Here is a 144,179-nt window from a genome sequence, read left to right on the forward strand (position 1 = left end):
AAAAATTCGCTGTCATGACTTTCTTCAGAGATCTATAACCGAGCTTGAAAAAATACTTGTTGAGAACAAATTAATTTTTAACGGCTTGTCAAATCTGTCTCCAATAAAAGTTCTTTCTCAAGTTAGAAATTTCAAAGCTACCTTTTTCTCACGTAATGGGTAGAAAAAGTCAAGAAATTCAAAACCAATACAGAAAAGTCAGTATTAGAGATGTCACTTTTACTTATTTTGATGTAAAAATGCAAATTACTTTTAAGCGTAAATTACTTTACATAACTCATATAAAAATATATAATTTACTTACATATAAAAGTATTTTTACATATGAAAGTTATATAAAATATTTTACATATAAAATATTTTACATATAAAATATTTTACATATAAAATATTTTACATTTAAAATATTTTACATATAAAATATTTTACATTTAAAATAATTCACATATAAAATATTTTACATATAAAATATTTTACATATAATAATATATTTTACATATAAAAGTATTTTTACATATATAAAAGTAGAAATTAATTACATTTAAAAGTAATTAGCTTTTTTTTTTTACATAAATTATATAACATGTAAAACTTAATTACTTAAAGTTAAGTTTTTTAAATGAGTAAATGTTACTTGAAAAGTAATTTACTTTAACAAGTAAAAATTATTTGCATTTTTACTTTTACTTGTAAATGTAACATACATTTCATGGTAAGTCGTGTTCAGTAATTTACTTTGAAAAGTAATTTTGGTTATAATTATGTAAAAAATTTACATCGAAGTTTACTTTTTCCATGCTTTATATAAGGTTACTTTCTATATACAGTATTGTGAAAAAGTTAAGAACCACAAAAAAAACAAATCATAATTTATTTTTATTTTTATATTTTTATTTAATTGAATATATTTTTCTGGTAAAAAAATAATAATAATAAATTTTAGAAAATAGACAAACAAAATAAAAAATAATAATAGTGATAAAAACTTTTAAACAAATATAAAAAATGTATTTAAAGTTTTATAGGTAATTTTTATTTTAAAAAAATTGTGAAAAAGTTAAGAACCACAGAATAAAAAACGATAATTTTTACCACCTAATACCGCGTAATTCTACCATGAATTTTTAAGCACTCATTTATACGATATGGCATTGAGTCTATTAAATTCTCTAAAATATGTTCGGGAACATTTCCAAATATTGCTGGTAAAATATTGCGCAACTCCTCAAGGCTCCTTGGTGCTTTCTTGGCAATCTCTTTATCAAGCCAACTCCAAAGATTTTCAATGCAATTTAGATCTATGCTATTTGGTGGCCAAGTTAGACGCTCAATATTTTTACTTTCGAACCATTCAGAGACAATTTTAGCCCTGTGACATGGTGCATTGTCTTGCTGAAAAATGAACGGAACGCTTTGCTCAAGTGCATCAATTGACGGTAACAAGTTGTTATTTAAAATATCGACATTATAAGTAGAGTTGAGTCGACCATCAAATAATTTAAACATACCGAGACCATAATGTGTAATGCAGCACCATATTCCAACCAACCCGCTACCTTGTTTTGTTCTTTGAACGATACAATCGTGATTATATTTTTCTGAAGGCTGCCTGCGAATCATAATTCGGTATTTTCGGTTATCAACCTCGATATTCATCTCATCACTGAACATTACTGTCCTCCATTTTTGTTTAGACCATTCTTTGACGCTTTGGCAAAATTCTTTTTGCTTTTTTATATGTCGTTTGGTAAGTCGCGGTTTTAGAACAGCTTTTTTCCATAACATATTGTTAACTAATAGTTTCCTACGCACAAGTGATGCCGAGGCTTGATGTCCATTTGAAAGCTTCCATTCCCTTCTTAATTCATGCGACGGCATGGTTCGATTTTTCTTTGCCAACCTGATTAAAAGGCGATCATCATTGGGTGTCGTCAAACGCGGTCTTCCAGAACGATGGCGATCAACGTAAGATTTCGTCTCTTTGAATCTTTTGATGATTGTTAGCACCGAACTATGTGATCGCTTTACTATTCTTCCAATTTCGCGAGCGGATTTACCTTCCTGGTGAAAATGCACCACTTTTACACGATCTTCATAGGTAATAGCTTTTCTGCTCATTTTTTCAAAAGGAAAGAATTTTTTTTTGTTTGAAATTAAATACTTTTTTTAAAAGTATTTAAAAAAATTAATTTTTTTCAAATGTTTTTATTGGTTCTTTGGTAATAACTCAGGTCATTAAAAGAATATTTTAAAAAAAAGGGAAAAATAAATTTAAAAAGACGTTTCCGCCGCATTTAGCACAAAAAATTCTTTGTGGTTCTTAACTTTTTCACAAAAAAAATATTAAAAAAAATTAACACATAATATTTATTCCTTATTGTTTATAGGTTCTATTAACTAACTTTCAAAAAAATAATTTTTTTCTTTTTTCTCATGCTATATTTAATATGTTTGAAAAAAAAAAGACTATTTTATTATCTATAGAATAAAAATTAATTAAATTTATTTGAAAAAAATTTTTTTTTTTATTTAGCGGTTCTTAACTTTCACAATACTGTATATATATTTGTGTGCCACAAAAATTGAAATCAATTTTTGAAAGCTTTTTTCTCATTCAATTTTGCTCAAATTTTGCGCACTTAATCATTTTCGATGACAATACAAGGAAATGGAAAAATTTGACCAAAAAAAGTTAATTAAGTTAACAAAAATTTAATTTGTATTTCCCCATAAGAACACTGAATTAATAAAAAAAAAATTTAAAAACGTAACAGTAATTTTTCCTTCTACAAAAGATAACAAAAAAAGAATTTCTAGGCCCAATAGAATTCTGCTTGCATAAAGCATGGATTTGAAAAAAGAATTTTTTTTTGATTTACTAGTTATATGTAAAAAAAGTTATTTATGAAGTAAACTTACGTAAATATTATATTTAAAAAACATAACACTTACTTTAGAAAAGAAAGTACAACTACATCATAACAACAAATTACTTTTACGTGTGAAAGTAACTAGTTATTTTAGGTGCTCCCAGAAGTCCTTACGGTCTTATCACAGAGCACCGCGGGAGAGCATTTAACAAGAAGTTCACGCCTCCTTCCGTACCAATGTCGCTTGTTGGGCTAGAGCTGGCGTCGAACCTCGGACCTCTGGGTTCTAAGCCAGAACTGTAACCACTGCGCCACGGCTGCTCAAATTAATTAGCAAAAACAGCTTACATTAAAGTAATTTGAAAAAAAATTTATTTACAGTTACAAATAAAAGTAAATTTTTCTTCGAAATTTTATACTTTACTTTGTAAGTAAGTAAAATGTAAGTTATATTGTTTACTTTCTCAAAGAATAGTCATTTCATGTTGATTATCATAAATTTTGAGATTGGTAGCGTATTCTAATCCATCGTCTGTTTGAGAGCACTTCTGGGTAATACTTCAGGTAATACTCGGATGTATATGGGAAATAATAAATATTTGTGTTGGGGATCTTTTTTTCACGTATGAGGGTAGTTCTATTAAAATTAGGGGCAAATATAGTTGACATGCGGGTTTACTAGTAGTGTAGAAACGGGCTTCCTGCCGCATGAGTGGTAGTAGGGGCTGCTAAATAATCATTGATTTTTTATTTTTTGTTTTTTGTTGAGCAGAAATAGATTAATGGCCATAATGTAACTTTGACAGGATTAGAGGACTAAGGGGGTGTTAAGGTGACAATTTATTAAGAAACGATAAACATAAGTAGTGAAAAAATAAATTACAAAAAAAAAAAAAATTTCAAAGCTATGGGTTATTTATGCATGTGTAAACCTTGAAAAAGTCACTTGTCGTTAAAACGCGCTTTTTTCTTCAGTTTTTGTCTTTGTATTTGTCTTTTCAATCAAGTATTTTGTCATGTTAATATCCGCAAAGACTTCGAATGCTAAAACAGTTTTCAAAAAAAATCATAAGTCATTTAAACTATCTGATAAAATTTATTTGATGGAAGGAGTGCTTATCAGATATAATCCTTTATTGCGTTTTGTCATATATAATATAGTTGAAAAAAGATAGCAAGAAAAGCTGTTCAACCTTCTACTATAGGTTGCGGGCACCCTAATAACCTCCTTTTTGTTGCGTTGGTGTCCAATCTGCACAAGGTTGATTAGAAAAATAAAATCTTTCTCAATTAAAATACTGCTTTAGAATAAACTTGTCATTCTTTTTCAAACGTTAGTTTGACTTTACAAGTTGTTTGTCGGCTATCAGTTGTCCCGGAATGTTGCAATTGATTTTTCACTACCTTCCAGACTAGCTTAAGCACTGAATCTTAAAATTGTTTTCAGAGCCAACTGGAGAACTCCACCTTTTGAATCTCCTTTTTTTTTCGACTTTATCATTGAGACTTGACTCTGATTTTATTTTTCTTGACAGCATTTGTGTAGTCCCGATGAGCATGCATGTTTGTTTCCTGTGCATGGGGGGTCGTACCCATTGTTTTTTCTCTAATATTTTGTTTTTTCTTTAAAGTTGGGGTTTATAACTTTTTAAAAAGAAAGATTATTTTCAAAAATTAATACAAAAACAAATAAATAAAGAAAAAGTTTTTTGATTGATTTGTTTTAGCTTTAACTTTTTTGTCGTTAGGAAATAGGTTAGTGGCCCTGATAAAAGTTTACCGTATAGAAGCCAGCCGTAATTGTAGCTATGCTGCTGCTTTTCGCTCCTCTTATTCAGCTTGGTCATTATTAGGGTCGTCCCGAAGAGGTCTCTCATGGGGGTTTGGGGGTTGTATGTGTTTTTTTTTGCCAACTTGAGACACAAACACATAAAAAAAGGTCCTCAATATGTGATATTTGCCAACTATACTTCAAAACTTGCCGACTGAAATGTACAAATGTACAAATGTGCTAACTCAAATGCATATATAATAGCTTGGGAGGAGAGGATACCCCTTACATCCCCCGTTCGGAATAGCCCTCATCGGCTCTGGTCGGCCCTAGTCGTAACAGCCTCTCAAAGGGAATTTTTTTTTTTTTTGTTTATTTATTAATAGCTATTAATGTCTGGAATGAACTAATTTTAGTCTATTTCAGACAACAATTATTTCAGTTAGTCATTTCCAGAAATAACTTTCATTTTGGTTAGATTAGTTTTTAACAACAACCACGCTGATTAAAAGAGGGCCAAAGTAAAAAACATAGAATAAAATTGTAAAATGCAGAGCCATTTCCAAAGCAAGAACAATAAACCAGATAGTCTTTAAAAAAAAAACTTTTAAATAACTGATTTAATTAACATTAAAATTAATAAAAAAAAATTTAAAAAATTAAAAGTTAAAAAAGTAAAAATAATTAACTTAAAAACAATTTATAACTTTTCATAAACACAGCAGCTGCTTATTTTAATTTATTTAATATAGCGAGTTTAATATAGTTTAATTTATTTAGCGAGTTTACTAGAGTTTAATTAATTTAGCGAATTTACTAGAGTTTAATTAATTTAGCGAATTTAGTAGAGTAGTTCATTAAGGAGCACTTTTAAATTTAAAATTACATGGTCGATTGTGAAGAAAAGTGTCTTGATGTTATTTCATCATATAGATGAAATAATATCAAGTTCTTTTTTTTTCAGTAAAATTTTGTTACTTTTTTTACTTTAAATTTTTAAAAAATTAAAAGTAAAAATTTAACAAAAGTGCAAATCGCAATATTTAAACAACCAGATTCCAATCACATATTTAAAATCAGGCCCGTAGCAAGCTTTTTGTTTTTGATTGAGAATTTAACTCTATGTAACAACATGGAGCAAACTCCAAACATTTATATTTTTGTAAAGCTTTTCAAAAGTATTGCGATAATCGGAGTCTGTTAACAATAAACCCCTAAAATGTCTCCCTTTCACCCCTAAAAATCTCCCTTTCATGCCATTAGCGTTAAACCGACGAGTTTAGAATATTTATATATACATTTTTTTAAATATTTAAACTAAATTTAAGTTCATTAACAAATCTCTAATGTCATGCAATAAACTCTTAGTGTTCAAAAATTATGACCATATAAATTTTGAGCAACCTTCCAAATTAATTTAGAAAATTTAAAGTATTCTTTAAATAAATTATAATTTCGACTGACAATCAAATTCTGTTCCTCAATCAAAAGTTTGGAGCAAAAGTTAATTTAACTTTTTTTTTCGTAAATATAGGTAATATGACGCTGACTTTATCGTTTAACGTAAAAATTCGTCAAAGAATAACGAAGAAAATTAAGTTTTTATAAGCGACTTTATCTGCAAGATCATTTGTATTTTTAAAAAAATATTTACAAATTAATTTTTTTTTCTAATTTAATTTGGTCATTAATTTTTTTTTTTTAAATTTTATTACATAAAGACATTCTTTAAAGCAGTAGCTAACTTTTAATATATATAATTTTTCTAAATTTGCCGTTGCAAATAATTACTTTTTCGTTTGTAAAATCAAGGACTTAAAATAAGATGGACGTTCAACACATTGTTTAAAAAAAAAGATATGCGCGTTACGGAATTGTTTGGAGAACAATAGGAAAACAAAAAAGAGAATTGCAAAATGTGGGAATATTTTTATTAGATTCGACGTTAAAAAAAGTAGGTCTCGACTATCCAATAAAATATCTTAAGATTTCGTAAAATATATTTTTTGAACAGTTAAACATAAAATGAATATGACAGATGAGTTTAATATTAATCAAGAAGATTATTCTTTTTTGCTTAAAAATGTTGATTCTGAAATTGAAATAGTTGTGGAAGATTTTATCGAGCTAGACCTTGACGAGTTAGCCGACTTCTTCTCAGATGATTTAGAATTAGAGCTCATACCATTAGCAATACCTACAGAAAAATCGATTTCAGAAGAAGAACCAAATAAGCTCAAAAAAATAGAATAATAACTAAATCTACTCGTCCGAAATGTCACAACAAATATATTAGAGAATCTAATTTTAAAATGCATGAAAAGAAATGTTACATTGGTACCAAAGGTGGGTTATACTCGAGTATTTATTGTTTAGTACTCAATGAATGTCTGGTAGTGTCTAAACTGGTAAACTTATATTATGAGTACTCATAATGTGAGTTTACCAGTTTAGACATTACAAGACATTAATCATGTTATATATTCCACAATGTGTTAGTCACATGTTATAAAACTTAATTTCTAAACTGGTGCTTCTGTTTTTAGGATCACTCCAAAGTTATGAAAATATATTGCAACAGTTTCTAGTTTTGATTTTATAAACTATTCAAAATTATAATATGTTGCAATGTACTACTCAGTAGTACAGTACTCAGTAGTCTACTGGATCTCCAATAGAAGATTATATAATCTTATGCAAATTGTAAAAAAGTAACAAAAAATGTAATAAAATAATTATTTTATTACATTTTTTGTTACTTTTTTACAAATTGTAAGAAAATTAGTAAAGTTAGAAATGGCAGGTTAAAGGTTTAGTTTTATTGAAACAATTGATTTTAAAATACTAGTTATAATATATCCCAGTACTTTTGATTGGTCAAAACATGCTTACAATATCTCTTAATTTTAAGCAATCTTTCCCAGTCTGTAAAATAATAATTTGGGCCTTAAACTTCTAAAGCAAACACTAAAAAGACTTAAAAAAATTTTCCTAGAAATTAAAAATTAATTTTTGAAAGATAGTATACATATATAAATTATGATATCAAGAATTGATTTATATTATATAATATAAATCAATTCTTGATGTTATAATTTTATTACCATTATTGAATGTTTTTTTTTAATGTCATTATATAATTATTTATGAAGTTTAACTAAGGCCATTAGTTTAAATTCATAAATAGTTTTATTATAAAACCAACAAATGAATTTATTCAAGTTTTGATAATTAAATATACTATACATTTACTTAGATAATGTGAATAATGGTGGAGCTGCTAAAATCAAATCAAATGATAAAGAAAAAGGTAAATTATTGATATTTATTGAAGATTATATATATATATATATATATATATATATATATATATATATATATATATATATATATATATATATATATGTATACATATATATATATAGTGTGCTCAAAATGAAGCGACTTAAATTCCGTAACCTTTTTAGAAAACACAAACCATCTTGACATTTTTTATATTTTTTCTAATATAACAATGACTAGATGGGATAGTATTTTAAAATTATTGTGAAATCATACTCTCAATTATTTCTTCCCACTTCAAGCACTATATATATGTATATATATATATAGATATATATATATATATATATATATATATATATATATGTATATATATATATATATATATATATATATATATATATATATATACATATATATATATATATATATATAAATTTATATATATATATATATATATATATATATATATATATATATATATATATATATATATAAATTTATATATACCCAGTAAACACACGACGTCTTTAAGACGTCGTGTGTTTACAGGGTATATAATAAATAATTTTTTATATAGAGTAATTAATTTTGAACTCATTTACAAATATATAAAATGCTAAAGTTACTTTACTGCTTACGTTGAAGAATGAAATAAAAAATTTGAAATTACTATTATGTTTTTGTTATGTACACATCCTATACTTTCGGATAATATATAATTTTTTTTTAGTAACTTTGTATACATGAAGTTATAGCAAATTTTATTAAGCTAATAAATATGTAAATAAGTTTTTATAATAAAAGTACATTTATTTTTTTGTTTATTTACATTTTGTTGAAATGATTTTATAATTATTTTATTATAATCTAATGCTTTTTTCTTTTAGAATGGTTACCACCTACTTTATCTACTGACTGCAATATAGATTTTTTGCAATGTACATTTTAAAATATACATTGTACATACATTGTATAAAAATTGAAGTTAATAGAAAAACTTATTTTTATGAAACTTGCTTAGCAAAGGGTTTTTTCATTGAAATCTTAAAATTGAATAACTCCCTTGGAAAAGTTAAGTTAACTTTGCTCAATTAAGAATTCATTTCATTTATTAAACATATGCATATTATATTATCTAGTATATTTAAGTATGTTTACATAATATGCACAATTATTTTTGCAAAATTCACATAAAACATTTTGATTATATTCGGAACACCCAAGATAGATTCAATCTATTTTAAATTCATGTAACTTTAATTTCTTGTTTACATTAAATAATAAACGCAACTAGAAACGTGATGATCAGAGATATCAAAATCATGTTTATATGGGCGTAAATTATCCACTAAATACAGTTTTGATTTTAAATTAAAAATACTAAAAAAAGCAATATGTAGTGCATATAAACTTTAAATTCTCCGAAAGATATTTCATTCGGTAGTTGTTAGACATTTATCTTATTTTGAATATCCGACTCAATAAAAAGATAAGAAGGAACATATTGGAAATTGTTAAAAATCGAATCTTGATGTAAATATAAGAACACTTTTTTTTTAAATAAAAGTTCAAGACTACTTCTTTACTTGCGTTTGAGAAGTAGAGAAGTAGAGAAGTAGAGAAGTAGAGATCCTTTATAGTTCTAGCTAAACTTCCCAAGAATTGCAAGTTATATATGACTCAAATGATTGAATTAAATTTATGAAATTATTTTTTGTTGCCTCATGAACTCCAAATACATTGACAATTTTCATTAGATTTCAAAATAATGAAAGGTTTGACCAAATTTTTTTTTTCTGTACGTTTTTCGTTAAAAACGAAAGCTGTTTTTGTTCTTTTGACAATAACAATAAGTTCTATCGACAACTAATACCACATAAGATTCCTTACCATTAAATATTTCTTTGGCCAACTTGCTGTTATTAGCTAACCATTCACCTCTTGTTAAGCTCCTAAATTATTAGGAATGAAATCTTTGACAAAAGTGTCTCTAAATCAATGTAAAAATTGGGATACTTAAAGATGAGAGTCAATTCTAAAATAATCAGCAATCTTGTATTGATCGCGCCCATTTTTTTGCCAAAATAGAAAGATGGCTAAAACTTGATATAGATCTACTACTCATGTTTCTGATAAAAATTAAAGTTCCGCTTAGTTCTTCAAATTGTTGTCCATTGAATCTACTGGATTCAATGGACAACAATTTTTGGCAAATGGATTCAGGTAGTATTAAGATTTTAGAAAACTTTGAAAATAAATTTCTATGCTGAGAGTAATATTGAAACATCTCTAATAAAGATTTTACTTCTAATGCATTTCAGGTAGTTTTGAGATTTTAGAAAACTTTGAAAATAAACTTTCTATTTATATTTAGTTTTTTTATATTTATATTTATTTTCTCATTTTTTTAACAACAACAAGCTAATTTAAAGCTTCATTGTTTAATAACCCAACTTTGCTCAAATGTTCTCCACAGCATCTTGATCCAGTTGGTATTAGAATTTTCTTTTTTTTGTGTATAAGCTTCAACAGTATCTTGGCCTGAAAAAAATTTAAAACTTTTGAAGAGTGACATAAAAAACTATAGTAATAAAAGGCAGTTGTTCGAGCTATATTTACCGAAATTGATGTTTGACTTTATCAAATTTTTCGAAATAACATCCACATCTATATTCTCGTAAAGTTATTTCACTCATTTGTTGAAATAACTTTTATTTAAATTTTCAATAAATTTAACTAGTTTTATCCTGAAAAAACAATAAAACCGAGTTTATTCTAAACTGATCATCTTATCATTTCAATAGTTTTTCATTTTAAACAAGTAACACTCATGCCCGTTGGAAGTACACTTTAATAGCCTAAAGCGGTTGCTTTAATCGATTGAGTTAAGCGTCTTAATTTATTGTTCTTAAACATGATTCCGTCTTTAATGAAGTGTTTCTAGTTAGACTTAAAAAGTACAGTAAGTAGTTCCAGTAAATACCTTAAATACCTTATACCTTATAATAAATACCTTACTCCAGTATACTCCAGTTCTTTGTATACAACTAAAAGAAATTTGTAAGCTTATTTTGTAAATCCACTAATATAGAATACAACATCTTTTAATATTTTATTAATGATTATAAGTTTTGAAAAAGTAATTTCGGTTGTTTCATTGAAATTATGGAGTAAAGAAAACTTTTCTTTATTGAATTAATAGAGAATTTATTTGCTTTAAACCACATTAAAACATTTTTAGATTCATTTTTCAATTGTAAGAAGATTTGATTTTTTTTTTTCTAGTTTGCATTAAAAAAGTCAGAAAACATTATTGTTGATATGTTTGATGCTTACGAGAGATCGCGTATTAAAAAAACCAGACACCCAAGAATCTTTTGCGCACTTCACAAGACATGAAGTATGAATTTATAAGTTTATTATCTCAATATTGTACGGATTGTGTACGATTACTTAAGTAATGCCCAATCCACATGTTTAATTTGCCTTGTTGTCATTTATCCTAAGCTTTTTTACCAGTATTTTGCGGTTCACTCTACCAAACGTCTTGCAAAGTTTAATGATTCGACACTTTTAGCAAAAGATTCGTTGTAAAAATTGTAAAAATGAATTGAAGTATATTACTACAGATGTAGCCAGAATACTTTTTTACTTGTAAAAAGTTGATACGTCGCATAAAATTTGTACCTTTTTAATATATTATTAAGTTAATAATATAAAGGGTATTTTTTTAAGAGGTATATAACTTTAAGTTGGCAACATTTTTTCATCAGCAGGTCATTGTGTCAGCTGTTAAGGGGGTTATGTTCATTTTGGTTTGGTGTTTAACATGAATGGACTGCAACCTGAACAATACTTCCAAATTGTGCAACTTTATTTTGAAAATCATTGTTCTGCTCGGAATATATATCGCGCACTACGTCCATCTTACTTTCAAAGTGGTCCTAAATCAGCGGCTTTTCGAACTTTAGTTTTGACTGAATCCATTAGGTTGAAAAAGTAGTCTGGATCAAACTCTTTCAACTTTAATCGAATTCTATTCTTAAGGTGGTCAAGATTTTTCGCAGTAAATCCATTTCCATAAACTTTTGCTTTTAAATGTGCCCAAAAATTTTCAATTGGCTTTAACTGCGGTACATTTGGGGGGTTATCTTTAGCGTCGACAAAGTTAATACCTAAAGTGTTGTAAGTTTCTAATGTGTGTTTTACATAATGACATCTCGCTCCGTCAGGCTAAAATAAAATTTTCATGTTTTGATGCTTGGAATTTATAAATGGAAGAAGTCTTTTTGTAATACATTCTTTAGAATAAGTTTTTGCATCCAGTGCACAGTTTTTTACAGCAAAATAAGGCGATGAATGACCAAAACGACTGATTGCAATCCAAACGAGAACTTTCTCTTCAAACTTTTTTTTGAAGTTGAATTTAATGTTAGGATCAGTTTGAGAACTATCCTTTGTATAGTAGCCAGAGTTTTGTGAACAATTTGCACCATTTACACAGAAATAAGATTCATCGTCCATGATGATTTCAAACTCATTTGATGGCTTGAAAAAAGTTTTTGAAAGTTTTAATAAGTTTTTCTTTTGTTTAATTTCTTGCTTTTCTGTTGTTTTTGGTGCATTTTTTCTTTTGGTATACTTTAGTCCATGCATACTTAATAATCTATTTACGTATGAAACGCTTATCTTATATTTTAGTGCCAATTTTCTTTGCGAAATCCCGATTCTCTCTTCTGCTCTTGCAATCATGGACTCTCTCTTTTCTGGTGTAATTTTAAAAGGTTTTCTGCCGCAACCGATTTTTCTATTCATTGGCAAATTATTTTCAGACCTTTTTTTAATTAATTATGTCATAAATTGTAGATTTAGCGATTCCCATTTTCTTAAAATGATCCACTGTAAATTTCTTTCCACTGTTTATGTTTTGTTTATAAAAATTTCCAATCACATTTCTAACATCGTTCTCTTTTAGATGCTCCATGTTTATTTGAATTAATTATTTAAACTCAATTTTGCCACAAAATGAAACTGTTGTTGTTGACCGATTAATTTAAAAATTTCGAATCGAAAATTCGAAATTTCGAACAATTTGTGTACATTTGAAATCAGTCCGGATTTTTTGTGAACAGACGTTAACTTCGTAAAAGATGTAAATCAAGCTTACATTCATGGAAAATACTTAGTATCAAAAAACAAAGTACTAACGGAAATAAAAAGACAAATTACTGAATTTAATATTAAGAAATTTAGAAACTATCTACTCAAAGTAAACTGGAAATAACTAGTTAATTGCAAAGATACAAATAAGGCCTAAATATTTTTTACAACGAGTTCTTAAATGCGTGCGACAAAGAGTTTTTGATGAAGGAAATTCAAACCAAGCTTTTAAGTCTACAAAGCCCATGGATTACAAAATGACTTATTACATCTTCTTAGAAGAAACAAAAACTCTATGAAAATACTTAAAAAAACTTATCAAAACGAAAAATTATATAAAATTTACAATAACCTGATTGAAAACTTGAAAAAAAAAAGCTAAAAAAAAATATTTTTGAATTTTATTACAAAATAGTATCGGAAATAACAAAAACTCTTGGGATATAACAAAGGAAGTCGTAGGAAAAGAAAAAAAAACTCGTGGTTATACTTTACCGAAATATTTATATACTGAGGAAGAATAACTAATGAGAAAAAAAGATATTGCTAACAGTTTCAATAACTTTTTATAAACGCGGGTAAAAACCTAGCAAACAAATCATCACCAGGAAAAAAAAATTGTTAAATCAAATCTAAAAGAAGATGGTGATATCTTAAAGTTATTTAACTATAGACCTATTTCAATACTTCCATGTTTTTCTAAAATTCTAGAGCGAATAATGTATAATAGGCTTTACAACTATCTCACAACTCACTAAGTTCTAAATAACAATCAGTACGGATTTAGAAAAGGGCACTCGACAGAACATGCTGTAATTAAATTAGTTAAAGAAATATTAAATGGGTTTGAAAACAACCTATATATTGTTGGAGTGTTTATTGACCTCTCAAAAGCCTTTTATACAGTGGACCATGATATTCTTCTTTACAAACTTAAAATTTATGGAGTCAAAAAAAATCATTTTAAATGGTTTTGTTCCTATCTTAAAAATCGCAAACAATGTGTATACTATGAGAAAATCTACAGTAAATTAGAAAACATTACCTGCGGAGTTCCACCGAGATCTATTTTAGGGCTTTTATTGTTCATTATTTAAATCAACGATATTTAATTATCATTTAATATACTAAACTTCAATCTTTTTGCTGACGACACCTAAGTTTTTTGATTCCACTATGAATCCTGAACTTGATAGCCTTAATGAATGGTTTAAAGCCAACAAACTCTCTCTGAACTCCACGAAAAACAAATATTCTTTTCTAAATCTTCTAAATCTGACACGTTGCCCTTAAAACTCCCCGATATTTTATTAGAAAAAAAAACAAGTTGTAACGGACATTCTGTGTTAAATTCTAAGGCGTTTTAATCGATGAGCAAATAAGTTAGAAAGAGCATATTTATCTAATAGAAAATAAAATTTCAAAAAGTATTGGAATTAGGTATAAAACTAGATATATGTTGGATAAAAGCTTTCAAATCTATTTACTTTTCATTTCTTCTAACATCCGTCAAGACGTGTAAGACAACAATATGTATAAGACAAGCCGCCTTATATTAAATGCTAATAAATACACCAGTGCCAATCCACTGCTTAGAAAGCTTGGAGTGCTGAATGTTTACCAGTTAAATATTTATAATATTCTTTTATTCGTGTTTAGATTAAAATATCATATGTTGCCTAATATTCTTGAAGACCTTTTCTTTATTATAGATCATAAATATTAAACAAAGCATTCGTTGCTTAATTATCAGGTACTAAAAACTTTGTTAAAACAATCCGAGTTCTCAATAACTTACCGAGGGCCACATTTGTGGAACTTATTCCTCCCAAATAATAATAAAACTTCAACTTCAATTCAAACTTTTAAAAGTATCTTAAAAAACAGTTACTTGGTTATGACGTATCTCAAATACTGTTTTATTTTTAATTTTTATTTTATTCTCTTTTATTTTTTAACTTTTCCTTTTGTTAAAAAGTGACATCGCCGTTTGCATCATTACTTTTCTTTGAATTTTATTTTTTTTATTTTAAGTTGTATTGTATTTGAAAAAAAAATGTAACACTTTTTATTTAAAAGTATTTAATATTATTTTACTGAAATGGTAATACTTTTTTTATATGATAGGTATTTTTTTTTGTTTAATATGCAAATGATACGGGGCTGGATGATAAGACTTTTGTCTTCTGCTTGCTCCTGTCACATCTTAACTCAAAAAATATTGTAAATAATCTTAATATAATTGCTAGAGTTAACGTTTAACGTTTAACGTCGTTTTGCTCTCGTTTTTGAAGTAGTTTTAATTAGTTACTAGGCTTTTCTGAATTTGAAAGAGCGCGTTCTCAAATAAGTTTTGCTCATATTTTTATTAAAATAAAATTTTTCACATGTGTAACCCTTTTTAATTCACTCTCATTTTTTTTTTTTTAATATTTTTAGCATCGTCTTCTGTTACCTCTGAAAATGATGAGGTTATGCTTTATATTCTGCTTAAATAAAATTGCAAATATTTATAATTTTATTATATTCTTCAATTTGTAATTTTAGAGTCGTTAACATTTGAGAGTTTTTTCGATTTTAGATTCGTTAACATTTGAGCAATACAGAAATTATCGCTCCCAACACCGAGGGCCTCTCTCGGAGAGGTTTTTCAATTAGTGGTATAGTAAATGGGAGTATGGATGAGCCCTCCTTTAAATGGAGGGCTCATCCATACCGGGGTGTTTGGAGACACCGAAGAAAAAAAGTAAGCAAAAGGTTGTAACGGGTGGCCCAAGATAAATGGCATAGGTAGTATTTTTATTATAATTTTGTTATTTTTTTAGCTAGAACAGTGAATTTTTTTTTAAAAGATTTATTTTTAAATTCTCTATAAATCTGTCTTGATGGCTTTGTTTTATGGTTTTTAATTTTATTTGAAATCTAAAGATTTGCAAAAGCTTGTTCTAAATACCAAAATGGTGATGGTCCATCAAAAATATTTGCTGATATTAAGGGTGTCATTGGGTTTCGTATAACAAATCGGTGGTGTCAAATAATAAGAGAGACAGGCCCTATCGAGTTGAAATATCCATCAGGTGGTCCAAGATCAGTTCGAACAAATCCAAACATTTAAAAAATCAGAAGTCGTCCGAAACGTTAAAAGAGGATTTCATCTCAAAAATTAGCTAATGAACTCAATATCTTCAGAACCAGTGTTCAAAGAATACTTCAAAAGGATCTCAATTTGCAGGCATACAAACACAGAGTTGAACCACTGCTTACAAATGGTCAAAAATTCAAGAGAATTAAATTTGCAAATTGGATAAAAAACCATTTTCGAAAAGACCAAACACTAAAAATTCTGTTTTCAAATGAAAAAAATTTTTGATTTAAATGGTATGTACAATGCCCAAAATTATCGCATATGGTCCACTAATCGTAATGAAGCTGATAAAGACGGTGGTAATAAACAGAAACAAAAATTCCCTCAAAAGGTAATGGTTTGGTTGAGAGCTTGTTCAAAAGGTGTTACACCACTGGTTATTTTGGAAAAAGATACAGTAAATCATGATTGGTATATAACAAAAAGTGTTGCCAGTGGCCTTGAAATATGAAAGCGAGATGTTTGGTGATGATTGGACATTTCAACAAGATGGAGCAGCCTCGCATACGCATCATTTAACTCAACAATGGTGTCATAATAATTTTCCTGCTTTTATTGACAAAAACCACTGGCCTCCAAATTCACCCGATCTCGATATTTTAGATTATTCAATATGAGATGAACTCGTTCACCAAATGAAATGGAATAAAATTAAATCAAAATAAAAATTAATTCAAGAACTTGAACGAGCAGTAAAAAACATTAGAGTAAATGTAGCTTTAGAAAGTTGTGCTAGTTGGACCAATCGCTTATATCGTATGTCAAAAAATAATAGAGACTATTTACATTAAATAAATCATATCATTTTGTAGAGAATTTCATAATAAATCTTTTAAAAAATTCACTGTTCTAGCTAAAAAGTTATAATAAAAGTACTACCTATGCCATTTATCTTGGGCCACCCGTTAAATGTCTTCTATTAGTGAAGATATTTATAACTTTTGTGTTGCTGCTTTTTCTTTGGTGATTTTTTAATTTTATTTTTTTTAATTTTGTAATTTATTTTTTTTAATTTGTAAATTTTTTTAAATAATATATTATGTTGTATATTTGATTTGTTTTGGTCTTTGTTAATTAAAATTTTATTTGTTTTTCACTAATTAAACTTAAATATAGTTAAATTGATTCATTACCCAATTATCATAATATAATGATGCTACATTCTATTGTTAAAAATAATTAATTGGTAGTTTAATTTATTGAACTCACTGCTTTTAAAATTTACTATAAGCCAAGACAATATATTTAGCACTGTAAATGCAATTTATTTATATCTCAATTTGATTTTTTATCTTTAATGTTTCTAGTTTGGCCCCTTGAAGCATTTGTTATTTTGCTTTTTAATTAAAATATTTTAAATCTATTGTGGTGTTTTTTAAATTAAACTAAAGTTTACTAATAGCCAACATGAAATAACGTCATTAAACATAACCAACAGACTACATCATGACAGCGACTGGAGTATGACAACAGGTTACCGAAAAGCAAGCAAATTTTTTTCCTTTTTTTTTTTTTTTTTTTCATTTTTGTCTACTTATCAGTTACAATTTTTATTTTAGGTTTGTCATATGACGTATTAATCCAACATATAAGATCAAAGTTTTCACATTTTTTTAAATTCGTTATACACATGTTTGATTGTAAATTAAACTTTTTGTGTTTGAAACGTATTTGTACTTAATTGTTTAGTTGTTTGTAATAAACTTAGTTATTTTTAATAAATTTATTTAGTTGTGTGCATTTAACGGATTTAAGAAAATTTTCTTTTTTAAAGAAACATAAATCAAGGGGATACCAAAAGATTAATAACTCCAGTATAATATAAATTAACTTTATATTAATCTTAATAATTAATTAAATTTCATGTTATAAAAAATATAACAAGAGTTTAGCTTTAGTTTTTCGTCAATTTAAAGCATGATGAAATGTTATTATTTTGTGTCAGTAACTAAAAGGAAAATGGTTCTGATTTACACTGATATGACCTATGTCAGTTGTAAATTACTCAAATAATGTAAAATAATTGGTAAATTATTTTACTTTCTCATAATCTTATGTTAATTTTATAGATGGCTTTATATTTTGAAATTAAAGGCGTTTTTCTAAGTGGTTATTAGTTAAGGTTTCGCAACTTTGAATTGTGGAAAACAGCCACTATAAATTAATTATGTAACAGGCCGACCATAACCCGTATTATGGGTTGCTTTCTGCTAGTTTGTTATGAAGATGACGAAATATATATACATGTATATATATATATATATATATATATATATATATATATATATATATATATATATATATATATATATATATATATATATATATATATATAAATCACACGACGTCACAAGTCTATACATTAATGTACCTTTTTGAGAAACCAATAATGTGTCATTTCAACTTGAGGCAGTATTGATAATCTTGAAATTAATAAAACTGATTTAAAGAAACTTTCCAACTTATTTTTCTTTCAGCAACATCGCAACCACATTAACAATTTAAAAAGCAGACTTTTGACCTAATAGATTTTGTTGCTATAGGCTCCCCACTAGCTCCTGTTCTTGTATTTTATCTATGGATTATTTTGAAGAGAAATTTATTTTAAAAACGTTATGTTGATGACATTTTTTCCGCATTCTCATCAGTAAATATGCATGCCAGTTTCTTTACTATATCAACATAAGACATAATTCCATTTTTTTTACCTTGAAAAAGGAAAAGGAATCTAAAATCTCTTTCATGGACATTAATATTCACAAAGTAAATAGTTCCTTATGTACTTCCATTTTTCATAAGGAAACGTATTTAAACCTTCATACCTTCTTTTGTAGTTTTGTCTCTTTTTCACCCAATGTAAATTTAATTAAATACTTAATTGATAAAACCTTTAAAATTAATAATGCTACTTTTTTTACTATGACATTGATAATCTTTTTAACATTCTTAAATGTAACATATATCCAACTTGGCTTATGAATAAAATTTATAAATCTTATTTAAACAAAAAAACTTTTTTTGTTCAGATAAGAAATCGTCAGCCGAGAACCAAGAGACCTCATTTTGTATTTTTTTTGTTTATTATCAATAAATATTCAACAATCAATGAAGTATTGTCTAATAAATCTAGTCTCAAGAATGATACAACTTTTAAAAATATTAAAAAAATTAATCGGACATTCTCGCAGAAAGCCTTTGCAAATTAAACTTCAAAACTTAATTTACTCGGAAACATAAAAAAATGGGCATACGCCCTCTCGGGGCGTATGTTGGCCCTCGGCTAACAAAATGTCTCAATATGTTTATCTTATACATAATAAGACATCAATACATGTTTTATATTAATTTATTGTCATCTTTAGTTAGGTTTAAAAAAACTTATTTAAATTTATATACAAATATTTTACTCTAATAAAATACAAAGTACTTACGACATAATAATAGGATAATAATTATAATAAATAACAATTAAATATACAATACTAGTTAATAATAGTTATCAAAACAACTATTTTGCAGATGCTGGTTATATATATTGTTAGCATATTTGTATAAATGTGAGTTTTTGTCTCTTCTGTAGTATTAAATCATTGGTATTTTAAGGCAGCAAATATTTTGGCCTATATAACAGCAATTACATCCTGCGCGTACATATTTATAAACAACGAATGATTTAAACTCTACAGGAAAAGAACCCTTTGGCGAAAACGTATAAGAGATTTTAAAAGTGGTAAAAATCAAATTAAAGGGTATAAGTTTGCAATGTTTTAAAATGATAGAGTTAAAACTCTTTCTAGTTTAAACAGATATATTACCAACATATATCTGTTTAAACTAAAAATTTTAAAGGAGTTTTTCATGACTTCTTGGTTTTTGGATTCAGATTAATTAGTACAAAAAGTTTCAGATAAACGATTTTAATGTATGAGTGTATTACTTAAAATCAGCCATCAAAAATTACCATTTTTAATAATAAAAGCTCAAAATTATACAAAAAATAATCTTGCATAACAAAAAATTAAATCAGATTTTAGGTTAAAATTTTGAAGAAATGCAAAATGGTTTTCTTAACTAAAATATCTGATTAAAAACATTGTATGGAGTGCCGAGAGACACTTGGATAAAATAGTTACTTTAGTAAAGGTGGGGAAAACTCAGCAAAAAAAATTTACACTATTTATTGTCTAAATATATTTTTGCTTTGTTTCCACGAAAAAATAATTTTAAGATTTATTAATTACTCAACCAATATTTATCAAAATAAAACTGATAGATGTTTGTAGAATTAATAATAATTTACTTTTGAGTCAATGTTTAAACTTGAAAAAAATCATATCTGTTTTTTCTTATACGAAATGTATCTTAAGATCTTCCACGCATATTGCATGGTTGAAAAATTATTTTGAAACGTATATTGCATTGTTGAAGCTTTATGTTGAAACACATGTTGAATTGGTTGAAAGAGTAGCAGGAAAAACAATTAACATGTATGCAATTCTGTAAACTTTTTGGTCTAAAAGTTATCAGCATATGTCCGGTTATTTTTTATTTAAAGTTAGAGGAGGTTTTCATAGGTTTCATAGGTTTCATAGGTTTCAGAGGATGGTCTTTTCATGCTTTATTAAGTGTATTAAAGTTTGCGAACTTTGATAACACTTAATGCGAAAAAGAACTGTTAGTATTGGATCATCAATTAAAGTGACAATAATGAATTTCAATAATAAGTTGAATAGTTGGTGGTGTTTTATTACAGTTGTGGAAGAAATCAACTTACCGTCGGTGATTTAGAAACCCTGCAAACATGCTATTAAGGGATTTTCAGTGGACCTATATAGGCATTTTGAGCGGTCAACTGTTGTTTTGCACATCTGTTACTTAGTTATTGGTATTAGTGTCAGACGCCAAAAGTGGCTAGCTAATCACTAGCCACTTATAACATGTCGGAAAGATATAGGTAGACTAATTATAGCGGCTGGCACTAATGGTCCACTAAGTAACCGATGAGCAAAACTCCATTATACCGCTTAAAAATGCCTGCATACATGTAGGTCTATTGCAAATCCACTAAAACAATGTTTGTTGGGAAACCACTAAAAAATAATTAATAAAATAATTTATGTAAGTCATGTTTTATACTTGAAAAGATACTTTCTGACTTTCTTTGGTTTAAAAATAAATACTCCAAAATAACCGGAGTAAATGAAAGATAAACTTGAAACTGAAACAATATGACAAACCTTTAAGAATCAATAAAAGTTTTCTTCAAAGACTTTTTAGCATAATTTATTTACAGCGTTAAGGTTGTTTTTTTTTTCTTAACTTTACAGCGACACTATATTTTAAATATATTAATAGCATTGAAATCTGTCACTTAGTTAAACAGGTATATAGGAACTAAAAAGCACAAAATAAATAATTCTTTAAGCGCAATTTCATTATTTTTGTGTTTTGGAGCTTTCCAATATGACGAACTTGGCTTTATTTTGAATATTGTTAGAGACGCGCAATCCATTAATGAGATGAGTGTTTGATAACTGCACAATCATCATTTAACGCAACGCGTGATTGTTTAGTGTGTTGTTAGCATGAATAGCATACCTTGCATTTTCAGGTAATTATCTATAATAGTTATGAGTGGTCGGATTGACTTAGCAATAAATGTATCATTACTACGATTATATTGCCTTTTTACGTTAAAAATAGAACTATACACGTAAATGAACTTAAAATTCGCATAACAATGGTACAAACCTATGTTTAGTAAAAGTCACTAGAAAATTTTCTCGTTTTGCTGCACATATTTGTTGAACTTTTTAAGTGTTATAAATAATAATTAAAATGAAATTTTATTTTGAGTTTGCTAAATTCTTAACTAGTTAAAAATCTGCAGAATGCAATTTCTCCAGAAAAAATCCAATGTATGAAAATTAATTAACCAGCTGGTTAGAGAGATTTAGTTAATTTTTAGATTTCATTTGGATCTATCAGAGTGTGCCATTCTGAATGAGGTTGATGGGGAGAATCCTGCACAAGTTGCCAATGAGTTACAGCAGATTTTTGTGGAGAAAGCAAACTAAATATCACGTGACCAATAACACAGTTTTTACCCAGAAAACTTGAATCATTAACTGAAACAACCAGAGTAAAAACTGAAAGTGGATTTGAAATATCTGTACTGATATCAAATTCTATCGATTCATTAAATATAGGATTGGACGAATTGTATTTTTTAGAGGTATTTTTCATGTCAATTGATTCTTCTCGAAATAATGAAACGGTGACATAAGGATCTAAAATTCAATATTTCAAATAAGTATATTGTATTTTGAAAAAAAAAGTAATAATTTTTTTTTTTAATATTATATATGTATAATCTTTTAAAATCATATTCTTGTTATACAATATTTTCATATTTGTTGCATTTAATTATTACGGCAGCGTATAAACTTTTTGTTTTAAATATATTTTAATATATTAATAACATCGAAATATATTTAAAACAAAAAGTTTATACGCTGCCGTATTAATTAAATGCAGCAATTATATATATATATATATATATATATATATATATATATATATATATATATATATATATATATATATATATATATATATATATATATATATTCTATGTTTAATTTACTTGAAAACTTTGGCAAACTTTTTGCTTGAACTATAATCACATCGAGCTTGGATATTGTTGCTTGGTGACATAAAGAGATGTTTATAGATCCCAAAGATGCCTAGAAATCAGATAAACAATCATAAAAAAATAATTATAAAAACAATAATTATAAATAATGTTTTATTAACATGTTATTATATTATGAAAAAATAAAACAATAGAAAAAATAATCAAACAGTTTAATAAAAGTTCAATGAGTTGAATTAGGTTAAGCAAAAAAGAAAAAGGAAAAAATTAGTAGAAAAATAAAAATTACTAAAAAATTAAAATTAACAAAAAAACAAAAGATATAAAATCAAAGAACAAAGGGCGTCTTACCTTGGTCGTAAAATGCCAAAAAAGATCACAACTGATATTGGATTCTTCACTTGCATAGCTAAGATCAGTAATGGGTATTTGTGCTTCTCCAATAATTTTTTTATGAAATTTCTTCATCTTGTTATGTTTTATCAATTTTATTTGTAAATTACATCTATTTAATTTTGTTATATCGTGGAAACAAAATTGTTCGTTAAAGTTGAACTCATTGCTACCTTTTATGCACTTTGAAGTTTGTACTTGCATTTTTTTTGGCATTATACTCAGAAGAACAAAAAAATTTAGACAACTGTTTGGCTTTTTATTATTAAAATAAACAACTCTAGAAATCCATACTTCTAAAGTGTTACTACTACTCAAAAATTTTGCTTTTATTGTTATAGTTCCAATTTTTTTCCTTTTTAACAAATGAATTTGGTTGTTCTTGCGATTGGAAGCAATTTTTCTCTTAATACCATGAAGATGTTTTTTGTTACACTCAATTACGCCAGTGCTAGAATAGCTAGAACATGATTGGTCACTATCGCTAACTAAACTATCTGCTGAATTGTATTCATTATTCAGTGAATCAATTTCCCAAGACGAACTATCATCTTCACTAAAAAGTTCTGAACGTGAACGGAGATCGGAGTTGCATACTAAAATAACCAAAGATTAAAAAAAAAACGTCAATGTTGATTAAGAAAACGTCAATGTTGATTAAGAAAACGTCAATGTTGATTAAGAAAGTAAACAGAACATTCAAATACTAGTAAAAAAAAAAAAAAAGTTTTTTTTACACTGTTGTCCGAGGACTCGTAAAAAAGTTAGACAAAAAAAAAGGTGTTACAAAATAAGAGTTTATAAAACCTTTTTAATTTTATGAAGAGTTTAAGTTAATATATTAATTTAATAAAACTTTGATTTCAAATGTTTTGTGATTAAAAAAATAAATAAAACAAATTCAAAACAAAAACAGAAATGTTTTGTCAAAATGATTCAGAATCTTAACTTTTGAAGTACTTTTTTTAAAGACGTTGTTAAAAACGACTTTCTGAAAAAATCAATTTTACAAATTTTTGTTAGTGACTTCTCGAAAATTGTTATTTACATGATGTTTCTATTCATAATAGTAGCGCAATTCTAAAATTCTTTTAAAAATTATTCATTGGCTTTTTGATATTGGATTTCAAAGTTCATCGGTTATTGATGTGGACAGACGTGTTGTCGCAGTATAAAAATTATTTTGCAGTTTTTTAAAAAAAGACCGTCATTAATTCACAAAAGAAAAGTAAAACAACTTATAATTTAAAACAAAAAAAATCCAAATTTATCAGAATAAATAACAAACTAAGAAAGATGGAGGATTGATTGCGTGGAATAATCTAAGTATCGATGAAGTTAAACAAAACGATTGTGAAAGATAACGGTGCAATAAAGATAAACAAACCTTTTGAAACTTATTTAGGTCTTAACACAGCGTTAATTTTTGACCAAAAATCTCCCAACGCGAGTTGTTCTTGTGACAATTAAAATTAAGTATCTTTTGACTGCAATATTCTTACATTTGATTTAGTTAACGCTATAATTTTCAGATTAAAAACCAAGGTCTATGGCTTTATTGGTTAAAAAGTTCCATTTCTTGTTCATAGAAGATTATAAGTATTTTTACACATTCTTTGTATTTTTTAATACAAAGAATGTGTAAAAATGTGGTACCATAGTGGTTTATCAACTATGTGCCACATAGTTGATAAACCACTATGGTACCACATAGTTTTACATCTGAAATTGGTACTTGTAATAATATCTTTCTTTTAAGATTTTGAGAGTTAATATATATTCTGTGGTATTTTATTTCTTTTAGTAAAATTTTACATTTTTGTTTTTTTAAAAAATTTTTAAATCTAAAATAATGAATTATCTTTAGAATCTCTAACTAAATATGGACCCTCAATCAAGAAAAAAAAAATATGGACCCTCAAACAAGAAAAAATAAGATGGACCCTCAAACAAGAAAAAAAAAACCCTGAAAAAGCTAATAGTTATTTACGCATTTTCCTTTTTTTTTTTTTTATTTTTTTTGCCGTTAAATAATACATATAGTTTCGAAGCACATAAATAAAAATAAATATTGGCAGGGCAAGAAGAAGACTAATTTAGCCTTATCACCGAGCCCTATTCTCACGTATTTACAAAAACCGTAATATTTAAATATCTATAGTTAACAAACTATTTATAAATAAAAATAAAAAAGTAAAATAGATAACAATTCCTTATCATTTAATGAAAAACTTAAAGAATAAAACTTTAAGGAAAGAGTAAAATCATTTTTGCAGAATAAGAAAAAATAAATAAGATATTATCATTTATTTAAAAATTAAAAATATAAAGTAAGATTTAAAAATAAAAAGTATATAAATTAATTTACACCATAGAAATAACAAAAATAAATTAGTCAACTTCATAGAAATAACTTAAATAAATTAGCAAAAGTCATAGAGGTAATACCATAATTAAGATAATTAAAAAAAAAAAATGTTGATACACTCAGTGACATAATTTTGTATTAATTATTTTATGTATTTGAGTTTTAATTAAAAAAACATTTAGAAAAAACATTTAAAATCGTATATATTAAAATCCATAAGTAAGAATGCCTGTTTTGATTCATTTTTAAACTGCTCTGTATTATTTATGTGTTTTTACAATTTTGGGAAACATTTTACACAAGTAGGGTCCACGATAAAGAACTGAATATGAAGTTAGTTTTGAATTATATTTTGGGACAACAAAGTTGTTACTTGAAAATTTTGTTGGATATTTATGAACTATTTTGTCAAAATAGGATTGAAATATTTTAGGAGATAATCCTAAATTTGTTTTATACATGAACATTAAAATTTGGTGTAAGTTGATTTTATATATATTTAATGCTCCAAGTATACGCAGAAGAGGCTCACAAGGTAGTGTTCTATTAGCTCCAAAAATTATTCTGCACGCGTGTTTTTGTTTACAATACAATTTTTTTAATTTTGTATGGTTTGTACTTGCCCATGCAATATTGCAGTAAGTTAAATAACAATTAATAAAAGAGAAATATAAACTTTTCAAAGAACTACTGCTTAAAAATGGTTTAGCCCTATATATCATTGCTAAATTTTTTGATATTTTATTTTCAATACTTTTTATATGTGAACTCCAACGTAAATGTTCATCTAAGATTACGCCTAGAAAGTTTACTGAGTTTTCTCTTTTAATGTTAGTGTTATTGATTATTAGATTAGGCAACTTGATGGGAATATTTTTTGATTTATTAACTTTGTGGAACAAAATAAATTTGGTTTTATCCAAATTTAGAGAAAGTTTATTACTTTTGAACCACTCATTAACTTTCAATAATTGTTCGTTTGTTGTTTCAAATAGTGTATTAATATCACTGTAAGAGTAAAAAATATTGGAGTCATCTGCAAAAAGAATACAATTTAATGGGTCTGTTGCTAAATTTAAATCATTAATATACACTAGGAACAACAGTGGTCCTAAAATAGAGCCCTGGGGAACCCCACAAGTTACGGCAGTCGGAAATGTTTGTTTTTGTTCATAAACAATAAATTGTTTTCTATCGGCCAAATAACTTTTGAACCAAAGTAAATTGTTATTTTTTACACCATAGTGTTCAAGTTTTTTTATTAGTATATTATGATAAACGGTATCGAAAGCTTTTGACAGATCAATGAAAACTCCTAAGGTAAATTGCGCAACAACAACAAAAAAGAGCGAGAAAAAAATATAATATCTTACGGTAGTAAAAGCTCTACTAAGTTATCAGATGCAGATAAGCAAGTTGACGATACGGAAACATATTTACTACTATTGCACCTAACTTTTTTTTTAATATGTTTATTTAATATGTATATTTTTTTGTTTAATTATAAACTCCATAAATATGGCCCACGATACTTAACTGAGTATATATATACTCAATTTTAAACTATATCTTGGGGCAGCAAAGTTGTTGACTAAGAATCTTGTGCTATATTTATGGCAGATTTCACTAAAATAGTATTTAAACATTCTTAGCTTAGTTCTATACGTAAAAACTAAAATTTCATGTTAATTTTATAATTATTTAAATGATGTAAAACCAAAGTTTTACATCATCTAAATAATTATAAAATAAATTTACATGAACTATCAGATGTTTCTGAAAGAAATCCATTACTTACATCAGCGAAAAAATGAAAAATTCAGATGATTACAAAAATGTCTTTATAAGCCCAAATCTGATTGAGCGATTTTTAAACTATCAGTTATGAATGAAGCGTAATGAGTTAAATAGTAATAAAAATCTGAAAACATCGCCCTTTAGATTTATAAAGCAGCAGAGTTGTTTGTTACTACACTAATGCAACACCCTTTGATAATAAAATGAACGATTTAATAGCAATAGCTAGAACGTTTGATTATCATTTTATTGCTTTCTCCGAAACATTTCGAAATGATTCAGTTCCTAACATCGATGGGTATAATTTATATCGCAAAGATCGCTGTGACAGACGTCAAGGTGACGGTGCCTATCTACATTACTAACTTATTTAACTCTCACTAAGTTAATCAGTTCTATACAAACCCTCTTAAACAAGTTTGGGTTTCAGTAAAAGTTAATAATAAACGCATATGAAGTGGTCGAATAATGGTATTAAATCTTTTAAATTAAACAATTCTAACGAGTATTAATTTGAAACATTTACCAACACAGTCTCTTTACAAACACATCACATTCCCTACTTTCCAAACAACCTATGGTTCCCCAAAAAATATGTTGGACTTATTAATTACCTACAACAATAATTTTATTTTAAATTTGACTCCTTATGCTATACTAGGTAATAACACTAAGGGTCACTTTAGTATTACTTGGAGAATTTTAGTTTCAGAACCGCTACCCAAAAACGAATCACAATGTTTTAATTACAACAAAGGTGATTATAATTTATTATCAAACTTTATTGCATCAATCGATTGGGATATTTTATTTCTATTATTAAATGTTCAATGTATTAATTTCTTATTATCGTACTGCTTGCCAAATTTTTATCCCAAAATTATTAAAACAAAAAAATTTATGATCCTTGCATTACTACAGATATCAAAAGCTTAATCCGAGAAAATAAATTGGCTTGGCATACCAACTGCTCAATTAAATGGAAGAATAAAGATCTTAAAACAAATTACAATCTTAATCAAATTACGACTTAATCGTTCCGTTAAAGCTGAAATATTTAAAGCAAAAATATTACATGAAAAAGAAATAATATCAAAATCGCAAAACAACCCGAAACTCGTTTACAAATACATAAACAATAGGGTGACAATTTTTTTGCACTTTTTAACTTTTTCAAAAAATGTGAATATACTGTGTAAATAACTGCTCTTCATCCATATACTAGCTTATATTGAAAATTTTAGCTTTCTAGGATCATTGGAGCAGGTATATATTTTTTTTCAATAATTTGAACATTCATCATTTTTTACATACATTTGTTAGTATATATTTTCCAATATATACTAACAAATGTATGTAAAAAAGCTTATGTTATTTTGTATAATTACTGTTTTATATTATTAGTATCATCAACTTCAATCGGCGATAATTATGCGTTGGTAGTGTAGTGGTAGAGCGCTCGCTTCATAAGCAAGAGTTTCTTTCTGGTAATTTTGTGCTCAATTTGTTTCTCCGCGCAGCTGCTTTGTTCTTCAAGGTTCGTGTTTCGGAGATATAGAGATGAGAGAGGGTTATAACCACAATTAAGTAGCCTCCTCGTCTGTAGTGACCTTATCGGCCTTGGGGAGGGTAATTAACTTCAAAAAAAAATGAACAAAAAAGTTTGACAAATAACGCTTGTTTGCGTTTACAACAATATAATAAATAATATCTATTTCCAATTAACATTTAATCTTTCTGATAAACAATCTTTAAAACCTGTTTCCGATTCTCTCGAACAATTAGCAAAATGTTTTGATCTTCAGAGTGTAAAGAGTTCACAAATTTTTATATAAGTTTAATGTTTCTTTCAGAACAATCATTTGTGACACTGAGGTGTTAAATAGAAAGGATAAATTTCTTGTAAGAGGGTATTGAGTCTAAGCCTTCTTTATTCTGGCATGCTTCCAACCAAATATTTGTTTCCTTTACTAAGTTCAAAACGACAAAAGAAACCAGCTTTCACATATATCAAATTTGCAATTGATATATGTGAAAGCTTTATTGAATTTTAAGGTCAGAATCAGCGAGAGTCGTAACAACTGCTTTAGGCAAAAGATACAAGGAGTGAAATTTTAAACAATCTAAAAGTGAAGTTTCTACATCAATATCCCATTTATCTTTTATGATATTTGCTACTTTGATAATCTGTTGGTCTTGATTTAAGAACGGACAATGTCAATTTCGAAGGCATGTCGTATATTGCATATCCATGAATCTAGCTTCATTACAGGCAGTTAGTTGGTGAATTCTAAAGTTTTTTAGCTTGTCAGAATATTAAGATAGAAAGCTAAGTATTCCACAAGATATCCGTAATCATCTGAAGGGAAAATCTCAATTTTAAGAACAAATTCAAAACATGTCTTTGCCTATGAGTACATCTGTTAAATTCCAGAACGAATTATGAAAGTGTTCTCATCAATCTTTTTAAAACTATAAGAGGCACTACAATTATTTATTAATGGGACAAAATTTTCCCCTTGCTTCTTTTTCCTTGGTGTTATCTCCAGCTGTTGATTTGTAAATATGTTTAACATTTATTTCAAGTATGTGGTGCGGACATATTAGCCATTATAACGGTTTCTGAAATACTCTGGTCAATATTATAAATCCATCCTTTTTCCTACCAATGATGGCTGTAATAGCATCAATACACACAGCAAATACTTGGTCTGAAACTTCAAAGTATTTTAATAAATTTTGAACTACTAAAACCTGATCTGATTATTTACTTGAGTCACTTGGATCAATTCCTAAGAGAAGATTTTCCTTTTCTTGAAATTTAGGACTAGTAACAGACACATCAAATCTTTGATATCTGTTTGTTGGATTTCCTTTAAGAAATGTTTAACTAGCTTGCCATCAAAGTGAATTACAAGTTTTTTTCCTTTCATTTCCTCAATATAATTTTGTCTAGTTTCATTTTCGTGATTTTGGAAAACCTCATAACGTTATATAACCTCCGTACTATATAACCTATCATAACTTCATAACATCTGACTGTTTCTCTGTTTGTCTTAATTTTTTCATATTTACTTCTATGTAGTTCATAATGTTGACTATAAACATTGTTTGATCTTGGTAGCTTCAACCAGTCCTTACACTGAGAGGAGTTGTAGCTGAAATTAAGCTATCTCGAGTAATTTCTTTATCAGCAAGGATTGAATCAGATCAAAGCATGAGTGGTACGTCATTAATTTTTTTTAGCGTTGTTTGATGCTTTTTGTTGATATTCATCCTCATCAGAGTTATAATTAATATTACCTACCATCAATGCCAGATTTGAAAGATCTACAATATTATTAACAAAAAATAAAAATGAAAAAGTACATGCACAGTTTATTCTATAAATTTTTCATGATAAAAATTACCTAATTTAGTTATCGATTTTATCTCATTTGAGTAATTTTCATCAGCATTTTTGACTGAGGGTTTTAAACTTTCTATATCTAAGTAATCATAGTTCTAGTTATTATTCGACATATAGAAAAAAATCTCGACTGAGATGTATAAGCTCCTTAGGGTTTTCCAATGTCAAAACGAGTTTCAATGATAGATTGGAATTCTTCAAATAGTTTTTGTTTGGTGTTTTTTTTCCAAACTAGCAATTTTTTGTGAAGCTTCACAAATTTTGATAATATTTTTTCCTCTCAAATAATACAATTTTTAAAACCACAGGATGTTCACTATTTTTCTAAGAAAACACAAATATCTATTTTCCTGATAACAAGTTGTTTTCCTTTGCATTTCATATTAAAATTTAATTCCATAGGACAAGAAAGCTTTTGAATCATTAATACTTTTGAAACGTTTTGATCAATTGCTGATAAAATATTGACAACGTCTAAAAAGTAACCCATTAGTTGGAAGTTGATTCATAGGTAAAAAAGAAATAGAAGATTTAAGAAGGTAAAGGGGCCTCCTAAAACTGACATTTAGATGTCTAACATGTTTCATCTTCTTTTCAATACTTGAATGCATCTTTGTGTCTATATGTTGGCAGTTACATAAATAATATTCAATGTTTTTTATTTCTATTTTATTCATTAAATTTATTGATGTCATTACTAAATAATAAACAAAATATTAACTAAAATAAATCTTACCTGAAACTATGTTTACTCCGCCTCAGAGTTGTTAGTGGGTTAAGAAAATTGAACCCAACCCAACCCAACCCACTGCCACATGAACCCAACCCAACCCATGGGTTGACCCACGGAGTGCATGCAAACATGTATAATTATACCGTTAAATTGGCGACATTTTAATACATTCTAGCCTATACAACCATATTAGATACAAATAATATGTTGTTACTCAGTTACTGTCACTATATGTGTTAGTAAGCAAACTAACAAAGAACAGCTTTAACATAAATGAGCACTATATTAGTGAAACATGTCATTTCGCATTCCCCAGCGTACTAATTCGATAGCTTCTACGTTAGCCGGTGATAGTTGCGACCTTGTGTCTGTAATGGAGTTCCCAACAGAAGAAAAGTCTCTTTCTGACTGCGCAGAGCTTGCTGATATGCAGTATAGTCTGCGAGATGTTGCTGCTAGAATGGGATAATCGGCTGCGTTGTCCTTCCAGAAGGTTAAGGGATTCTTGCACGCAGCAGTAACACGAAGACTCTTGTAGCTGGACAGTTCATGCTGGCAAGTCTCCTGTAGCACTGTTGCTTCATTATGTAATTGCGCGTCTTGCGTCTGTGGCCGATCTCGCGTTGACTGCATTGTTCGCAGCTCATCAAACGGGTCCGTTCTTCTCTTCTTTGCTGGCGCTTCCAATTGGAGTTGGACACCTTGTTCCATCAATTCTTCTCCTGCTGCTTTCCTGGCAATTTGTGTAGCAACGGGCTGCATTTCAGCCAGAAGGCACTGATCGACGTCATTGAGCAAGTCACGCTTAAATCTTTTGTCAGCCGCCGTCACATTAGGTATAAATGCAAAATTTCTGAAAGAGGGATCTAGGAAAAACGATAGCCAATGCATTGCTTTAATAGATGTCCAAAACTTTAAATCTAAGTATTTAATGAGTTTTTGCCGAAATGTTGCTGCTGCTGTTGTCAATCCTGGTGCAGGTTGAAGCCGCTTAATCAGTAGGTAGTAAGACGGAACTACTAGTTGCATAGTTGGTTCAGTAACCTTTTCCATACCTTCAAATATATCTTTTATGCCGTCAGTCACATCACGAATTTCGCGGTTAACTTTTCTGCTGACATTGGCGATTGTCGATAGCTTGTCCTTGTTTGTCAGAATAACGACGAGTGCGTCATAGCTGTCTTCCACAGAGTCGGCTCGGCGAAACATGGATATCCACGGTCTAGTGTCACCTCCATGCTTTAGTGACTTTGGTAGTTGTTCCTACAATAATTATTATTAACAATATATAAGTTACAACGTAACAACAACAACAACAACAGTCACAACAACAACATAGCATTAGCGGCACCAACAATAACAAACTAATAAAAATATAATAATGTAATTTTTGCAATAAAAAATGTAACAACATATTATTATTGTTCATGTATAACACAGACACACACTGCCATTGCAGAACGAGGTAAAATACTTTTAAGCAACATGAGTTGTAAACATTTACCTGTATGCCAGTAGCTTGCTTGACGTAACGACAGAGGTCAGAAACGGCAGATTCATAGGTAGCAGCCTCGGGTTCTTCGGCCATTGTGTCTTTCCATGCACTGGTGAGGACCGTGTGTAAACGGTGGTACATGCAGTCAAGTCGAACATTGTTCTTTAATGCTGCTACGACGTTCGATCCGTGGTCAGATGTCACTGGCGTATCCTTTTCTGGCAAAGCATATTCAGCGAAGATGGTATTCACCGCAGTTGATATGTTGACACCCGTGTGAGCTTCAGTCCCAAAGTGGCGAATGGCCGACGCTGCATGTTGTACGCAAAATTGTCGGTCAATCCACGAAGCATGAACATCAAGGTACGCTTTTTTCCTGTAGTCGTCAGTGTACAAATCGAGACACAGTGAAATTGTTCCATCTTCGATAGGCTCCTTAATAGCGTCTATTATTCTCTTCTTTATTTCTGCAGCTTGTAGCCGTGTAGCTTGCGTTACAGTTTCACGTTTAACTAGAGCGTCAGTGATGTCAAATTTTCCATACTTGGCGCCAAAGTCAACACATGTTTGAAGCAGTCTCTTAAAACCATCGTGTTCGACAGATCGAAAAGAATGATAACCATCAGCACAGAATTCTACTTCTTTTCTTTTCATAAGGTCACAGTCATCTTTTGTCAATTGACACTTTAACGCGAAACATTGACGAATCTGCAGTTGTTTGCTGTCCTTCGTGCCGCATAATTTTGCATGATTTATGAGATTTTTTGTGCCAAAGCAGCTTAGACCATCAGCAGACTTATACGCATACACTTTTTTGCATACGGTACACGCACAGAAATATTTCAATTCAACACTCGATGGCTCTCCATTTTCGGCAACGTCACGCTTTTCAAATATTAAAGTAAACCTATCCCAAATCGCAGGTTTTGCAGCCTCGTACGGTTTAAATAAATAATTATTGGGATAACGTTTCAATTTATTTTCTAATTCATCGGCATTCGCCATCGTGCTTAGTTTGAATTATTATGATGCTTTTAATTTAATTTTATGCTGTTTATATAGCCGTACTCAGCGATGAATTTGCTATATGACGTCATTCACGCAGAAAAAAACGCTCTAACCGCTAACTGTGAAAAACTGCTCTTGCGTCATCGAAAGTAATTATGCTTTCGATGACGCAAGAGCAGTTTTTTATTACACTAATTATTATACATTATTTTTTTTTACATTAAAACAGCGGCCTGGATATCGATGTGTTGACGTCAATTCGACGGTTGGCTTTAATAAAACTGCGTCATTCGATAGCAAATCCGTTAAATCTTAAGAGTCATTTTTTGTAAGAATCAGGCAGTCAATGGAAGTGACCTCCTCCAAATTGCTTGAATTTTTTATATATTGATCAGAATATAGAAAAAACCTGTTGGGGAAAAAAAAAATTTTCAAAAATATTTCGTTCACTCGGAATCTGGGCTTAAATTTTTGAGATTTTCAGAAATTTAGTTTTTGCCACCTTTGAACCCATTTTTTTGGCAAGGCAAAAAGTTGCACATAGCTTTTGTAGTTAATATCAGACGTAACCCAAAAGCTCTCTCCAAAAAATATAAAAAAGTTGCGTGACACTGTGCGGTTGGCTAATTATCATAGTTCAAAAGTACAAAGTCAATCAGTTTTGTCAATTTTTAATCGGAGTTAATTCTAGCGGCGAAGTGTTGCACACAATTTTTCTTTTAGGATTTGAAATTATCAAAGGTATTGAGTCTAAAAATGCAAAGAAAGTTATGTGATACCTAAGGCCTATTAATATATTAAGGCTTGAAATTGGAAAAAAATGTTTTAGTATACTTACAAAATGAACCATTACGGCAGAGGCGCTTAGTTTTGTAAAAATGTAAACATATCCAACTGTCAATACAAAAAGGTCCTAACATAATAATAAAAAAAATTCGTGTGATCTTTAGATATTAAGTTAAAAATAAAGGTACAAATTGTTAAAAATGATTAAGTACGAAGAGATATTTTTTTGGACACACAGATGAGGTTTTCGCTCACAATAAAATTTCTATCATCCAAAATTAGCATTTAGCATTACACAAAACATTGCACGTAATGTTAAGAAAAAATTTAAGCGTTTCTGACTATGATATAGAAATCATAACAATTGAAATAAATAATAATAAAAAACAATACATGATCAGAAGTGAATTATTTAAATTTACGTCATAACCAAATAACTTGTGGTGATCGAATGGAAGAAGAATCGCTGATATCACGATTGTGGAGAAACAAGTTAGTGGGCGGTTGTTTACTTTACCATAAAAATGTCTTAACTTTATTTTAACGATCTTTAAAATTTGCATAAATAGAGTAGATATTTTATCATTGCTATTGAGAAATAGGTACTGCATAAATAGAACTTGTTTTTAGTTGAGTATGAAACAAAACAAATATTTTTATGAAAACTGTTGTTGCTTTTCAAAAGGAAATTGTGGATCATTCAAAAAACATAAAATTATAAACAAAATGTTCTACATTCATCAGCTGGGAGATGTTGATGTTAAGAAACACCTCATCAACTTAAAGGTATTTATGTATTTTAAATTTACGCAGACTGTAATATAATTTTTATAATTACATACTTTATAACTTCTCTGCAATAAGATTTTGAGACAAAGTTCTTTAAACAAAAAAAAATAGCTCTTTTAATTAATTCCTCACTCTTTTAATAAATAATCACTAAATTAATCACACTCTTGCAATATTGTATTTTAATAATAACAACAATGTATTTCAAACTTGTAAACTTTTTTCGTGAAGAGTCAGATTATAAACAATGCTTTAAATGACACACTTAATAATTGTTTAAAAAATTGTTTTTAGGTCATGCGATTAAACGATAATAATATTTGGGAAGAAAATGGACTTATTGCAAATAGACTTAAAAGAAATCTTGAAAAGGATGAACAAATATGTGCTTTTCACCGGTACACGTTTGGTATTGCATGGAGTCCTCCAAAAACATGCTTTCATCCTCACCATCTAAATATAAAAGGAAAAAAATCTCCCGCTTTAAGGGCGTCACCAATACATGTCGTCATATCAATGTCAAAGCGATACAATGAAGTATTTTCAGTTGGTGCAATGCTGTGTTTTACCCATTTAAAGCAAGAAACTGCTTTATCTAGAGTCAACGAAAACACCAATTTATGTACAGAAACACAAACACAACAAGAACAAACACATATGACACCTGCTACTCCAGATGAAGAATTTGATCCCGGTGAAATTAATGTTTCACAGGAGATTTTGGACGAATCTCTAAGAAGCCGTGAGAGTGTAACTGAGGTTCTTAATGCAAGTCCAATAAAATTTAGATTAAAAAGAAAGTTCGAATATCTGGAAGATACTACTAAAGATAAGTTAAAACGCAAGTATGTTCGCCTAGAAAACTTATTAAAGAAAAAATTTGCGGAAGCTGTTGCTCCTGGACAAGAGGAAATACTTATAGATTTTCTTAACAGTAAAAATGTTGATGAAATAAATAGCCCTCTCCCAATTGAAATTATTCGTGCTCAGAAAGTATATAAGCAAAGTGATTCCATGGGAAAGTTAGTTATCCTCTCATTATTAGACCATACCAAGTATACCAAAAAGTTTATAATGAACACATTTGAGTGTACCAAACATCGTATAGAAACAGCAAGAAAATGGCATGCATCTCATAAAGGGTTGGCATTTCCAGAGAAGAAAGTATTCGTCCGATCTAGTCTTAATCAAACAAAGTGTGAACATTTCTTAGACTTTATATTTACAAGCGGTATTTTGCATGATGTTGCTTATGGAATAACCAAATTAAAATACGACAGCGGTGAAGAACAAAAGATAGTGCATGCAATACTGACGACAAAATATAGCCACGCTATCATGTTCTATCGAAAAAGTTGTAGTGAAAACAATTATATACCATTATCTGATTCAAGTTTGTGGAAAGTATTGCATGCAATAAAACCTTCAAGTCGAAAAAGCTTAGCTGGATTAGATGATGTTACTGCTTCAGGCATGAATGGTTTTCAAACATTACAAAAATTGGCACAAAGATTTAGTTCTAAATCTCTCGAAGCTGCCCTTGAAAAAGGAAAAAGGTATTTGAAAACAAGTTATCAAACCAATTGTAGTGTCAATGACTCAAACATTTATTCTCATAGCTCAAAACATGCCTTATCAGATCCATCTGAAAAAAATCTTCAATCCAACACAGAGATATCAGAAGTGGTATGTGCCGATTGCTATGATTTGTGCAAAGCTATCGAGATGATCAAAGAACTAACAATTCAAAATTCTGACGATGCTGATTCTATTTATGATTTGGAAATTGCTGTAAAGGATGTATTCAACTACATAAAACACCTGATGAGAGATTCTCAACAGAAAAAGGCAAAAATCGAAGCTTTTAAGCAATTAAACGATGAAACTGCTTTCTGGATTAAAGATTTTTGTCAAAAAATTCTTCCGGTTCGATACAGAGAGGGCCAAAGAGAGTATTTTGGCAAGGAAGGAATGAGTTTACATGTGGATATATTCTTCATAAAAATAGCAGGAAAGTTATTCAAACGTGTTTACTTTACTTCAATGTATAGGTGTGATCAGGGAATAGGTGATGTTGTTTCGTTAGCCACTGCAGTTTTAGACCAATTCAGAATTGATCAACCGCATATCAAGAAAATGTTTACCAAATCTGATAATGCATGCTGCTATCAGTGAAATCTTTCAGCTGAAGCAATCTACAATGTATGCAAAGAGAGAGATATAAAGTTGCTGAGATGTGATTATAATGAACCCTGTTGTGGAAAAGATCAATGTGACAGGGAGAGTGCAGTTGTAAAGACAATTTTAAGGAGTTACGTTGACTCTGGTAATAATCTTTTGACTGCTGAAGATATACACAAGGCTATGCATTATAGTTTTGGCGCTAAAGATGCAAAAGTAGCAGTTGCTCAAATTAGCAATGATAAAACTGTAGTTACTGGACCAAAGATTAATCAACTATCACTCATTTGAGTTTGGTGAGAAAAGTATGAAGATGTGGCGTTATTTCAATATCGGTGAGGGAATTGAACAAGAGTATGGAAATCTTAAAATTCAACCCTCGATTAAGTTGTTGTTGCCATATAGCAAAACAGATAATTCAATTAAGCGTAACAAGTCACTTAAGGAAAAACAGAAAAGAAGTGACAGGCAATTATATTCATTAAGATTTTGCACTGAAATGAATTGTACTTTATCATTTGAAAGCGATGCTGAGTTAGAAGAACACATGCTATCCGGTCTTCATACAGTTCCGAAATCATTAACATCATTGGATAAAGTTCGCAACTCGTTTGTTCATAAGATGAAAATTACTTCACAACTAAATATGCCAATTTCTTCATCCTCTAACAGTGCTTCCGTAAAAGACAAACCACATTGCATGAACATTTTTCTATTGCAAGGTTGGGCATTACCAGTTCGAAGTTCTTTTAGATTTTCAAATCAGCAGAAAGAACTGTTGTATAAATACTTTATTCGTGGAGAAGAATCAGGTAATAAAATGAGCCCTGAGCAGGTTCACATGCAGCTGAGGAGAGAACTTCCGCCTGATCAATATGTAACTAGCCAACAGATAAGATCTTTATTTTCAAGGTAGGCATTGTTGCTATCAAAACTTTTGCAAATTAGATTATGTTTCTGACTGTTAAATAGTTCTTTTACAAATATGAAATTAAAATTTAGGTGAAAGTTATAATTTTGTATGTTTGTTTACATATGTTTAAAAATATGTACAATTGATATTGTTATAGATTTAGTAACCTGAAAAGAAAAGGTAAGCTGGTAGAACCAACAACAGAAAATAATGAAAATAGTCAGGTTAACGATAACAAAGAAGTTTATGGCGAAAATGATGACTTTAATCTGGCAGGAGACAATGAAGATGATAATAAATATGAGGAAGACATCGCCAATCTTGCAAAAGAAATTTGTCTTATATGGAAAGTGAATGATTGGGTTGCTGTTGCATATGAAAAACAATGGAATATTGGATATATTGTGGAGGTAATATTATTCAAAGTATATATTAGTTTCAAGTTTTTATTTTGTTTTACAAAACAGTGCTCTAAAATAAAAGGAATATAAATAAAATGTAAAAATAATTTCAGAATGACATTATATAAGACTTTACAAGTTTTATTGAATGTAAGCAAAATTAAACAAATCATAATGTCTTTATTATATTATTTTAAATGTTGCGCTAATACTTTTAGGTATCTATAACTGGGATCAGAGTAAATTGTATGATTAACGGGCAAGAGAAGAATACTTTTCGCTGGCCAGTTACTACCGAGGAGATAAATAACCAAACTGATAAAATTATCTGTTTAGTAAATGCTCCTTTTCTAATCAGTGGTTGTGGCGATTATTCATTATCCGAAGAAGACTATAATACAGTCATATCATTATTCTTAGAGAAACTTACTGCAGCAGAGTAGAAATTATGTGTGATGTGGTGGATAATGTGTGTAAATGACTCTATTAATAAATGAAAAACTAATTTTTAAATGGAAAAACATTTAAATGTTTGATTTATGTTTTATTTAATTAGCAATATAGTTATCTTGATGTTAGATTTTTGTTCAGTTTTTAATTCATGTTATATCATGCGTGTGACATTTCACACGAATTTTTTTTATTATTATGTTAGGACCTTTTTGTATTGACAGTTGGATATGTTTACATTTTTACAAAACTAAGCGCCTCTGCCGTAATGGTTCATTTTGTTAGTATACTAAAACATTTTTTTCCAATTTCAAGCCTTAATATATTAATAGGCCTTAGGTATCACATAACTTTCTTTGCATTTTTAGACTCAATACCTTTGTAATTTCAAATCCTAAAAGAAAAATTGTGTGCAACACTTCGCCGCTAGAATTAACTCCGATTAAAAGTTTACAAAACTGATTGATTTTGTACTTTTGAACTATGATAATTAGCCAACCGCACAGTGTCACGCAACTTTTTTATATTTTTTGGAGAGAGCTTTTGAGTTACGTCTGATATTAACTACAAAAGCTATGTGCAACTTTTTGCCTTGCCAAAAAAATGAGTTCAAAGGTGGCAAAAACTAAATTTCTAAAAATTTTAAAAAAAATCTCAAAAATTTAAGCCCAGATTCCGAGTGAACGAAACATTTTTGAAAATTTTTTTTTTCCCCAACAGGTTTTCTTTATATTCTGATCAATATATAAAAAATTCAAGCAATTTGGAGGAGGTCACTTCCACAGTTTTAGGAATTTGCCTGATTCTTAGAAAAAACGGCTCTTAAGCGCAAATAATGAAATAAACATAACGGTGAAACGGCGAAAATACAATGAAAATGCAGCTAAGGCGTGGGTTATCAGTGGGTTATACTTCCTCAACCCAACCCAACCCAACCTAACCCAACCCAACCCATGGGTTAACCCAACTCACTAACAACTCTGCTCCGCCTTTATTCTATATACGCATTTTTTTATTAGTTGTTTCGTTAACAGTTTAAAAATATTCAAAACTGCTGTAAAACGTTTTACAATGCAGTGTTATTCAAATCATTGAATGAAAAATTTAGCATTAAATTACATTATACTTTTTAAAATGATACATTTTGTTAAAGTAAAATAATATTGACGATGAACTAAAAAAATTTGAAACAATGGTTAATTATGAAATAATCCGATTTCTACATCTAACACTAATAAAACAAAACTAATAGTTTTAATATCTCTGAGGTGTGTAGAAAAGAATTAGATGCAGTGTTAATTTTGTTTTTGCAAAAAAATTATCACACTAATAAACAACCAAGTAAAAATTAAAGATAAAATTCGTTCACTCAAAATAGCTTCAGGGAATTTACTGAAACTTTTCCTGATAAACTTGAACTTCTGAAATCTCAATTCAAATCTATGTTTACTCTTAAAAGTTCCAAAAATTTTCCCTCCCCCTTGTCAAAATCTTCCTTCCCCCTTGTCAAGAACTTGTCAAACTTTCAGAGACCCTCTATAAAATTACGTCAACAATTAATTTACTCCCACCCCTCCCCTTTGCTTATGTAAAATAAAAAAAATATGAAAAAGAAATAAAACATTTTCAAATAGTAGTAATAGTAATCGTTTACAACTTCAAGAAAAAGTGTTTAAAAGTAAAATATTTAGAAAAAAAACTTAAATCAAATTTTAACTTATAAACATTTTTTGAATATATATAACCATTTAAAATTATAAATACTTGCTCTAAATAGAAGTGAATAGAAGTAAAAGTGATTACTACATGCAACACTATTGGTTTAAGCTTCTTCCAGTGCATGATAGAAGGTAAAAAAAGTTAAATCCACTCAACTTACACTGGTCAACAATGAATTTGCACCAGCTTTAATTTTAGGCTTACTTGATGTAGTTTTTCACGTTGATTCCAAATCTGTGTTTCTCCAGCACGTCTGAACCTTGAGATAATGTGTATGTGTTTTTTGCACTAATATATAGTTTCAGTGTGAAATATACTAATGTTTCTTTATTTTCAGGGTAATTATTTCAATAAAATTAACTTATATAATGCCTAGAAATTGCAAAAATTCACCAGACGCCTTTTGCTGTATTTGTGGGCAATTTACATTGTCAGGGCAGCGAAAGAAAATCACTCCTGAAATCTCGAAAATTTACAAGCTGTATTTCGGTTGTCCTTTGGGAGATCAAGATAAAACTTGGGCACCACATGTGGCTTGTTATAGTTGTTGCTACTTATTACGAGATTGGATCAACAAACAAAGGTCTTCTTTTCGATTTGCTATACCGATGATTTGGAGAAAACCAAAAGATCACTACAATGACTGCTATTTTTGCGCTGTTAATAGTTTTTTGTCGAAATAAAATCACCAAATTGTGTACCCAAATTTGGGTTCGGCCATGAGGCCTGTTCCTCGTGACAGCACCCTGCTCATTCTAATACCACCAGCTGATGGATTATACTCTGTTGAAGACGAATGTGATGTTGATGTTGAACGTCAAGATGCGGCTGATGTTGACTTTGATCCAGATATTGACGGCGAAGAGCCTAAAGTTTTCACACAGGTGAACTGAATGATTTGGTTAGAGACTTAACTCTTTCCAAGGAAAAAGCTGAACTTTTGGCGTCAAGACTGAAAGAAAAGAATTTGTTAGCAGTTGGTGTCAAAGTATCCCACTTTTGAAAGCGCAACAACAATTTATCTAGGTTTTTTACAATTGATGGACCCTTGTGCTACTGCAATAATGTCAATGGTCTTTTCGAAAATTTATCCCAAGTGCATTCGCCTCGTGATTGACGCCTCTTCATTGATTGATCCAAGAGGAGTTTGAAGGCCGTGTTGTTGCATCTTGGCAATCAGAAGCAATGTATTCCAATCGCTCATTCCGTATATATATATATATATATATATATATATATATATATATATATATATATATATATTGTTTTTGCATGAATATAGTTAGCATTTGGGTAACTTGGGATAATGGTAGTAACCAACGCACCCGTCATCAGACCTACTTCTAGATAACGTCAAATATTTATCATAATATTTTTATCATAATTTATGTACAGTGCAGAGTCACAAAACGTGAATGTGCCAATCCTCCTTACTTTAACTTTAGACCTAATCCAATTTCACATTGAAAGCAAACTAATTCTAATAGAGTCTAATATAACAAAATTATGCATCTAATAATTTGTATAAAAAAGGAGTTAGCAAACTTTCAAGACGGAAGAACCAAAGTTTATAACGTATAAAAATTTTCCAGTTACTAACATCTCGTTTTCAATATTATAATCGTATTTGTGCACGGAGCTGGAGAGCTGCATTATAACATTGAAATTTTAACATCAAATACTAGGGTAGACAACCTGCTTCCGAGCAGCAGATTACCAATTCTGGTATAAATATATAAATAATATAATTTAGATTATGTACTAACATAAATCTTTATTTGATTTTACATCAGGCCAACAAACACAAACCTTGAAAACATATTAGTACTACGAGTAAACATCTCGTGTGTGCTCTGTTTTAGTTCTGTATGTGTAAGGTATTTTTAAAGCACAACGCGGTTTAAGTAAAGTAGAATATAGATAGTGTCATTAAAGTACTAAAAGTTTGGTAAGTATGTAACACAAGACTACAAACGCTGCCTAATTTTCTTTTCTTTAAGTTTAGTTTAGTTTATTTTAGTGGTCAATTATTTAAAATATTTACGACAATCCGTAACAAATTTGTTGACTTTTGAAAACCATAAATGCTATGTTTAAATTACCAACAAAAATGTGCCGCATCAGGTATCTCTATACTAACAGTCTTAAGATACTTGCGCACATCTGTGACACAAGTACCATACTTTAAGAACATAATAGAATACTGGAAACATATGTGGAGTGAGTTTATTTCTCCTTATCGTTAAAAATTCTCTTTTAACTAATTTAAATGTTCATCTAGTCGATTTTTGAAAATGTTGACGGAAGTCGCGTCAATTACATTTTGCGGCAGGGTTTTCCGCTGCAACACAACACGGTTCGTGAAGAATTTTTCTCTTGGCATGCAATTGAGTACTCTTTGCTGAGCAATATGCTTGGACAACGAAGGACAATTGAATAATACGTGAAAGTTTATTTCATCAAATTCACAAATTAAATCACCTCTTATTTTTCTTTCTTCAAGTGTTGTAAGACCTAACATGACTCTTCACTGCTCGGCGGTGCGATGCTTAATCTCAGAAATAGTTTTTTGTAGCATTGTTTTCAACTTTTTCTAGCGCTTCTATATCTGCCCGTTGGTAAGGTGACTACGATTGGATAGCGTACTGATCCTGGAGTATAATAGTCTCGTTTTGATACCTTTTTTCTCGGCCAGTATAACTAGTAACTAAGTAAATATGCATGACTAGTAACGAACAAAATAAATTTATTTAAAAAAGTAATGTTGTTGACGTCAACTTTTCTTTACCTCCCCTCCTACCCCTTGTCAAAAATTTCTAGACCTCTTCCCTCTATTTTTTTGACGTAATTTATGAACAGCCCCTTGGATTTCTCTATTGCAGACATTATTAATGAACTTACCTAAACTTATCTAAACCCTTACAAATCTTTCGGATCTGACGGCTGGCACTCTTTAATACTCAAGATCTGTGCCAAAAACTTCGCAATTCCGCTTACAAAAATATTCAATGAATCTTTTAATTCCGTAAAATACCAACTCTCTGGAAATTACCAAATATTAATTCGGTCTATAAAAAAAAGGAAATGAATTACATCCTGAAAACTATCGACCTATTTCACTAATTCGGTTGCGTTCAAAAAGTATATCTTTGAAAAATTAGGTTTAAATGAAAGGCTAAGAAGCTCTACTAAAAAGCGTGATTTAGGAGTCATTTTTACATCTAACCTCTAGTAGAGCACATATTTTCAATCAGTTGTCTCCAAATCTCTACAAATTTTTGGTATGCTACAAAAGACATTCACTATCATTGATGAAAAAATGATAAGATTAAATCTGCCATCACTTGAGTTTCAGCGCCTACATGCAATCTTATTTGATATAACTAATAATATATACCATTTATTATCTCCTCGTCACGTGGTCACCGTCTTAAATTAAGGCGTGAATATGTTCCAATCTGTCTTCCAAGACACAACCAACTTTATATTAGATCAGCCAAATACTGGAACGAATTACCCGAGCAAGTAACTTTTTTCTCAACTGAACTTTATTTTAAAACTAGAATAGATCACTGGTTGGGGATAAAATCGGAACGAAAATTTATTGTTAATAGTAGGGTGTTTTCCCTGCTTGCTGTATGTATATATTGTATGCATAATTTACGGCTTCAACTATGATAAAAAAATATATACTTTTTTCTTTTTCTAGTATATAAAAATGTATATGCTATAAAAAATTTAATCTATTTTTTGCTTAATGTTCCTAAAAATTTTTAAAAGACTTTATAGTTGATAAAATATATTTTGTAAAATAATATTTATAAATAGGTATAAATAGGTTATACATAAACAGTATAAAAAAATGTTCACAAATATTTTAACTTGCGACGTGTAATCAGCTACACACCAGTGTTGCTTATTTTAGCCGAGAAATGCAAACAGAACATTCTCTGAAGTAAGTTTATGTTTGTTCTATTTTAACATGTTACTAGAATATATAAACACGCTAAATATTTCTTATCATTTTATTTGGCTGAGATAAGCAGGCTTTGTGGGAAAAAGAACTGCTTATAAACTTTTTAATTTCGAAGTTTTATCCTTTTATTATTAGATCTTCATAGCTGTTTATATTATTTGGCTATTTAATCCACAATAAAAATCTTAAGCTAGGTCGTTCAACAAGCTATGCAAATACAGTATGTGTAGGTTTATGAATGAAAATTTACATATTAAATAAAAACAGACCGTGCATAATAAATTGGTAGGAAAGTAGTAATTTTCAAACTTTTTTATACGTATTGGCAGGCTTTACTTAACAATTAAACGATTTAAAAAGTACCGAATGGTTCCTAATAAAAAACAACCTTTAAAACTAAAATTCACCCAACTTATTTGTTTCAAATACCCAGCTACCTAACTATTTTTGTGAAAAAACCAACTTTAACTTGAAAATCGCCTTCTTTGGGCAGAGGGGGAGAAGTGGATTACCCCCTACCCACACACACATTGTACAAACCAATTTGAAATAATTTTCATAGCAGCACCTTCAAAGCAGAATTAGCCTTTTATATTTTCTAATAAGATTACTTACATTTCATAATTTCTTTAATCTATTTTTGGAGATTGTTTAGTGCTGGTTTTTTATCAAATTTTAAGTTTAAATAATTATTTAAATAATAAGTTTTTAGTTTTTTAATAATTAATTTTTATTCAGGAGTATATTTATAACAGATGTCCAGCTTTTGTAATTTTTTTTCTGCACATATCACTTTGATATTATGTTAACAATGTTAGAGTATAATCTTAATTATATAGCCTTAAGATATAATTAAAAAATCGTAGGATAAATGGTAGGATGAATGGTAGAATAAATGGTTAGAAGAGGCATATAAACCTATTATGATTCATATGCTTGTTTTCTTATAAATCAAATCGATGGGTTAGTAACACAAAAACCTAACTACAAAAAATTCGTTTTTGAGTTAAGCATGCAGAAATACACACTATAGTGCTTTTTATCGGTAACACAAAATCGTATCTCCTCAACAACTACCGTTTCATAAATATCCACAGACATATCTCAAAATTTTAAACTAATGAAAATAACACAGCAACGCATTAGCTAATACATCTTTATGTATCAATATTTGACAATTTGTAGATACGTTTTTGTATTATTAACCCTGAAATGTCTATATCGATAGAAACCGCTCGCAGAAAACTTTCGATAGTGATTGCTCTTCTAATATCTTATCGTTGTTTTTACCTGGTTTCCACTTACTTTAACTTTGAGTTTGAAAACACCCGCAAATTGGCAATCGCACAGTGGAATATTTATACAAAAAAGTTGATCAAAAGTTGATTTTCAAAATTTTGTCAAAATTTGTTTTTATTGGTGCATTGTTCAAACTTAATAAAGTTACATCCCTAAATGGTCATTTCGTTTACCCCTCTCTCCCCCCCCCACCCTTACCTTATTGGGACAACTTTAAAAATCGAGTAATCGTGATAATGAATTCAATTGTTTTTCAACGTTCCTGTTGACGAGCATTATTACAAATCGTTTTTTAAGTTTGTGGTTAGTGACAAATTTTAAAAACCATAATTGATATTGAAAAAGAAGGTAAGCTCATACATTTGGTATATTTATTTTCTCTATATTATATGTTACTGTCACATTTCTCATCAATTATATATGATGTAAAATATTTAACTTTTTTTTTGTATACACAATATTAAAAAGTGTTTTTGAAATAATTTAGAATTGATTTCGAAATGGGTTTGTGATGGCTTGCAACAATAAACGTTTAAACAAAAATTTCAAAACAGCGACGATAGCGACGCTAACATATTTCAAAGTTCTTTTGTGTCCCTACAGCTCATATGCCATATTGGTAACCAAAAGTAGGTGCTTCGGCAAAACCCAGCATCATCATCTACATAGTATTGCCGACCAATAAGAATACGTTTTAATCGGGAGAGCAAAGACGTGACGAATGATGAAATCGAATACATAGAGAACCAAATAAAAGGCTTGTGAAATAATAGACATTTTTGGTGGTAGTTTGCAAATAAAGCATATATTGCTTTTTACTATGATTGATGAAAAAGTTTGCAATGCTGCTACAAATGCGACATCAACATTGAGATGCTATATATGTGGGCAAACTTCAAAAGATTTTAATGACTTAAATAAAAAAACGACAGAAAGCCGTGACACACTGAAATTTAGGCTATCAATACTTCACGCAAGAATCAGATTTTTTGAATCCTTGCTGCATATATCGTAAAAAATACCAATAAAAAAATGGCAAGCAAGAACAAAAGATAACAAAAAATAGTAGCGGAAGCAAAACAAAAAATTCAAAATGCCTTTAAAGATGAATTAGGCCTGTTGGTTGATATTTCTAAGGCTGGATTTGGGAACAGCAATGATGGGAATACATCAAGAAGATTTTTCGCCGATCCCCTAACCGCTTTCCACATCACAGGGGTTGATATAACTCTTATAAAAAAATGTAATGTCATTTTGGACGCTTTTTCGATTGGGTATGAAATTAATATAAAAAAATTTGAAAATTTTGCAATGAGACGGCCAAACTTTATGTTGATTTATATTGGTGGCACCCAATGACGGCGACTATGCATAAAGTTTTAAGACACGGCAACACAATTGAACAGGCTATACTGCTTGTTGGCCAGTTATCAGAAGAAGCAGCCGAAGCCAGAAACAAACATTTCCGTCTTTATCGGCAGAATCATGCGAGAAAACTTCCCGAGAAAACTGTAATAGAGATATTTGAAACAGACTTCTGCTAACTTCGGATCCCTTGCTATGCAGCATGAGAAAAAGACCCCAGAAAAAAAGAAAACTGCTCTTCAGTGAGACAATAGGACTCTTGATGCTGGAAACATTAGAAGACTCACAAGCAATGACGATTGACGACATATCAGATATTGATTCTGATTGAAATTGATTGCATTGACATGTACAAAATATTTTACTTTATTTTGGATTAAATATAGGGCTTTAATAATAAGTTTAAATTATTAATTTCAAATTGTTTGGTTGTCAAATCATTAGCCCCTTGTAGCGGATTAACCATAGGATTTAATCCTTTTACGAAAAATAATTCATAACAACAGGTATAACCTAAGGATTAAGTTCAGTGATTAAGAAACCCAGTATAAGTTTAGATGCATCTTTCGAGTGTGATTATCCTTTTTAGTATTATAAATTTAGTTATCTGTTATTATGTTAAATATTTTTACAGTTGTAGATATTTGTAAAGTATGTAAGATGTATAAAGATATGTATTTTTTGTTTTAATATATAAAGTTTTTACATTTCATGTGACCGATCGTTTTTAATACAATATAATGACCCCTCTTTTTACTACATATCACATCTATAATAAACATAATTTAATTTTGTTCAAATTTTCAAGTGCATTCACTTTTGTTTCAACTTTTTATGCATTTTTTTATTTTTTGATACATTTATTTTATATTGAACATTAAAGTTACACTTTTAATATTTTAAATGGCACTTTTAATACTTTTAATAGCAACCTTATGAAAACTTTTAATCAACAATTCAATTTAGTTTACTCACTCTATTACCGTGAACAGTTTGATCTTATTTTAAAAAATAAGTTTGAAAAAGTTGGAAACTAGTTTGTATACTTTTATTGCTATTTTTTAGAATAAAAGTGAGTTATAGCTGGTAGGGTAAGACGGGGTAAAATGAGACAACGGGGCAAAATGAGACAGATTGCATTTATAATAATCCCAACCTCTAAATTTATTGTTTTGATAAATTTCAAAAGCTTAGTTGTGTTCTATAATCATTTATTGCTACATAAAATATCTTAAGTCACGTTGAAATAAAGAAGATGAAGAGTAGGACAACCATTTCTTCTTTTGGCTATGTGACAATTATGAAATTCGATACGTAGTCGTTTATATTCTTCCTAATGTTTTTTGATCTCACGCAGTGGAAAAAAGTTTTATATTCAAAGTTTGTGTTTTATTATCACCTTTCGGCATTGCTCTATTATTTTTATACATTGATAATTTATTTCTATTACTAAATTGCCAGGAAATTACTAAATTTCGATGCCAACAAGTTGCGGGGCAAAACGAGACACTTTATAATATAATGCTAATTTGTAGCAGGTGTGTAGTTGGTATCTGTAATAATGACAAAAAATATCCTAACAAAACTATAAAACATAGCAATGATAAAGTAAATTTAGTAATGTAGGGAAAGGCGCCTATGATGGCATAGCCCCTATGATGGTGCTTTGCTATCATAGGCGCTATGCCATCATATCGCCATCGAACAAAATTTTTCATAATGCTTTCGGGGTAGAGCGGAAAACTTGTCTCTACACAAAAGTAACTTCTGCGCAAAATTTCGTCACTCTAGTACAATGTCTTCTGTTCTGGCAAGGGACATGATATTTCAAAAATTTATTAAAATATCCATATATTTATACTTTTTTTTAAATATTTTTTAAAAGTCACAGCACTTTGTGGTAGTGTGCAAAAAATGCACCTATGCTTGGTAACTACTGTTCAAAATTTCACGCCACTCGGACAATATGTTCTAGTCTGAAATTACTCACAAAATTAATTATTTTTTTATTGTTCTTTTATTTTTTTTAAAGTCAATTTTTTTAACTTGATTTCAAAACTAAGCTCATATTTCGATCGGAATAAGTGTTGCAGTTTCTATTCTTTTTCCGATTTCTTTTGTTCTTATATTGTTTACCTTTTGAGACAGAAACTTTTTGACTTATTCACAAGTATAAACAGTACGTTAACATTTTATAATTAAAGTTAAAAAACTAATTTGTATTTTTTATGATCCTTGCACAAGTAGAAGTTGCTATATTGTCTTAAAATTTTCTTGGCTTATACGTGAGCATATACGGTAGTAACTAATATTTTAGCAGATAATTTTCCAGATTATCAATTAACTAACCAATAATAATTTACAACTAATAAATTATCATAAGTTATTGCTTAAGGTCGTGAATAAGAAACAAAACATTACTGAGAAACAGAACTTTAAGAATTTTCAAAGCAAATAGCATTAGACAACCCAATTTTCGGATCACCAATAGATTTTGTTAGGATGCTTCGAACAAACGAAGTTGTTATTAAATGTTTATTTACGAAAGGTTGCGTCTTGTATCTGAAGCAACTGGTAATAAGGAAGCCACATTTTCTTTCATATCATATTTCGTTTGTGAAAAGCTGCAACTGCTGTATTCTGATGCTTCCATTCCGACAATTTCAAAGAAACGTGTTATTTATATGGTTGATGCATATCACAAATCTTATATCGATATCAAGCCCGTTTATAAAAAAAAGAGGAAAGCATGACAACTAAAGCACGAGTTGAGAAGTTTAAAGGAGAATCACGCTTTTTTTTTAATATAGCAGCTTGTAATTGTTCTACGTTCACAAACTACAACTGCCCAAAAGAAACCAAGGTCTCCATTAAAGAACAAACATTTCTTGCTGATCAGAGTACAAAGTGCTTAATGTGTATTGAATTGCTGGATTTGTAATAAACTAAAAAGCTCTATGCACGTGCTGAAAGGAGGACAAAAGAGTTTCTTCATAGTTTAAAATCTACTGCGTTTTGCTTATCACAGCCTAATGGTGATAAGCCTTCATCATCATCAAGTTTCTGTAAAGATTACAAGACAATGGATGAAGAGGAAGTGCCTAAACCTGATGACTACGACTGTAATACCAGACAGTCGACTTCATCCTTTTTGCAAAAGAATATGAAACTTACTATCACCGCCTTTATAAGTCAAAGATTTAGGGTATCGCTTCAAGCCACGACTGCCATAGCTACTAGCGTTTTACACAACGTAGATCTAGTCAGTAAATTGGATACATCTTTAGTGATTGATAAGAATAAAATTATTAGAAAGAAGAGTACTATTCCTTGTTGAAAGAACCAGGATCTAGCTACGTGGACCATGTTACACCACCATTAGGAACACGGCTAGCTATTGCTGAAAGTATTTACAACTGATGATTTTTGTTGAACAAGCAATAAAGCGTATGAAAGAATCCTTTTTTCAGCTTATTTATAAACTTTAGAGATTTTATGGATTTTAGTGTGTGCTTTTTTTGTATTTTATATTTGTTTATATATATATATATATATATATATATATATATATATATATATATATATATATATATATATATATATATATATATATATATATATATATATATATATATATATATATATATATATATATATATATATATATATATATATATACAGCGGTGGCCTAAAACTAAAGACCACTCTTTTTTTTTTCAAAATTTATTTTTAACCTTAATATAATTTTATTTTGGAAACAGGTATCAAAAAAAGAAAAACACTTTTAGGAAGAATTTTTATTGTATTTTATATTTATTATAAAAGAATTTGTAATTTTTTTACAAAAGAATGTTAAAAAATTAAAAAACTGACTAGTAAAAAATATACATGGGAAAACTAAATTTTAAGACCAGTTTCAAAAATATTTCAAAAAGCAATAAAAAAATAATTTAGAAACGTGTTGTTCCTCCATTTGTTTTCAAGCACTCTTGTACTCGTTCTGGCATTGAATTAATTAAAGTTTTGATTACTTCATCAGGCACATTTTTCAAATGATGAGAGAAATGATGAGAGAAATTGTAAAGTTGTTCTTTACCAAGCTTGTGATCAAGCCACGACCATAAATTCTCTATTGGATTCAAGTCTGGACTATTGGCAGGCCATGGAAGCACTTCAATTTTATTAGAATTGAACCAATCGCTAACAACATGCGCTTTGTGACACGGTGCATTATCTTGCTGGGAAATAAATCCATCTTGCAACTGACATAAATTAAGCGAGTTTTCCAAAATTTCGATGTACCTTTCTTTGTTGAGTCTACCATCGAATAAATGAAAAACGCCAACTCCACAGGCACTCATACAGGCCCAAATGCCTATTGAACCACTGCGTTGTTTTGTTCGTTTCAAAATGCATGATTCATCAAACCGTTTGCTTGGAAGTCTAAGCAACATTATGCGACCTTTTCTGTTGTCTGCCTCAGCGTTCATTTTATCACTAAAGACCACACGACTCCACTGATCTGTTGACCAATTTTTATGTAGTTTGCACCACTCTTTCCTGGCAAATTTTTGTTTTATATTTAAGCGTGTTTTTTTTGCAGCAGCACGCCATAAATAACTTAAATTGTGGAGGACCCTTCGCACAGTTCTAGGGCTTGCTTTCAGACCATTTGACAGTGTCCATTTCGTAGACAAGTCTGTAGATGATGCTTGTCTTTTTTCTTTCATTAATCTCATTAACGAGCGAACATCATGGTCATTTGAAACTTTATTGCGTCCAGTCCTATGATGATCATTAATTGACCGGGTCTCTTTATATCGTTGAAATATATTAATAATGCAAGAGTGAGACCTTACGAGCTTTTCTGCTATTTGTCTGATGCTATAGCCTTCTTCTTTTAATACAAGAGTTGCGTATCTGTCTTTTTCTTTGATCTTTGCACGCATTTTTGCAATATTTTTATATCCTTATTGCAATTCAAAAAATAAATGTTTATTTGAAATCGAAACTCAGGTTTCGACATTTTATTTTATAGCCAACGTAATAAGCAATTAAGAAAGTTAAAAAAAATAATGGATTATTCTTTTTAATGAGTGCAAATTAAAGATTTAAAAGTGGTCGTTAAATTTTGTCCAATTTATTTAAAGAAGATTTATAAGTACTCATCAGTTTTTTAATAAGTTAAACGCTATCTAATTAGAATTAGATTAAAAAAGTTATATCACTTTAATCCGTATGTTTTAATTAATAAGATATTAAAAAAAAAAAATTTAATATGTCAATTAGAATCTTCTTAATTTTAATTTAAAGATTAAGAAACCAACTAAAAAATATATATATATATATATATATATATATATTTTTTTTTTTTTTTTTTTTGTATACTTTTTTCATGCAACCTTGTTTCTTGATTAAAAAAATTTCTTTAAAAGTAAAACATTTTTATTCTTGGGCTGCTCGGTAGGCTACGAATATCAATGGGCTTCAAAATGTTTTGTTTTTAGACTTGCTTTTAAATCCGGTATTGGGATGAAAAATTGCACAATCGTGAAGTACTGAATATTTTAATAACACTTAGCCACAAAAGGTTTTGTTGCAATGGTATTGTTTAACTTTTATTATTATGTTAAAGTTACTTTACTCTCAAGGTTTGAAGGCCTTCATAATGGAGATTAAAGACAAAAATCTTGTGAAATATGCCCGACGGGTTTACATAGTTTAGATTATTTCTAAAAATAAATGAAGATATTTATTGTCCTTTTGAATAAATGTATAAAATGTAAAATTAACAAAAAGTTTTAATTTTGTTTGTTTTTAATGTTTTGAAATTTTACAGAAAAGGGGTTTACAATATTGTAATAAGCAATGCGTACGAACACTGATTAGGAGGGGTTGTTGAATGCATGCAGTTGTGTACAATCTAGTTGTGTACAATGCAGTTGTGTACTGTGTACGTGCTTTATGGATGCCCCTTAATGCTTCAAATTTTTATTATATCTTGATGATTGAAGATACATTTTTACAAGTTTAAAAACAAAAAATAATCACTTGGTTCCTGTTTTTTTCACAATTTGTTTTCCCAGTAACTAGTGCTTTTACAACACCACAAACATACTATCAATACAGATTTTATAACATCACAAAACTTTATCAATACGGAAAAAAATACATAAAAACTAACAGTTCTAGTTGTGTTTATCCGCGTACAACAATTACGTTACTTAATTAATAGCATGTATTATTCCTTCTAAAATCGTGTGCAATTACTGTCCGCTTTCTCTATGCTATCTATCTAACACGACTTCTTCTGTCTTTCGCACTAATATATCTTTGTTCTTCCCAAACTCACTTTACTCTTTGGTCGGTGAAGCGTGTTATGATGCTGCTTAAGGAGTTGAACTTGTCTTTGCGGGCCTTGGTAATGTGACCATTATGTGTCAATTAGCCAGAGGAGGATAAACTACAATACCAATATTATCAATACAGATTGAGACTTGTTCATAAGATAACATTCCTATAGGTACCACAAAATAAAATTACGGTTGGGAATTAGAAACTTTAATTATCTAAGTTATCTATGTGTCTACCTTCATTTGTTGTACAAGCTGATTCAATGGATTTGAATAAGACAGCCTCTTCATTTATCAAATGTATATCCCTTATGAAATTTAATACATGATTAGCATATATTGACCTGTGCGATACAATTCGAGGATCAAAATTATTTAAATATTTTATTCTTTTTTCTTCGTAATCAATACCTAAAGATAACTTAGTTCTTAGTTTTTTAATAATAACTATATTTAAAATTTTTTTAGGCTCCACTCTTTGTGGTTTCAATGGTTTTATTGACACGCTGTTTCAGTACATGTAGTATTGCACCAGCCTTTCGCATTTGCATACTAAATTTTATATAAACACGTAGTTACATGACTACAGGTTTCATATGATCCTGCCATTCATGAACACCACCCAGTTAAAATATTACTTCCTTTTTCATCATAATGCTTTGTATCTTTAAAGTTTTAGATTCACGGAGAGATTGTGATGCTGTCATTGTATAATTGCGTAACTTTTTCTTTTCGGTTATATATAGTGCTCATAAATAAAAGTAGGGCCAACAAAACCACTATCAAAGTAGAATAGGCTTTCTTATCTTTATATTTATCAATATAATCTGTGTTAAACTCTTTTTTTTTGAGAATAGAAACGAAAATGTTCCTCATTGTTACAACTGGCAATTTGGTAAGATTGTCAACACGCTTTTCTATTTCAACTCATTTGGGATCTGGAATTTTATACTTTTGTAGTAAATGTTCTTATTCAAATTGAACCTTTTACACTGATCTTCAGCAGAAGGGATAATATCAATATTAAGATCCATAGCAGCAAAAGCTCTTGCAACCGGATACCCGGTCCGGTGTGCTAAAATTGGATTCGGATTTTACCAAACGGATCCGATATCCGATTTTGCTCACCCCTATATAAAACTTTCAAGTTTGAAGTTTTAACTAGATTGATTTCAATTAGTCTATTCCGGGTATCCGGTTTTACTTACCCATAGTTGGAAGTTTGAGCCATAGATTTTATCAAACCGGACTGGATATCCGATCCGGTTTGTTAAAATCCAATTTGAACAAATCTGACAGGGTATCCGGTTTTGCTCACCCCTACTTGCAACAAGTTCAACTTTTTTTTCTGTTGTTTTCAAACCACAAACAGACAAATAATCTATGCGTTGCTTGAACTTAAATTACGAAAACTTGCAACAAGTTCAACTTTTTTTTCTGTTGTTTTCAAACCACAAACAGACTTCGAGTCATTATTTTACGTAATTAATGAAACTTCGAGTCATTATTTTACGTAATTAATAAAACTTCGAGTCATTATTTTACGTAATTAATGAAACTTCGAGTCATTATTTTACGTAATTAAAGAAACTTCGAGTCATTATTTTACGTAATTAATGAAACTTCGAGTCATTATTTTACGTAATTAATGAAACTTCGGGTCATTATTTTACGTAATTAATGAAACTTCGAGTCATTATTTTACGTAATTAATGAAACTTCGGGTCATTATTTTACGTAATTAATGAAACTTCGAGTCATTATTTTACGTAATTAATGAAACTTCGAGTCAATATTTTACGTAATTAATGAAACTTCGAGTGCATTAAAATAACCAATAAAGAACCAAAAAAAAAATTTTTTTTCACTAAATTTTATTAAACGTGCTTCTGATGACGATGAAGAGGTTCAAGTTTGATTTTGTTGGTACTAACCCATGCAGGTACGTGCAGCCCTTACTTGCATAGTTAATATGGTTGAATAAAAGAGAAATATAACTGAGTAAGAGTTCAAAAAGCTTCTTATAAAAGAACTCATCTAAAGCTTCATCTTCTTACTTTATATAAAAATACTTTTTAAAGTTTTGTTGCACAAATTTTGAATGTGATTTTTTGATGCACGTTTGAATATTAACACCAAAATATTTTAAAAACTTACTCTTGTTATTTTACTCTAATTATTTCGACATAATCAATGAAAAAGCATGACATTTTATTTGGAACTTTTTTTCAGAGGAGAAGTAAAGAAAATCCAATTATTTTTTTATTGTGATCATTTGTTTGATTTAAACCAGTTAGAAATCTTGTTTAATTCTATGTTCATAAGTAGTAACAGCTAGGGCTGTAAATCCGGGCTCGTGTTCGTGAAAGGCTCGGTGATCGACTCGACAAGAGCTCGTTCATATTTGGCTCGAATGGTAAACGAGCCGGGCTTGAAAAAAAATTAGGCTCGTTTATATTGGCTCGATTAAAGCTCGAATATATATATATATATATATATATATATATATATATATATATATATATATATATATATATATATATATATATATATATATATATATATATATATATATTTATTTATTTATTTATTTATTTATTTATTTATATTATAATAGTATATATGTAATAAATAAAATTGTGATATTGTATATATTAATATATAATAAAAATTATTTACAGACGAGCCTTTAACAAAAAATTTTTTTTTACGAAACGAGCTTTAAACTAACAGGTTACAATAATAATTTCGAGTTTTAAACCGGTCGAGCTCGAGCAACATGTTAAACGAGCCGAGCCCAAACAATATTAATCCTTAACGAGCCGAGCTCGAACAAAGAATCTCATGTTCAAAACGAGCTCGAGCCGAGCCTGAACACTGTTAATATGATAAGATAAGTCAATGAAGATGCCTAAGGTATACTCAGATTATTCCATCAGTTCAGTGATACTATGTGTTTGCTAGAGAGCCCCATGTTCTGTAGAGATGTTTTTTTGTAAATTGATGCTAATGGATAAATAACAAATTATTGTCAGTAAGATGAGTGTAAATTCTGTTATAAATAATCCTTTCTAGGGTTTTTAAAAAAAACTGGAAGAACAGAGATAAGAAGAAACTCAGTCCGACTATTTTTGTGTTTTTATGTGAAATATTTTTTGCTAAATTAGGTCCGACTGAGAAAAATATTTGTTTAGTTCCATTGTTATTTCACAAAAATCGTATAAAATATTGTCATTAATTTTAATGCCATTTTTATAAAGCGCATGATTTGGTTTTAGTGTTACCAGTATTTTTTCTTAAAACTTGCCATTTTATTTTATGCCTCGGTAAGTTTGCATCATATATCTCATAAATAGTGTTTTATGAATGGTTTTCTATTTATTGGTTAAATTTGGTTTTTTATTTTAAAAAGTTTAAATTTTCATTTATAAACATTTTTTAGCAAAACAAACATAATGAATAAACATCTTATCCGGTGACTATGATTTAACTCTAACAATAAACAAGTCAACCAGACTAACTAAGGCCTCATTGTCATTACTTGACAATATAATTATCAATAATTTTTAGAGTTGTTTATTAGAATCAGGAATAACCAAAACTGACAAAACAGTTTATTGGCCAACACAGAGAACAATTATATTACTTTGGTTATGTCAATAGTATAAAAAGATCGTTCTGGCTCATTTTTTTTGTGATACATCTCTACCTTATTTTAACATGTATATTATGAGATCTCTTCAACTAGAATGACATGGTATTCATTATAATTATATAATTATAATTAAACGGTAAAATCTAAGCGTAAAAGAAAGCATTTCCTACTACATCAGACTTATCAATTCTTTATTATCAACCCATGAGTTGAACGAATCAGGATACCCATACCACTTTACTAATGATTTGTTTTTAAGTTTGCGAATAACTTTTTCAATCCTAAATATCTTTTGATCCGTTTTTTGCATTTCTTGTTCATAAAAAGTACCTTGTATTTCTTCACTATTATAGTCAGTTAATTTATAAGTTGGTGGATCTGCGAACTGAACTTGTGACACAGTAAAAACTTCTTCAGTCCATCTCGGGGTGTATCCTTTTTCAAACGTTCCTTTCTTTTTAGTTATCCTAACTCTATCACCAATTGAAAACTTTGGTCTACGTCTTTCAGACCCATATGAAATTACGGACTTTGATCATACATTTCTATTTAGATTGAACCAAACAATATTTTCATTCTTTTTATCGCTAGCTTCAACTGGTGACATTTTAATGGAAGAATGCTTTGTGTTGTTGTATTTATTTACCATTTCATCTAAGACGTCAATATATTTTCTAGTAGAATTAGCTGAAAAGTACTTAAACATCTTATCTTTCATTGTTCTATTCCGACGTTCGACTACACAACTTTTTCTTTTCATTTTCAGTTGAGTATAAATTAACACCTAGAGGTTATTATAAAATTCTAAGCCTTTATCAACCCATATATTTTGGCACTTTCTTTCGTGGAAGATTTTATTTAAAGCATTAGCAACATCAACTCCAGTTTTACTTTTCAATGGAACAATCCATCCATACGTAGAAAAAACATCTATTACCGTTATTAAGTATTTTATAATGCCATTGAATTTAGAAAAAGATTTTATGTCAACTAAATCAGCAGCCCATATTTCATCGGTTCCATTTACAATCACTTTTCATTTTCTGAAATGTTTTACAACTGGTTTATGAAGTTCGTTTGCAAGTTCGTCAGTCCATTTCAGATCTTTACCCTTTTCTTTTTCTTTGATCGTTTGCAGTTTTTTTGAGTAGTTTTAGCACCCAATTCATATGGGTCTGAAAGACCTAAACCAAATTTTTCTTTAGATGCTATAATAGGTTTTATAATACCTCGTTCAGTTCTTTCACGTATTGTTGGATTTTTTATAGAATTCATTTCTTCGATCATAATTTTATCAGCTAAATTTCTTTTTGCTGTGTCATTGAAGTATTTATAAGCAAGATCGTGATGGTAGGATGCATTATCAACTCTATCAATAGGTTTACTCCATTCTTTATATGCATCAGTAGAAGTTAATCGTTCATATAAATTAGTACCAGGACCTGCAAAGTTGATCGTTCATATAAATTAGTAAAGGACCAGGCAAATGCATTTCACCAGGGAACTTTGCCAATGGTAATTTTATTTTTTTAGTTATTGAATTAATTATACTAACTAAATCGCCTCCGTGCGAAGCTGACACAAATTGAGTTTTTAATCTTCCACAAATAGCGCAATTTCCACGTTGCATATTTCTATTGTTTTTACTCACAACATTTTGCAAGTTTTGTGTATTTGTTTTTTTTTCTTCATTTAACGCAGTACATTTTATATATATAAAAAATTTTTATATAAAAAATCTTGATATATAAAAATGGATATTATAGATTTGTCGTGGAATGCGGATAGCAATAAGAGAAATAATAATAAGTTGTTTCCATAAGAGGAATTATTGTTGGAAAGTCGGGTTGTGGAAAAACTACTTTATTATTAAATTTACTTTTGAGACTTGGTTTGTTGACTATAATAGTTTACAAGTTTTTGGAAAATCTCTTTTTCAACCAGAATACAAAATATTAAAGCAATCTTTTGAAAAAAAATTGCCAAAAGAATATATTCTCGAACTATTTAACCTACAGGACCGAATAGAAAAAATAAATGCAAACCCTGCGCTTATAATTGAAGACATTTTAAAAAACTTAAATGAGAAAACAGATATGGAGCGAAAGTTTTTTGAAACTGAAGAAGATGTGCCAGATCCACAAGATCTTGATATTCATAAGAATAATTTGATGATATTTGATGATTTACAATTAACAAAGCAAAATAAGTGTGAAAAATATTATATAAGGGGGAGGCATGGTAATGTAGATTGTTTCTATCTTGCACAAAGTTATTTTATGTTACCTAAGCAAACTAAACGATAAAATACAAATTTTATTTGCTTATTTCCTCAAGATTCAAAGAATTTAAATCACATTTATAATGATCATGTTTCAAGTGAAATGGAAAAAGATGAGTTTAAAAGATTTTGTATTCATGCTTGGTCAGAACCTCATGGATTTGTTGTCATAGATTTATCTTATAAAATAGATAATCGAAAATATAGAAGTGGATTAGATAATTTTTATTTTCCATCTAAAGTTTAAAATATTTTTTTTGTATATAAAAAATGTATATAATATTGAATGATAAAAGTAGTCATATAAAAGAGAAGTTTGCTCCTATTATACAACTAAGCGAAGACAAAGATTATGAAATAGCATTAGTTGATCTTGATACATTCTACAGTTTTCCAAATGTTGATTCTTCAAATAACAATTTTAGATATAGTTCAGATAATGGAGCAACGTGGATAAATATATATATTCTAGAAGGTAGTTATGGATTGATGATATAAATAAGTATATTGTGGAAAAAATTACTGAAAATAGTAAAATTATTAATGGAGTTGAAACTAGTATTATATTTTCAGCAGATAATAACACATTGAAAACAACTTTAAATATTGAAGCTGGTTATAAAGTTGATTTTACTCCTATAAATTCAATTAGATCTATTCTTGGTTTTAACAGTCAAGTATATTCAACAGGATTTCATGAATCAGATTATATAGTAAATATTTTAAGTATTAATAGTAAAAATGTAACAAATGATATAATAGAATCATTCTATGTAAATGGAACAACAGAAAACGTTATATATTCATTTTTCCCAAGTGTTGGTCCTGGATATAAAATTATTCAAAAGCCATTAAACTTAATTTACTTACCAATAACACTAAAAACAATTTCAAAGATGGAGACTAAATTGGTTGATCAAGATGGAAATCTGATAAATTTACGAGGAGAAAAATTAGCCATTAGATTTCGTATAAGAGAAAAAAAATAATCTAACTATAACAAAATAAGTAAATATACTAATATTAGAGTAAATCTTTCACAAAACCAAATTTTGTGAAAAGAAAAAAAAAAGAATTTATAGAGAAGCATCTATGTTCTAAGAAAAATTTTATGGGATGACTGAATTGATCGCAAACAGCAACATAAGTCTTTCTGACTATAGAGATTTATACCCAATCTTTGTTTTTGATATTAGTAAACAATCAGAAACATTGAAATCATCAACTATACAAGTACAAATTAGAGCAACATTTAATACAGCTGTACCAGCAAATACTCAAGCATATGCTCTTGTATTATCTAATACGATAATGGAACTTAAAGCAAATGATATTAAATTTAATAATTAAATTTTTGAAAATTAAATTTTTTTGAAAATTATTTCAAATTTTTTTCTTTATATAATAAAAGATGTATTATGCAAAGAAAAGTTTAAAAAGTTTATTAGAAGAAAATAACATTTCAAAAACATCTGACAATATCGCTACATTGATAATGATTGCAATGGAAAATGGGTTATTAGATAAAGAATCTATTACGAATGAAGTGAAAGAAGTAACTGAGAAAAGATCAGTTGGAAGACCTAGAATACATCCAGTAAAAGATGTTGATGAGAAAAGATCAGTTGGAAGACCTAGAATACATCCAGTAAAAGAAGAGAAAAAAGAAATAGATCCAAAATATGAAAGATTAAAATTAATTAAGAAAAAACCATTCACTATTAATTTAACAAACATGGAGACAGGAGAAGAAACAGTATATAAATCCTTATATAGTGCAATGCGTGGAACTGGTCAAGGAAATAGATATCTTGAAATGCGTGATGGTAAGATTGATAATGGTTATAAAATTGAAATATCAAATTCTGAAAAATTAAAAAAAATTAAAATATATTAAAAAAAAATCTTTATATATAAAAATGGGAAATCAAAATGCAATTGAATTTCTAAAAAAGAATTTAGAAGTAAATTGGCATATGTTATCTAAAAATCCAAATGCAATTAATTTATTAAAAAATAACTTAGATAAAGTATATTGGGAATGGTTATTTGAAAATCCAAATGCAATTGAACTATTAAAAGAGAATTTAGATAAAGCAGATTGGGAAATCTTATCTACAAATCCAAGTGCAATTGAGATATTAAAAGAGAATTTAGATTGTTTATCTAAAAATCCAAATGCTATTGAACTATTGAAAGATAATTTAGATAAAGTAAATTGGCAATAGTTATCTGAAAATCCAAATGCAATTGACATTTAAAAAAGAATTTAGATTAAATAGATTGGGATATGTTATATGCAAATCCAAATGCAATTGACATTTTAAAAAAGAATTTAGATAAATTAAATTAGAATTGGTTATCTGGAAATCCAAATATCTTCACATATGATTATGAAAAAGCTCTTAAATTATTCCTTAAAGAACCAGAAATTAGATTGAAATATCAAATTCTGAAAATTAAAAAAATTAAAATCTTGCTATATAAAAATGGATATTGAGTATTTACCTCGCATGGATACAGATAATCTACTTGATGAAGCTGTTCCAGATATATTATCAACAATTTTAGCTCCGTCACCTTTTGTATATAGAGATTGACAATTACAAAAGAGCAAGAGATTGCAAAATATCGAAATGCTACTTATTATAGTAGAATTCGAGGATGGGGGGGATGCATTTAAATTTCATATAAAAAAATTTAAATTTTTATATTACAAGAAAAAAATATTTTCAAAAATAATGTAAAGAAAATGAAAATTAAAAAAAATTATCTTGCTATATAAAAATGGAAAATAAAACAATGAAAGAATTAAAACAAATCGCTAAAGAGCGAGGAATTAAATATTATTATAATATGCGAAAAAGCAATCTCATTACAGAGTTATTGAACACTCAGATGCAATCAGTTGAACAGATGGGTACGAAGTACCTACTTGATAAGTCTGTTCCAGATATATCATCAACAATTTTAGCTCCGTCACCTTTTCAGCCTATTACACAAATTAGAAAAGAAATGAATAAAAAGATTAATGCTCTTGCAGATTGGATTTTATCATATGTTCCTGATAAAATTAAAAAAACAGCTAATGAAAAGATTGATGAATTAAAATCTGCAGTTTCAAATTTGTATCAAAAATATGGAATTAGAAATCCGATAGAATTTAAATTATCACGATCAGCTGTTAAAAATGTGACAAAACAATTACAGCTAAAGGAATAAAAGAATGTGATGCTATATCTTCCATGAGTGCTGCGAAAAACAGTGCAATTAAAATACTAACCGAAAATAGAGAATCAAAGGTTTATATAGTTCTCACTTGTGAAATGGAGCGTACTGATATTAAAACAGGAGAAACTATAATCACATCTGCTCCATTTAGAACGAGTAATTAAGTTGTATTAGAAACAACAGATTTAGACGATTTTTATGAAACATCAAAGCAGAAAATTTTAGAATCCTTATCATTATATCAACAAACAGGATCAGGTTGGAGATTTGTTTCTGTTGAAAAGATGGATATCAATTTTATTGAGTATAATCCTATCAAAGCTAAATCATATATTCCACTTGATAAAAATTTAGCAACTAAAAAAGCAATAATTAATATAAAAAATGAAGATAATCAATATTTTAAGTGGTGTATTGCAAGAGCATTAAATCCAACAGATAATCATCATGAAAGAGTAGATAAAGAGCTTAAAAATCAAGCTGAAAAAATAAACTGGGATAAAATAGAATTTCCAGTATCCTTAAATCAAATCACACAATTTGAGAAGAACAATCAAGATATCAGTGTAAATGTATATGGTTATGAAACTTCAGAAGTTCATATTTTGCACGTATCAAAGAATAATGATCGCAAACATTTAATAGATTTACTATTAATCTCAAATGGCGAAACGAATCATTACTGTTTGATACAAAATTTAAGCAGATTACTTTCATCACAAACATCAAAGAAACATCGCAAAAAACACTATTGTAGAATTGTTTGTTAGAGTTTAATTCTGAAGAATTATTATCTAATCATAAATTGTAATGTGAAACACATGATTCAGTACGTATCGAACTTCCACCACCAAATTTAACAATGAAATTTACTAATCTCAGTAAATCAATGAGAGTTCCGTTCGTAGTATATGCAGACTTTGAAAATTTTATCAAACAAATTGACACTTGTGAACCCAATCTGAATGAATCTCATACTAAACAATATCAAAAACATATTCCAAGTTCATTCTGTTATTATATTAAATGTTTTGATGAAAGTTTTTATCAAAGCAGTCCAGTCACATTTACTGCAAGTAGTGAAACAGATGATGTTGCACAAATTTTTGTTGATAGTTTACAAGAAGATATTAAGAAAATTTGTGATTGTATCAAATTTCCAAAAAAGATGATATTTACTTCTGAAAACAAGCATGATTTTAATGAAGAAACAGAATGTCACATTTGTGGAGAAAAACTTGGAAAAGATAAAGTACGTGACCACTGTCATATTACTGGAAAATATAGAAGTGCTGCTCATCAAAATTTTAATTTTAACTATAAAATTCCAAAATTCTTTCCAGTACTATTTCACAATTTATCTGGTAATGATTCTCACTTATTTATAAAGAAATTAACAGAAGGGAAATTGAGTTGCATACCAAACAATGAAGAAAAGTATATTAGCTTTTCTAGAGAAATTAAAGTCGATGAGTATATTAAAGAAGGTAAGAAATTTGAAGTTAAACGTGAGCTTCGTTTCTTAGATAGTTATAGATTTATGCCTTCTACTTTAGATGCTTTATCAAAGAATTTAGCAAAAGACCAGTGTTAAAATATCGGAAAAATATATTCAAAGAAAAAATTAGATTTATTACTAAAAAAAGGCGTATACCTATATGATTAGGTAGACTCTATTGATAAAGTTAATAAAACCCAATTACCACCAAAAGAATTATTCTTTTCAAAATTAAACGATGAAGATATAAGTGATGATGATTACTCACATGCACAAACTGTATGGAATGAGTTTCATTGCAAAACATTTAGAGATTATCATGACTTGTACAACGTTTCAGATGTGCTTTTACTAGCTAACGTATTTGAAAATTTTAGAGATGTTTGTATGAATTGTTATAAATTAGATCCTGCTTGGTATTATACATCACCAGGATCAGCTTGGGATGCAGCATTGAAGAAAACAAAAGTAAAATTAGAACTGTTGAGCTATTACAATATGATCCTTACGATAAAGAAATGAATAAGAGGTGGAATCAGTATGATATCAAATAGGTTAGGAGCTTCTAATAATAAGTATATTGGTGATGAGTATGACAAAAGCAAAGAATGAACATTCATACAATATCTAGACGCTAATAATTTATATGGATGGGCAATGAGTAAACCTTTTCCAACACATGGTTTTAAATGGATGGACGAAAAGGAAATAGAAAACTGGAAATCAATTACATGCATACTAGAAGTAGATTTAGATTACCCTGAACATCTACATGATGAACATAATGATTATCCACTTGCACCTGAAAGGTTAAATATCCACAAAGTTGAAAAATTACTCCCCAACTTGAATAATAAAAGAAAGTATATAGCACATTATGAAAATCTAAAACTATATGAACGATTAGGATTAAAGATTACTAAAATTCATAGAGGCATAAAGTTTGACAAAAGAGCATGGCTCAATGAATACATTGAACTAAATACAAAGCGACGAATGATTTTGAAAAAGACTTTTTTAAACTCATGAACAACTCAGTATTTGGAAAAACAATGGAGAACATTGAGAACAGAGTTGATATTAGATTAGTAACAGACAGAAATGAAGCTATTAAACTAGCATCAAAACCGAACTTTGAAAGTAGAACAATATTTGATGAAAACTTAATCGCAATACATATGAAAAGAACAAAATTAAAATATGCTAAACCAATTTACTTAGGAATGTGTATATTAGATTTGAGCAAAACTCTAATGTATGAATTTCATTATGATTACATAAAGAAAACTATGCTGATCGAGCAAAACTATTATTCACAGATACAGATTCTTTAGCATACAAAATTAAAACGGAAGACTTTTATTCCGATATTTCTAAAGATATTGAAAGCAAATTTGATACAAGTGAATTTGATCCAAAGCACCCAGCAATTAATAATGTAGGATTTAAAGTTAGTCTTAATAAGAAAGTAATAGGAATGTTTAAAGATGAGGCTGGAGAAGCACAAATTGAATAATTTGGAGGACTCAGATCAAAGTTGTATTCTTACAAAGTACACGGAAAAGATAACAAAAAATGTAAAGGAGTAAAGAAAAATGTTGTTAAAAAGTATATAACACATGAAGATTACAAAGATTGTTTATTAAATAAAAAAGATCATATTAGGAAAATGAATGTAATAACATCATATTCCCATGAAATTTACACAGAAGAGATCAATCAAATAGCATTTAGACGATAAAAGGGTTATTTTAGAAGATGGAATACACACATTTGCATATGGACACTACAAACTAAAAAATAATAAGGCAATAGGACAATAGAACAATTAGGCAAAGAGGTCAAGGATCCCAAGGGGTTGGGGATACCGAAAATTATTTTTTGAGAAAAAAATAACTTATAAATAATAATGGAAAATATTTATAAACTTGTCAATGTTGAAGGAATAATTCTACCTATCGAGCCACTAACAAATTTTCAATTGATCAAAGCAGCAAAAGTATTAAAAATAAAAAATTTTAAAGGTGTATTTGTAAGAGATCAATTACCAAAAAATACATAAAGAAAAGAATGTGGAATATTAAATACAGAAGATTCAAGTACGCAAGGATTTCACTGGATTTGCTGGTACTAAGATAGAGATAAAAAACTAAGTTTTGACTCTTTTGGGCTACCACCTCTTGTTGAAATTGTTAATTATTTAAAAAGTCCTGTTTATTATAACAGTGAAAGAGTTCAATCTGTAAATACCTCATTCTGTGGACACTTGTGTCTCCATGTTTTAAAAAAACTAGATGAATGATATCATTTTCAGAATATTATTAATAATCTAAGGTAATTTTTTTTCTTTATATATAAAATGCCTGTTGATAAATTCGGACGTACAACAATTTATTCAACTACAAGTCGAGTAGTTTCAAATGGATTAACAGCATCTCAAGCTGATAGTATGTTTATTAGAAGAGATGGGCAAAATAATGCAATTAGTATTATTGACATGAATACAAACAAATTAATAAATGTAGCAGAACCTACAAATCCAAATGATGCTCCAACAAAGTATTATGTTGACACAATAATACCTAATCCTAGCAGTTTAGAAATAGTACCAAATTCAAGCTTAACATGCATGTGAGTAAAATCCCAGACTCTTGAACCAAATACAGATGGAACAGCAGTATTTATTCAAAATAGTGGTCCTGGTATTCTCAGGAAACTATGGTTAGAATTTAAAGGAACAAATCCTTATGGAAGTGTATCAAGTAACGTATTTATTAGGATATATGCAGATAATATGCCTTGCATAGGAAGTATAGCTTGTGATTTATTATTCGCTCTACTTGGTGGATGGTGGACCATTTTATACTAACTCTTTACAAGGTTGTAATATGCATTCTAATATTGAATTAGGAGGATACTTTACACTTGATTTACCATTTAAAACTAATCTAAAAATTGAATTAAACAATAAAACCGGAAATCCACTTACATATTCGTTGCAACCTTTTATTACAATAAGTTTAACACAACAAGCAAATACTTTATTAATACCCCCGTTTTTTTCAGATCTTAAACTATACTCATCCACATTTAGAATTTTGAATACAACTTATGGTAATGAATATATATTATTGAACACTGCAGGTAATAGAAATGGTGTTTATTTAAAATATATTAGAATGGATGTTATCGGTAAATCTGGAAATAGGTGGGAATCAAGAGTACGCATGTATGACGGAATCAATTCTCCTAAAAACAATGACTCAGTTATTCAACCTTGGACATCCTATAACTATAATAATTTAATATTTCCTGGATACGAAAATAATAGCAGATGTATATACTGCTCATCTGGTTTAGTAGATTTTTATTTATCTTCATGGAATAGAATTAATACTTCATTTGCTAATAGATCATCTGAACTATTGCATCAATCAACACCAAAAATTGATTCTACAACTACTATCTCTTTTTACAGAAATTTTGGTAAAAATGATTCTATGCCTAGCGTTACTAATGGTAGAAGATTAGTAGTAACAATAAACTCTGGTAATGAGCAAGTTATGAAATCTGGAAGTTTTTCTGAGTTGAAAGGAGTAATTTACTATTATGCGTAGCTAAGTTCGAAGAACTACTTCTTATGGGTCTAATTCTTAAAGATCCAAAGGATCTGAAAGACCTAATGCAAAGTAGATTACATTTACGCTTAAGTTAGATTTCACCTTATAATTTTAATTATATAATTATAATGAATACCATGTCATTCTAGTTTAAGAGATCTCATAATATACATGTTAAAATAAGGGTGAGATGTATCACAAAAAAAATGAGCCAGAACGCCCTTTTTATACTACATATGTCAACCCGTTTTCCTTGATTAATGGGAGTTTATTCTATTCTTAACAATGATATATATATATATATATATATATATATATATATATATATATATATATATATATATATATATATATATTTATATATATATATATATATATATATATATATATAAATATATATATATATATATATATATATATATATATATATATACAGAGGCAATTTTACGGGGGGGGGGGTGTTGTACCCTACCCCCTCCTCCAAAGATGGTGATTTTCAAGTTATAGTTGGTTTTTTTACAAATTAAGTCGGCTTGGGTATTTGGCACAATTCAGTTGGTTAAATTTTCGTTTTAAGTTTTTTTTTTTTTTAAGAAGCCCGTCGGAAGAAGAACCTATTGTTTGTTTAGTAATGTATATATATATATATATATATATATATATATATATATATATATATATATATATATATATATATATATATATATATATATATATATATATATATATATATATATATATATATATATATATATATATATATATATATATATATATATATATATATATATATTAGACTGCTTCATTTTGGGGTCATGAAAAAATTTAAAGTACCATGGAGTTTTATCTGCTGCGCAGACCCCTATTTTATTAGTAGATTTTTTTTTTTTTTTTGAGTTTTAACCACTTTTAGGGGTTGCTCAAGTGCCCTAATGGTCTAATTTTAGACTTATTTACCCTTTTTTAAGCTTATTTTCAACACGTTTGAGCGGGTTCTAAAACTCAAAATAATTCTATTTTTTTTCTTTCCAGAGTTTCTTCTAAGTTAATAGAAAAAAAAAAATGCATGGTAATTTAATTTGCTTAAAATATTTTGTCTAAACCTAACTAAAAAATTGCATAGTTATGCGGATTTTTACCAATTTTTACGCTTCGCATTTACTTTAATACTTTAGCGTACTTGCTTAAACACGTTATGCGAATTACTTTTTAGCAAAGACGATATTTAATTTTCATTTAAAAACGCGGGAAATAATTATTGATAACTTTCATGATACACTTACTTCATATGCTTATTAGAGCTATTTACTACAGTTTTATTCATGTCGGGAAAAAGTAAGAAAAAAGTAAATTTTTTGGTTGGGGAATCCAGGTCATCCTTACCAAAAGACAAATTTTCTACAGAGCAAGAGGTTTTGCAATACTTCTTGCATTTAAAGGAGAAGCATCCAAAACAAAAAGAAAGTAGAATTATCCACTGTCCGTTGACAAAACACTTTGAAATCAGATGCCATAATGAAAAGTCTTTATGCTGCACTCTTTCAAAGTTAATTGCACCTTGGTTGAAGGGTGGATTTCAGATTTTGCAATTACAAACAATTAGGTAGGTACCAGACTGTATTTGTTTTTGTTTTATTTGTATATTATTAGAGGAAAACAATTAATATAACAAATATCTGCTGTTAAATAAATTAATTAACAGAAATAGATGTGTTGTAAAATGTTCAGAACCTACAAATCACATTTTTTAGTAAAAAGATAGAGAAGCTGATCCTAACTTGGAAACTGTAAAAAAAAAAACAAATCAAGACAAACTTTATCAGAAATTGAAAAAAGGAGGAAATTTTTAACTCAGATGAAAAGGATCTTTTGGATTGCACCTGAGCTCGATACTCTGGTTGCAATCATTAAAGCTGATAAGAAAAGAAGTTGTCGAGACAAGACTGAAGATATTGCTTTTTTATTAGACCAATTAGGAGATAGAAAAACAAGAATAGGTGGATTAGACACAAGGTACATTTCCTCTGTTAACAGGAGTTTATCCAAGTTTGAAATGAGATCAAGTTTGAATGAAACCATGTCAGAGAGTGAATTCAGCTCAAATGGATCTGATAAAAATGAAGATAATGATGATTTCCCGTATCCAGATCCAGAGTTAAAGAAGAAAGTCAAAAAACCAGATACTGTTCTACTTCCAAAAGATATTCTCAAAAGAACTGCTGATACTGCTGTTGGGGAAGGATTAAGTCATAGGCAGCATACTGCCATGGTTAATAGTATAATTGCTAAATCAGGTGGAAATATAGATGAATTTAAATGTTCAACCTCTTCAGCATTAAGAGCAGCAGATAAAGTCATTTATGATGAATCAAAGAGGATCAAGGACCATTTGAGAAATTTCAGAAATAATAATAAGAACATTTTAGTTCAACTCCATTTTGATGGAAAAGTATGTCATGAATATACTGATAGGAAAAAATCAGAAAAAGATCGATTAGCAATATTAATAAACGGTAACATGGAAACGCACCTGTTGGGAATTCCAGCTATTTCTTCCGGAACTGGCGAAAATCAAAAAAATGCGATCAGAGATATCTTGAATTGCTTTGACCTTACAAACAGTATACAAGCTGTTACATTTGATACAACCAGAATCAACACTGGAAACAAAAATGGAGCTGTTTCTTTACTGGTAAATGAAGTTTTTCAGCGACCAGTTTTATCTATTGCATGCCGACATCATATAAACGAGCTACACATAACACATTTCTGGAAAAATTATCCAAGTAGTGCTACTTCTGGACCAGATAATATGCTGTTTAAAATATTAAAATCAACATGGAATGATCTTGATGTAGAGAACCAGGTAGGGTTTTACAAAATTGGTTAACATTTTTGTAAAATATTATTGTACCCTAGTATTTCTTCAATTTTGAGCTCTTTGATTTTTTTTGACATTTTAAATAAAAAGGTGTTGAGAAGATTGACTATTCCAGATGAAACATGGCTTGGTAATCAAAAGCATGAAAGCATAACGTTCTGCAGAAATATTATCACCCATGGGTCTCTGAAAAAGGTAGCCCGATGACTAGATGTTTAAATATGTAGTTATGTATACAATATGTACTATGAAGTAGTAATATATCCTAGATTTTTCTTGTTTAATTCTATTATTCTTTATAAGACAAAAGTATACATACCTATGTTTATTGCATTATACCAATATACTTCTGGTTTAATTTTTAGGATGGGGCTACAAGGAAGGACTACATTGAGCTGACAGAGCTTACACTTATGGTGCTTTCTGAGGAAAAGTACAAGTTTCGTACACCCGGAGCAATTCATCATGCCCGTTTTATGGCAAAAGGTAGAGAGTTTTAGGTTTATGATAGAAAAAAGTCCAAAGTTAAAAATTATAGCTTCATAGCAAAAAAAAATGAATTTGTTATACATGATCAAATATTTAGCTTTTCAAAAAAAATAAAAATGTATATTTTTATAGGTATCTACTACCTAAAGCTCCAGCTTATGATGGATGCAATACCCAGTCTGACAAATCGACTGAAAAATGAAATTACTGAAGTGGCAACTTGTGTGGCTGTTTTCTATACTACCTGGTTTCTCAAAGCTGAACTATCTGCTGTGGCTCCTCGTCAGGTAGGTACCAAGTTAACAAGTATGATATATATATATATATATATATATATATATATATATATATATATATATATATATATATATATATATAAATATATATATATATATATATATATATATATATATATATATATATATATATATATATATATATATATATATATATGTATAAATATATATTTATATTTATATATATATATATATATATATATATATATATATATATATATATATATATACATATATATACATATATATATATATATATATATAAGGATTCTATTATAAATAAAAAGTTTTGACTAAAAGTTTCTAAAATATAAATTTTTTTAAGGTAAGCTAGTTACTTAACAATTTTTTGTTTATCCAGGATATGAGAGCTCTTTGGCAAATGAATAGGTTTAAGGAGTACAATTTGATTGGGGCAGAATCAGTCATTGAATCAATCAAACGGCACACATGGTTTCTGGACCCTTACCTTGTTGTTCTTGCCTTAGCTGATGAAAACTGTGAAGAAAGAGGTGAAATTGCTCAAAAATTATACAGCTTTGAATTTCGTAGCTTAGATAAATATTCGTTAGCCCGAATAAAAGCTAACATGGAGGTTCTCAATTCTTTAGACTTCAGTGGACCGAAGCCACCAAGCTTAGTTGAATTGGTCACAGAAAATTCGTGGCTTTTGTTCCTTATGATAGGGCAGAGTAAAAGTGACTGTCAATGGATGAAAACCCCGCCAGAGTATTGGACTTGTAACGATTTCTACTTAAAATTTAAAGATGCTATTTTTAATCTTGCAGTTGTTAATGATTGCTCTGAAAGAACTGTTAAACTCATAAAGGACAACATTGATATTGCCAGAAAGGAAGAAAAAAGACAAGATTCACTTTTATTCATGCACAATTACAAAAGGAAGTATGTAGGAAAAAGAAAAACCTCCAAGAAAAACAAAAAAACAATATAAAAATATTGCATAATATTTGTAAAAAATAACACTATTATTAAGAAATATATAAAATCAAATCGCTAGACGTTTTATGACTTTACATATCAACAAAGTTATAACGTTGCGTAAAAATTGGAAAAAATTGCACTAAATTTGGGATTTTATAAATAGATTTGCATGAAATATTTCAGATAAATAAAAATACCATGCATTTTTATTTGTTTTTTCTAAATTAGAAGAAACTCTGGAAAGAAAAAAAATTTAACTATTTTGAGTTTTAGAACTTGCTCAAATATGCCAAAAATAGGCTTAAAAAGGTCTAAATTCAGGCAATTGGGGCACTTGAGCAACCCCTAAAAATGGTCAAAATTGAAAAAAAAAAAAATTCTATTATTAAAATAGGGGTCTGCGCAGCAGATAAGACTCCATGGTACTTTAAATTTTTTCATGACCCCAAAAGGAAGCAGTCTAATATATATATATATATATATATATATATATATATATATATATATATATATATATATATATATATATATATATATATATATATATATATATATATATATATATATATATATATATATATGTATATATATATATATATATATATATATATATATATATATATATATGTAGAGTTCTATGGTCAGCTACGCAACGAGCGCAACATGTTTTTAAAAATTTAACTGACTCATTATATTATAATTTTTAATTTTTTTTTACGTTTACACTCAAATTATCCTTTTTTATTATTATTCACAACAAAAAAAAGGATAAGAAGACAATTTGAGTAAAATAGAAATATATATATATATATATACAGAGGCAATTTTACGGGGGGGGGGGTGTTGTACCCTACCCCCTCCTCCAAAGATGGTGATTTTCAAGTTATAGTTGGTTTTTTTACAAATTAAGTCGGCTTGGGTATTTGGCACAATTCAGTTGGTTAAATTTTCGTTTTAAGTTTTTTTTTTTTTTAAGAAGCCCGTCGGAAGAAGAACCTATTGTTTGTTTAGTAATGTATATATATATATATATATATATATATATATATATATATATATATATATATATATATATATATATATATATATATATATATATATATATATATATATATATATATATATATATATATATATATATATATATATATATATATATATATATATATATATATATATATTAGACTGCTTCATTTTGGGGTCATGAAAAAATTTAAAGTACCATGGAGTTTTATCTGCTGCGCAGACCCCTATTTTATTAGTAGATTTTTTTTTTTTTTTTTGTTTTAACAAATTTTAGGGGTTGCTCAATTGCCCTAATGGTCTAATTTTAGACTTATTTACCCTTTTTTAAGCTTATTTTCAACACGTTTGAGCGGGTTCTAAAACTCAAAATAATTCTATTTTTTTTCTTTCCAGAGTTTCTTCTAAGTTAATAGAAAAAAAAAAATGCATGGTAATTTAATTTGCTTAAAATATTTTGTCTAAACCTAACTAAAAAATTGCATAGTTATGCGGATTTTTACCAATTTTTACGCTTCGCATTTACTTTAATACTTTAGCGTACTTGCTTAAACACGTTATGCGAATTACTTTTTAGCAAAGACGATATTTAATTTTCATTTAAAAACGCGGGAAATAATTATTGATAACTTTCATGATACACTTACTTCATATGCTTATTAGAGCTATTTACTACAGTTTTATTCATGTCGGGAAAAAGTAAGAAAAAAGTAAATTTTTTGGTTGGGGAATCCAGGTCATCCTTACCAAAAGACAAATTTTCTACAGAGCAAGAGGTTTTGCAATACTTCTTGCATTTAAAGGAGAAGCATCCAAAACAAAAAGAAAGTAGAATTATCCACTGTCCGTTGACAAAACACTTTGAAATCAGATGCCATAATGAAAAGTCTTTATGCTGCACTCTTTCAAAGTTAATTGCACCTTGGTTGAAGGGTGGATTTCAGATTTTGCAATTACAAACAATTAGGTAGGTACCAGACTGTATTTGTTTTTGTTTTATTTGTATATTATTAGAGGAAAACAATTAATATAACAAATATCTGCTGTTAAATAAATTAATTAACAGAAATAGATGTGTTGTAAAATGTTCAGAACCTACAAATCACATTTTTTAGTAAAAAGATAGAGAAGCTGATCCTAACTTGGAAACTGTAAAAAAAAAAACAAATCAAGACAAACTTTATCAGAAATTGAAAAAAGGAGGAAATTTTTAACTCAGATGAAAAGGATCTTTTGGATTGCACCTGAGCTCGATACTCTGGTTGCAATCATTAAAGCTGATAAGAAAAGAAGTTGTCGAGACAAGACTGAAGATATTGCTTTTTTATTAGACCAATTAGGAGATAGAAAAACAAGAATAGGTGGATTAGACACAAGGTACATTTCCTCTGTTAACAGGAGTTTATCCAAGTTTGAAATGAGATCAAGTTTGAATGAAACCATGTCAGAGAGTGAATTCAGCTCAAATGGATCTGATAAAAATGAAGATAATGATGATTTCCCGTATCCAGATCCAGAGTTAAAGAAGAAAGTCAAAAAACCAGATACTGTTCTACTTCCAAAAGATATTCTCAAAAGAACTGCTGATACTGCTGTTGGGGAAGGATTAAGTCATAGGCAGCATACTGCCATGGTTAATAGTATAATTGCTAAATCAGGTGGAAATATAGATGAATTTAAATGTTCAACCTCTTCAGCATTAAGAGCAGCAGATAAAGTCATTTATGATGAATCAAAGAGGATCAAGGACCATTTGAGAAATTTCAGAAATAATAATAAGAACATTTTAGTTCAACTCCATTTTGATGGAAAAGTATGTCATGAATATACTGATAGGAAAAAATCAGAAAAAGATCGATTAGCAATATTAATAAACGGTAACATGGAAACGCACCTGTTGGGAATTCCAGCTATTTCTTCCGGAACTGGCGAAAATCAAAAAAATGCGATCAGAGATATCTTGAATTGCTTTGACCTTACAAACAGTATACAAGCTGTTACATTTGATACAACCAGAATCAACACTGGAAACAAAAATGGAGCTGTTTCTTTACTGGTAAATGAAGTTTTTCAGCGACCAGTTTTATCTATTGCATGCCGACATCATATAAACGAGCTACACATAACACATTTCTGGAAAAATTATCCAAGTAGTGCTACTTCTGGACCAGATAATATGCTGTTTAAAATATTAAAATCAACATGGAATGATCTTGATGTAGAGAACCAGGTAGGGTTTTACAAAATTGGTTAACATTTTTGTAAAATATTATTGTACCCTAGTATTTCTTCAATTTTGAGCTCTTTGATTTTTTTTGACATTTTAAATAAAAAGGTGTTGAGAAGATTGACTATTCCAGATGAAACATGGCTTGGTAATCAAAAGCATGAAAGCATAACGTTCTGCAGAAATATTATCACCCATGGGTCTCTGAAAAAGGTAGCCCGATGACTAGATGTTTAAATATGTAGTTATGTATACAATATGTACTATGAAGTAGTAATATATCCTAGATTTTTCTTGTTTAATTCTATTATTCTTTATAAGACAAAAGTATACATACCTATGTTTATTGCATTATACCAATATACTTCTGGTTTAATTTTTAGGATGGGGCTACAAGGAAGGACTACATTGAGCTGACAGAGCTTACACTTATGGTGCTTTCTGAGGAAAAGTACAAGTTTCGTACACCCGGAGCAATTCATCATGCCCGTTTTATGGCAAAAGGTAGAGAGTTTTAGGTTTATGATAGAAAAAAGTCCAAAGTTAAAAATTATAGCTTCATAGCAAAAAAAAATGAATTTGTTATACATGATCAAATATTTAGCTTTTCAAAAAAAATAAAAATGTATATTTTTATAGGTATCTACTACCTAAAGCTCCAGCTTATGATGGATGCAATACCCAGTCTGACAAATCGACTGAAAAATGAAATTACTGAAGTGGCAACTTGTGTGGCTGTTTTCTATACTACCTGGTTTCTCAAAGCTGAACTATCTGCTGTGGCTCCTCGTCAGGTAGGTACCAAGTTAACAAGTATGATATATATATATATATATATATATATATATATATATATATATATATATATATATATATATATATAAATATATATATATATATATATATATATATATATATATATATATATATATATATATATATATATATATATATATATATATATATATGTATAAATATATATTTATATTTATATATATATATATATATATATATATATATATATATATATATATATATATATATATACATATATATACATATATATATATATATATATATAAGGATTCTATTATAAATAAAAAGTTTTGACTAAAAGTTTCTAAAATATAAATTTTTTTAAGGTAAGCTAGTTACTTAACAATTTTTTGTTTATCCAGGATATGAGAGCTCTTTGGCAAATGAATAGGTTTAAGGAGTACAATTTGATTGGGGCAGAATCAGTCATTGAATCAATCAAACGGCACACATGGTTTCTGGACCCTTACCTTGTTGTTCTTGCCTTAGCTGATGAAAACTGTGAAGAAAGAGGTGAAATTGCTCAAAAATTATACAGCTTTGAATTTCGTAGCTTAGATAAATATTCGTTAGCCCGAATAAAAGCTAACATGGAGGTTCTCAATTCTTTAGACTTCAGTGGACCGAAGCCACCAAGCTTAGTTGAATTGGTCACAGAAAATTCGTGGCTTTTGTTCCTTATGATAGGGCAGAGTAAAAGTGACTGTCAATGGATGAAAACCCCGCCAGAGTATTGGACTTGTAACGATTTCTACTTAAAATTTAAAGATGCTATTTTTAATCTTGCAGTTGTTAATGATTGCTCTGAAAGAACTGTTAAACTCATAAAGGACAACATTGATATTGCCAGAAAGGAAGAAAAAAGACAAGATTCACTTTTATTCATGCACAATTACAAAAGGAAGTATGTAGGAAAAAGAAAAACCTCCAAGAAAAACAAAAAAACAATATAAAAATATTGCATAATATTTGTAAAAAATAACACTATTATTAAGAAATATATAAAATCAAATCGCTAGACGTTTTATGACTTTACATATCAACAAAGTTATAACGTTGCGTAAAAATTGGAAAAAATTGCACTAAATTTGGGATTTTATAAATAGATTTGCATGAAATATTTCAGATAAATAAAAATACCATGCATTTTTATTTGTTTTTTCTAAATTAGAAGAAACTCTGGAAAGAAAAAAAATTTAACTATTTTGAGTTTTAGAACTTGCTCAAATATGCCAAAAATAGGCTTAAAAAGGTCTAAATTCAGGCAATTGGGGCACTTGAGCAACCCCTAAAAATGGTCAAAATTGAAAAAAAAAAAAATTCTATTATTAAAATAGGGGTCTGCGCAGCAGATAAGACTCCATGGTACTTTAAATTTTTTCATGACCCCAAAAGGAAGCAGTCTAATATATATATATATATATATATATATATATATATATATATATATATATATATATATATATATATATATATATATATATATATATATATATATATATATATATATATATATATATATATATATATATATATATGTATATATATATATATATATATATATATATATATATATATATATATATATGTAGAGTTCTATGGTCAGCTACGCAACGAGCGCAACATGTTTTTAAAAATTTAACTGACTCATTATATTATAATTTTTAATTTTTTTTTACGTTTACACTCAAATTATCCTTTTTTATTATTATTCACAACAAAAAAAAGGATAAGAAGACAATTTGAGTAAAATAGAAATAAAAGACAGCGGTCAGCTACGCAACGCGCAAAAAAGCTTTTTTTTTAATTTAAAGTTTGAATTATTTTTTCTCTGAATCTATAATTTATTTTTTTATAAAAACGTTTTTTTCTTCAAAAACAATTATTTCATTGAAGTTATATTTATAAAAATTTTTAATATAACATTAATTACACGTCAAATAAAAAGTTTTCAAAAAACTATGCGGTCAGCTACGCAACAATCAGCCACGCAACATGCGAATTTTTATTATAATTCAAATTAAAACCCAAAACAAATCTAAAACTATATTTATAGCTTGTATTTAGAAACAATAAAATTTATTTATAAAGTTTATAAAGATAATTTTACATTAAAAGAAACCTTGACCCCGGCGTGGAAAAGGGGGAGGGGGCTTTAGAAGCTTCAGTACTCTCACTTTTTTAAATAATGGGGCTAGGGGGTAGGTAATACAATTTCCTTTTAAATGTACTCTTGATATTTTTATCTGTTCACAACCTTATTATATAAACGTTTTTAACTCAAAGACGTATATAAATACATTCATTTTACTTGCATTTACTTTGGAACTTTGATCTTCAGAGCTTTAAAAGCATCAAGTATTTGGACAATAATTGAACAACTAAAATAATTTAAAAAGCAACAACTAGAAGTTCTTTAAACGTGTAAGCTGTTATTGTTGATCGAAATGTATTAGGGATAAACTGAATAAACCTTCCGAGCTTAGTTGCGCAAAAAAAGTCACCCCAAGAAAACTTGAAAAGTATTGAAAAAAATAAGTAAGACTTTCAATAGAATAACAATAACAGGTAAAAAAAAAACGTTTTAAGAAATCATGCAGTCAGCTACGCAACAATCAGCTACGCAAAACAAATCTAATATTTATTTATGGCTTTTATTAAGAAATTTTTACAGCTTTTTAAGGTGATTTTTAAATTACTTTATCACTGCTAAATGTCTAGACGCTTCTATCGCTTTGATATTATGCAATATTTGGCGAAAGCTGCTCGCCTACAACGTTACCGTCTAAAACCTGAAACTAATGGCATTTATGCAATTCTTTAATTTTTTTTGTTTTCTTAAAAAAGGTGCTCAAACCAAGAGAGTTGTTTATCTCTAGCTTTTCTTTATCAGTCAGTAATATAACGGTAATTTTTAAATTGTTTGTTGCGGCTGCCAAATCGCTAGCACTAGAAATTATATATTTTTCAGTTAAAACATTTTTTCTGGCAACACGTTTTACAGTGGCTCCAATTCCATCCACAACTCCTTTTCCATGCATTGCAGCAAAAAAATGCCAGTGCATTTTATTGTATGCTTTTTTTCTAAAATTTTCATTGATGCCAAAACATATTTATTTTTAAATTGTGATGTTGCGTTGTCACTGAAAATATGAACTTCTGTAATATCGTCTGATAGAAGCTCGATAATTTTATTTATGTTTGGAACAACAGATAATTTTGTATGATCGCTTGAATCACAAACTAGCGCAAAAGATTTAATTTGACGATGCCAAACTGCACATGTAAATATAGAAAAGTGATTTTGACCGAAATGAGCTGCTTGCGTTCCGTTTTGGTAAATACAAGTATAATTTTCTGCCCAGTCAACTTGAATAACAGCCTTATTTGAGTCTTTTTGAATCGCTGATTCTATATTAAATTTAAATACGGACGATTGACTGCTCTTGACATTACAATGAATAATAAACTTTGCACGCATTTCTTTAATATGTGATAATAAAACTGCAATTGTTCCTTCTTTTTTAACCTTTTCTATTTTGATATACGATTTTGCTTGAGGTTTCTGCCACTGATTCCATGAAACATCTAATTCAAATTGTTCGAACTGAAGTAATAATTTATCAAACATATTACAAACAGTACATTCTTTGCAAACGGCATTGAAGCATTGTTTTGATGGTTTTTCACAAATAAAGTTTAGAATCATAGAGTTTCCCGTTTTAATTGTAGTGAATATCTCTGAACCCCGCGAAAGTGATTCAAGAGCATAACGCATATTTTCATGTAACATGCAAACGCACACGTTATGAGGAATTGATGATACACATCGAACGTAAATTGGTCTCAACTGACAAAATTTTGACAGGATTAATTTAATATCTGCATTGTTTAGCTTAAACTCTTCGAAAGCTTCTTTTAGCGTATATAACATGTGTCGAATTTGAACACGCACCTTTTTTTCTCCTATCACTACAGAAGTATAATCTGCTGTTCTTGGGGATATTCGACTTATTTCATCGTCGCAATAAAAATTTTGTATAACCACTAAGTCTTTTTCTCGGAGACTGTTTGTTGATTTAGGAATTGAGTAAGTTAATGGTTGAGTTTCATTGAGTAAACAACACAACAGTTCCTTTTTCTGAACAAGACTTTTGGGAAGAGAGCGATTCAATTTTTTTATATACTTTCCTTTAACTTGCACATTTGCAAATGATGAGTGATTTGATTCGAGAGATAAAGATGCGTCTTTTTGCCGCAGTCGAAATTTTCTCATTCTTTCTAAACTTTTTAATCTTTCAGCTCCAATTTTTCGAAAATCTTATTTCCATCTTTGTCTTCGAAGTCAAGCATTTTCTTTAGCTTTGAATTTCTTTTCTTCATGATTTCTACTCATGTAATTCTTTTGATTCATTGCTTTTCTATTTTTTATCTTTACAGCTGTAATAAAAAAAGTAAACATTCAAATAAATGTAAAAATTACTTAAAAACTCTATAAAAACACAATGCTCACCTTTTTTATTTTCATTGGATGCGCAAGCAACTGGTTCCTGCAGTGATTCCATATCTTTATATTGACTATAAAGTCTTTTGGAGTTTTAAATAATTTCTAATTGACTATAAATGTTTTGAAGTTCAAAATAGTTTGGGCAAAACTATTTGTTGCATTTAAAAAAATTGACAAAATTTGCGACATTTAAATGTTTAGTTTTGGCAGTCAGCTACGCAACAGGAAGTTGAGTGGGTTTTTTTTAACTATTTGATGCCAATTTTTTTTAATTATTGCAAAACCCTTATATGGCTAATTAGTTGACATAAATAATCGACAAGGATTTAAAAAAAAAATTTAAATTGATGAAAAAAGACAACTTTTCCTTCCCAGCGGTCAGCTACGCATCATGATTGTGTAAGAAACTATTTTGCTTATATCGCGTGAAATAACTAAAAATTAATAGTTAGTGCTTTAACATATTAAACCAGCTTTGCAGCCGACCAATTTAAAACTAATTGGAAAAATTTTGGATCACTACAAGATTTTAAAAAAATAATGAAAGTTAAACACTTTTTCTTAAATAAAATTATACTTTTTCCGTTTACTTTAAAATCTATAAATAGCTTGTTCAATTTTTTTTTTTTTTCCTTAAATTATTTTTTTTTAACATTTAAGACTATATACTTATAGTAATGGAAAAAAAAATTCATTATTTTTATTTTTTAGAACGAGATTTGTTTTAATAACCGCGTGGAACTCTACATATATATATATATATATATATATATATATATATATATATATATATATATATATATATATATATATATATATATATATATATATATATATATATATATATATATATATGTATATATATATATATATATGTGTATATATATATATACATATATGTATATATATATATATATATATATATATATATATATATATATATATATATATATACATATATATATATATGTATATATATATACATATATAGATATATATATATGCATATATAGATATATATATATGCATATATAGATATATATATATGCATATATATATATATATACACATATATATATATATATATATATATATATATATATATATATATATATACATATATATATATATATATATATATATATATATATATATATATATATATATATATATATATATATATATATATATATATATACAGTGCTTTTTTTCTAAAAAAAAGGTGCCGGAACTCACCTGTATTTTTCTTTATATTTCAAAAATGAGGCAGAAATTAGTAATTTAATTTATAAATAATCTTTATATGTATAGCTGTTGGTAGGCTCCCCCGTACATCATACCCATAAAGGCGGGAACAGATATAAGAAATCGTTTCCAATAATAGAAGCTTTTTTTCAAATAATGAAAATTGTTTTTTTTTGCATAGGGGGTGAGTGGGGGAGGGGTCAGTCACTGTATATAAAATGCAAACTTTACAAAACTATAAACTTTTATAACAAATCCCATAGTTTTTGCAAATTTTCGTTGGACATATCCTCTCGTCTCCTTTCCTTGCTCTGAGTGTCTACTGCTAAATGCCTTCCGCTACGTAACCACGAATCAACGTACTTTGAAGGATCGAAGCTTGTTAGAGGTGGTCCCACTATATTAATGAATAACAACGTTAAAATTGTTTTTGCTATTAATGAAGCCCTTGTTGGTGTGATGATCAGATTCATCTGTGAAAACCCTCGATCGCATTCACTTGAGGAAATGGGAATAGTATGTAGAGCGTGTACTAGATGAACTAAATTTTCAGGATATGTTTTTTCTGCCAGGTATTCACGGAATCCACCAATCATTTCTCTTTCATTTAATTGTAGTCTTAACGACAGATTTCTGATTTCAGTTTCTCCAAATGTCACTTGGTTGTTTATGTTATCAGGCCAATGATTTTGATCTAAGATGCAAGCCCACTGAGCTAATTCAACATATTTGTCAGCAAGCAACCTTTTTTCAATTGACTTTTTTAGTTTTATATAAAAGGCGTTAGGATTAATAGCTGAATTGTTTTTGGAATTTTATTGTGAAGTAAAACTCCATGAAAACGGATATTCTGAATTTTTTTTTTTTTTGCTTTGTATAGATCAATATTGCGCTCTTGTAGGTCCAAACTTAATTCCGATAATTCTTGAAGAACATCACACATTAATCCTAGATCCATTAAAAACTTTGTTGATGGATTTTTTGTTTTTGTCCCTTGAAGGATCAACCATCGCTTCCTAAAAATGTTTCACAAGCACTTCGTAATTTTCCCATACTGCAAAAACTGAACGGAAATTAGATGACACCCAATGCGTATTTAAAATTCGACCAATTTTCAGCAGCTGAATATTAAGAAATTCTGCGCATAAACGTAACTCTCTCCTATTTTTTATGGAAGCATTATGCACGACGTAAAGCTTATCAAGAAATGACTTGAATCTGTTAATACTTGAGATCTCCCTAATAGTATCGCTTACTGATACTTCCAGTCTATGATTAGCACAATGCCAAACTATAACAAAAGGAAACTTTTCAGTGATTAGTTTAAAAACGCCACTTTTGCATCCTAACATCACTGCTGCGCCATCACATGCTACAGAAACTAAATAATTTTTCAAGTATTCATCTTTCATTCCATAAGAATGAAGACATTCAAGTAAAGCAACAAATAGTCCTTTAGCCGTAGCACTCTCAAGCTCCACTAGATCCAAAAATAAATTGATAGGTGAATTCATTCCGCTGCCTTTTACGAAGCACCGAACTTACACTATCAGTGTTGATTTTTGGCTTATAGTTGATTCATCAATAATTATCGAAATCTTACTCTTTGACTTTATGACTTCTGCAATAATTTTTTTCCACATTTTGATACCTATATGATTGACAATATATATTGCATGCGTTTGTAGAACGAAGAATACGACCCATTTCAACTCCATTAATTTCTTGAAGATCAATTTCCATTTCACAATTATTAAAAGACTGATTTCCTTTAGCAACTTTATATGCAGTTTGAAAAATGTTTGCTGTTACAATTTTCTCACGCGTTAAAGATTTTAAAATATTGTTTGACAGTCTCTTTTTTAGCTTCTTCTACCATCTTTAATGCAGCTTGATGTCCTACAGATTCTTTGTGATCAAATATTTTCTTACGTAACGAACTTAACTGTTGCTTTCTATTTTCACCATAATAAAAAACTTCATTATTGAACCATTCTTTAGATATTTTCATTCCCATCTTAGCTTCTACGCCAAGTGTTTTCACTTTTTGGCAGGTAGTGCAACCGAGCTTTTTTTGTCGAAAACAAAGCCTATCGTTTTTGGAACAAAACTCTGTTTTTTGCTCTACAGTCAAGCAACTTGGCCAGCTATAACTGGTGTCATTGTCTGCAGAAGGTAAATCGGACGTTGTAATTTTGATTTCTTCTGTTTCTTTTGCATTTAATTTGATTTTATTCTGAACAGGGGAATCCACCGTGAAGAAACTGGTAACTTTTTTCATAATTAGTTTTTGTTTTAAAAATAGATCTTTTTTAAGTTGCGTGAGGTGTTGTGAGATTAATATTCGGACAAACACTGCACAGAAACAATAGAATTTCTTAAAAGATTTCTTAAAAACGCGAATGGTTGTGAGATTAATAATTGTTAATCTCACAACCATACGCGTTTTCAAGAAATTGCATGTTTTTCCGATTGTAATCGGAAAAACAAAGAGCTCGGCGTCATAAAAACGAACGCTATTAAGAAAAGATGAAAATAAATTAAACTCTTCTCGAGCAAATTTTGAAACGCAGCGCTGTAATGTTTTCAAATCTGCAAAGAGTATTTAATATTTAAAAATGAACTATTTTCATTATATAATAATAAGATGAAAAAAATGTTTTTATAAAGCAAAAAAATTATATATATCAAAAAAAAGGTGCCGCAACGCCGTTCCGGTGCGTTCCAGGAGAAAAAAAGCACTGCATATATATATAACTCCATGAAGTATTTTCAAAAACTTTCATTAAAAAATTTTGATTGGAATCTAATGTCACAATCACAAGAAGCATGTTATGCGTATAAAGTACATGTGGCTTAGTTTTTTAATAATTTTTTTATTTAATAATTTAAAAATATTTAAATTATTGCTTAAATAAAAAAAGATTAGAGTCATCACCAAACAATATAATATATATATATATATATATATATATATATATATATATATATATATATATATATATATATATATATATATATATATATATATCGTACACCCAGACAAAGGGTGCCACAAGTCAAAAATTATGGATATTGAGTTATGAATGTCATTTGATAGTATGTCATGTGTTATAGATGGTGACAAAATACCACAAGTCTAAAACAAATAATTACAAAATAACAGATACAAATGGCACTTTTAGTTGGAAAAAATATTATAAACCTAAAACTTCAAACCTGATTTTCTCAGTTTGACACTTTTTGACTTTTAATACCCTTGATATGGGTGTACGATAGATATATATATATATATATATATATATATATATATATATATATATATATATATATATATATATATATATATATATATATTTATATATATATATATATTTATATATATATATATATATATATATATATATATATATATACATATATATAAATAAATATATATATATATATATATATATATATATATATATATATATATATATATATATATATATATATATATATATATATATATATATATATATATATATATATCGTACACCTATATAAAGGCTGTCAAAAGTCAAAAAGTGTCAAACTGAGAAAATCAGGGTTAAAGTTTTAAGTTTTAATATTTTTTCCAACTAAGAGTGCCATTTGTATCTGTTATTTTGTAAACATTTTTTTAGACTTGTGGTATTTTGTCACCATGTACAACACATAACATACTATCTAATGACATTCATAACTCAATATCCATAATTTTTGACTAGTGGCACCTTTGGTCTAGGTGTACGATATATAAATATATATATATATATATATATATATATATATATATATATATATATATATATATATATATATATATATATGTATTAAGCAGCCGTGTCAAAATGGTTAGAGTGCTTACTTTATAAGCAATAAATGATGCCTAGAACTCATTTCGCGCCATTGGTAAGGATGGAGTCGTGAATTTCCTGGTTAAATGCTCTTCCGCGGTGCTCTGGGACAAGACCATTAGGTCGTCTTAGGGCACTTTAAGAAAAAATTAAATATATTAATTATTAAATATTTAGATGCTAAAAACTAAACATTTGTATAAACTAAAAATTATAGCAAATCTACGATTGATTACTGGGCAAGACCACAAGTAATAATGTGTTTTTTTGTTCATTTGTTTTATTTATTATGTATTGCTTGATCTTGGGCAGGTAACCATAAAACTACAGCAAGTTATTGTTTAATACTCTATAGATTTCTAGTTTTTTTAGTTTCTCAAAAGTATATCATGGTTAACAGTGTTAAAAGCCATGAAACTGAACCCATAAAAAGTATTTACTTTTAATTTATTTATAGCTGTCTTACCTATGCAATATTACATTGGAAATTTTAGTAACCTAAACAGTAAGGGCTATTTTTGACTTTAACAGAACGGTTAACAGATATAACAGAACGGTTAACAGATTTAACAGAACGTTTAACCGCAAATCTCTAATTTAAGAGAACCTAATGCACTTAATGTTAATAAATTTAACATCAACTTTTGTTGTTTATTTTTTAAATTTTTCAATAATCTTTAAAACATTTCAAAAAAAAAACTAAAGACTAACTATTAGAAAAAGAAATCGATTTTTATTATTTCGTTTAAATTAAGTGCACAAAATAAATAAACTGGAAAAAAAAATCCCCATTTTAAGAAGCTGTCTTTAAGGGGTTGCAGTGAGTGCAATGTAGTATTTGGAGGGGAGGGGCACTAAACGTTTATCAACTTGCTATTTAAACGTTACTTTTTTATGTAACTTTTTCATTTATACTTTTTTAATCTTTTGCATTTTTTTAATAGTAAATGTATATAGAATGGAAAAAAAAGTTAAAAATTTGATTGTATTTGCATATATATCTATTACATATATGTCTATATATGTCTATATATATATATATATATATATATATATATATATATATATATATATATATATATATATATATATATATATATATATATATATATATATATATATATATATATATATATATATATATATATATATATATATGTATAGTATATATATATATATATATATATATATAGATATATATATAGATATATATATATATATATATATATATGTATATATATATATATATATATATATATATATATATATATATATATATATATAGATATATATATATATATATATATATATATATATATATATATATATATATATATATATAGATATATATATAGATATATATATAGATATATATATATATATATATATATATATATATATATATATATATATATATATATATAACTTTAAGATTATATATAACTTTAAGAATATTATATATAACTTTAAGAATATATATAGCTTTAACATTAACTTTAGCTTGGTTGGCCAATACGCAACTTAAGTTACGATACGCTATTCTTAAGTTAACTTTCAAAGATTTAATAATATTAAACCAGCTAAAATCACTAATTAAAAATAATGGTGCTAAGCCAACACTTATCTTTCACGCTTGGACTCTAATAGCGATTTGATTTTCCTGATCTAACGATAACATATTGAGATATTATATATTTGTGAAATTATTGACATTTATAAAACCTTTTGTGACATAGTTGATAAGCAGTTGTTAATTTATTACAGTCTAATTTAAGACCATGATTTATGCTACATTTATTAAATACGCTTTTTTAATCTTTACATATAGATACTACAGCTTGGTGGATTAGCGCGCTGCGTCAGAAATGGAGGATTTAGAGTTTGTAGGTATCATCTACATCATCTGCATACCATGTAGATGACGTTTTATTTTTATTTTTTTTACCAAACTTTAATTATGATTTTTCAATTTGTTTTATTTTATTGTTTTATATTTTAAAATATTTTTAGTCATGCAAGCACTTCCTACACCAGCGGATTTATTTAGACTTGATATGATATCATCTGTTTTTATTATCACATCTTCCAGGTCTATTCAGGTTTAATTTATATTTACATATTTATACGTGCGACCCTCAAAATTTAATGCAATAAACTTTTTCAAAACATTTGCACAAGGCCTCTGCATGTTTATACCATTTCAGTAAAACTGTCAATATACAAATTGTTGAGTAATATCCCAAGCAACCATCATTCTAGAATGCTGCGTTAATTTTCTAATGGTATCCCATATTATATTTCATTACATATCACAATTCTATTATCGAACGATAATAGATTTATGAGATGTAAGAAAATTTAATTTTTAATTAAAATGTAAGTGTTACTAATGCTGTTACAACTCATACTAGATTTCAATTTACAATTTGAGTACTATTAGAAAAAATTTTGTTTTGAAGTATTATGACTCGGTGCTGATGTAGAAAACAAAAAACAATGAATCACGTATTTTTATCGGATTCTGAAAAAGTAAAGTCTAAAATTGACAAAAAAAATTTAAAAAAGAATAAGGAAAACGTTGTATACTGGATTTAGCTTTGCTAAGGTCAAGTAGGAACTTGACTTAAAACAATATAAATGAGAAAAAAACATAACTTTGTTGCTTACAAATTAATAGAAAATGAAAAATCATTAAATATCGCAAATGATGAAAACAGGCGGAAGAGCCACAAAATAGTAAAATTAATCACGTAGTCTTATATTTTCCCAAACGAATTATCAAAAATATTTTTGACACACAATGAAACAAGATAAGTGAGAATTTAACAATGAACCTGTGCAAATGCGTAGAGGAAGTTAATGCATAAATTGTTACAATATACTTAGTTCCGAATGCCTCATTGTAAAGAATTCTAACCACTTATCGGTTTTTCAAATTATGATCAAGGAACTTGAAAAAACTTATATATTTAGAACATAATTCTGTAGCTGCAGTTGGTCCACTTACGTACGTCATTAAAGTTGGTTTACGATGGGCATGATAATTATCGTTTTTCTTCCGAAATTTTTCGAAAAACTTTACCAAAATCAGAAATAGTGCAAAGAAGGACAGTAGTATGCCGTAATTATAAAGACCAAACAATATGTTGAAATTCATATAATTGTATCTGAATTGACTGTTATGTGAGTGAAAAATGATTGGGTGTATCTCAAAGACAATGGTATTTAGGCTACAATTTATTGTTGTAAAAGTAATAGTTTTGTATGTGTCATGGAACCAAATAACTGTACTGTATAAAACTAAATATTACAAATTAACAATATATGAAATTAAAATTAAAAAATAACATTAATAACAATATTGAAAATGAATAATTCTTTCATTACTAATTATCTATCAGTTTACTTTTCAAGTCTTTTGAGGTAACAGATTTCGATGCATTATGACTTTTCTTAGCTATAATACAAGATAAAGATTTTTTGGATAAAAATGACTAAAAACCAATTTATTCGTATTTTTAAAGCAGTATATTTAGACAAAAATTTTACTTACCTTATTTTATCAATTTTAGGTTTACACTAGGTTTTAGAAATATATATAAATATATTTTTATTGCCAAAAAAAAGTAAAAAAAAAAAAGTATTTAATTTGTTTTTCAAATTTAGAAATGAGTTAGATAACATATATAATTTTAAGAATTTTAAGAGTTTAGTCAAACTTTGAAATCCAATATCTAGAGAAAAAAATAAATATTTTTGAAAAGACTTTAAAATTCAGCTTCTATAATGAATCGTAACAAGCTCATTAAAGAATTAACAAATTTGAAGGGGGTAATTATTGGGTCTTGTCTGATTCTTACAAAGAATTGTAAATATCAAACTGCTCAGCAAACATTCTATAGCGGTATTTCAATAAACCCATGATGGCATTTTAAGCGATTCACTGTAGTTTTGCTCATATGTTACTGGGTAGACCATTAGTGGCAGCCGTTAAAAGTGGCCAGCCAATGGTTAACCATTATTAACATTTTGGAAAATTAACGGCTGACCATATATAGCGGCTGCCATTAATGGCCCACCAGGTAACCGATGAGCAAAATTCCAAGAAAACGCTCAAATGTCCCTATATAGATCCACTGCAAATCATTTAAAGCAATGTTTACTGGGTAGTTGGTAACTGTAATCAAAAATCTTTTTTTTTCTTGTGGTTTTTAAGGTGTTCCAACACGTTCTTATGACCTTATCACAAAGCACCGCATAATTTAACTAGAAAGTTCGCGCCTGCTTTAGAATTTTTGCTTTCTGGTCAGAGATGACATCGATCGTCGGGCATCTAGGTTCAGAGCCAGATCTCTATTACAACGCCACGGCTGCTAATATTACACCACGGCTGCTAATATTAACTTATATGATAACAGCTTTTAAAAAAACCTTTTCAAATAAAAAAGAAACTGAAGTTCCTATTTGTATTGAAGAAATTGTTTGTCACGCCGAATTCGAATTTAATTTTCTTTTTTACTTGATTACGTTATTTAATTAAGTTTATTAACTTTTTTTCTTACCTTGTTTACCTTGTTTAGCTAATTGTTCTAACGCCCCATTACTAATCTTACGCTGCTTTAATTCTATTTGAGAAGAAGACCTTTCTTTGACAACTAAAGGTGCCTCATGAGAAATACTATCTGACCTTTCAGAATTTTTTGGATAATATTCATCTGAAACCACAATAGTTGGAGAATTTCTTCGTCCGAATGTATGAATCCACTCATTCACAAAAATGCTTGGCTATAAGATATAAAGTTAACTATAGCAAAATTGATTTTATGAAAACATTCATAATTTAAATTAATAAATATAAAAATTTAAAAAAATAAAAAAAGATAAGCAAACCGATGGATACTTTGTCCTGTCACCATCTTTTACTGGTAATTGAGTCTTTACTTTTTTAATCGAAAACTTGCAAGGATTCTTAACTATTACTTTAGGATGATCATTAGGCTTCTTCTCTCTATTTTTATTGCGTAAATATTTGCATAAAGCAAAGACGGCAAAAAATAATATTACACATAGAAATGTTCCAGCCAGTATTAAAGTAACTAGAAAAACAAAAAAAACTTTATCTTATTATAAAACATACAAAAATATACAAAAAAAATTTTTTATTAGAAGTGATTTGTTTTATTAAATTAAGTAAACGGGTATTGGTATATCCTAGTTAAACATCCAAAAAAGTTGTTTATTATGTAAGTCAAGTACAAAATTACTGAAGTGGATTTTTAATCCATCGTAAAAATGATCTTATGAGAAAAGCAAAAAAATTTTCTTTGTATTTTCACCCATCTAAAGATTTATGTCAAAAAACTTTGCTGTATCAAAATCTATAATTTTTTTAAGTTTTTAAATTACGGATAAATTTTTTAGGTTAGTTAAAAATTTCAAAAGTAATATTTTCATGATCAAATTTAATTTATAAATTATTGAACAATAATCAAATAAATTTCAAATAAACAAATAAAACAATCTTTTATCAAAAAAAGTAACAAACACCCATAAGTATTTATTTCGGAATAAAGCAAACAACAGAAGCATAATAGCGCGTCTTTTTTATCAACTGTGGAACAAATATTGTCATTCAACCACTTTACTATTGGAAAGCTTTTCTATGTGCCTAATACAACCAAAACGTCTTGTTGTATTGGCAGACAAATAAAAGCAGATGAATAGGTTTGTTATGTTTGCTACTCGGGTCCATTTTCGATAAAATAACACCTTCTGTTATCTGTAATTTATGCCCATGTAAATATCTTCAAAGATCGTACACAAGCTTCTGGTTTTTTAAATAGTCTAACATTGTTCTCATGATTGAAAGCTTTGCCCAGCTAAACGATTTTCAGTTATGTTAACTCTAATTTTACGGTTAACCGACCTAATTTTGTTTTAATAATTGCTATTAAACTTTACTTTTTTAGCTCAGATATTTTTCTATTATAAAAAATTTTTTTAAAACTAATGTTTCTTAGGTCTTCAGATGGTTAAGAAACAGCACGATTATCTTTATTTAAGAATTTGTTAAATAATGAACACCTAGATTAATGACTATATTTTGACGGTTTTATTAATCAAACAATTTTTAAGGACTTCTTTACATGGAAATGAAATAAAGTTGTAAAAGTTAGTAAAGTTTTTCTAAACTAGAAAAAAAAATTTTTTTCAAAAAACAATTGAAATTGTGGAACTGTTTGTTTAACACAGACTTACCTTCTCAAAAAAAAGCTGTTTTTACGTTTTCATTATTTTTTATTAGAGCATATTATGCTCGTTCATGTTTTACTTTTTATTCATCTGACACCTAATATTTTACTTTTTATATATGTCACCTTTTATATACGTCATATATTTATATATTTCACATTTATATATTTATATATTTTACATTTACATATTTCACCTTTTATATACGTCTTATATTTATATATTTCACATTTATATATTTTACATTTACATATTTCACCTTTTATTTACGTCTTATATTTATATATTTCACACTTATATATTTATATATTTTACATTTACATATTTCACCTTTTATGTACGTCTTATATTTATATATGTTACCTTTCTAATGTATTCATAAAGCTCAAGTTTAATGGTATAATTTTATGATAAAAATATTTTTTATGTTTTTCTTAATGTTATTTTGTGTAAAAACAAACTTTATGAATTTGCTTATAATTGGATTATATTTAAAAATTAATAACAAGCACAAGTTCTCTGTTTAAGACTTTTTATCATTCACATTTATTTTACAGTAGAAAAAAGTAAAAAAGCATTAATATATCAACTATAGTTTTTAAAAAGAAACACTATTAGCGCTAAGCTGTATGAGGTTTTGCTAAGCTGTATAAGGTTTCACTAGACTGTATGAGGTCTCGCTATGCTGTATGAGGTCTCTAAAATTAGATTTTTATTGCATTTGCAAATATGAAAAATGTAAAAAAAATTAAAACAAAAAGAAGCTTTGAAATTTTTAAATTTTTGCTTCTATAGTGTCCAGCTATAGAAGCAAAAATTTAAAATTTTTATTTTTAAACGTCTTTCTCATCTACATCATTACAATCGAATACTTTTATTTTGTTTTTTTGCTAGTTTCATTGCTTGTATTTTAACAAACTTATGACATTTCGTACCCATTCCTCCGTTTGCACACCTAATACTAAAGGTGTCTTACTGCCATGTTCTGCTTTACACGCTCTAAAATAAATTTTCAAACTTATTTTGACTTTGCTGATCAATTTCTCTTGATTAGCAATATATAAGGATTGACTAAAAGAAAAATATTTAAAAAAGTAGTTATTAAGATCATTTAACGCAACTTTTTTTGAAATTTACAACTTAAAAGGCATCTATATTGTATTTTATCATTGTTTCATAATTTGATTTAGAAAGTCAGCTAGAAAATCCGACAATTTGTTGTTTTTTTTTTAACGACGCAAACCTAAGCATTGAGAATTCGCTAAAACTTTGCGATATTGTTTTCAAAAGTTTTGGAGCATTAAATACAACCTTTGTTGGACTGTTTGGTCAAACTGGTACAAGCTTGTTTGGACCTAAAATGACGCAATCTTTATTTGGAGCAACAAAAACTACATCATCTAAACTATATTATACAAGGTTTTTGGAAGTAATATTTGATGAGAACCTATCATGGAAAAAACATATTACCCTTATTGAAGCAAAAATATCTCCTGCTATAAGTGTATTGTATAAATCTCGGGCCTTTCTTGATTATAAATCACGCAATATGCTTTACTTCAGCCTTGTTCATTGTCATCTCTCCTACGCTAATATTATTTAGGCTAACACAAACAAAACTAAATTAATCAGATAACAGTGTCTACAAAACCACGCATGTAAAGCAGTTAACTATTTGAAGAGATTAGAAAACCCTTCACCTGTAATGAAATACGTGAACGTGTTAAATATATCAAAACTTAATTCGCTTCAAATATTAATTTTTATGTAAAAATATAAGAATAACTTGCCGCCAAAAGTGTTTTCTGATACTTTTTACATTGGCGTTTTCACAAAAATAAAATCTTCGGTCAAATACCAACTATAAATATCACTTGAGCAAAGTAAAATTGCAAGTGTCAAAATTCTCAATTATTAGCCAAGGCCCGTCATTATGGAATCAATTAAAAAATAACAATACAAAAAATTTGAAAAGTGTAGTTTTCTTTCAGAAATATAGCATTAAGTCAAGATGTTTTCTTTTCTTTACTCAATGATAACTAGTCTCTTACAAAATTATAATCACAACTTATACTAAATCCTATAGCTAAAATATTACCATTACAACCCACAAAAACATATTTACAATTTCACATTAACCATATGATCACATTAGCAATTACATACAAAACCGTACAAACTATTAACAACAATTGTTCAATATAAACGCGCTTTAATTACAAACCACTTGACGTCACGGAACACTGTAACATTTAGCTTAATATAATTACAATTCTCCTTGACCCTTAAGGATCATGTAAACAGGAATCAATAATTTTTTTAGGCATGCATTGCTCTCGAGCACTTCTTTGCAAAGGCGTGTCTATTTACAGTGGAGAATCCTCGACCTCGATATCCACTTCGTTCAAATCAGCATTTCCTTCAACTTGGTCCTCATTGTTTTTAACAACTTCTTTTCAATTATTGCCCATATCTCTTTCCACTCTCGGAACGAAGCATAAGGGCTGAATTTCACATCAAGATCTAATATGTTTCACGTGGCGCGGAACCCCATTCAACTTGTTCCGACCCGTCTTTGGTTACAGTTGCTGGCTTCCACTTGATATACTTCTTTGCATTGGGTGGTTTCAACCAAACTTTATCACCTGCTCCAAACATTTTGTTTGTGCCACTTTTTGACAGAAGATTTCTTTTTCTTAAGCCCTTGGTACCAATTTGATAACTATATATTTTCTCCATTGGTCGTACGCCATTTTTGTTGACAGCAACGTTTTACCAATATACTGCTTCCGGTATTGATACTTTATATCGCTCTGCTATTCTTTTTAATGTACGATGGTTTCTTTCCACAATTCCGTTTCCCTCAGGGTAATAAGCGGCCTGAAACGTAATACGCACTCCCTAACTTTCAAGGAAACTCCTCATTTCTTCAGTCTTAAACGTTGCTTCATTATCTGGTAATATTTCGAATGGTATTCCTCGTTCACAAAAGATAAGACTTCGAACTATGGCAACACTTCCGTATAAACTTGACAGTTGTTGCCACAAAGCGTATCTTGAAGGTCCGCGTTGATTAGACTCAAAAATTTGTCAGCTCCATAATGCGTAATATCCATGGCCAATCTTTCACAATTTTCTTTATAATTCAAGGTACTGGATCTATTAACTGACACGGCTCACAATTTTTTAATACCATTTGAACTTCGTTTTTAGTTGTTTTTAAAAGTACTTCACAAACAAGGTTCAATGTTCTACTCACTTCAAAATTTCCAGTTTTCTTGTGTATACTCAAGATGGATTCAGGCTCCGCAACTACTACTCCAATACAATTTTTTAGAAGATCATTCCTATTTAGCTTATTTAACCATCTGATGCGAATTCTCGTTAATGCATCTGCTAAATTATCTTCCGATGGGACAAGATTTACGTCAACTTTCAAATCGTATTCTTCAATAAGTTGTTGCAGTACGCTTATTCTTCTTTGAATCAACATTCACCTGTGGCTTTTGACTTCAACCTTGATTTTCCAGTAAGTGCGTCAAAAATCCAGTGGAATACTGTTGGACAAAATGACAGTTTTTACAGTGGAGTCTGTAAAAACTGTCATTTTTCTAGTTTCCTCGTCAAAGCCATATTTATTTCTTGTAGCACTGCGTCTAGCTCTGCCATGTTTATATGAACGTCGAACTTTTCTTTTCGCAACCATGTTGCATCTTTCGCAATCATATTACCAATTTGAACTATTGCACCAATAGCTAAAGAACTTACATCAGCTCATACTTTTCCCTTATTGCCATCCACTGTCCAATCCTCACAAGCTCGCAACTTTCAACTATATATCATAAACTTCTCGAACATTTTACCTTTTATCACAAATTTTATCGTCCGAGCCCTTCGTCAAACTGGCAACTCCTTGTTTCAACAGACTACAAACAACTCGTAACCAACCATACACAGGTAAATAACCCACCACCTGTCCGCAAACTGAAAACACTACTCTTCAGGTTAACTTTTTCGGATTTCTTCAACTCGATATATTATCGTTAATTTGTTCACACTCCAACCAAAACCAAGTCGTGTTAAATAATATCTCTTGTTGTGAAATACCACCGTTTGGAACGGTCAAAGGTGTTCCTCAGTTTTCAGCTGGAGATAAACCTTGCGTAGATCCATAATTGCTGGTTTATTTCCCATTTTTCTCCATAAAATTGTTAGCTTCTCTCCAATCCTCAACAGGCCCGACTTTATTATCTTTGTTTCTTTGAATCACAGCTATTAAAGGAATTCGTCCTTTGGGCGGCCCCATTACGTTTTCGTTATACTCAAGTAGCCATTTTCGCTTGATCCAATCCTGAAGTTCGTTTTCGTATTCCGTTTCAGCATGTTTTGGTACCGCGTACTTTCGAAAGGTTGGAAAACCAAAATAACTTCGTCGCGTATTTTGATATCATCAACCTCGACATTCACAGTTGCGGATCCAATTCATTGATGAACAGTAGTAGTTCAAAGTAGCTCAGAATTTGGGTAACATAATATCAATCGGGTCCTTTATTGCTCGAAATTGTGATCATAAAGACAATTTCGCAAGATAAGCCAATCGTTTCAAATCAGCCAAAAACATATCAACTCTCTCTCTCCATCCTATAAGTTCCGTTTTGTGAAAATCTCATATGCACTGTAAACATCCAATGAGAACGCTGCTAGCAGCATTCGACTTCCGTTGCATTTTGCTTATCTTCAATGGTTAAAGCGTCATAAACCAAATATAAAGATTTTCTAAGAAGAATTGGAAAAAGTAGCTCCAGTTTTTTGTTCTGCATTTCAGCTATTACTTTGGTTCTTTGCATCCACACCGCAACAACTGAAGCTCCATCATATGTTTCAAACATATCGAGTAATTTCATACTTGAATTCATTGCCCGGTTAGCTTGTAGTTTTCTCGCAGAAATAAAACATTAAGTCAAGATGTTTTCTTTTCTTTACTCAATTAGAACTAGTCTCTTACAAAATTATAATCACAGTTTATACTAAATCTTATATCTCAAATATTACCATTACAACCCACATAAGCATATTTACAATTTCCCATTAACCATATGAACACATTAGCAATTACATACAAAACTGTACAAACATATTAACAACAACTATCCAATATAAACGCACTTTAATTACAAACCACTTGACGTCACGGAACACTTTAACATTTAACTTAATATAATTACAAAAAGTACTTTCTCTTTTAAACGACAAATGAAATTGCATCTCCTTAATTTTTGACATATATGTAAGTATGTTTGTATATGTGTGTTTGTTTATGTGTGTATGTATATATGAGTATGTATGCACATATGAGTTTTTATTCTTCACATAGTATTTTTTAGAAAAAATATTTTATTTTAAAGTTACTAAAACCATGTGGGCTTTAAATGTTGTTGTAAAGAGGCTTTATGAATTAATGATTGTGATGACACCAGTCATCCGTATCTTCTTTGAGACCCTGTCTGTTTTATATATATTCTTTGTATAACGTAAAAGTTTCATTGTAATTTTAATATCTTATTTTTATATGAACAGCAAAATATATTTAATAAAAAAAAAGGTTTTTTAATGGCCGTAAAAACAGCAATGTTTATGCAGGTTTTGTCTAGATCATATCCCTTGCAATGATTTTGATGACTTTAGTAATTTACCGAACAATGAACTATTTAGGGATAAAGGTATTAAGAGTATATACAGTGCAGAGCAAATTTATAAGCTCACCAAAAATTCTAGATCTCACAAATAATTAAATAATTATTTTTAAATTATTCAATTGCTTAATATCTTACTTAATTAATATTTCATTTGTAATATAGTCTAGTTTTATTTCGTTAATTGACTTAAAAAATTTAAAAAAATGATGTTGCAAAATTATAATCTCATTTCAATTTTACTCAACAAAATTTCCTAATGTTTTGTATTGCAATTTGAATTTATTATTAATACTTTGTTTTATTGCCGCCATTCTGAGTAAATGTTTGATTTGGCATACTTTCCGAATGTTTTCTAAAATCTGCAGGAGAAATGTTCTTCCAAACATATACAATTGCCTTTTTCAATTCATCGACATTCGAATTTTGTTTCCCTTCTGTATAAACACGTCTTGCTAAGATGCCTCATTCGTTTTTGATAGGAATTAAATCAGGTGAGAGCGCTGGCCATTCTGAAAATTGAGTTTTCTTGCTTGTAAACCATGAGATATTTGACTTTGCTCTATGAATTAGAGGGTTATCTTGCTGGAAAATAAAATTGATGTTACCAAATTTTTACGAAATATCATTCGAATGACCATTCAAAAAAATTTTATATCGTTCAGCATTTAATTTAGGAGTAATATAGCCAATCGGAGTTTTTCCAAAATAACCGAACACATCCCAAATCATTAGTCTTTCGCCTCCTATAGCCCTTCTTTTTAAAAATATTATCTCTTTTCTAATGTCATGACATTAGTAATTGAAGCCGTTTGAACCATCAAGGTTGAATTTTTTTTTATTGGACCACACAATTTTTTGTCATTTCTTTTTCCCAAGTCATGTGGTCTTTGGCCCATTGAAGACAGATGCGTCTGTGCGCATCAATTAGAACTGGAGATGTGTGGTTTTTTGTACATCTAAGAACACTTGACTTGTTAATTGCACAATTCGCCGTCATTCATGAGCATTTCAATCATAAATCAGCCCCTATTTGTTTTGCAGAGATTGTACGGTTACTAGCGGCATGCACAATTCGTCGTTGTTGGCGAACTGTAATTATTGATTTTCTACTCCTTCGATGCTTCGTGCAATAATTTGTTGGATTATTTACGGCATTTATTAGAATGTATTTTATAATTTTAAAATGTAATAAATTTAATTCGAAAACGGAATTTATTACTATTTTTTGATAGTTTTTGATACAATTTAGATAACGAGGTTATAATTATGCGCAACAGTTTTTAACGGTTTTATAATTTAAATTAATTAAAGTATAAATAGGTTCATATAAATTATTTTATTTATTTCAAAAAATGATCTGCAAATAAAGTTTGATTAACAAACTTTGAAAGATTGTTTAAAGGTTTCTATACAGGTTAAGTTATAACTCTGTACCCCACTGCATATCGACTGATTTAGAGATAGACGCAGTAGATTATATATATTGACTGATTTAGAGACAGTTGATATATATATATATATATATATATATATATATATATATATATATATATATATATATATATATATATATACATATATATATATATATATATATATATATATATATATATATATATATATATATATATATATATATATATATATATATATATATATATATATATATATATATATATATATATATATATATATATATATATATATATATATATATATATATATATAGTATATATATATATATATATATATATAGTATATATATAGGGGAAAGGGGGTAATTAGTACTGCTGTACAATTCGTACCAGCGTCATTGTTCTTTTTCTGATTCGTTGAAACTGGCGGAAACACGATAAAATCAAGCCAGCAGATGAAATATGTATACTCACCAAAAAACTGCGGAATCTAACGTTAAAGAATGGAGATAAGTCTGTTTCCCTTTTTTTACACTATTTGATGTAATAATTACACTGTCCTACTAGTTGTACCTTGCAGGCTTGGATATACGTAACTTATTTATATTTTTTTATGGTGTTAGCCCATCCATTCTTCTTCATTAATAAATACGTTTTTTTCCGATTCATTTTGCCCATTAAAATACTGAAGTAGAAAACTATGTTTAGTCATAGTCGGGTAAATTGTACCTGTGATGGTGGGGTAAATTGTACCTGTGGTACTAATTACCCCAACCTCTAAAGATAACAAAGAGCAGCGTTGGTAGTGCTTCATGTGTGATGAGGACATTGAAGAAGATATGATCCAGTGTTTAATTTGTGGAGCATGGGTACATGTTGCATGCTCATCATCTGAGTCTCAAAATGGGTCACATGAGAGTTATATATGTGAATTATGTCAATAAATATATTTTACAAGTGTAGAATGAACCAGTTATTGTTTTATTTATTACTTATTATTAGTGCTGAGCTTGTTTTTTCTTCATACCCTTTGTTACTTATTACCCTCACTAGTGGTACTATTTGAACCTTCTTGTGGGTAATTAGTACCACCTTGTTTATTTTTAGTTTTTATTAGTGTGCTCTTTATTTTAATATTTACATCTTGAAATCATGATTGTTTGTTTTAGTTTCATCAATGCTTGTTTCTATCTAAAAATAAACTTTTTCCTACATTTAATTTTATTTTTATTAATTTTTTTCCTTAGGGGGTACTATTTAGCCCCCTTTCCCCTATATATATATATATATATATATATATATATATATATATATATATATATATATATATATATATATATATATATATATATATATATATATATATATATATATATATATATATAAATATATATGTATAAATATATATTATATATATATATACATAGATATATATATATATATATAAATAAATATATATATACACATATATACATATATATACATATATATATATATACATATATATATATATATATATATATATATATATATATATATATATATATATATATATATATATATATATATATATATATATGTATATATATATAAGTTGCTAAAGTAGTACCAATATTTAAAACAGGTGAAACATACTTAGTTAATAATTATAGACCTATCTCAGTACTCCCTACCTTTTCTAAGCTTCTCGAAAGAGTAATCTATAACAGATTGTATGAATATTTAATCCAAAATAAAATTCTAAATAAAAAGCAATTCGGTTTCCAAAAACAATATTCAACTGAACACGCAATCCTAGATCTAGTTAACAATATATGTGATTCTTTTAATAAAAAACAGTTTGTTCTAGGCATCTTTATAGACCTTTCAAAAGCGTTTGATACTGTAGATCATGATATCTTACTTAAAAAAATGGAAAGCTATGGGATAAAAAACATAACCCTTGACTGGTCTAAGCAACAGACAACAATGTGGTTTTTCAGATAATTATAAACACTTAAAACAACTAAGAGTTGAGTGCGGTGTCCCCCAACGTTCCATTCTTGGACCTCTTCTGTTTCTTCTATATATTAACGACCTTACAAATGTCTCGGATAAACTTGATGTCATTATGTTTGCCGATGACACAAACTTATTTTATTCCTCGAACTCAATCAAAGATCTTTATGAATGTATAGACAAAGAGCTTAAAAGAATAAATATATGGTTGAAACTAAATAAATTAAATACAGAAAAACCAAAATACATACTGTTTCATTCCAAAAAACAAAAAATTAATATACCAACTATCCTTCCCTCGCTAAAAATAGATAAGGTAAACATTGAAAGAACAGAAACAACTAAATTTCTTGGGATCCTTATTGACGAAAATTTATTTTGGAAAGCCCATATAAGTACAATAAACACCAAAATTTCAAAAAATATTGGGATACTCTACAAAGTTCAGCCTATGTTGTCCCAACATAATCTTAAATCCCTTTATTTTTCTTACATCCAAAGTTATCTTACGTACGCTAATATTACATGGGCAAGTACACACAAATCCAAATTGAGTACTATTTATATAAGTCAAAAACACGCATCAAGATTAGTTTATAATAAAGATAAACTCACCCATGCTGAACCCTTATTAAAAACCTTGAATGCTCTAAATGTTTACCAAATGAACATCTACCAAAATGTACTATTCATGCTTAAATACAAACTTGGACTAGTCCCATCGTGTTTTTTAGATAATTTCTTTCAAGTTAACTGTAATAGATATATAACAAGAGCAACAGGCAACTTCATACTACCTAAAAGAACAACAAATTTCTCACGGTTTTCTATTTCCCACCGGGGTCCGTACCTATATAACAAAATAATATCAAAAAATATAGAAAGTATTAAATAATCCTGCCAACTTGAAAAAAAATTAAAACATCTCATACTTAATATCAACAATTATATTGACATGTATTAAACATAGCAACAAAATTTATACTAAAATATTTATGTGTATCACTGACTGTATACTGTTTAACCATTTCTGATTATATGTAAATATAAAATAGACTTTATTTAACCACTAAAAGAGGTACTCGATGATAAGTCTTCTCAGACTTCTACGAGTTTTCCTTTACAACAACATGTTTTTATGATAAGAAACACTATTAGTTTACGTTATCCTTAGTTACATTTGTTAAACCACTTTTTTTATGATACGTGGTAATATTATGTTATATATAATTTTATTTTTTACGTTGCATTATATTATGTAATTGTAACGTAACGATGTGTAAATATATTGAAGTTGTATGAAAAAAAAAATATATATATATACATATATATACATATATATATGATTATACATATATATACATTGATTATACATATATATACATATATATGGTTATGGACGGCGCGAGTGGAGGAATCAAGTGGGAAGTAGGGCTTGGCAACCGGAGGCAAACGCAATCGGTTAACCGGTATTTTGTTTAGTTTTCTCAAATTTGAAAATTGGTTGTTTTTTTTCTAAAATAACCGCGAAACCGGTTGTTAATTATACATTGCTAAATAGATAAATAGTTTAAAGATTTCTTGTTTTGACAACCTAACGTAACAAGTAACGTGAAAAGCACAAATATTGGGAAAATATATTTTTAAAAATCGATACGATATTAATTTATTATTTCATTTAGTTTTATTTAAGGTTGTTTTTTAACATTAAGATTGTGATTCAATATTTTTTCTACCAAGTATTAATAGATTATGATAATATTGCTTTTAGTTTTATTTATTTCAATATTTTTTCTTCTAATTATTAATACATTATGATGATATTGCATTTAGTTTTATTTATATTAATATTTTTGCTTCCAATTATTAATAGATTAAATACTGAATCTATTAATAATTGGTAGTAAAGAGACACTAACTTGAAGTAAGACAAGAACCACTTACTTGAAATAAGACAAAAAACACTAACTGGAAGTATTTTGTCGAATCCTTTTTTTTTTTGTTGATATTTTTGCTGTTTCATTTCGTTTGTTGTGTAATTATTTGTTATTGTTGTTTACTTGTTTTAATTTGAGATTGTTAAATAACAATCTTAAATTAAGATAATTAAATAACAAAAAAAAACTTTTTTCAACAAATTTGTTTTTTGTAATTTTGACTTTAGTATTATTAATACATAAATCCTAGTATATTTTTACATCATACATTTGTAAACAAACCACATGCATAATTAGTAGTTGAGAATAGTATATTCAGTAATGAACACTGTAAAAATAAGGTTATTGAGTTGCCACAGAGCAAGAAAGATTGAAAAAGAAAAAAGAGGCTTTTGTAGAAAAAATGATCCGAGTTTATTAGATTTGAACTAAATTAATAATGAATTAAAAAAGATAGTATATAATGATAGTAATGTAAAGATAGTAAAAGATAGAACATTGATAAAAATTAATGTTTAATAATTAATAAAAAAAATTAAATTTTTTATTAATTATTAAACATTAATAGTATGATTATTAAATTTTAAAGTATGAAAAATTTTATTTTAATATACAGATATAATTTCAGTATATAAATTATCTTGGTTACATTGGATTTATGAAGCAATAATACGAATTCGCTTTTACATTAAAAAAAACCGGTGCGAACCAGTTACTCGGTTTTACAATTTTAAAAAACTGATAACAGTTTTCTTGAAATTTTCCGGTTTTTGCCAAGCCCTAATAGAAAAGGTTTTCGTCGACTGAAAAATTATGTCCTCTAGTTTTTAGTTTGCCGACAAGAGATAAATATTTCAAATCCCATTTTGCCAACTGAATCTAATAAAAAAGATCCAAATTTTTCTTCTCAAGGTAGAAAAAAGAAAGAAAAAAGTTTTATTTTGCCGATTGATGGTATAAAAAATCATTGATAAATCCTCCCACATCCCCACCCAATTCCCTTCACGCAGGTCTTCCAACAATTTTATACAGATTTGGCAAAAGCTTTGCCCGTAACGTAGGCATAATCATTACAAAAACCTGAAAAGTTTGTTTCATTTTTAAAAAATTTGCAAAAGTTTGGATAGATTTTATGTTCAATAACGGATGTAAGGATTATTGCTTCCAAAAGTATTAGCTATGTGATGCTTTATTTTTTGTAAAATTTCTGAGAGATCAAGTTAAATGTTTGAAAGTGAAGTTTAAAACTACTATATGTTTCAATGGCATGTATGAAATTATAAAACTATATGTTTCAATGACATGTATGAAAATATAAAACTATATGTTTCAATGGCATGTATGAAAACATAAAACGCAGCTAAATACAACTATTTCTTGTTTATTTAATTTTTGTTTTTGCTTTTTTACTTTTTATAATAAAGTTTTATAATTAAACTTTTTAAATATAATAAAAATAAGTACAAGTAATTTAAACTATGATTTCAAAATCCATTAAAAATTTGCAATTATATTTATGCAAATAAAACCAAACTCTAACAATAATCCTGCAATAATGTCTGGCGTCTTTATATATATATATATATATATAGTAACCAAAACTTGTTCCTCAAAATACATTGAAGAATGAATGAATCAATGAATCAATCAATGAATCAATATATTTCTGAAATATTTGATAATACTTTTTATGTTTCTTTACAAATAGTATAAACTACTAACATTAAGTAAACACCTAATGAAAATGATTAAAATTGTAATGGTAATAATAATAAAAATAATATTTATTATAATATTAGTAATAATAAATAATAATAATAAATGATAATATAAATGATAATAAAATGTTATTTTAACAATAGTAATAATAATATAATATTTATAATAATTTAAATAAATCGGTATAATTTTTTCCATACAACAATCGTTTATACATGCAAAGTTACAGTTGCAAACAGTAATAAACTGACAAAACTTAACAACTAACGATGACATAAAAACTGCTAAAAAAATTAGAAAGGATTAGTAAATATTTTAATCATAGTTCTTATAAAATAATAAACAAAATCTACTGCAAATACTATGACCAAGCAAATAATTAAACTATAAGCAGAAAAACGCCGAGAAAATCAAAACAAATATTACAAACAAAACCAAAAATAACTTTATTTACTTTTGGCAAAAAAAAAAAAAAAAAAAAAAAAAAACATAAAATTGAAAATAAAAAACAATAATAAATAAAGAAAAAAAAGTAATAATAATGCACGGTAGAATAAAACATATATAATAATTGACTAAAATGAAAATAAAAACAAATAATATATAACTATATAAAAATTAATATATCACTATTTAAAAGTAATTAATAACTAATAACAATTTATAACATTATGAATTAAACAGCATAACTAAAAAATAAATTTTAATCAATAACTCTAAGAAATATATGAAAGAAAAATAAAGAAATATATGAAAGAAAACTAAAGAAATATATGTAAGTTAAAAAAATTTTTGATACAATTTTACTTATTTTCTTTCAGATATTTCTGTTTCTTTTCTTCTTTTAAAGCATTTATTTATCCTTCTTTTTAGTTTATTTTATTTTTAGTTTAATTTATAAATTTTTCTTTTCCCGTTTTGTTTTTTTCTCTTTTAAAAATCATTTTTAACCGTTAGAAAAAAGCGTCCACCATTTTCAAATAAAAACAAATTTCTTCTTGCAAATTTCTTCGATACGGATGATTGTTTAAGATGAAAAACAGTTCAAAATAATTATTTTTGTCAGAAAAGAATATAAAAGTTCAGAGTTAGAGTTAATAGCAAAAAACAATAAGATCTTGAAAACACTTATAAAACAGAAAATAATTCACAACAATAAAACTCCAATAGAATTAGAAGCTAGGATCAAAATTAAGAAATCAACTCAAAAAAGTATTACATTAAAGCTATTTTTGCAAATGATTTAGCTTTGAACATTGATTCATTTTATCACTTAGGATTGATGTAGCCTTATTTTATTTCTGATGACGGTCTATACTCATCGGACTATACTTATCATTAAAAAACAAAAAGTAAATTAAAAAAAACAAACAGTTGTACTTAGGCTTGTTTTACCGGTATTTACATCCATTTAAAACAAACATGACATTCATTTAAAACAACCATGACATTCACTTAAAACATCGTGCCAATCGATTAAAACAATCGTGATTTTCAATTATAAATTTAACGCATGCGCAATCTCAACAATCGACAGTAATTGGAAAATAAACATTTTATTTAAAAAAAAAAATTTTTAATAATTTTCAAAAATGGAATAAAAAAATATATATATATATATATTAAAATAAAACCTTTTTTATGAATAATGTAGAACGTTGAGATTGCGCATGCGTTAAATGTTTTAATTGAAAATCACAATTGTTTTAATTGATTGGCACGATGTTTTAAATGAATGTCATGGTTGTTTTAAATGGATGTCATGTTTGTTTTAAATAGATATAAAAACCAGTATGTTTACATGCCTTTAAAAATAAGTTATCAAAAAAAAAACCTTCTTCTGCTATCATTTTTAATCATCCAATTGAAAAAGATGTCTTTTTCTACGAAATTAAAAACTTGTTACATTTAATGAGCGAATTGTAATCAGTACTAACTCTTTACTTTTACATCAGTTGCATATTTTTCTTGTCGATTAAGAGTATATATATAACAAATAACGATTAGAACATAAAACCTTTCAAACTAATTTTCTTTTATTATTAGGCTGCTTACTAACTAATTTTCTAATAATATAGTTTTCTTGTAAATATTTCAATCTAAATTGTTTAGATCGTCATCATACGTAAAATATAATTACAAAAATCATTTATATGAAAACCGTTACAAAATGCCATGTATTAAAAATTCTAAAGATGACGTAAATAATAATTATTAAGATAATTTTTAGTTTTGTCATCTTTTTTGATAACGTAAATAAAAATAATCTAGATAATTTTTATTAATGTCAAACTATATATAGTAAAATTTCAAAATTTAACTATGTTATACAAATGTATTTTTGTTTCAATAAAGTATAAAAAATATTTTTAAAATGATAATAAGATAAATTATTGAAAAATAAAGGTTTACTTTTGGATTTAATATTAGCTTTATAAAAAAAGATTATTTTTGACTATTTTTCGAAATAAGGAGTGGTCAAAATTGGTAAAGCGACTTGATTAAGACACTTGCATTTATTTGAAGGTAAAACACCTAAGATTAGGTGAAGGATCCAGCATTTTTTGGTGTATGAGGTAGCTAACTTCCAGACATGGAGCAAAGTCCAAACATATGTATGTTAATACAAATGTTTGGAGGTTGCTCCAAGGCAAAGACGATACTACCGGCTTTTGCATCCATTTAAAACAAACATGACATCCATTTAAAACAAGCATAACATTTATTTAAAACAACCATGACATTCATTTAAAACATCGTGACAATCAATTAAAACAATCGTGGTTTTCAATTAAACAAACGTGATTTTCAATTAAAACATTTAACGCATGCGCAATCTCAACGTTCTATATTATTCAAAAGAAAAAAGGTTTTCTTTATATATTTATCTAATATTACACAAATTTATTTTTATTAATATTATATTGATTTATTTCATTTTAATGGAATTTATTTTAATTTTAAATGGATGCCATATTTAATTTTAAATGGATGCAATCACTCACCTTGTTCATGATATATTTAAAGGGTTTGATGAAGACAAGTATACCCTAGGTGTATTTATCGATTTAAGTAAAGCTTTTGACACTGTCAATCATCAAATCCTTCTATCCAAACTGAAAAACTATGGTATAATAAATACTAATTTTTCCTGGTTTGATAGTTACTTGTCTAATAGAAAGCAGTTTATTTCATATGATAGCGGAAAAACGGAATATAAGTCAATCACCTGTGGTGTTGACTTATATATGTGGTGACCACTTTTATTTTTCGTTTATATTAACGACTTATATAAATTTTCTAACATTTTAAACTTAATTTTGTTTGCAGATGATACAAACTTGTTTTATTCTAGTAAAGATATCAGTAAATTATTTCAAACAGTAAACAAAGAACTTGAAAAATTAACCCAATGGTTCAAATCAAACAAACTATCTTTGAACATCAATAAATCCAAATACACTTTGTTCCATCGTCTTCATAAAAAACAAGATATTCCATTAAAACTTCCTGATCTTTTTATTGATAACGCATTATTAAAAAGAGAGCAATCAATAAAATTTTTAGGTATGGTTCTGGATGAAAATTTAACCTGGAGGGACCACATAGGTCTAATTGAAAATAAAATATCAAAAAATATAGGTGTTTTGTATAAAGCCAAGCAGTTTTTAAATCTATCTTGTTTAAAAAACTTATATTTTTCTTTAATTCATTGCTACTTAAATTATGCAAACGTTGCTTGGTGCAGCACAAACGCAACAAAAGTTAAAAAACTGTTTAGTAAACAAAAACAGGCTATAAGGATAATTACAAACGTAGACCGTTTCTCTCACACTCAAACATTATTTAATAAACTTAATATTCTAAATGTATATAAACTAAACCTTTACCATATTCTTATCTTTATGTTTAAACTTGATAAAAAAATATCACCAATGTTATTTAATTCACTTTTTGAAAAAATAAACCACATATACCCTACCAGATTTTCAAAAAACAATTACATTCAATCCAAAACACATTATTCAGCAACCAAATTCTCAATTGCTAACCGAGGTCCTAAGCTGTGGAATACAATATTAAATAATGAGCTGAAATCTAATTATTCTTTAAATTAGTTTAAAACAAAACTTAAGCAATTACTGATGATATATGAAAATGAATTAAAGTTCTTCTAAAAAGCTTTTTAAACTAGCAAACAAAAACAAAAATTAACCTACTAATTACTCTTTAATATTATATTTGATATTCTAAACAATAGTCTGCTATTGTAAATGTATTTCTTATCTTATAAGTTTTGAATTTACAAACGATTTTTTTAAGTTTTATTATTTGAAATACTAATTACTAAAAATATTGTAAAATTTTATAATTTCAATTTTTATTAAAAAAAGTTATTGTAAATTCTTTTTGTAATATTAATACTTATATATCATCTTATTTTACTAATCAGTTCTTAAATATAAATACTCTTTGAATTACTAAATATTTTAAACGTTATATATTTTATTTTTTGCATTTTGTTAAAACATTTTATTTGATGAATATGCATTTTTTTAGGGGGGGCTTAATGATAAGATGAATTTTGTCTTCTTCAAGCCCCAGTCATGTAAATATTTGTTTTTATAAACTACGAGTGTAAATTATTTTCAATCGGCAAATACAATACTAAAAAAAAAAAAAAAAAAAAAAAAAAAAAAAAAAAAAAAATATTTGTTTTAAATGGATGCAAAACCCGGTAAGGCGTACACACATGTATACATATTTATCAAGCTTCAATTATTCCATCCCGTTTAGGTACACATTTTTACATAATCTTATCTTATTGGTAAAACAATCATAGTTCATTTAAAACGCCCATGATGATCAATGCCTTTTTATTATATGTTATTTATTTTGTATGTATCAGTGACTGCGCGTTGAGCTGCTTTGGATAAGCCGTTCTTCTCATACTCGGAAAAATCTGATTGTCACGATGTTTTAAATGAATGGCATAGTTATTTTAAATAAATGTTATTGTTGTTTTAAATGGATGTCGTGTTTGTTTTAAATGGATGCAAAAACCGGCATATATATTAGCACTGTAATATTATATAAATACTGTAATAACCGGACTTTTTTTTATAGCATATTTTTTAAAATCTATTAAAGCATAAACATACAAAATAAAATGTGTATTTTAAGATGACTTTGAGATGAATGAATAAAAAATTTCTTTTTTTTTTTTTGAGCTATTGAAAGTGAAGCTCCTAAAAAATTGCAGAAAAGTGGATCCCCGGTGCGGGGCAAGCTCTGACCCTACCAACCGGCACTATTTCTAACCATTGTTTATACAACCCCTCTGGTATCCGTGAACAACGCCTAAATATAATTAGTTAAAACTATTACAAATGTGTAACATACCTAGCCAACATTGACAGACGGGTATGGTTTTTGTCTGGGTTTACTTTGAAAGTGCAGAGATTGAAAATGAGTTTATGTTGTGTTTTCTACTTCGTTTATATCTACTCATCCAAGTTACATATTTCAATGATATTATTATATTTAAAATGTTTTAAAGTGTAAAAAGGAAAAAAAAAAACACGAAAAACATTAGCGTTACAAAACATTGCCTTATAAAGAACAGACTATTTAATAATATTTGTATTTGCTTTTTTGATACTCAAAATAAAACTTTGCAGAAAGTCTATTTCATATTTACTCCGGATACTATTCGAAATCTTACTTTTTAATAGGAGTTAAATAGTAACTTTACAAGTAACTTTACATGACAAAAAAATATTGAATCAAACCGAGATTCATGTTTAAAATATATTGTTATCCAAAAAAATATAGAAACTCTCAAATAACAATAATACAAAAAGAATATAAAAAAATATCATACAATGATAATCTTTAAAACTATGATATATAAATTCAAATTGATTGTTACTTTCATTGATTTTGAATAAGACTAGTTTACTTTCATTGATTTTGAATAAGACTAGTTTACTGAGAATCTTTCTGACATTTACTCCTGAAACTTTTGCAGATTCTAATTTTCCAAGCTGATGCATTCTTATTTTTCAGACAAGAGTAAAGATATGGTTTTCATAAATTGGGACATCAAACATATGGTTAACTAAATCTCGAAACACTAAAAATAAATTTATTACTTCCAAAACGGAAATTGCAATAGCATCAACTATACTGCATTTTATTCTTGGCAGATTTCCAGAAAGTGTTGATAACATTCTAACAAAATTTTGTTCAGTCATTTCACACACTTTGATTATACTTATTGAAGATTTGAAAAGACCACCTCTATCTTTAAAAGAAAGAAAGGTAGATTCATAACGATATTCAATTGAACCAATAGCTTTACAGCATTGTATGCGTACCAATTGCTTTTCAGCCATTTTGGCAACATAACCAGCAATATACGATACAGCAGATTTTTTATACTCTGATAATATATTTAGATTTGGTGCTTTTATGTAATCGTGATCAGTAGTTTGTGGTATTATATTATCAAATAGATTGTACTTTCTTATAATAGTTGCTATACTTATAGTGCTTCTACTGTCTGCATCATCTAATACATGAAGTATACTAACTGGGTCTCTAGTTTCACAGTTGCCAGTGCCTCCTGTGATGCTACTTCTGAGAAGTAATTTTTTGTATGGTGCTGTTAATTGCTGACAAGTCGGATTGTTACCAGATGAGCGAATTGACCCCAAAAAAAGCTCTAAATGATCCTGAAAAAGTTTGTATGTTAAAAGATATTTAAGCGGTGCTTGTTTTTCTTCAACCAAAGTATGAAAGATCTAAAGACACGTGTAGTTTAAAAAATTAATAGAAACTACAAGTTATTATTAACTTACATTTATCAGTTGAATGCTGATATATAAAGTTATTAATTATAAACATGGTAAAATATTGAAAACAAAAAAGAAAATAATATAATTTATAATATATATATATATATGTGTGTATATATATATATATATATATATATATATATATATATATATATATATATATATATATATATATATATGTATGTATATATATATATATATATATATATATATATATATATATATATATATATATATTTGTGTATATATATATATATATATATATATATATATATATATATATATATATATATATATATATATATATATATATATATATTACATGCATACCTGCTTTGTGCTTTCTATTGCTACAAATCCAATAAAAGCAGTCTTTCTTTTTATTGTGTGCGTTTCTGTACCCATTTCATTTTGAAGACCAGTTATGTATCAGGCAATTTTATTTTATAACAATATTTAATTTAATATACAGATAAAAGGCAACATACAGGTAACTGAATATAAAGGTAAGATATAAGGTAAGAATATAAAGAGAGAGAGAGAGACAGAGAGAGAGAGAGAGAGAGAGAGAGAGAGAGAGAGAGAGAGAGAGAGAGAGAGAGAAAGAGAGAGAAATAAATATAAAAGCATTTAAACAATTTAATTAGAATATTTATAAAATATACCTGTAAGCTTCATCAAAAAATGGATTCCAGATGCATTTATTACTGATGCGAAGTGCTGCTTTATAACCCTTAGCACATGGACTGTACATCAGAAATACTAAGTAATGCAATACTGTTTGCAAAAAAACACACAAGTATTAGCGAAGAGAACATCAGAGTCATTAAACATTGCAGAAAGTCTTTGCTATTTTTTAAAAACGAAACATGGAAGAAAAACTTAGCACACGACTGCTTTGATGTCGCAATGGGTTGTTTTGACGATGCAGAAGTTTGTGAAGTGGTGGGCCTATATATATTAGACTCACTATCTAAAATAATAAATATAGAAGACGTTAGACTGTATCGTGACGATGGTCTGATGGTACTTTGTAAAAAAAACTGGATCACAAATTGATAGAATACAAAAAAACATAATTAGAGTTATACAAATGATCGGTTTTAAAATAGAGATCCAAATAAACCTACCCGCAGTCAACTTCTTAGATGTATCCTTTAACTTAGAAAATAGCTCCTACCAACCTTTCAAAAAACCAAATGAATATCTACGTTACATCCACTCTGATTCCAACCACCCTCCGCAAATAATAAAGCAAATCCCCATTTCTATCAACAACAGATTATCACAAAACTCCTCAAATGAAAAAACATTTAATTTGTCTTTACCAGAATACGAAGATGAATTAAGAAGAAATGGCTTCACTGATTTTAATTTGAAGTATAACCCCCAAAAAAGGGAATAAAAGACAAGAAAAAGAAATATAATATGGTTTAACCCCACGTACAGTAAAAGCGTTTCTACCAATGTCGGACATATCTTCCTAAACTTAATCGACAAACACTTTCCAACAACCCACCCCCTAAGTAAACAATTAAATCGAAACACCATCAAGTTGAGTTACAGCTGCACCAAAAATATCGAAAGTATAATAAAAAGCTATAACAAGAAAACTAGTTCAGAAAAACCAAAAGAATACCCACCCTGCAATTGCATAAAGAAAGAAAACTGCCCTATAATAGGAAAATGTAGAGCCTCTAATATTATTTACAAATGTATAGTATCCTCCCCTAACACCCCAGAAAAAGTATATATTGGCCTAGCAGAAGGTGAATGGAAGAAAAGATGGGCTAACCACAAACACTCATTCACAAATAAAAAGATGAAAAATTCAACCATCCTTTTAAAGTATATATGGCAGATAATAGAAAACTTAAAAATAACACCAAAATTAACTTCGTAATTAAACAAGTCCCTGCCTACAGCAACGTAACAAAATAACACATCATTAAGCTTTAAATTGCTGCAATTAAGAAAAAAATAAAACGGTATTTGAAAATGTTATAACACAAAAATTAGACTTAGTGAAAAAAACGGTTGCGCACAAGAGAGATACAACCGCACCCTAAAATATATATATATATATATATATATATATATATATATATATATATATATATATATATATATATATATATATATATATATATATATATATATATATATATATATATATATATATATATATATATATATATATATAGTATATAGGGAAGTGGAGACAGCCCCCGTAAAATGGTCAAACCACTTCAAAAGTATATCTGCTTGCATCCAACCACTAGGGTGATATGATGCAATAGTACCCAGAAGAGCTTTTTTGATAATATTAACATTCTTGGAAGCTCTAACACGGGGGAAAATTATCAAGGGGGGCACGTATATACCAGAGACACTCGATTTTACAGACACATTTCGATTGTTACGATTTTTCCTCGTAACAATCGAAATGTTCCCTCTGGCATACGCAAAGAAATAACAGGATTGCGTTTTAAAAACCTTTCTGCCCACTGGTAGCCTGCCATTCCTGTATTTTTGTTAAAGCTATGGCATCTTGTTCTTTTCAGCTAGCTGAAATGCCAATTCTCTCAAATTTTTCATTGAAACTGGAAACAAGCGACTCTCGAGAAAAATTAGGTGTTTAGCTAACTCTTGTTCTTGTTCAAGGTTAAAAACTGATTTAGAATTCCCAAGTTTTTTTACTACACAACTACTTAGTTTTAAACTCCCTTGCTTAAGTCTTTTAATTCTGTCTCGCAGTGTCGTTGTTGGGATACAAAACATTAACGATGCCTTCTTATAACATGTGATTCCAAAAAATCTGGACAAATTGAATTCTAAAATACTTTTAGAAAGATGACTTATTTTTTAAGTTTTGAACAATGTTTCAAAAAGAGCAATGTTCATAAAGTAAAATTCCAAAAAATTACAAATTTTCCATTCCTTGTCTGCGAACTGTATCAACTCTTGTAAAACTCTCCTTACCAAGTCGATGTACGCGCTCAATGTCGACATGTTTGCAGCAGTAGTTGATACGAGTCCTCAGTTGGATCAAATTTTTAGCTTCCCAACAATTAGCATATACTGCTCTAGCATATACTGCTCAGGCCAAAAAACTATTTCATCATCTTTATGAACAGTGTCTGTAAATGGGAGCAAATATGATCTCAAACACTTGTCTATGTACAATAGGGGTGTTCAGAAAAAAAAAATTTTTGAATTTGAAAAACCAAACCGTCTAGATTTGAAGCAAATATGTTTAAACTTACTCACAAAAAACTTCAGCACCATTGAACCTCTCTTTCCTTGCCCTCAAAGCACATGTTTGGAAAAAAAATGGACCCGAAAATGATCAAAAACGGATTACTTTAAGTGTCTTGAGGGCAAGCCCAGCATGAATATTTATAATAAATTTTTTTTTCAGGGTTTAGAAAAATATCTGTATTTTTGATTAAAAAAGTATGGTTTTTTTCTTTCTTCTTAAAAAACAGCATAACTTACATTTTAAATCGGCTAAAAAACGTTTATTACGTGGTGCGGCGTTGTATTTATAATCTTTTCAACAATTAAATTCAATCTTCGTTATTTAGATTTATAATATAGTTCGCAAACGTATATATTCAAAATAAGAATAGAACTACTCATTTTATGTATGTTTAATACCATTACCAAACAAAAGAATATGTTCTTAACTTATAACTACAATATTTGTAATTTTATAAGTAGCAATATGAAACACAAATTAAGATATAATGTGTTGTAATATATCGTTTAAGAAGTGAAATAAAACTATATAAAATATAGCAAATAATATATTAAGTATTTTTCCGGCTTTTATAATATTTACAAATATATTCTTGATTATTTAGATTAATGATAATGATAAATACTAAACATGCGATAAATATGTATAAAGGAAACGAAAAGTGCGAGTTTGAAAACAAATTTAAGTTAAGATCTAATAAAAAAAAGAAATTGTTTATTATTAAAGCAGCTAAACCAAAAGTTACAGGTATTTTCTAATTTTTAAGAAACTTGAGCAATTTAATGTATATTATATATTTAAGATAGAGAGTGATCTAAATTATCTCATTAAAATATAATAAACAAAAACAAATATGCATTTAGATATTCAACTTCCAACATGGATATTCTACAGCATCTAGCATACCTGCAATCTATACTGCCTAAAACCACCAAAAAAATCAGTTTGGTTACGTGCTTGCTTCGTAAAAATTTTGAAAGATGTGAAAATTTGGATTGTAACTGTGTTTTAGAAAAACACTTTATAAAATTAATGCAGGAAATAATTTCAAGATTGACAGGCTGCAGTTCTTATAAACATTGAGGGTAAGACGCACCTACTAGGTGTTCCTCCTTTAACTTACTCTTCTGGTGAGGATCAATATACAAGTATTATGAACCTAGTAAATGAATATAAGCTTGAATCAAAAGTACAACTGCAAAAATGATTTAATCATAAAGATATCCAACAATTTAAATAAATATCTTTTAAAATTAGTATGATGGCATCACATAACAGAATTAAATTTGTGTTCGCTGTGCGGCCGTGGCGCAGTGGTTAGAACGCTTGCTTTATAAGCAGGAGATCCAGGTTCGAAACGAGCTTTGGGCATATTTTCGCGTCACGGTAAGGAAGGAGGCGTGAACTTCCTGGTTAAACGCATTTCCGCGGTGCTCTGTGACAAGACCGTTAGGACTTTTTGGGGCACCTAAAAATAAAAAAAATAAAAATAAAAGTGGTGCATTTTTGGAAACATACGACAATTGAGATGACTACAGGACCAGAAAACTTGTTGTTTCAAAAATTTAAGTGCCTTCTTGAACATCCTAACTTTAGTTATACGCCAAGTGATCTGTGCAAGTTTAACTGGAAGGAAGTGATTGGTAGTATAAGTGAATTGGCTGCTGAAGATTCTATTAATTTTTGAAAAGCATATATAGAAAGAAGGGAAAGCAGGAGAAGATAAACGTGAAGACAGAAGAGAGCTGGCTGAATCAGTTGCGACTTATCTATCACCTTCTGTTTATAAAATTAGGAAAACTGGAGCTATCCATGATGCCCGTTCTCTCGGTAAAGCAATTTACTATCTGAAAATGCAGCTTTTGTTTTCTTAACTTGACTTCTTTCAAAAAAACAAAAAAGAAATCAAGCTTATCGCGGAGTTTATGGTCTGTTTTTATGCCAAGTGGTATTTAAAATCGAGTAATGCGTCAGATATTAAAAACTTAGGTATTAAAGCTATCCATCAGATCCTTCAATTTAAAAATATTTGTTGGAATCCAAAAGCAGATGATGCTGTGCTTGATTCACTTAATAAGCACACTTGGTACTTAGACTCAACTTTGATTTCACTAGCTCTATTTGATGAGGATTTGCCTTCACATGAAAAACAAAAAATTGCAGCTGCAATTCTTTTACTTAAAATGCCTAAGACCGAACACTTTAAAAATGAAAACAAAGAAAAGAAAGAAAACAGAAGAAAAAAAAAATGCTACTACTGAGAAAGATCCACTAAGCTGGGCTTTCTTACCTTATGTTTAGTTTAAGTGGTTTAACTGAAGAAAGAATAAAAGACTGCCTTTCACTTCTAACGCAATACTGGCATACACAGTCTTCGTTTAAAATTTTTGAAAGTTATGCCAATGGCCTTATTTTTATCAATGACTATTCAAGCACTTTGGACGAACAAGAGATTGTTGTTCAGGAGTTCCTTTTAAAGCCTTAATTTTTTTATGATAATGAATGATTGTCTTCTGCTTTATCGTTTTGCATATTTATGATTGATTGACATTGAATTTTTTAGCAAGAGAACGTTGACTGATTCCATGTTGATGGTCGATTTTTTTTCCAATTGTTTGATCTTCTTTTTTGTCATCTTAACTGCTTTCCTACCGCTTCCAACTTGTCGTTCGGGTAATATGTTGTTGTCTTTTCGTTTTAGAATATTGTAGAGCGTAGATCTTGGAATACTTTCCATCAAAAACGTTTTACAATTGCGTTTTTGGAAAGTTCTGGGTTAATTTCAATAAACTCGTACACTCGCTTTCTTACGTCATCTTGTTTCGAATTAACTTTTTTTATCATTTCAAATTTGTTGCTCAGTATAAAATTAATGAGTTTTGTAGAGAATTTAATTCTCTACAAAATTGCGTGCGAGCCAATCAAAATTGATAAATTTACGCGGAGAAAAAATTAGCAGGAAGTTTGCCCAGATTTTTTTGGGATCACATGTTACGCCATTTCCTTCTTCATTACTGATTCAATAGCTGCTTTCATTGAGTTTTCTTCCCAGGATTTCTGATTAGTTAGACGTTTGTGTTTTCAACCATATTAGGTAACTGTATGCACAAAATAATAATTTTTTCTCTATCAAAGAAAAAAATATAACAACAATATATAAATATACAATATGTATCTATATATCTATATCTATATCCATATTTATATATATATATATATATATATATATATATATATATATATATATATATATATATATATATATATATATATATATATATATATATATATATATATAGATATATATATATAAATATATATATATAAATATATATATATATATATATATGTATATATATATATATATATATATATTTATATATATATATATATAAATATATATATATATATAAATATATATATATATATAAATATATATATATATATATATATATATATATATATGTATATATATATATATACATATATATATATATAATATGTATATATATTTCATATACATATATATATACATATATATATATATATAAATAATATATAGTATATATATATATATAATATATAGTATATATATGTATATATATATATATATATATATATATATATATATATACAATATGTATATATATTTCATATACATATATATATATACATATATATATATATATATATATATATATATAAATAATATATAGTATATATATATATATATATATATATATATATATATATATATATATATATATATATATATATATATATATATATATATATATATATATATATATATATATATGTAAATTATGTTAGTGTATTTTACAAATAGAGTGCTCAATGTTCTTAAAGAACAGAGCAATAATAAATGAGTAAAAAACACTTATCTAACTTTTATCTTCTATTTTAAGTTTCACCATTGCTGGATCATCAGGAAGAGTTACTAAATCTCAAAAAAAATTTAATTTATAGAAACAAATATTTTACAGGAAGTTATATATATATATATATATATATATATATATATATATATATATATATATATATATATATATAGAGAGAGAGAGAGAGAGAGAGAGAGAGAGTATAGTATATGTATAAACTCTATAACCTTAGACATTATTATTAACATAAGAAAATGGTTCTGAAGTATTAGTATCAAAACAATAGTAATAGTATTGCGAACTGAAGTTCGTGCAATACTATTACTATTGTTTTGATCTCCTTTTTATATATAAGATAAAGGCTTGTCAAAAATATACAGTTATAAAGTAATTTTATTCAACGCTCTCTAAATGTTTATATATTATATATTTAAATATATATAATACTAAATATACTTTTAAAAAATTTTAGAATAGAATACTTACACAATTTTGTAGATATAATTATAAGTTAAATTATTTAAAACGCGTATTAAAGGGAGTTAATTTATTTCAGTGGGGTTAGAGATACTTAAGCCCCCGGTTAATCCATTTCGCTATATTTAAAAATAATTTAACTCCCGGGGTTAATTTATTTCGAAATAGATTAACCGGGGAGTTAAAATGTTTTAACCGGGAGTTAACTTTTTGGGGAGTTTATCTATTCCGCGTCACCTTCACAAAAACAAGTTTTTGCTTGACAGCCAGGAGCCCAAAGATTAAAAAGCCAAATCACACTCGCAGATAGTTATAGTTTTATAACTGTTTTTGAACGCCACGATGTATATATATATATATATATATATATATATATATATATATATATATATATATATATATATATATATATATATATATATATATATATATATATATATATATATATATATATATATATATATATATATTATATATATATATATATATATATATATATATATATATATTAGGGTAATTCATATTTGACGCATTTTCGAAAATCAAGTTGGTCCTACCCGGAATGGTTGACCACCAATATAAAAATAATTTTAAACCCAAAAATTGTCACGTGACTTTAGAGGTTCCCGCCAGTCAAATTTGTGTTAAAAACATAGCAAACATCACGGGTCTGGCGGGGACCTTTAAAATTAACACAGAAAGCCAACTTTTCTTCTATGTGGTATATTTTGAACTACTTGTTTATAATAGGGTAGGACCAAAAGAAATACGGTAGTATTTATTCCACATAATGTGGAGAAAGTGGCGAAAAAGTTTTTTACATAAAATGACGCATTACTACGTATAACTAACGCTCGTTTATTCTTCATATTTATGCCAAATTTTGAAAATTAATATTAGAACTAAGCATTAATAATGTTTATATAGAAGGGGCATGTCAATAGCTACCCGCCTCCTTCACTCTATTATTGGAGATTTATACCCCCTCAATCCCTTCCTCGTTGGAAGGGGGAGGGGGGATTTTATAATATGATTTTTTAACTAGTATAATTTTATAAATCATATTATTTAAAATAACTTTATTTTCTTTGGAAAAAAAGACAATATAAACATTAAATTATTATAACATTTTGATTCCTGAATATTTTGGAATATTTATTCGTTTCCGCGGTTTTATAAACTAACATATTGTCGTATTTGCGGAAGACATATTGTCGTAATTTTACATTCTGTGTGTGTATGTGGTGTATCCATAACAATCTATAAAAGATATACTATCTTCGGTTATATATAAAATTATTATTGTAAAATACATATGACTTAAACAAAGAATGAGTATCTTGGGAAAAAAGAAAAAAGACTAAGGTTTGCTGTTTCGGCTAATATTGATGGAGACATTAATCTTCTTGGAATTCCAGTAATGGAGCATGGGACTGGAGCTGCTCAGTATGAAGTTTTGTATAATGTTCTGGAAGATAATGGAATACGTGACGATGTGAAGGGACTTTGCTTTGACACAACTGCCTCAAATACTGGAAGACATTAAGGAACCAATATTAGGTTTAGTCAAAGACAGGAATTTATTTTATTAGAGCTTGCCTGCAGGAGGCTTATTTATGAACTTCACTCAAACATTTCTAGGAGCAAATTACCTTAGGCAAAACAGCAGCAAGAAAAGTTAATGTTCAAACGGTTTCAGACAAACTGGATTGACATCAAGGAAACTGTTGATTCTTCCAATTTAATAAGGTTTGATGCCAATTCCATCAGCAATACTTTCTTGGCAACCCAGATTGAGGAAACTATCCAGTTTTGCAAAGATGCATTAAACACAGACATATTTCCGAGAGGAGATTATAAGGAGTTATTGGAACTTACCCTGATGTATCTGTATCCTAAAATATTTTTCAAAGATTGAGCTCCAGGCTGTGTTTCTCATGTCATTTACTACTTGAAGATTCAGATATTGAGTACACATCTGCCCTATAATTTGACTGCTGCCCAAAATGAAGAGTTGAAGACAATGGCAGAATTTATCTCAATTTTTTATTCTATTTGGTTTTTGAGAACCTCTTTGCCCTCAGCGGCACCATTTCAGGATGTAAAAGTTTATTGGCAAATGGTTCAGTACAAAGAATATGTAGAGAAACGCGACTCTGATTCCAAGAGAGTTCTAAACGGAATTGAAAGTACAACGATGTCAATGAAGAGACACACCTGGTACTTAGATGAAACTTTGGTTACACTTGCTCTCCTAGACGCTACCCTTCCTGATGTGGAGAAAGAAAACATCGCGAAAACATAGCTCTCCTATGATCTAGTTGAAAACATAGCTCTCCTATGATCTGAATGCTGAAAATGATCAGGAACTAGTTCCTGATCATTTTCAGCATTCAGAAAAGTCAAACTTGATAAACGAGTTAAAATTTAAACAAGGAGTGCCACCAGGACTTGCTCCATTAATTGTAGAGAACTCTTGGTTCATCTTCAGTTTATTAAACCTGACAAGAATGGAGGACAAAATTTGATTAAACTGTCCTGCTCCTATATCGTGCTATGTTGACCAGTTCAAAACATTCCCCAATTTTGTAGGTAAACTTGAAATCGTGAACGATTGTTCTGAAAGGGCTGTAAAACTTGTATTAGAGTTTATGAACAATGTTCACAATGAGGATGATTGTCAAGAACTTATACTAGCTGCGCAGCAAAGACGAGATCACCTCCGTGGGTCAGAAACCAAGGAACAGTTGCAGCTAGCGCATTAAGCAATAGGAAAGCAGAGAAAAAAATAACATGATTTTAATATTTATATTGCCAAATGATGTTTTTTTTGCTAAAGAAAACAAAGTAATTATAAATAATATGATTTATAATAAAACTAAAATAACTTCGCCCCCCCCCCTCCGCTTCCTACGAAGAAGCGATAAAGGGGGTATGAACCTCCAATAACAGGGTAAGGGGGCGGGTAGCTATTGACATGCCCTTTCTGTATAAACATTATTAAAGCTTAGTTCTAATATTATTTTCCAAAATTTGGCCTAAATATGAAGAATAAACGAGCGTTAGTTATACATAGTAATGCGTCATTTTATGTAAAAAAAACGGTTTTTTCGCCACTTTCTCCACATCATGTAGAATAAATACTACCGTATTTCTTTACCCTATTATAAACAAGTAGTCCAAAATATACCATATAGAAGAAAATTTGGCTTTCCGTATTGATTTTAAAGGTCCCCGCAAGGCCCCTGAAGTTTACTATGTTTTTATACACAAATTTAATTGGCAGGGACCTCTAAAGTCACGCGACATTAAAATTTTTGGGTTTAAAATTATTTTTATATTGGTGGTCAACCATTCCGGGTAGGACCAATATATATATATATATATATATATATATATATATATATATATATATATATATATATATATATATATATATATATATATATATATATATATATATATATATATATATATATATATATATATATATATATATATATATATATGTATATATATATATATATAATATATATATATATAATATATATATATATATAATATATATATATATATATATATATATAATATATATATATAATATAAATATAAAATTATATGTATAAAATTAGAAGTTTTGTTCGGAGTTGCGGTATCTAGTTATTATAGAGATCAGTGGTTTTATCTGGTTTTTATCAGGGCCGAAGGATCTGGAGATTTGACGGGTTTCGCATGAGGCTCCCAAAAAGTTTAAATTGATAATTAAAAAAATCATAACAAAACTTACTCGATGGTTGCCATTTATAATTCGTTGTGTGTGAAAAGTAGGGGAGGGTTAAAGATTGCAGAGGGTTGCCAAAATTGAATAAATTTTTCAAGCGTAGATGACTTAACCATGATAACATTTATGATTTTTGAAAGAAAAAAATATTTTTTAATTTTTTCTTTCAACCATAATTTGACTTAATTGATTGCCCAGTTGTTGGCAACCAGTTTCCTAAATTAGAACATTTTGATTCCTTGTTCAGAACGGCTCCTTCTGATTTAGAGGCCGGGTGAATAAAAATGAGCAATTGCTTTTACTCAATCATTGGTCAGTTTTACGTGAATAAAACTTACGGAGTTTTCCTCAAGTTTTTATTCACGTAAAGTTAAGCAATTTACTCAGTAATTGCTCAGCTTTACTTGAATAAAAACTTAAAGAAAATTTTAAAGTTTTTATTCACATAAAGCTGACCAATTACTAAGTAAAAGCATTTGCTCATTTTTATTCACCCAGCCTAAGGAATCGAAGGATTCTAATTTTGATCTTTTAATCTTTCTTTTTTTTTAAAAAATTAAGACAAAAAACTTTAAAAAATGATTCACAGGTGAAACTTTGAAATAGCTAACTTTCAGACATGGAGCAAACTCCAAGTATTTTTATGTTTATACTTATGTCAAATAATGATGCTTTGCAAAAACTTGCGATGATTGCAGGCTGGGAACAAAAAAACCCTGAAATTTCATCCTATAAACACCCACCCACCGACCACCCCAGCGGGAAAGCAACAGGAGAAGGTTACAAAGTTTATAGCAATTTGAGGAGGTTACAAAGTTTATATGGTCAAAAATTATGACCATATAAACTTTGTAACCTCCTCAAATTACAATATAAAATATAAATAATATAACCATAATAAGACTATATAAAATTGTAACCTCCTCAAAACTTTGTAACCTTCTCCATTTTAATTTCATACTGTCATAATTTTTGAACGCTGAGAAATAATACTGTTAATTTTAAAATTTATCGACGAATATAAATTTTGTAAAGAATAGCTAAAAAATTATTAGGTCAACTTGCTGCTCTCACGTTTGGGGTGAGGTGGGGGACAAATGGTGTTTAGCGGAGGAGGGGGGATAAAATTTTAGGGCTTTTTTGTTCCCAGCTTCCAATCATTGCAGTTTTTTGCAAAGCGTCATTACTTGGAATAAGGCAAAGACAACACTTTATATATTGGACGCTAATACATCTAAAATTTGATTATAAGATACATATAATTTTCTTTTTATAGTAACGTTTATTAATTACTTCGTCCATTGCAATAAATTCTATTTTATAAAAAAACTCATTTTTTCTTTAAAATTACTTAAAATATTTAGTTGCTTATATAAAAGTTTGTTTTTTATTTGAAATTAAAAAAGGTTAAATAAACTGAAATATTTGGTAATTTTGTTGTTGTTGGTAACTGATCAATTTTATTTTGTTGCATTTCAAAGTATTTTAAAGTTTATCATTGTTAACCAAGTGAGGCTTCGTTAACCTAGTGTTAACCTAGTGTGACTTTGACTGGGCTTTGCGGCTTCCCATAAACTTAGGCAAATGCCTTAATTTTGCTTTTATATAAAAAAATTATTTTATTATTTTTTAGTGGAAATAAATAAATAATTCTTTTATAAGGAAAGTTTCAAGTTTTATAAAAATACAGTTTTAATAAATAATTTTTTTCATCAGTTCAGAAGAAATTTAATTCGCTTAATTAATTATGTTTAATTATTCTTACAAACTGCAAATTTTTATGAAGGATAATTTTTAAATTTTTTGATATCATCGCTGTCGCATATAAAGTCCCTTTTCGTTAATATAAACCAATACCAAAACGATTTGGTAACAAATGACGCCAAATCTCAATACTTCCTACATTTTCTAAAACATTTGAACGAATAAATTACAATAACTTACAGGTAGACGGGCCCCAAAAACTCATGGACCCCAAAAGCCACACGCTCACATTAGTACCTGTTACTCATAGATAAAGCCTTATTAAGCAGCAAAATAGATTTTTTTATTTGACAAGATAGTTTTTTTAAAAGAAACTGTTAAATATAACCAAATTAGCATAAATTTTTGAAAATTATACTAAAAACAATAAAAAAAATTTTTTTTCAATTTTATAACATTTTGACATTATAGTCCATAAATACTTGAAATTTTCATTTAAGTTTGCAAAGTAGTGTTTTTTGTAAAGATTTATGTCATACTTCTACAAAAAAAACACAAGAAAATAAATGAAAAAGACAGTTGCTAAAATATTTTATCTTAACCAAAGTAGAGTTTCTGTGTGGTCTTTGGGGTCCCTTACTAAAAAATATATATACATGGATCAAAAACTCAATATTAAAATGGAGTTTTGCTTTTTTCTATTAACATTTATTTTTCTATTAACAATCAAGTAAAATTACTTTTTTACTAATTATTTGTATAAAAAAAATTGAAATGTTGCTCTTTAGTCTTTAAGACAATTTAAAAGTGTTTTTATACATCTTTGAAACTATTTACTCTTTAATAAGTTGATCAACTAATTGACTAAGAATAGTGAAATTATCTCCTTATCACTGTAAGGTCACTTTCTTAGTGTATCCTTCTAACTTCTAGTATCTTCATCACTTTCATGCTCAATAACCTTACGTTTGAGTGAGTTGTTGGTTACTGCAGCAGCTAAAAACATTATTGGTTTATTTCCATCCACTTTACAAGATAACTTTCCACAGACAGATTTTTGTACATTGTGGCAAGAAGAGCATTGCTGTAGCTTTATGGCATGGCACACACCTTCTCCACAGCTGCATTCATTTTTACACCGTAAAAATGCTTCTTTTTGTTTTTCTTTGTTCCATCTTTTTTCTTCCTTATCTTTTATTTCTTGATTTTTATTATCTTGAATTACCTTCACTAAGTCCAACACATTTTTTCCTTTCATTGATCCGTGAACCTGCGTAACCCTTGTAGTAAGTTTGGAAACTTTCGGCTTAACTTTCTGTACTGTCAGTAAGCCAGGAATTTCTTTAAGTTGAATGCTTTTTTCGCTCAGCTCTTGAATAAGCTCTTGAGAACGCTCAAACTTTTCTTTCCAATACTGAGCTGAATTTTTTCTTTTATCAGGAGATTTAATAGTATAACTTCCAGGAGTTGTTGTACTGGATGTAACACTTTTTGAAAAATCAATACACAAAGCAGCTCGTGCAAACTTGTCCTGTTGCATGTCATTGACGCTTAATGATGCGGAAGTTACTCCTACACGTCTTGCAGCTTTGATTATAGATTGTCTTGGGGCCCAGTTGTTCCAAATACGTCCTAAAATCATCATAAACCTTCTTTATTTAGTGAATTGAAATCAGTAAAAATATTTTCTTTCATACCACGATACTCATGATGAAGGTTTTTGTTGAGTTGGTCTAAAAGCTGTGTCACACCAGTGGTATCTGGTGGAGTTAAGAACATACGTATGTTTTTCGATTGTAAAAACTTTAAGACATCAAAATTAAAGCGTGAACAATGCCCATCAGAAAGCAAAACTACTGGTCGTGCCACTTTTTTTTCAGTAATATATTCATCAAACTCTTTGTACATATCTAATAACGAGTTGTAATCAGATACACCATGGTTGCAAGTTGTTATCAGAAGATGCGGAATACTTACCACAGCTTCCTTTGGAGCCATTTGATTAGTTATTCCAACGGTACCAAAAAGTACTTGACAGACACAAAGGTCTCCTACAATTATAAAGAAAGATAATACATATCATCTATTCAATCCATATTATAAATATTTATCAAAAAAGTGATAAGGCAATAACTACCTGAAAATGATACTAGAGGATGTATGGTGACGCATTCACGGTTCTCTCTGATCATTTTACAACATGTTTCCCCTTTTGCAGCAAAAACAAGACCAGCAGGAGTACCATCAACACCAAAATTGATGAACTGTGGTGTTTCGTCGTGATTAAATATTCTGCATGTATCAATATTTCCAGACCAAACTCCTGTCCCCTTTTGTACTGCTTCAGTCATAATGCCAGTCTCAATCAATTCTTCTGCAAGAGCGTCTAAAGGCAACCATGAAAATTAATTAGTAACTCAGTTTTGGTAGAACTATTTTTCATGAATGTACAGTAGCAATACATAAACTAATAAAAAGGTGTAGCTATGAGTTAAATTTTAAATGAAGCTATGGTATACTATGAAATAAAATAAAAAAGTCAATGTTTACTCATACCAAGGTGGAGACATGCCATTTCCCTCGTGCAATTGAGAGCTCTATTTATTGACACATTTCCTTGTCGCTTGAGTGTTAAGCTTGGATTCTTAGCTTTAAAGCGCATCCAAAACGATTTACCTTACCTGTGTTTAAAACAAAAATAAAAAGTTAACTAAAAAAGCTTCTCTTACAAAGCTTCAACTCCTGGACTACAAGCAATCTCTTTATATCTTAACATGTTGACTATTACTACCTTTTAAAAATATATATAAGAAACATAAATACTTGTTTTGTGTCAAAGCATTTTTTGCATTTGCAGATAATGCTATGAATTTTCTGCCACCTTTCAATCTTTTATTTGTGTATTGTCTAACTTTCAGAACGTCAAGGACAAGTTTTGTTAGTTCTGCTTTGTTTATGCCTTGCATTGCTCGATTTTTATTCTTAATGTATGAAACAATTGACATCTCTTCTTCCTCCAAGAGAATTGCACAGTACTGTCTTTCAAGACCATTGACTATTTTCCCATCAAGTCTACGGTTTATTGTTTCACGATCTTTAATAAGTGGATATTGTCTTGTTTTAATTGCAGCATGTCCTCTTACATTGTTTTCTTTACACCATTGAACAGCAGCTTCAAGTTGTTTGTTTTTTTCTAATATAGCTTTTCTTTTAATTAGTGCTTCAGCATTAGAACTTGGATTTAGTGACTTCATTTGCAAGCGAGTTTTGAATTTTTTGTTGCTGTTACTCATGTTTATTTATTTGCTTACAAATAAACTAATATCGCAAATTCACATACTGCAAACTGAACTAAAACTATCCTCTAAGCAGGAGCGTAAAATAAAATCTCTATATAAATTCATTATCATCAAAAAGATAGCTCCAACTACTACAAATCTACTTTAAATCATGAATTTTTGTAATATTACTTATATTTTTGTTAAAAATAATATAATTAATGTGGTTTTTGGGGTCCCAAGCATGTGGTTTTTGTAGCGCTTTAGGTACTTCCCTAAAATATAAGTTTGCAATCAAACTACCATATGAAGGGGATTTTAATATAACAAGCTATTCCAAAAAATTGGAAAGTTGCAACTAATTTCATGAAAGTTATAAATAATTTAAGCCATGCGGTTTTTGAGGTCCCCTACTAAAATATAGCGAAACTTTACTGAAAAAAAAAAAGCAAACAAAAAATACCAAAATACTTCTAAACCCCTGGGAAGAACTTTTACCATATAAAAGCATATAAAAAAGCAAAATAAAGTTAAATTGTTTGTTTTGTACAAAAGATACAGCAAAAGAAAAAACCATGTGGTTTTTGGGGCCCGTCTACCTGTATATAAATATCTTGTTTAAAACAAACTGCTAAACAAAAACAATTCAGTTTACAATCACAACACTCAAACGAACATGCAATTTTAGATTTAGCTAATAGCACAATTAATTCTTTTGATAAAAAGCAAATTGTATAAGGAACGTTTATCAATCCTAAGCATTGGATACATATGATTAATTAATATAAAAAGAAAAATATTTTTAATTTATATTAACGGACAGCCACAATCTCTAAAAAAAAAACTGGATGCGATAATCTTAGCTGATGACTCGTATTTTACTCGTTAGCATCAATCAATTAAAGACTTTTAATTGATTGATGCTAAATCTGTGAACAATCACTATAATTATTATACTATAATTAATATATTAAAAATCTGTGAAAAATGACATTAAGAACTTAATATATGGTTTAACGTAAACAAATTATTTTTAAATACAGAAAAAACAAAATAAATTTTGTTTCATTACAACCAGCAGAAATATAATATACAAACCATGCTACCATACAAACCATGCTACCATACAAATCATGCTACCATACAAACCATGCTACCATACAAACCATGCTACCACACAAACCATGCTACCATTACTAAAAATTAATATCAAAAGAACTGCAACAATTAAATTTCTTGGGATTGACGAAAAGACTACTTGGAAATCCGATATAAATACGAAAATACCAACATGTATCGGAATTCTCTACCAGGTTAAATCTATACTTTTCCGAGCAAATCTGAATAATTTCTACTTTTCTTTTAACCTAAATGATCTAATTATGCTAATTTATGCTAATTTATGCTAATTTATGCTAATAGTTTATTACTAATCAAAATTAATTTATAATAAAGATAAATTTACTAATGTCGGTTTTATTTATGCTTAAGTATAAGCTTGGTTATGGTTAATGTTACTAATGGTTATGGTTAATTATGGTTAAGTATAAGCTTATAATAAAGATAAATTTACTTATGTCAGTTTTATTTATGGTTAAGTATAAGCTTGGACTTGTCCTAACTTAATTTACAAATAAATTTTTTCAAGTCAACACAAACAGATACATCACCCGAGGAACAGGAAACTTCGAATTCCCCATTAAAAAAAACAAAGATTTCGAAATTTTTAGTTGTATATCATGGTCCATACTTACATATAAAGCTATACCTCAAAATTTAGAATTTACTAAATGGAATAATTTACCAAAAATTGTATTGATGTGTTAAATGTTAAAAAAAAGTAATAAAAATAACAATTTAAAAAATAATAGTAATAGTGAACAAACACTCGAATTCGAATTCGTATTATGGAAAAATTGAATTCTTTTGATGTAAGTTAAAAATAATAGTTTAAATGTTTTACGTACTTATTGTTTTTGTAACTTATCCACTTGTATTGTTTATATTGTATGTATTGAATTTAATTGTATTATATATATTGAGAAAAGAGTGGTAATGAACAGACTTTAAATGAACCCTTGGAAAAATAAGAATTTAAAAAGTGGTTAATCGCATTTCTGTCATTGCACTTAATCGAGACTTTAAGCAAACACAACTGAAGCGTATCTACAACAGGATTTTAGGCTATTGATTTAGGTTATTGAGTTCTTTTGAAAACCCTGCTATAAAAAAAGTAAACTTTTTCTAATCTTTAACTTAGCTTGAAGAACTTTAGAGTTAATGATTTATAATTGACTAAAAATTTTCAGAAGATAAAAAAAAAATTAAATATATATTTTTAATTTGTAAATAAGTTATTTATTTATTTAGAAAAATTATGATGTGGAGTACTTTGAAAGATGAATAGCTGTTATAAGAAATGCTGCTAATAGAGTCTTATAAACATAAACAAGTAGCATAGAAAAAGTAAGTTCATGGAAAACAATTGCTAAAAAACTTTGTTCCAGCTTCACAGATGAGATATCTTTTAAATTGAATGATTGTCCTGCACAGACAGTCAGACGTCACCACGGGTTTGACGCCACAGGTTTGACTCATCGAAACTCTATATGTTTGACACCACATCAGACCCAGGTCATCACATAGGAGGGTGGAAAATAACCTTTTTACATAATGAGCGATGTTAATTTTTTGATAGGCGGAGAAAAGTGATAAAATATTTATATAGGGATTTTTATTTTTAATTTTCTCACTATGCTGCTGGACTGCGTCCTTTATCCAGACGCAAAAATTTTTTAATTGAAATTACCAAGCAGCATTGCAGAAACATCCTTGTTTGAAATAAGCGACAACGGCCATGACGAGGAATATGACAAAGTCTACTAAGCCTGTAACAGCTGTTGGGGAAATATTTATTTAGATCTCCAGTATTTCCAAGTTTTTGACCACTTTTTGATAAATACTGGTCGCCTTCTTACCTGAAATTTATTGCCAAAAATTGTTGGGTGCCTGAGTGAAATTTGTTAGGTGTTATAGCCTGGAAACCATTTTCAACATCTAACATTTTTGTTTCATTGCTTAAGTTAAGGGAAGAACCAGAAGGGCACCTTTTTTTTTTTCTTTTTTTTTTTAGGTGCCCCAAGAAGACCTAACGGTCTTGTCACAGAGCACCGCAGAAGTGCATTTAACCAGGAAGTTCCTTACCGTGACGCGAAAACATGTCCAAAGCCCGTTTCGAACCTGGATCTCCAGCTTATAAAGCAAGCGCTCTAACCACTGCGCCACGGCCGCACATTTCTTAATAGAAGTAGAAGAACACCATTCCGTTTTAATAGAGCTTGTTAGGTTGTCCATGTATTAGGATATCAAGTTTTGTAATATTCATTACAGCGTTTGACTTTTCAAGTTGGTTGACTGAGGGCAGTATATAGGAACGTACCTGAGAGACTTTCACACGAAACGTTTACACGGAAAGCCATGAGGTTTGAGTTGCGTTGCTCTGCACACGGTGGTGGCAAATTATTCTTTCAAAGGCAAGTCAGAAGCAGCTTACTACACCTTAGGCAACTTCTCTAGCTAAGTCTGGATTAAAAACAGTTTTATATCGAAGAGCAATGTTATTAAGAGTGTAATTTGGTGTTGCTGATGTATCAGATGAAATGATAACTTGCGTACAGTCACAAAAGAAATATTTATATTCAAGCTGATCCCAGAAACTTGAGGGGTGGAATAGATCGTTTGTGTTAAAGAATTTGAAATTGAAAGGAGTGCAAAACTTGGACCCATTTGGGTTTGATCATCAATCACAGGGGAGAGGTATTCCAGCGTTGGGCCCAACAGTGCTATTTGTTGAAGATCGTGATCTTAGGATGGTAAGATTTTTGGGTTTAGCCTAGTTGTTGATGCTCTGTATCAGTCTATCAGGTAAAGCTCGCTGAGTGGGAGGTAAGAAAAGATACGCTAAGGTTAACCTTTATAATTTGCTTATCAATTCTGGACCCATGATTTGTAGAAAGGTCGCGGGAGGGATTTAGCAAAGTTCCATAGCTTCGATTTAGACTTGAAGCTATATTTTTGCATTGTATATTAGAGATCAGGTTACTTTCTAATATAAGGCTCTAAAAATTTACAAGTTGACAGAAAAAATTCCTTTAGTTGAAAGAGCCAACATAAATTAGGGCGAAAAAGTTGGCTTTAATTGGGCTGAATGGAATGATTGGGATATGCTATCTATTGATCCTGATGGGTCCTTTGATGAGGTAAATGCCTTTGATAGAAAATAAATCGAAAGAAAACAACAAGCGCAAATTGAAAATTAATTTAAGGATTTTCAGAATACAACGCTTAAAGTTAAAAAATATCATGATATTAACGGATTTTACCTATGACAGTTGTAGAAGGGGATAAATCTGAAGTTGGAGATAAAGCGAAAAAATGGTGTTCAACATTGATTTACAATCTAAAATTAAACAAAGCTAAATTTAATACAAATTTTTAAAAGAGGTTTGAATATAAAACAAGGTTTGGTGGAGAATTAAACAATGATTTTTATATATCGTGGGATAGAGTGTTACAATGAGCATAACCATTATATTTTACAATTGATGACTTTAAGGCAATAGGTATTATTTTTATAGGAAATAAACCAACTATATCATCAAAAGCAATTAACGCTTTTGAAGCGCTAAAAAATCATCAGCGAGGAGGCGGGTGTTAATGTTGAAAGACGGAAAAATTGAATTTTAGAACTTAAGAAAAACTTACGGAAGTAAAAAATAATTCAGTGTCAGAGATGGTTAAGTTTCTTGAAAATATTGTGGCAGATCTTGAAAATAATAATAACGTAAGGCTGGCTCAGCTTATTGAATTGCTTATAATATTTAATAGAACTAAAACAAATTAGAATTCATTAAATAAACTTTATCAAGGTTTATTAATAAAAGATAAAAACTCTGATACTACGAGTAAAGAAGTAGCTACATATTAAAGCAGAAAATAAAGCGCTTGAAGCAAATGAAATATTTGAAAATGCTAAAAAAATATATCAAGATTTAAAAGCGGTTAATAAGGCTACAGCATTAGAAATTGCAAAAATTATTACTCATTAAAACAAATCCTGATATTTTTCAATTCACGAAGAATTATGAACAGCTAGTTGGTATGCAGTAAAATTTTAAATATATTTAATAGAGTTAAAGAAACTTTGACTGGTACAATTAATTGTATAATACATAGATTTGGATTGACTCCTTACGCTGCAATACTTATAATAAATGTAATGGAGCAATAAAGCAGTAATGGAGCTGTGATAGCACTTATTGAAAAATTTGTAGGTGTATCACCAGAAAATAAAAAACCAAACAAAGAAAAAAAGCCAGATGATGGAGGCAAACAGACTAAGGCGCCGACAAACTAGACAAAGGGGGTGTTAAACCAGTGAAAGGGGCTGACAATACAGAAAAAGGGGGTGAAAAGCTAGACAAAATTGGTGAAAAACCTTACCCAGACAAAGACAAATCTAGTAAAGGTGGAGACGGAGGGTGCGGTAGTGCTGATGGAGATGGAGGAGACGGTGGTGGATGATGAAGCAGTGGGGGTGAAAATTAAAATGCTTGAGTATTATGCAAACGCACTACAATGGATTGGTAAAAAAGCATGAGAAACACTCCCATATTTACGACGTTTTATATGATAGCTACGTAAAAAGGGAGCTCAAGCTACCATGTGGTTAGCTGATAAAATATGGGGCTTAGTTATTGCTGCTGCTGTACTATTATTTTTAGTTATAGAACGCTATGAACAAAGGAGACAAAATTTTAGATAAAGGAAACGTGTAAAAAAATAGAAAATGAAATACTACAACCAAACCAAACAAAAAATAGAAAATGATATATTACAAATCTGGAACACAACTTTATCATACACCGGATTACAATATTGCTCTTTCCCGAATGGGTCACTTTTTTTGGTTTATTAGATTGTAGAAAATATATAACTAATGACAATAAGTTTAACATTGGAAAACCAAAAAATAAACTATATTATGCTTTTCTATCATATTTTGAAAAACAATATAAATGGTTGCAAGATTGAAGCATACCGGATATTGACCAAGATAAACGATTAAACTTAGTTTGGTTGTTTGGCAATATCCAATATCTATATCGTTTATCTCCACCGGGTTGTAGTGATGGTAGATGATACATTGGAGGAGGTGCTCATTATTATCTTTAAAGTGAACATAAGAATGATTTTTTTTATAAACCTCATGAAGATCCACCGATCTACATTATTCAAGCCGTAGACTTAAAATTGAGTGATGTAATTAATACCCAGCGGGAGGGACATCGAGATGTCCACTAACACATAAAACGGACAACTATTGCTGTAAATAAAAATTTTAGCTTTAAACAACGCTATAAAAACATTTTTTTTACTTAAAGTTTTAAAAAACCTCATGTTACACAGGACTAACCTCCAAACGATGGTCTAAGCTATATATCACTTTTAAATTTTGTAGTATGTGTCAGGGGCGGATCTTGGAATTATTTCTCCTTAGGCAAATTTTTTTTATAACTGTTACTAGCCTCCCCCCTCCCCTCCCAACCAGGTTTGCGACCCCACCCCTCTCAAGTACAACTGCTCTCAGGTGCCAAAGAAACGCCCCCTACCAGTTTATCAGTTCTGAATTTTTTGCCTCATCTACATAGGTCCATATTTTCAAAAAATTCTCACTTCATCTTATTTATTTTGAAACTTCCTGTTTACTTTGCACATCAAAGTTTTATGAGTGAAATTATTTTCTTATGTATGTTAGAAATCTTTACTAATTTAGATCATTTTTTCTATAAAAAGTCTATAAATTTAAATTGAATTGAAATTATACCTGTATATCATACTTAATATCCACAGTTTACACTACTAAAAGTAAGCAAAACAACTTTAATATTCATAATTAATTTTAAAATGATTCTTATAACCTGAATATTACTACTCTCATTTGTACACAATTTGTACAGTTAAATTGGGTTTTGGGAATAAATTTAAAAATTTCTATTTATTGAGTTTAAACTAAATTCAGTATATATGCTGATGCTCCACCTCCACAGTATAAAGGTTAAAAGAGTCTAGATCTGTCTGGAAGGTATTTGTCCTTTCTTTTCCTCATTTTTTATGCAGAAAGATTGAAGGCGTATGACAGAAAAATACACCATTCAATTTGTAAACGTTTTTATTATATTTTCTCTCTATCAGCCGGCAATAAATTACAGGTAAAATAAATTATAATAAAAAGTCACCAATTAAATTAAAATCAGCTAAAACAACACAGCCTCGCAGTTGTTAACATTAGGTGCTAATAACCAGCCGGTGTGTTTTCAACAAATTATTGGATTAGTCCTCTCGAAACATTCTCCACCATCAAAATTATATACAACTTTCTCTTTTCTTTCAAATTCCAAAACTGGTACGTTTCTTTCAATATTGACTTAACAGCTTGCAGGTCTTCGATAGGATGGTGAATTTTTTGCCATTTATCATGCACTGGACGAAGTTTAAACCAAGTGTGTTGTAGGCTTCAAACACTTTATTTACAAAGATTGCCTGTAATTGATTGATTATCAGTGAATAGCAAGTTTGATTTTTCAACAGCCAAATAAAAAGATTTACTTTGCTCCTTAGCAGAATAGTTGAAATATCCTCTAATTTAAAAAAAACTAATGTAGGTAATTTTTACTGTATTTTGAGATTCAGAAAAATAATTTTAAGACTGCTCTTGCAACAGCGTCTATTTTACTAAGAAAACTAATATGATATTTTGATAGCTGAAGACCATAAATAAGCTTCGACACAGTTAAGGTATTATTGTACAAATGGACTATTGTTGACGGCTGACAATAACGAATCCCATTGTCATTTAGAGCTAATACAACCAATTGAAACTGAGATATACGCCCATTTAAATTTGTTTTTTGGAGTCAGAGTTTGGATTAAAACTGCTTTTTCTAGCATATTTTTATTCCTAGATTACATATAAAATATAATTTATTATGCCAATGCACAGTGGTGGGTTAAAATTTTTTTGGGACGAGGCTATTTTAATGCAGGAGACCCCTTTTCATGATTAATCAAAAAATCTATTTTCAGAGTTTCTTTTTAAAATACATATTTTTTTAAACCGGAGCCTGTGGGTTCCAGGGCTATGCACCGGCAGTGTAATTTAACAAGGAAACACGCAGATGTTTTTTAAATTGTAAAAAGTTCGTTAAAAAGTATATTAATCACAATCCACATTTTTTAAAATAACAGATTTAAATAACGCCATCTTTAAAATGTTAATAAAAGAAAATTTTTACCACCGCTAATTATGCAGATTATACCATCAAACATTGGATGTTGGAATAAAACGTCGCATTAATATGCAATTCTATTTAGGTTAGGAACCGTAAAACATCAACTAACAAATACTTTTCAATGATAACTACATATACTAAGCTATAGAGGCAGTTACCAGATGGACTTGATCTAAAATAAATTTAAATAATAGAAACAAATCTTTTACAAACAAACTTTACAATAATTTTGAATTTTTTTAAAAAAATAAATAAAAGTAACTTGCAGATAACGCATGATAAATAACTGAACCAATAAAAAAACATAACTTTTAGACGGTGCTTAAAACTTATAAATTTTGGAACCAACCATCAACTCTATAATTTAAATAATATACGTCTCATTAATAAAAAATATATATAACTGACAGTTACTGCTAGGCATCAAGCTTTTGGCTGAATCAACCAGTTGTATTGTGTGGGAAAATGTTGCTTGTATTATAACTAACATCATCTATATATCATGTTAAGTCAAAAATTGGCAGTTTCGACTTAATGATGCAGTATTTTAAAGTTTGCAACGTTCTACAAACTAGCAAAATTCACTAAGTCGAATGAAACGTTATTTTTTCTCTAATTTTAAAAATACATTTAACGTTAAGTCATAAAACGGGTATTTTATTCAGGCTAAAAGCTTTAAATTACTTAATATTTTTCAAAGAGTCATGGTGAATATTTTGGTACTGAAAAAAAAACGTTTAATCAATTTAGCGTTACCTGTCTATGGATGCGTTACCTAACTTATTTCTGGAAAAAAGCTTTAACTCTACTTATTATCATTACCTGCAAACATTTCACGTGTCTCTGACTTTTGAAAATGCCATTTAACGTTTGTTGTGCGTTGAGTGTCGTTTGACGGCTAAAATCGTCCTGCGAGAGTCATAAAGTTTTCTGTAATTTTACAAGTTAAAAGGATAATCAATGAACGAAATTTTTAAACCAAGCGATATGAATATGTTTCCTTAATTCAAAAACCTCCATAATTCGATTAAATGCCAAGTCACCGTGAAATGCGTTTAAGAATAATAAACTTTCCATAATTCTAAAATCTCTCAAATTCGAACTTTTATTTTTCCACATAAGATTCAAATTAGAGAGATTCTACTGCATTATTCCGCTTTGTTTTTTTTTTGTTTAACGAAATGTTTTCGTACCAATGATTAAAGATAGGTATTTAACATAAGTTTTTTTTTAAATCTTACAGATAAAATTCCCCACTTACATGACGCTGTTCACGAAAAAAAAAATTCAAAGGGATCCCGTTTGTAATGAGGAGATGAATTTTTCTGTAGATGAAATAGTTAATCGAATAAATTTCTTGACCATTTCATCGTATTATGAAATTGCTATTCGTCTCCTTATGATGTGTTGTATTCTTTAAACCGAATATTAACACAATTTAATTATTTTTTTTATAGGTGGCATTGCCTTCTAAAATGATAATTTTAAAGAAAACGATGAGATAAGCAAACGGGGTTTAGATTGTGTTCGACATATGGTGTTGCAAAATGTTATCGGTAAATTCAACCACTTACTTATTAAATTAGGCCATTAAAATTTGTATAATTTATGTTCTTACTTGAACTAAATGTTAACAAACAACGTTATAGTTTTCATTATTATATTGCAGTTGATGAAGCCTCTCAATCTGATGGTGTGAAAATCATACAGCTGAGTACAAATGAGGCAATCATACAGCTGAGTACAAATAAGGTAGTAACCTCAATATATAATGAAGAGAGGGATTGAGATGAAATTCAAGCGGTAAATGAGATTGAAGACGACGCATTGCCAGATTTGTCTATTGAAGAAATTGAAATGCTGCCTAACGAAGCAGTTACAACCGTTTCAGATAATACTTGTATTCGACCAAACGTACCTGTGAAACTATGCACACGTTGGAAAAAATGTGAATCTGGACGATGAAAAAGAAATACTCAAAAAAAAAATAGAGATCAATGTTTACCATATGATAATACGAAAGGTGTTGCAAGACCTGCAAAAATACCAAAAGTAATAGACTGCTCTGCATGTAAATTCAAATGCACAGAGAAAACAACAAATGAGGAGCGAATTATTATTAGCAAAATCTACCGGGGACTTAAAAGTTTTGAGTGGAAGAAAGATTTTATTTAAAGGAATGTGGAAAGCAGCGTCCCAAAGTATTGTAGGGTGGACACCCCGGAAAATAAGCAAAAGAAAAATTCTAAATTTTACTATTTGTATTCAAACACCGATTCAACAAGAGAAAGGGTCTGCCAAAATTTTTTTTGCTTTACTTTATGCATTTCCAATACTGTCATTTTAAATACATTTAATAATCGGGATGATCAGGGGGCTTCAAGGGAAAGGACTTGAGAGGCTGCAGAAGTCCTTCAAACAAAATAAAGCAAGAAGACATAAATTTGTAAAATGTCACATAGAGCGGTATCCAACAATGGAGAGCCATTACACAAGATCTGCATCCAGGCGCCAATATTTGGATAGCAGCCTCTCATTTAAAAAAATGCACATACAGTACCGAGAGTATTGTCATATAAGTCAAATGAAACCTATGAGTCAAATCACATATAGATGAATATTTGGGTCGCAGTATAATCTTAGCTTTTTCCACCCTAAAAAAGCCCAATGTGTTACATGTGTAAAATACAGACAATCATCAGGAGATGAAAGGACTGCGGTGGAGACAGAATACATGGAGCATATTACTAGGAAGGAAGCGGCTAAGAAATCAAAAAGCCTTAACAAGGAATTATATAATGATAATGTTAAATCCATTCAAGCTACTTTTGATTTGCAAAAGGTGTTGCGAATTCCGCAATCACAAGTTTATTTGATGTATTACATGAGGAAATTAAATATGTTTAATTTTACTGTTTATGAAGGTGCGCTCCCAAAAAAAGGCTTTTGTTACGCCTGGACAGAAGTTGACGGAAAACGAGGGACCAGTGAAATTGGTTTTGGTTTGATGAAATACATTACAAACAAAGTCCCAAAGCATGTTAAGCATCTCATTTTTTTTTTGACACGTGTGGTGGACAAAACAGGAATGTTCATATTAAGGCCCTTTTTTTTAAACCTAGTCTAATCTAGGAATAACCTACAGGTTGTTGAACATAAATTCCTGGAGAGTGGACATGCATGCATGGAGGTGGACAGCATTCATAGCTCTATCAAACACTGCCAAAAGTATATGGACGTGTTCAGCGTACAAGACTGGTTAAATATATTTAAAATTGGTTGAGCAAAATGTTTCAAAAATAAAGTAAAGCCACCCTACGTAGCAACGCAATTAAGTTTTTTAGATATGTTTAACTTAAAAACATTATCTTCTACTTTAATTAAAAACAAAAATATGAATACCGAAAATGAAAAGGTGAATTGGTTAAAGATTAAATGTTTAAGGTATGAAAAACTTTCTCCAGGTATAATATACTACAGGTATGGTTATCATGGGGAATACAAAATAGTTAATGTTATGGGAAATCGTTGTAGACGAATCACAAACCATAGACCCATCGATATTCCAAAGACATATGATGCGCAACTACCCCTTAGTAAAAACAAGAAAAGAGATCTTTTCAGTATGTGTGAAAAAAAAATTATTCCTTTGGAACTGCATAACTGGTATCAAAATTTACCAGTCTTGGAAACTGTGAGGAATGGTTCCTGAACCATTGGAGATGGATTCGGATTTCGAGACTGAACAGTAGTTTTAAGTTTTTATCTGTATCTATTATCTTCTTTTGTCCTAGCTTTTGTATCTATTATCTTTTTAATAAATGTGTATTGTGAAAATAAACAATTAAAAACCATGTTTAAGACTTTACTTACTCTATTATACCATTGCAGTATGAGATATAAATAATACATATAAATAAATAACACAGTAATAAAAATATCAAAAAAGGAAGCAAAATTAAAAAAATTAAAAGGTTATTATTTTATGAAGGAATAATTTTCTGCATTTAACAATAAGTAAATAATTTGAATAATTGTTATTTGAATTGTGTAATACCTAAATATATTATTTATATAAAAATAATGAGACCAGTCAGTTTAGAACAAGTGACTGACAGACAAAAAGAACTAGTACAACTTAGTGGTTTATGCCAGAACAATGATCTCTGGCAAAAAATACTAAGTGTTTTCATTTTGAAGATAAACTTAAAAAGCAAATAGCAAATCTTACGATTTGCTTATCTTATCACTCCGTAACCTTGACTTATAAAAAATGCCCGATGGAATTTTGAAATGTAAAGTAAAATATTTCTTAATAGTAATATTTCTCCTTAGGCAGCCACCTAATACGTAGTAAACTAAATCCGCCCCTGCTGTGTTGCAACATCTGCTTGTGGTGTTAAAAAACTAGTGTTTTATTGTACGGGCATGTTCATACAACCTTTGTTTTGCTTTCATTTGTATTATACTGTTGAGAAACAAACCAATTTCTGGCCACTTTGCATTTATTATTAAAAATAAATATATTCACATAGCGCAATATAAACAAATAAATTTGGATTTAAATATTTGTTTTTCTCTTTTTGTTATATAATAAAAACATATGCTTGGCATAGTGAATTACAAACTGCAAGCATAGTTTTGTAGTATTAGTGTTGTGATGTTTGTATATGTAAACATATATTTTATATAAAGAAGATTTTGCTAATTAGCTCGGTGACGAATTCCGAAAAAAAAATTATTTTCTCAAGATATAAGTGATGGTGAGCTTTCAGCTGAAGAGTTAACTACGATTGAAGAAAAATTTCGAACATTTTTAAGTTTATTCGATGAGGAGATCTAAAAAATGGAAGCTGACAAAGTCGACAACTGTCCTGAAACACTTCAAGATACCCAAAAATATCTTTCTACAAGCTTAAAAAATCTTAACAAACACTCTAGCATCTTTTTTTCAAGCTTAATTGAGTTTTTTTATTGGCTTAAAAGGCGCTTAGACCTGAGATGGTGTTGAGATGGTGTTGAGATGATGTTGAGATGGTGTTGAGATGGTGTTGAGATGGTGTTGAGATGGTGTTGAGATGATGTTGCATTAATTATAATATAAGCAGCCTTAGTGCAGTGGTTAGCGCGCTTGCCTCAGCGTCAATGCAATATGTCTATGCAACTAAGCTGGTCTCGAGCAACCCAGGGTATCCCTCTATACCTTGAACTCGGATCCACAACGAGTGCTTGATGTGGCAGCTTGATATGGCAAGCTACAAAATATTGCCCCTAATAGTAGGGGCAATATTTTGTGTCGTCAAATTAAAGAAAAGTATTGTATTTTATACATTTGTTAAAATCCAAAACTTAAGACCAACTTTAGCGCCCGTTCCTAAAACTAACCAAGCTATGCAATTTTCCGAGATGGTTAGAAAGAACTATTTTGATTTTGTTCGCCAGCTATGCTTTGATAACACTGTAACAGAAAAATAGTTAGAAAGTGTTGGATTTTTTTTCAAACCGAACTGTAACATTTTAGTTGCTCAATATCACGCTATTGATATTGAGCAACTGAAATGTTACAGCTAGGTTTGAAACTTGTAAATGTTACAGCTCGGTTTGAAATTCTAAACATCTAAACCAATCAGACTAACAAAAACGATGACTATACCAGAAACAACTGCAACCACTAAAGTTCTTAGCACTAAGATTGGTAATCAAGATCCTTTTAAAAAACAGGCTGCAGATGCATTAAATCACAGTGTTATTGTAGGAGCTGTAACAATAGCAGCCGCCGTCAACTTTGAACGCAAAAAGATAAAAACTTGCAAATCGGACTAAGCTCAATTTCGAAATACGTGATATGGAAAAGTTCTTTGTCTTTCTGAGAAGTCTTCAGGTAAAAGATCGTTGAACCACGGATCCTTTGTTTCTGAGGCAAGTACAAAATTAACATTATATTAAAAACTAGCATTATATTAAAAAGTTTGAAATTAACATTATTTATTATATTCCATTATTTAAATATGTATCATAAGCGACAAGACATTTTATCTGGTATGAGCCTGGAGAAATAGTTCTTTTTTGCCTCCACAAAAAAATCCGATTACACCATGAAAAGGCTAGTACTAGAGAACTGTCAAGGAGAAAACTGTCAGCGGAGTAAGTTGTCCGGTCTAACATTTTACTCCGCAGTCGAACGCCCTAGTTTGTCCTATCCGTCCGACAAGGACATTTTACTCTGTAGCAAACTGTCCTGCATTGGAGTAAACTGTTCTAGTATTTTGGGGATAATTTACATCGGACTACTCAACAATGTGTTTTCGCTTTTAAACGATTGCTTGAGAACTCGCGCATTATTCTGCGGGCAGTAAGAAAACAGGAACACTTTTTATACCAAGTATAATATTATTATAATTAACATAGCAATAGTCATGAAACTTATTCTGTTGCTCAAAACTATTATAAAGTTGTAGCCCACTCTTACACCTTTCTTTTGATTTTTTCAACAAATCCATATATCAAAAACTTGCTACTTAAAACTTTATAAATTTTTGTAGAATTGATCAATTTTCATAATTTTTTCACCATTAAAATTCTGTGCTAAAGCTCTTTCCAATGAAATAAAACCATTTAGTAATTAATCAGTTTAAAATTT

At 28.6% G+C, this 144,179-nt stretch overlaps 3 protein-coding genes across 5 annotated transcripts; 2 read left to right on the forward strand and 1 right to left on the reverse strand.

Annotated features, from left to right (window-relative positions):
* Window positions 1-21,469: 21,469 nt before the first annotated feature.
* Window positions 21,470-108,078, reverse strand: LOC101237243 (synaptotagmin-4). 3 transcript variants are annotated; one of them, XM_065815002.1, is made up of 6 exons: window positions 107,762-108,078; window positions 91,801-92,006; window positions 91,473-91,695; window positions 23,238-23,875; window positions 22,878-22,977; window positions 21,470-22,521 (listed from the first exon to the last, which is right to left on the reverse strand). In XM_065815002.1, the coding sequence occupies exons 1-6, from the start codon at window positions 107,775-107,777 to the stop codon at window positions 22,196-22,198; spliced, it is 1,509 nt and encodes a 502-aa protein (XP_065671074.1). In that variant the 5' UTR covers window positions 107,778-108,078; the 3' UTR covers window positions 21,470-22,195. The 3 variants fall into 3 exon arrangements, with proteins under 3 accessions (XP_065671074.1, XP_065671073.1, XP_065671075.1); XM_065815001.1 differs by lacking the exon at window positions 107,762-108,078 and adding an exon at window positions 107,308-107,404; XM_065815003.1 differs by lacking the exon at window positions 107,762-108,078 and adding an exon at window positions 107,323-107,401.
* On the forward strand, window positions 70,462-73,224 carry LOC136090373 (uncharacterized). Its single transcript, XM_065816967.1, has 5 exons — window positions 70,462-71,472; window positions 71,578-71,682; window positions 71,853-71,973; window positions 72,109-72,263; window positions 72,634-73,224. The coding sequence occupies exons 1-5, from the start codon at window positions 70,462-70,464 to the stop codon at window positions 73,222-73,224; spliced, it is 1,983 nt and encodes a 660-aa protein (XP_065673039.1).
* On the forward strand, window positions 75,457-78,233 carry LOC136090374 (uncharacterized). Its single transcript, XM_065816968.1, has 5 exons — window positions 75,457-76,467; window positions 76,573-76,677; window positions 76,848-76,968; window positions 77,104-77,258; window positions 77,643-78,233. The coding sequence occupies exons 1-5, from the start codon at window positions 75,457-75,459 to the stop codon at window positions 78,231-78,233; spliced, it is 1,983 nt and encodes a 660-aa protein (XP_065673040.1).
* Window positions 108,079-144,179: the final 36,101 nt, after the last annotated feature.

Source organism: Hydra vulgaris, chromosome 13, assembly GCF_038396675.1.
Source record: "Hydra vulgaris chromosome 13, alternate assembly HydraT2T_AEP".
Classification (NCBI taxonomy): Eukaryota; Metazoa; Cnidaria; class Hydrozoa; order Anthoathecata; family Hydridae; genus Hydra; species Hydra vulgaris.

Excerpts from the sequence above, each read along its gene's own strand:
- LOC136090373 (XM_065816967.1), top strand. The coding sequence starts at position 70,462 with ATGAAAAGGATCTTTTGGATTGCACCTGAGCTCGATACTCTGGTTGCA. Across the intron at positions 71,473-71,577 it reads ATCTTGATGTAGAGAACCAG|GTGTTGAGAAGATTGACTAT; the intron begins GTAGGGTTTTAC and ends TTAAATAAAAAG. Across the intron at positions 71,683-71,852 it reads CCCATGGGTCTCTGAAAAAG|GATGGGGCTACAAGGAAGGA; the intron begins GTAGCCCGATGA and ends TTTAATTTTTAG.
- LOC136090374 (XM_065816968.1), top strand. The coding sequence starts at position 75,457 with ATGAAAAGGATCTTTTGGATTGCACCTGAGCTCGATACTCTGGTTGCA. Across the intron at positions 76,468-76,572 it reads ATCTTGATGTAGAGAACCAG|GTGTTGAGAAGATTGACTAT; the intron begins GTAGGGTTTTAC and ends TTAAATAAAAAG. Across the intron at positions 77,259-77,642 it reads CTGCTGTGGCTCCTCGTCAG|GATATGAGAGCTCTTTGGCA; the intron begins GTAGGTACCAAG and ends TTGTTTATCCAG.
- LOC101237243 (XM_065815001.1), bottom strand. The coding sequence starts at position 107,338 with ATGGATGTAAATACCGGTAAAACAAGCCTAA. Across the intron at positions 23,876-91,472 it reads AGCTAAACAAGGTAAACAAG|TATGCAACTCCGATCTCCGT; the intron begins GTAAGAAAAAAA and ends TGGTTATTTTAG. Across the intron at positions 22,522-22,877 it reads AAGTTTGCCAAAGTTTTCAA|ATCCTTATGTCACCGTTTCA; the intron begins GTAAATTAAACA and ends ATTGAATTTTAG.